The 137,710-nt window shown below is 55.2% G+C and overlaps 3 protein-coding genes and 1 long non-coding RNA gene across 13 annotated transcripts in view; 2 read left to right on the top strand and 2 right to left on the bottom strand.

The window, feature by feature from the left end:
- LOC113917950 (twinfilin-2) overlaps window positions 1–15,479 on the top strand; it is a 20,437-nt gene extending 4,958 nt beyond the window's left edge. Inside the window, exons 3-9 of one of the 5 annotated variants that reach the window (XM_027586055.2) lie at window positions 1,232–1,410; window positions 1,791–1,886; window positions 2,096–2,200; window positions 2,341–2,466; window positions 3,545–3,695; window positions 3,819–3,940; window positions 9,160–15,479. In XM_027586055.2, coding sequence (XP_027441856.1) covers window positions 1,232–1,410; window positions 1,791–1,886; window positions 2,096–2,200; window positions 2,341–2,466; window positions 3,545–3,695; window positions 3,819–3,940; window positions 9,160–12,255 — 3,875 coding nt within the window. In that variant the 3' untranslated portion in view covers window positions 12,256–15,479. Of the gene's footprint in view, window positions 1–1,231; window positions 1,411–1,790; window positions 1,887–2,095; window positions 2,201–2,340; window positions 2,467–3,544; window positions 3,696–3,818; window positions 3,941–4,337; window positions 8,233–9,159 lie in introns of those variants that run through there. The other 4 variants (XM_027586054.2, XR_003518395.2, XR_003518394.2 and 1 more) reach the window with 4 other exon arrangements.
- A 3,053-nt stretch (window positions 15,480–18,532) lies between these two features.
- Window positions 18,533–32,636, bottom strand: ALAS1 (5'-aminolevulinate synthase 1). 2 transcript variants are annotated; one of them, XM_027585379.1, is made up of 11 exons: window positions 32,481–32,636; window positions 31,297–31,516; window positions 28,319–28,546; window positions 27,191–27,340; window positions 26,551–26,773; window positions 25,122–25,306; window positions 24,176–24,355; window positions 23,673–23,837; window positions 21,577–21,845; window positions 20,744–20,906; window positions 18,533–18,831 (listed from the first exon to the last, which is right to left on the bottom strand). In XM_027585379.1, exons 2-11 carry the CDS (start codon window positions 31,493–31,495, stop codon window positions 18,671–18,673), a joined length of 1,923 nt encoding a protein of 640 aa, XP_027441180.1. In that variant the 5' UTR covers window positions 31,496–31,516; window positions 32,481–32,636; the 3' UTR covers window positions 18,533–18,670. The 2 variants fall into 2 exon arrangements, with proteins under 2 accessions (XP_027441180.1, XP_027441181.1); XM_027585380.2 differs by lacking the exon at window positions 31,297–31,516 and having other exon boundaries at window positions 18,542–18,831; window positions 32,481–32,606.
- Window positions 32,637–57,006: 24,370 nt separating this feature from the next.
- POC1A (POC1 centriolar protein A) lies at window positions 57,007–128,284 on the top strand. 5 transcript variants are annotated; one of them, XM_027585764.1, is made up of 12 exons: window positions 58,077–58,116; window positions 58,767–58,849; window positions 60,218–60,302; window positions 61,238–61,405; window positions 61,789–61,968; window positions 63,266–63,373; window positions 64,333–64,448; window positions 72,144–72,277; window positions 81,675–81,743; window positions 83,630–83,728; window positions 107,545–107,688; window positions 127,555–128,284. In XM_027585764.1, the coding sequence occupies exons 4-12, from the start codon at window positions 61,245–61,247 to the stop codon at window positions 127,651–127,653; spliced, it is 1,110 nt and encodes a 369-aa protein (XP_027441565.1). In that variant the 5' UTR covers window positions 58,077–58,116; window positions 58,767–58,849; window positions 60,218–60,302; window positions 61,238–61,244; the 3' UTR covers window positions 127,654–128,284. The 5 variants fall into 5 exon arrangements, with proteins under 5 accessions (XP_027441564.1, XP_027441562.1, XP_027441566.1 ...); XM_027585762.1 differs by having other exon boundaries at window positions 61,234–61,405; XM_027585763.1 differs by lacking the exons at window positions 58,077–58,116; window positions 58,767–58,849 and adding an exon at window positions 57,007–57,035 and having other exon boundaries at window positions 61,234–61,405.
- LOC113917772 lies at window positions 71,061–72,332 on the bottom strand. Its single transcript, XR_003518352.2, has 3 exons — window positions 72,194–72,332; window positions 71,719–71,815; window positions 71,061–71,158 (listed from the first exon to the last, which is right to left on the bottom strand). It is a non-coding gene; the product is annotated as an uncharacterized LOC113917772 (long non-coding RNA).
- Window positions 128,285–137,710: the final 9,426 nt, after the last annotated feature.

The raw sequence follows: 137,710 nt of genomic DNA, 5'->3' as shown, positions 1-137,710 counted from the left end.
CATTGGCCCTGGTCCTCAGCCTCCCTGTTGCCTCCCAGACAGGACATACGTGCAGGTATTTAGCAGGAGGGATCTCTGCGTGGGCTCTTAGCTCCGTTATGCATTGTGGTTGTTGGGGCACCTGGGAGTCCCCAGGAAGGTTTAGGCTCCCTGACAGACGGCCACTGCCCACCTCCTACCGAGTGCGGCTTGAGCACCTTCTAGAGAATCTGTCCATCCCACTTCTTATGTAAACTTCCCATTTTGAAAATGTTGGCAACAAATTAAACAGTGTTGGCAGTGCTGTTGGGCCGACTGTGCCTGCTGGTTTTCACCCTTGATCCCGCCTGAATTCTGAGAGGATCGGTGAGGAGGCCAAGACCTGCAAAGAAGCTTCTGGGCTGGTGGGCCTGACATGTTTGGGCTCCAGACAGCTGGGCCCCTTGCCCTCATGACGAGGGCCTGGTGGTCACGTACCCCCTGGCCAGGCGGTGATCACCCTATGCCTGTGCACACCTGGGCTGGTGTTTGGTGCCCCGCTAAGGCCCTGTGGGTGGATAGGTCAAATGTATGTCCAGCCTCAATGGGCCATTCGGCCAATGTGCACCAGCCAGGGAGGTGGCCGGCCTATTGGCCCCAGGCGCTAAGAAGTTTGTGACTTTTTGGGGAGGGGACTACAACTGGCTAGTGGCAGCAGGGTACAGGTTTGTACAGTGTCTGGGAGGAGCCCCTGTTCTCCCTCTTTGCTCCCGCAGCTCCCTGTGGCCTGAGGCTGGACCCCCCAGCTCCCTCAGCACAGTTGTTCTGAGAAGGGTGCGTTGGGGCTTCTGCTGGAGCCTCAGGCTAAGGGAGGAGGGGGGCAGGAGGTGGTACCGTGTGCCGAGGAGCTGTGCCCGCGGGATGGCTCTGAACGTGTGGGTGTTTGTGAGGGGACCACATTGTTGGTGGCCGTGGGCAACACAGCTGCGTGTCTCCTCGTGCTTGTCGGTGTTCGGTCATCTGCGGGCGCATTCTCGAGGCCGCTTCTGTGCGTGCATGTGTATGCATTCGTATAGCTGGTGGTGGTGTGCCCTCGTTCATTCATGTACTCACTCACGGATTCAGTCACATCGCCTCATCCTTCAGGGACTTGCGAGCTCCCGGGGAAGGTGGTGGAGTGGCCCGCAGATCTGAGCCCCCGCCGAGGAGGTCCGCAGTCCAAGGTGGGGACAGGAGATGGCTACTCCTCGGCTCACCCGGCCTCTGCCCCCAGAGCAGCTCGTGCTGGGCGCCTCGCGGGAGCTGCTGGGCTGCTGGGACCAGGACTACGACAGGGCCGTGCTGCCTCTGCTGGATGCCCAGGAGCCTTGCTATCTGCTCTACCGCCTGGACTCGCAGAACGCCCAGGGCTTTGAGTGGCTCTTCCTCGCCTGGTCACCCGACAATTCTCCCGTGAGTCCTGGGGACCCCTGCCCAGCCCCCCAGATCAGGGGAGAGGGGAAGCTGGGTCTGAGCAAGAGACCAAGGCCCTGCCTTGGGGATTCTGAGGGGAGAGACACCAGGTCCTGCCCCAGAGTCTGAGAGAGGGCAAGGCCCTGAGCTTGGAGCCTGGCTTCTCCCAGAGGCCTCCCAGCCACCTCAGCCTGGTTCTGGGAGGCCCAGAGGTCAGGGTGGAGAGGGTTCCACCCCATCGCATCCTGGCCCTGTGCTGCGCCCTCTGCTGGGTATATGGGCACAAAGCCACAGCCCGGTCCCCACCCGGAGCCTCCTGCCTGCTCCTGGAGAGACAGCCCTGCCTGGAGGGGTCTCACGGCTTAGCTCCTACCCTCCAGGTGCGGCTGAAGATGCTGTATGCGGCCACACGGGCCACAGTGAAGAAGGAGTTTGGGGGCGGCCACATCAAGGATGAGCTCTTTGGGACAGTGAAGGTAGGCCCCCTAGGCCAGACTCCACCAGGCCGGGATCACAGGCCCACAGAGGGTGGGATGTTATGCAGGGTCCCACAGGAAGTGGGTGCCAGGGGTGGGGAGGCGTGGGGAGGGCTGGGAGAGTCCAGGGGCTTCCAGCTGGGGTGCTCAGTGGGCTTCTGCCAGCTCACCCCACGGTGCCCATTTATGCTTCTGCATTCACCGGCCAGGACGACCTCTCCTTTGCTGGGTACCAGAAGCACCTGTCGTCCTGTGCGGCACCTGCCCCGCTGACCTCGGCCGAGAGAGAGCTTCAGCAGATCCGTATTAATGAGGTAGGTGCGCCAGACCGGGTGGGCGGGAGTCTTGCCCTGAGGCCCTCCGGGTCCCGTGAGGCCCAGCGGCCGGCCTGCCTGTGCTCCGAGGGCTCTGGTCAGGCAGGTCAGGGCCTCCCTCACTCTTTACCCGCACCCAGGTGAAGACGGAGATCAGTGTGGAGAGCAAGCACCAGACCCTGCAGGGCCTCACCTTCCCACTGCAGCCTGCAGCCCAGAGGGCGCTACAGCAGCTCAGACAGAAGACCATCAACTACATCCAGCTGGTGAGTGGCCGTGTCCCCCCCAACCCCCCAGCACACTGTGCCGCTGCCCTGCTCCCGCTCAAGCCCGGGGACGGGTGTGCGCCTGGCCCCCGGTCTGTGCACTTCAGCTCCCGCATGTACTCGTGGATCGGACTGGCCCCTGCCCCCTCCCCGTCCCTACCCGGTCCTGTTTGCCGCGTGCAGGGGACGCACAGGGTTCCCCTGTCTTGCCCAGTCCTTGCTCATGTGCAGGGACATCTGTGAGATCCACGCTGACCCTCAGACCTGAGGCCCTATCTGTCCGAGATGCCCTCTGCAGCCCCCTGGGCTGCCCCTTCTCCTCAGGCAGGGCCTCTTGGCCCGGTGGCCAGGCTTCCCCCTTTCTTTGGTTCTTTCTTTCTTTTTTTTTAAGATTTACTTGTTTATTAGAGAAAGAGCACGAGCTGGTGAGGAGGGGCAGAGGAAGAGGGAGAGAGAGAATCTCAAGCAGACTCCCCACTGAGTGTGGAGCCTGACCCGGGGCTCGATCCTACGACCCTGAGATCATGACCTGAGCCGAAATCAGAAGTTAGATGCTTAACACACCCCTGCCCTTTCTTCTGTTCTTCCTTTTTTTTTTTTTTTTTTTTAACTAAGCTCTACACCCAACGTGGGGCTTAAACTCAAGACCCTCAGATCAAGAGTCACATGCTCCACTGACTGAGCCAGCCGGGCGCCCCGTGCCTCCCCCTGCCAAGGAGAATGGCTCCTTCCTTCTGAGGCGGGTCCCCCCCCCAGAAGCCTCATCCTTGAGGACAGGCCAGCCTGACAGTGGGGCCTGCCTCAGGTCGAGGCTCTCCCCGCTGTCCTGTCCACTGCCCTTGGTGGGGCTTCCTCCTCTAGCGGAGCTTCAAAGGGGCAGAGGTCGGGGCCCACGTGTGACCTCTTCATAGGGACCCCTGTGGTGGATTGGCCACTGGGGTGGGGAGTCCTGAGAGAGGGAGACCACACACAGGCTCCACCCTGGCTCCTGCCTGTCCCCTCGGGGACTTCTTGTTTGCCAGGTGGGCCCAGGCCCTCCCCCCGCTCATGTTCTCGTGTCTCCCCTTGCCCTGGGCAGAAGCTGGACCTGGAGCGGGAGACGATCGAGCTGGTGCACACGGAGCCCACGGAGGTGGCCCAGTTGCCTTCAAGGGTTCCCCGAGATGCTGCCCGCTACCACTTCTTCCTCTACAAGCACACCCATGAGGGTGACCCCCTCGAGTCTGTGGGTGAGTGGCCATAGCAGGGCTCCCACGCCTGTGTCTGGACACAGGAGCTGGGTAGCCTTGCTACAGGGGGCGTGGGTCAGCAGGTCTCCCAGCCTCAGCTCACCGCCCCCCCCCCCCGACCAGTGTTCATCTACTCGATGCCGGGGTACAAGTGCAGCATCAAGGAGCGCATGCTCTATTCCAGCTGCAAGAGTCGCCTCCTAGACTCAGTGGAGCAGGACTTCCAGCTGGAGATCTCCAAGAAGGTGGGTGCCCATTCCCCAGAGCCTCACTGCCCAGGGGCCAGGACCACCCCCCCGCCCCAGCTGGGGCCCTGGAGTCCGAGGCAGGGGTGAGGCAGGGGTTATTGGTGCCGTGTCACATGGATGGGCATGGGGCCAGCTGACTGGTGGCGTGGACAAGCCCCAGCCTTGGCCACCCATGATCCTCCTCTCCCTGGCTCTGAAGGCAGGTAGGGGTCACCAAAGCGTGCAGGGCAGCAGACCCAACCCTGTGTTCCTGGGGGTGGCATTCCAGGTGGGGGTCTGGGAGAAGACCCCAGGGCTAGAGTATGAGAGGTCGAGGGGGTGCCCCGGGAGTGGGGGTGACCCGGGGTGGTTTGTGTCAGGGCCCCCCACCAGACCACTGCCTTGCCCCATGCAGATTGAGATTGGCGATGGGGCGGAGCTGACAGCCGAGTTCCTCTACGATGAGGTGCACCCCAAACAACATGCCTTCAAGCAGGCCTTCGCCAAGCCCAAGGGCCCAGGGGGCAAGCGGGGCCACAAGCGCCTCATCCGTGGCCCCGGCGAGAATGGGGATGACAGCTAGGTGGCCGGACCTGAGCCATGCCGGCACGTGGACCGTGGGGCTCTGCGCTCCACTGCTCCCAGCCACCTGCCTCCTTCCCAGCCTGGGCTCCAGGGGAGGGTTGCTTCCTGTGGGGCAGGAGGGCTGGTGATGGAACATTCTTGCAGCTTCCGAGGGCCACCGGGCTGGCGTTTTGTGACCTTCCCCCTGTTGCTGTCCCTGCCTCTCACCTATGTGCCCCAGGGGTCCGGGGATCCTGCCTGGCTGGCTCAAGGGGGCTGGGTAGGGAGCCTGGAAGAATGAGCTTGGCCTCCAGGGGAACTAGGGTCCTAGCACAGCCCCAAAGCCTTTGGCCACAGGGGTGGGTTCAGTCAGGGCTGGCATAGGGGGTCACTGAAGGATAAGATGGTTGAATGCTGTATTTTTTAAAGAATAAAATATTTTTAAATCAACACCTGAGTCTGGCCCTGAGGAATCACCTCTGGCACTGGGAATTGGGAAACTGTGTGTCTAACTGCCCTCCCTCAACTCGGAAGGGGCCTGTCAGCCTGCTAGGTGGGGCTGCAGCACCCCTGGCTACAGGTATATGGGAGAGAGAGAGAGAGAGAGAGAGAGAGAGAGAGAGAGAGAGAGAGAGAGAGAGAGAGAGAGAGAGAGAGAGAGAGAGAGAGAGAGAGAGTGTGTGTGTGTGTGTGTGGACACAAGCCTCACACTGGTTGCCTTGTTGATGGGAGCTCAGCCCGAGAGGCAGGCACACCTTCGCCATGATAGGGGGCATCTGGGCGTATTCATTTCCTATGGCCGCTGTAACAAAGTACCAAACATAGCGGCTTAAACCCACACAGATTTGCTGCCCTAGTAGTTCTTGTAAATCTAAGGCTGAAGTCTGACAGGGCTGACATCCAGCTGTTGGCAGGACTTGTTCCTTCTGGAGGCCTCCGGGGCGAGTCTGTGACCTTCTCCAGCTTGAAAGGCTGCCCACATTCCTTTGCTCATGGCCCCGACTCCCTCCTCAAAGCTGGAGAGGTAGCATCTTCTCTGTGATTCTGCTTCCTTCGGCTTCCCGGTCACATGGCCTCCCTCTGTAGTCAGATCCTCCTCTGCCTCTGTCTTCTAAGGATTATTTTCACTTCCCCACTTTCCAGATACTCTCCCCACCTCAGGATCCTTCACTTAATCCCACCTGCAAGGGCCCTTTTGTCCTGTATAGGAACGTATCCACATGTTTGGGGATTAGGCCACGGATCTCCTTGGGGCATTCTTCAGCCTGCCACACTGGGTCTGCTCTGCCTCCTGGACCCTTTGGGGCTGAGGTGTAGACCTTGGACCTCTAATCTGTGCGCATGTGTGCAGACCTGAGCTCTGTCAGTTTGTTGGTCCTCTCTGCTACTTTTGTTCCTGCCCCCGAGGGTCTGGCTCCCTGGTCCCTGGGACTCTGGGAGAGTCTCCTTTAGGCTCGGGGATTCAGCAGGAGCCAGAACTTCAGCCCATGCCTCTGAGAAGGGGGTGAGAGGCCCCTCCTATCCCAGGTGGGAGGTGTGCGGGGGTGGGGGCATGAGGGGTCATTGGCTAGGATTCAGCTGCTGAGTGGGCACCGTCTTTCTCTTGGGAGCATGTCTTGGGCTGGGGCTCCGGAGAGTGTCCCATCCCCAGGGCCTTTCGCAGCCCCTACTCAAGACCCTAGAATTATACAAAGGAGAGCTGGAACCCTAGCTAGGACCCAGAGAAGGAGGCCTACCCTTGCCCACCCCAAACACTGGCTCCCAGGTGGGCAGGAAGACAGTGGCATTGCCCCCCTCACCACTGCTGAAGCCCTGGGCCTAGGTACCAGCTGGATGCCCGGCAGCCGGGAGCCTGCCTGCCATGACAGCCACCCAGAAGTGGGCATGGAGAAGCAGGGGTGGGCAGGTGTCCAGCCCTGCGTCCTCCCAGCAGAAGCTCTATTTGTTCATTCATTAATTCATTCAGCCATCATTCAGAGACATTTTCTCTGCCCAGAGCTGAGTGCTGGAGACTCATGGACTCAGTAAATATTGAGCACCTATGATGTCCTGGGCACTGTGCTGGACCCTGCGTATACAGACAAAAAACTCTTGCCATTGAGAAGCAGAAATTCCAGGGCGCCTGGGTGGCCCAGTCGTTAAGCGTCTGCCTTCAGCTCAGGTCATGGGATCGAGCCCTGCATTGGGCTCCCTGCCCAGTGAGGAGTCTGCTTCTCCCTCTCCCTCTCCCTCTGCCCCTCTCCCTGCTTGTGCTCTCTCTTTCTCTCTGTCTCAAATGAAGAAATAAAAATCTTAAGAAAAGAAGCAGACATTCCAGTAGGAGAATAGGACAATATACAATAGACCATGGAAAATCAATGATATGTTAGCAGGTAAAAAGTTACGACAATGAAAAGCAGCAGGTAAAGGGGCTGAGTGGTATCAGATCTAGGGTGAGAGGTTTAAAAGGAGGTCAGGGAAGGCCTCCAGAGGGTCATGTGTGAGCCAAGATACAAAGGAGGCAATGGAGGGGGCCAAGTGAATAGGAAAAGAGTTTCCAGGCAGAGCAAACAGTAAGTCCAAAGGCCCTGGGGCAGGAGACTGCATGGAAGTATTCAAGCCCCAGCCAAGGAGGCCAGTGTGGCTGGAGATTGGTCAGGGGGGCCATGGGAGGGCAGATCTCATAGGACCTTGTTGGCCATGATGTGGACTGTGCCTTGGATTCCAGAAAGGGCCAGGAAGGAGTCTGAGCCGAGGAAGGGCCTAGTGTGATTTAGGGGCGGAATGTGAATAGGCTGTGGGGTGTGAGCACAGAAGCAGGGCAATCCGTGGGGCGGCAGTGACTGCACTGGTCTAGGCGAGAGATTGAGGATGGCTCAGGCTAGCCTGGTGAATGTGAAGGTGGTGGGCAACGGGCAGATTCTGAAGCTGGAGCCAACGGGACTTGCCGTGGGCCCAGGTCACCCTGAGGCTTTGGGCCTGAGTCATCTGTTAGGATCAGCTGGGTCAGAGGGAGCGTGGCAAGAGCCATCCCAGCTGGCCTGGCCATGGGGCAGGTGCTCTGACGGGGGGCCCCCTTGGCACACTGGGCACGCAGAAGAGGAAGCCCTGCCCCAGGAGGAAGTGGCAGGCTGCGGTGGAGGCAGGTGCAGCCAAGGTGAGGCCCATGCTGCTGCACCCCCGGGTGTGCCAGGCCCCCCCCCAGAGCTCTGGGGACAGGACCAAGGGGGCAGGAACGGGCAGGTGTGGGAGCCACTGGCCCAAGAGAGCTCCCTTTGGGGCAGGGGCCAAGGGGCTGAGGTGTGAGAGTGCCAGTCCTCTTGGGACAGGGAGCACCCTGGCAGGGGTGTCAGCATGCCTAGCCCACATCTGGTACTGCCCCCAATCCCAGTCTCTCACTGACCTGAAACTGGGCTCTGTGACTGTTTCTCCCCAGACTTTCCCTGATGACAGGTGTGAGGCCTCCAGGGCAGTGGTGGGGTGGGGGTGGTGGGGGAATGGAAAGAGGAAGGATTGAAGGGGCGGTCTGCAAACTGCCTATGCAAATGGCCTCTGACTCAGAGGCCTCTGTCCCGTGCACCCCCCCAACCCTCACTCCAGGCCTGGTGGGGGCGAGGGAGGGGGCTACCAGGTTTTTTCTTAATTCTCACTTCCTCTGTTCTCTGAGCCGATGCGGGAAGGGGCTGTGAGCCCTAAGCATCCTTTCCTGCAGCCGCTGCCCAGTCTGCCAGCCAGGCCCTCTGGAGAAGCCCCCGCTCCCTGTCATGGTAAGACAGCAGCCCTTATTAGCCCTCCAGGGAAGGGGGCAGCGGGAAGTGGTGGTGGTGGTGGGGGGGGTTTGGTGGCTGCAGACAATAGTGAAAGGGCTGTCCCTGACGTGGCCCTGAGGACACTCACTGAACCCCGAAGACATCAAAGCAGAAGACTTTCTCTGAGCAAAAAGACCAGAACCCATTGTGTGGCTGGGGATCCTGAGGCCTGGGGCTTTGCTCAGTGGTGGCGCTGGGGCAGCAAGCCAGGTGGACGCCCGGGACTAGACGCTGTCTGGCCCTGTGCTGCCCTCCCTATCTGATCTGTTCTGACCTGCAGTGGGTTGGGTGCTTGGTCTGGGAGAGGTGGGGGAGGGGGAAGAGCTGGGCAGTGCCCTCTCCCCCACCCCCCACCCCCCACCCCCGGCCCCAGCCGGGGCCCCGTGTGGTACTCAGCCCAGACCCTAGCAGAAGACTCTCGTGCCTGCCTGGGACTTCGCCAGAGGCAGAGGGAGGGGTTGGGGGAGGCCGGTGGAGGACATGGAGGGCTTTTCAGGGCAGCTGGGTGGAAGGGAGCCAGGGGTCCCCTGGCTCAGGAAGAAAGAGAAGTGGCCCCTGAGGAAGGAAAAGGGAAGGTGAGGGAGAACCCGGTGGGCCTGCTGACTGCCAGCCTGGCTCTCCTGTCTGGCTGGGGTTTGGTTTTGCGTGAAAGTTCTAGATCATGAGTCTGGATTCCAGGTCTCAGACGCAGCTCTGACTTGAAGGCTGGTTCTGAGACCCGAGTCTACGTTCTCCGTGAGCCTTAGACCGGGGTGGGTGCTGAGCAGAGGCAGGAGCCTCCCCGGGGAGGGCTTGGAGAGAGGGTTTTGGGAGCCCTGCTGGGAGCCCCCAGGAAGTGGGGGCAGGTGGAGGCGGGGCTGCAGCTGTACTCTCACAGGCCCGCAGGGCCCCTGCTGTGGCGCCCTGCACCCCCTGTCTCTCCTGGTGCAGGCTGCCGTGCTGGCCGTGGTTCTGGCCCCGGGCGCCCTGCCTCCCTTCCTGCCCTGTGAGCTCCAGCCCCACGGCCTGGTGGACTGCAACTGGCTGTTCCTCAAGTCTGTGCCCCGCTTCTCGGCGGCAGCGCCCCGCGGGAACATCACCAGCCTCTCCCTCTACTCCAACCGCATCCACCACCTCCACGACTCCGACTTTGTCCACCTGTCCAGCCTGCGGCGTCTCAACCTCAAGTGGAACTGCCCCCCCGCCGGCCTCAGCCCCATGCACTTCCCCTGCCACATGACCATCGAGCCCAACACCTTCCTGGCCGTGCCCACCCTGGAGGACCTGAACCTGAGCTACAACGGCATCACCACTGTGCCCGCCCTGCCCAGTTCCCTCGTGTCCCTGTCCCTGAGCCGCACCAACATCCTGGTGCTGGACCCTGCCCACCTTGCGGGCCTGCACGCCCTGCGCTTCCTCTTCCTGGATGGCAACTGTTACTACAAGAACCCCTGCCGACAGGCCCTGCACGTGGCCCCGGGCGCCCTCCTGGGCCTGGGCAACCTCACACACCTGTCGCTCAAGTACAACAACCTGACCGTGGTGCCCCGCCTTCTGCCCCCCAGCCTGGAGTACCTGCTCTTGTCCTACAACCACATCATCACCCTGGCCCCCGATGACCTGGCCAATCTGACGGCCCTGCGCGTGCTTGACGTGGGGGGGAACTGTCGCCGCTGTGACCACGCCCGCAACCCCTGCAGGGAGTGCCCCCACGGCTTCCCCAAGCTGCACCCTGACACCTTCAGCCACCTGAGCCGCCTTGAAGGCCTGGTGTTGAAGGACAGCTCTCTCCACAGCCTGAACCCCAGGTGGTTCCTCGGCCTGGGCAACCTCCTGGTGCTGGACCTGAGCGAGAACTTCCTGTACAGCTGCATCACCAAAACCAAAGCCTTCCATGGCCTGGCCCGGCTGCGCAGACTCAACCTGTCCTTCAATTACCACAAGAAGGTGTCCTTCGCCCACCTGCATCTGGCGCCCTCCTTCGGGAGCCTGCTGTCCCTGCAGGAGCTGGACATGCATGGCATCTTCTTCCGCTCGCTCAGCGAGACCACGCTCCGGCCGTTGGCCCACCTGCCCATGCTCCAGCGTCTGCATCTGCAGTTGAACTTCATCAACCAGGCCCAGCTTGGCATCTTCGGGGCCTTCCCGGGCCTGCGCTACGTGGACCTGTCAGACAACCGCATTAGCGGAGCTGCAGGGCGGGCGGCGGGGGCCACGGGGGAGGCGGGCGGGGTGGAGAAAGTCTGGTGGCTGTCCAGGGACCTGGCTGCGGGCCCACCGGGCACCCCGAGCTCTGAGGACTTCATGCCAAGCTGCAGGACCCTCAACTTCACCTTGGACCTGTCGCGGAACAACGTAGTGACGATCCAGCCGGAGATGTTTGTCCAGCTCTCGCACCTGCAGTGCCTGTGCCTGAGCCACAACAGCATCTCTCAGGCGGTCAACGGCTCACAGTTCGTGCCGCTGAGCAGCCTGCGGGTGCTGGACCTGTCCCACAACAAGCTGGACCTGTACCACGGGCGCTCCTTCACCGAGCTGCCGCGGCTGGAGGCCCTGGACCTCAGCTACAACAGCCAGCCCTTCGGCATGCGCGGCGTGGGCCACAACCTCAGCTTTGTGGCGCAGCTGCCGGCCCTGCGCTTCCTCAGCCTGGCGCACAACGCCATCCACAGCCGCGTGTCCCAGCAGCTCCGCAGCGCCTCGCTGTGGGCCCTGGACTTCAGTGGCAATGCCCTGAGCCAGATGTGGGCGGAGGGGGACCTCTACCTGCACTTCTTCCAAGGCCTGAGGAACCTGGTCCGGCTGGACCTGTCCCAGAATCGCCTGCACACCCTCCTGCCCCGCAACCTGGACAACCTCCCCAAGGGCCTGCGGCTGCTGCGTCTTCGTGACAACTACCTGGCTTTCTTCAACTGGAGCAGCCTGGCCCTCCTCCCCATGCTGGAGGCCCTGGACCTGGCGGGGAACCAGCTGAAGGCCCTGAGCAACGGCAGCTTGCCGAACGGCACCCGGCTCCAGAGGCTGGACCTCAGCAGCAACAGCATCGGCTTCGTGGTCCCCGGCTTTTTCGCCCTGGCCACGAGGCTGAGAGAGCTCAACCTCAGCGCCAATGCCCTCAAGACGGTGGAGCCCTCCTGGTTTGGCTCCGTGGCAGGCGCCCTGAAAGTCCTAGACGTGACCGCCAACCCATTGCACTGCGCCTGTGGGGCGGCCTTCGTGGACTTCTTGCTGGAGGTGCAGGCCGCAGTGCCCAGGCTGCCCAGCCACGTCCGGTGTGGCAGCCCCGGCCAGCTCCAGGGCCACAGCATCTTCGAGCAGGACCTGCGCCTCTGCCTGGACGAGGCCCTCTCCTGGGACTGCTTCGGCCTCTCGCTGCTGGCTGTGGCCCTGAGCCTGGCTGTGCCCATGCTGCACCACCTGTGTGGCTGGGACCTCTGGTACTGCTTCCACCTGTGCCTGGCCTGGCTGCCGTGGCGCGGGCGACAGCGGGGTGCTGCCGCCCTGCCCTACGATGCCTTCGTGGTCTTCGACAAGGAGCAGAGCTCGGTGGCCGACTGGGTGTACAACGAGCTGCGGGTCCAGCTGGAGGAGCGCCGCGGGCGCCGGGCGCTGCGCCTGTGCCTGGAGGAACGTGACTGGCTGCCCGGCAAAACGCTCTTCGAGAACCTGTGGGCCTCGGTCTACAGCAGCTGCAAGACGGTGTTCGTGCTGGCCCACACGGACCGCCTCAGCGGCCTCCTGCGTGCCAGCTTCCTGCTGGCCCAGCAGCGCCTGCTGGAGGACCGCAAGGACGTGGTGGTGCTGGTGATCCTGCGCCCCGATGCGCACCGCTCCCGCTACGTGCGCCTGCGTCAGCGCCTGTGCCGCCAGAGCGTCCTCCTGTGGCCCCGGCAGCCCAGCGGCCAGCGCGCCTTCTGGGCCCAGCTGGGCACCGCCCTGACCAGGGACAACCGCCACTTCTACAACCGGAACTTCTGCCGTGGCCCCACAACGGCCGAATAGCCCGGGGACGGCCCAGGCCACCCCGCCATGCCACTGCCCGGCCTCCCCTGCTCCCCACCGGGCATGTAGCAGGTGCTCAATAAGCAGACGCCCCTCGGAGGCCCAACGGCTAACCCTGAGCTCACTGGAGGCGTGAGCGGGAGGCCAGAAGGGGGACTGCGCCAGGCTTTCCTGCCTGCAGTGAGGAGGGACAAGAGGTGATTTGGGAGAAATTGCCAAGCAGGAGAAGCGGGGGCCCAGACACCGCAGGTCTGCAGGGCAGGGAAGCTGCTGAGGACAGTTGTGTTGACGAGCATCTTCTCAGGGGAGTCTGAGGAAGGTCCCTGAATGTGGTCTCGGTCCTTCGCAGAGAGCAGGCTGGGTCTCCTGTCCCATCCAGGCCCCTCCTCACACGCCCTCCCCTCCCCATCCCCCGCCGCTCCAGGCAGCCCAGGGCAGGCTGGGTCGTATACCCGCCTCAGGATCTGCCTCCCACACCCGCACGCCTGAAAATGCCTTGAGGGCAGAGAACTGGCAGGCCTGCTTCATTCCTGGCCCCCAGCAAAATCCTGAGGGGCAGCGGCCCTGGTGAGTGTTCATTCCGGCGGGGGAAAGCGTTGTGCGGAGTTCAGGGGGCCGTTTGCGCCATCTGGTGGTCATGCCTGTGCTGTGCCCAGGAGGCGGGCCCGGGGTTGGGGCGAAGCCTCTAAGTAGCTCCCGGCAGCAGGGAGCTGGGAGCCACAGAGATGCTAGAGTGGGCTCACAATCCGTCCCTTTCCGTTTTCACCTAGAATGGATACTGGGTCTCTCTGTACTGACATCAAAGGGACACCTGGGTGAGCCACCACCTGGCTACAAAGGTGGGGCCTGCCTTCCCGGCCCCTGCATTTCACCGCGGATTGCCCTTAGGTGGGAGAGAGCCTCATCTGATGAGGGTGGAGCACGCGTGTACATTTCTAGTTCTGATATCCAGCGTAGGGTTCCAGACACTGCTTGGAGCACCAATGACTGGTGTTTGGAGACAGCCGAGTGTGTGGGGAGTTGTGGGTCACGTCAGGCCCGGAGCCTTGGCGGTTGCTTTGTCCTGGACTACTGCCTCACTGTCCCCACAAGTGAACCTGCCCTCTGAGGAGCAGAGGAGACGTGTGCAGCCGGACAGCTGACGCTGGGGCCCGGGGTGGCCGGAGAGTGGAACCAGCTCGGCTGGCTCAGGACAGCTGGGGGCCGGCCCAGCCACTTCAGGTCTCTGAGGTGGAAGGTGGGTGCTGGCCGAAGACTTGGCTATAACCTTACACAGCCTGACTGTGGGCAGCCCTGGGGTTTGAGGGGGAGCATAGCTGGGAGAGAAATGTAGGCCAACTTCCTCTTTCTGACTTGGGCACAGGGAATCCTGTGCTAGGCTGGTGGCCCCTGTTATCTGCTTGCCTGACAGAAAGAGGGGCGCCTGGGTGGCTCAGTCGGTTAAGCGTCTGCCTTCAGCTCAGGTCATGATCCCAGGGTCCTGGGATCAAGTCCCGTGTCAGGGTCCTTGCTCAGCGGGGAGTCTGCTTCTCCCTCTGCTGCTCCCCCTGCTTGTACTCTCTCTGACAAATAAATAAATAGAATCTTTAAAAAAAAAAAAAAAAAGGAAGAAAGACAGGTCTGATCCACCAACTGGAAGTCCCACATGGGCTCTGTCCTGTCTTGAGAGGCCTGTTAGATTCTGGAGGAGAGGACCGAGGCTCGGCATGGCCCCGCATACTCCCTTGGCCTGTGCCTGGGGAGAAAAGAAAACAAGAACTGTCTTTCGGCCAGGCTGGAGTCTAGGGGAAGCCCCGGCCGCACGGCTCGTGGGCTGATCTGGCCGCGTCTAGGAGCAGGAAGCAGGGCCTTATCCAGGGCCCCACAGTTTGCATGTGGGGAGCACCATCGGCCTGTCTCTCAGGACAGCTGAGTCTGCCTTCAGGCAGTTCTCAGATAGAATCCTCGTGTACCCACCCACCCACTCATGCTCACACTCCTGGTTCTTTTGGGGCTTCGGATTCAGAAGAGCATTTTCCGAATGTTTGGATTGGAGCTCGGAGTTATGGTAGGACAGTTGGCTTGACCTAAGTGAGTCTGAGGGTCCATGGTCCTTGGTTCAACCTGCAGAAAAAAGATCTGCTGTCTACAGGATCAGAAGGGGCAGACCTCCATTATCCTGGGTGTTAGGCTCAGGTGGGGCTGGGGGAGAGGCGGCTGCCCCTGCACTGTGCTCAGGAAGGGCGCTTGTGGTTGACTCCAGGCCCTCTCCTCCGCGCTGCTGGACACCCTTGACCATGAGCGCTAGCTGCGACCTCGCCCCTCAAGGCTGGGGAAGAGTGGGACTCAGGTCAGGCTACCTGGGCTAACTATTGGCTCTGCCATTTGGATTATCTCGGGCAGGCGACCTCCTGTTTGGAGCCTCAGTTTGCTCATCTATAAATGGGGGTGGCCAGGGTTACTCTGCCGGCTATTAAGAAGGCTTGATGCTAATGCATGTGAAGGTCTGAGAAACTAGCAGCCCTCAGCCGTCATTATTAGGTAAGGGGCTTCTGCGGAGGACAGCTAGCTGATGCGGCTTCGGTATTTTATCTCTGTAACCCAGAGACTGATCCTCCACCCAGAGCACTGAATGGGGTTCAGAGGCAGATGTGGTTGAATTAGAGGCACGTGAAGCTGCAAGCGGGCCCCTGGGGTTGCCTCCTGTGCTTTTTGCTGTCATGGGGGCAGTGAGTACTAGACAGACGTCTGGGCACAAGACTTAGGAAAGCCTGATAGGAGGAAAACGTAAATGTAAGAAAATTCTCCCTGCTAAGATTAGAAACGACAACTCTCTCTTTTCCCTCAAGGATACTCTCATGCTCCGGGCATCTATACATTCTTGGAAAACTTCTATCACATCATACATTTCCATACTCAAGTCCTTATTATGATGAGGGAGCAGAAGGCTAGCTGAAGACAAAGCACAAGCTGATACCCTGCAACCTCCCTGCACCCCCACTCCTGGCAGGACAGGTGTGTGACACTCTTCCAGCAATCTCCCAACTATCTTAATGCCTTGCCAGAGGGAAAAACAACCTTAGCTTGACGATAGCCAGGCCTCTAGTATCCTAAGGGTCTTCTTTAACAGATGAAAATCCTTTTGAAACCTCCCTTTTCCGGGGCACCTGGGTGGCTCAGTCATTGGGCTTCTGCCTTTGGCTCAAGGGGTCCTGGGATCTGGGATCCAGCCCCGCAACTGGCACCCTGCTCTGCGGGAAGCCTGCTTCTCCCTCTCCCACTCCCCCTGCTTGTGTTCCCTCTCTCGCTGTGTCTCTCTCTGTCAAATAAGTAAATAAAATCTTAAAAAAAAAAAAAAGAAACCTCCCCTTTCCTTACTTCCCCCAACTGCTGAGTATATAATCAGCCAGTTCTCAAGATCCCTGGGGGAGCAGGTGTTTCCACCCACGGGTTCTGTCCCCGGGCTTCAATAAAACCACCTTTTTGCACCAAAGATGTATCAAGAATACTTTCTTGGTCGTTGGCTCTGGACTTTACCCCACCAAACCTCACCTATATTCTAAAACCAAATCAATTAGAAGCCCAGCGCCTTATTTTGAAGCAGTTCACAAATCCTGTCCACTTCCTGCAGACGGCTCCATCATCCTGTGTTCTCATAACCATGAGTAGCAGTGAGGAGCAAAGGGGCGTGACCAACCCCCTTGACCCAGCAAACTCTGGGTCTTTTGAGAAGGAAGTGGGGGGGTCTTGCTAAGTGTTCAGAGAGAAACAGGACTTGCACTAGAGGGAACAAGTCACCCTGGGAGGAAGGGGGCGGAGGGAGTTCCTGCCAGGTGTAGGAGTGTAGGGGACGATGGGAAAGCCCGGCCAGTGCCCTGGAGGGACCGGGGCTGGGAAAGCAAGTGAGGCGTGTTTCCCGAGCAGAAACGAACCGTGTGCTGGTTGCAAGGTGACGGGACTTGCATCAGGCCCAGGGGCCTGCCTAGATTGGTGGCTTTGATGGGACCAGGACTCGGCCGCTCTCTCCAGGCCCAGTCCAGAGAAGGGGGCGCCCCGGGAAGGCGTGCCAGGACAACTGTGTCCAGGGAGGAGAAAGCACAGCCACCTAGAGATAAGAGCAGGGGGGCAAGGCCAAGCGTTCTCTGTCCTCCAGCGGCTTGTGGTTTCCTCAGCTCACTTCTGCTTTCCGGTGACGTAGACTTGGATGTTTCCCCTGGTCCCTGTTATGGGCTCAATGCGTACGTCCCAAATTCACGTATTACAGTCCTAACCCCGACGTGGTGACCTTTGGAGGTGTGGCCCTTGTGATGGGATTACTGGCCTTAGGAGAAAGAAAAAAGCAGTGCTCTCTCTCCACCCCCGTTCTGAGGAAAGGTCATGTGAATTTATAGCGAGGAGAGACTGGTCTGCAAGCCAGGAAGAGAGCTCTCGCCCAGAAATGAATCTGCTAGCACCTTGGTGTTGACCTTCCCGGCCTCTGTAACTGTGAGAAATGGAGGTCTCCGGGTGTCTGGTGCCTGCAGTGGTTTGTTAGGGCGGCCAAGCAAAGAAAGCCCCCTCTCCTTCATTCAGCACGCATTTGCTCAGTGTGTGCTGCGTCAGGTGCTGTTGCTGGCCGATACAGAAAGGGGATACAGAAGGGGGAGGACAGGGCGGATGACCAACAGGGGCAAAGTCATTGCGGGTGGTGACCAGTGCTCTGAAGGGCAGCACAGGAGGAAGTCAAGTGACGGGAAGAACAGAGGGGCTGGGCTGCCTCATCCTGGGGGCTCAGGGAAGGTCTCCTCAGGACCCTTGCCCTGTGGAAAGATGGGCAGCTGCGCCAGGATCCAGAGTAGCGAACCCCAGGGAAGAAACAATGGCTAACACCAAGGCCTGGAAGCCGGGAAGCACCTGGGGGAGCTGAGGCCTGGGAGTGTGCGCCAACAGGGAGCAGATGGGAGGTGGGATGGGCTCCCCACCTCGGAGAATGCGGTCAGCCTGTGTGAGGAAGCTAGAACTTAACCTGAGTGCCACTGGAAGGCCCAGGAAAGTTTTCTGCAGGGGAGGAACACAATCCGCTTTAGAATTTTAAAAAGCTCTCTCAGGCTGCCACGTGGGGTCGAGGCTGGGGCAGATGCCAGGATGATGGCGGCACCCCCGGGATCACAGCAGCAGGGCTGACGAGAATTGGCCCGGCCTGAGATGGAGCTTACAGGTAGAACTTAAGAGGACTCAAGTGAGTCTCAAGTGAGGAAAGAGAGCAGACTTCTTCTCCGTGAGGAGCCAGCACAAGCTGGTAGAGGCCGGGGAGGCGGGCGGACCAGCTGCCCCGGGCCTGTGTGGCTCAAGAGGCCTGTCTGCCGGCCGTCAGCGGCCAACAGCTGGGAACGGGAACCCAGGCTGGGGAGGTCGCATGGCGTGAGGGGGAGCGCCGCGGGCAGTTACTGTGAAACTGGGGGGGCTCGGCCTTCAAAGGAGGACCAGCTCATGAAGCAGGAGGGCCGTGTTCAGGAAAGGTTAGTGACACAGAAGCTAGAGGAGGAACCTGTGAAGGCCAAGGACAGCCAGCCACCTCAAAGACCCCTGGGGGGGGGGGTCAGTGAGAGGAAACCAGAACCACTGGATTTGGCGAGGTAGAGGCAAGACATGGTAAGAAAAGAGCAGCCTCCACAGGGAACAGGATGAGGGAGCAAGTGGGGCAGCAAAGCAGAAAACAGGCAGAAGAGAGGGGTGTGGTAGCAGCCAGCAGGGGGTCTAGGCGGAGGGAGAGCCTGTTTATTTTTAAGGTGGACAACAAAGCCTGCTGCAGGCCGAGGGTGGCAAATCCATGACCGAGGGGCTTAGAGAGGGCTGTAGGAAGGCACTAGGAACCAGGGGACACAGAACACACGCGGAAGGAGTCAGAGAGGAGCGCGAACACCTGCACCGTCCCTGGAAGGAACACCATCACAGGTGGCAGGGGCAGATGGGCTGGAGGACTAGGTGGCGACAGACAAGCGTTCCCTCCTACTGTCCTACCTTCAGAGGGAAGCCTGAGGCCAAGGCGGTGGCGGGGGAGGGACAGCAGGGAGGGTGACAGAGATCAGAAGCCGAGTGATGGGGGGCGCCGCCAGGTGGCTGGCGTGGCGGGCAGCCGAGAGGTAGCTGCGTTCAAGCCGAGGAGGAAGCCCTGCCGCTCCAGCAGGGGCTGAGGCTGTTACCAGAGGGGCCAGTGTATGTTCCTCATCACTTCACAGAGTGCCACCACATAGACCGCATTGAAAGGGAGGAAAAAATGATTTCTTTGATTCAGTGGCCAATAACAGGAGGACCCATCACACAAGAATTTATTTCCAGGACTGTGCTTTTACTATAGATTAAAATTTAATATAATTTAATTCACATATAAAGACAGCTCTGGAGACTATCTGGATATGACATGGCCTGGGGTTAAGTAACTGAGGTCATGACACACTCAGGCCTGGGCAGATACCAACTTGCTCATGCCGGAGAAGTAGGATTTCTCTCTTTCACTCATCACTTCGAAATGCAGTGGCCTCCTGCAGAAGTTGCACTCGGCTGAAGAATGTGGCTTGAGTTCCAGCCCCACTCGCTTCCACGTGGCCAGCAGATTCTCTGTGAGGAGTTTTTAAAAATTGAAGGGAGTATGTATCCAAGAGAAGTGCAAACATAGGCCCACGCAAAAAGTCGAACACAAACATTGGCAGCACTGTTATCTTCCTAACAGTCAAAAAGCAGAAACAACCTAAATGTCCACGGACTGATGGACAAACACCATGTGGTATATCCACACCAAAGAAGATTAGTTGGTACTAGGAAGAAAGAGAGGATTCATGCTACAACGTGGATGGGCCCCGAAAACACTGTGCTGTCAAAGAAGCCAAGCACACAGGACCCATGCAGTGTTACATGGAAAGTAAAGCCTGGGCACCTCCACAGGGGCAGAAGGGGGGTCAGCAGCTGATAGGGGCTGGGGACGGGGAAATACGCAGTGGCTGCTTGTGGGTATGCGGTTTCTCTCTGGGCTGATGAAAATGTTCTGGAATCAGATAGTGGTGACGGTTGCCCAACATCACGACATACTTAGAACCCGTGGAACTGTGTACTTTGTGTATATATTTTTAAAGATTTTATTTATTAATTTGCACGCACACGTGAGAGAGAGCGTGCGCGAGAGCACAAGCAGGGGGAGTGGCAGGCAGAGGGAGAAGCAGGCTCCCTGCTGAGCAAGGAGCCCAATGCAGGATTCGATCCCAGGACTCTGGGATCATGACCTGAGCCCAAGGCAGCCGTTTAACCAACTGAGCCACCCAGGCGTCCTGGAACTGTATACTTTAAAAGGGTGAAATTAAGGGGGCACCTGGGTGGCTCAGTTGTTAAGCGTCTGCCTTCAGCTCAGGTCATGGCCCCAGGGTCCTGGGATCAAGACCCACATTGGGCTCCCTGCTCGGCGGAGAGTCAGCTTCTCCCTCTCCCACTCCCCCTGCTTGTGTTCTCTCTCTCGCTGTATCACTCTCTGTCAAATAAATAAAATCTTTAAGAAAAAAAAAAGGGTGAAATTAGGGGTGCCTGTGTGGCTCAGTCGGTTAAACAGCTGACTCCCTCTTGATTTTGGCTCAGTCATGATCTTAGAGTCAAGAGATCGAGCCCCATGTCATCAGGCTCTGTGCTCAGTGGGGAGTCTGCTTGGGATTCTCTTCCTTCTCTCTCCCTCTGCCCGTCCCCCTTCCCCTCTTCGCACTCACATACTCTCTCTTGCTCTCTAAATGACTCTTTAAAAAAACCAAAAGAGTGAAATCTGTGATATGTGAATTATCTCTCAATAAAGCTATTATAAAAATAAGCAAAAATCGAGAAACAAAACCCAAGTCTGGTTTTGTTTCACACAGCTTCAGGGAAGAAGTTGCTCCAACATCATTCCACTACATTGAAACTGAGCATTCCTGGCAGAATGGCCCCAAAGCCTGCAAGGCAGCAAGACCACCTTGGGGGCGCTCAGGAGGCAAAAGTGACCTGTGGCTGAAAGCAGCACCTCAATCTTTGCCTTTAGGTTGGACATAGAGGGTGCTGGGACGGTTGAACATAGCTGCAAGCCTTATAAAACATTGAGAATAATTACTCTTATGAGAAGAGGTTAGGTGGGGGGTTGCCTCAGGGACCATACACCAGAGAAATGGAGAGAAGCACAGAGCTGACCTCCAGAGGGCCAGGGCTGACTGAGGCCTTCAGAGGCCTCTCTCTCCTTCCCTGCACTAGCCATTCCTGTGCATCTTTGAGTCATCCCGACAAGGGGGCACTGGAAAGAGTGGATGGATGAGCAGGGATGAGCCCTCAGAGCTTCTAAGTCGTGTCTACACCCCCTCAAGCGAATCCAACAACTAAATGTCTTTTACAGTTTTATATCATCTGAGAGCATTCTTAATTTCTTGGAGAGAAGAAACGGATCTGAATGCCTTTGAAGGGCTCTAATCACACAGACTGCAAGGACAGCTTGGTGCAACTTTCTAGCGAGCTCTGTAGTACTCACCGAGGAAGTAGTTCATCATCTGTGGTGTGTGGTGAGGGGTGGGGGCGATCCGCAGGAGCTCCTCCCCGCGGGGCACCGTGGGGTAGTTGATGGCTTGGACGTAGATGTTATGCCTGCTCATTAGTTCATCACAGACTTCGGTGTTTTTAGCAGCATCTGCAACCTAAGTTTGTAACAGAAGGTAAGGTCACCGCAGGACGGACCACCCCTTAGCAGCGATTCTAATGAACACGGCACTCAGGAGGGAGGCTCAGGCTCGAGCAGCGATGCAAGCTGCCACTTAAAGGGCCCAGGAGTGCTTAGTACAGACCAGAGAACTGAAAGCACATTAGAAGGAGATCACACACTGATCTCCCTCCCAGGCTTCAACTCCAGGTGCCACCAGCTGATCCTCCTACCCAGGGATGTGTGTAACTGTGGGAATGAAGCAGCTTTGATTATACTAGCTACATTAATTCTACTAATTCAACTGTGACACCAACAGGGCTACCGTTTACAGTGGAAATGGCAAGACCTATTTTGAAATTAACTGAATAAAAAGCTAGACTTCAAAGCTAACCATGTGGAGGCTTCTGGAACTTTTTACACAGAAGCTCTTTTAAGGCTAGTGCTCTGGAGAAGGAACCTCTGCTCTAGCCTGCTGGGTTCAAGGGCTTCATTCTCACTGTGAAGTCAGCCCAAGGCAGGAACAGAGCAGAGGGCCACTGACTATAGCCCCCTGCCCCAGCAGTCACCCTGCGCCAGCCCAACTTCAGGAAGGCGTGAACCAGAACATCCCAGGTCACGTGCGGAGGCACGGCCCCCAGCAAGTCCAGTCCCAGATGGGTCATTACCCGGACAGGGATGATGTGACTGGGGCAGTGGACAACCGGGAGGCCTGCGTCCATGAGCATCTGCCTCATGAGCTTGACGTTGCGCTGGTGCTGGCGGCGAAGCGCCCGCCCCTCCGCACTCTTCAGAACCCGCACAGACTCCAGGGCTCCGGCCAGCAGCATGGGCGGCAGGGAGGTGGTGAAGATGAAGCCGGCCGCATAGGACCGCACAGTGTCGATCAGAGAACTCGTGCTGGCGATGTACCCTCCGACACAGCCAAAGGCTTTGCCTGTGAGGAGAAAGCTTCATTTATTCCGGCAATGGCCCCTATATGTGCCCAGCAGGGTGCTGCAGAGCCTCAGAGCCCTTTTGTCTTTATCCTCTCTGTGTGCCCTAAGACTCAAGTCAAGGGATGTCCACCCATTTCTGAAAGGGAGAAAGTGGAGGTTAGGGTCCTCCCCTAAATCACAGGACCAAGCTGGTGTCTGACGAGGACCAAAGAACAGGTCTCCACACCAGTCCTGACGCTGGGGGACCTGTCCCCGTGTGTCCCAACAGCGAGCGGCAGCCTCTCGTCCCCCCTGCCTTTCCCACCTAGACTCGCTGTTCCGCCAGCAGGTAAGGTGCCATGTCCCACGGCGGGCCTGGTGCATGTGTCCTCTCACCATGAGTATCACCCTGGGGCCAGAAGGTAACCCAGCTAAGACATGAGCTGTTCTGGTGTGACCAGTATTATTTCCTTCCAAAGTAAACACAAAACTCTGACAAGCAGCACTACCCGGAGAAACATGAAAACTCGGAACCTGTTAGGGCTGATTTAGGGCCAACCTCCTTTCTCAATTCTCCTTAAATCCCTCTGTATAATCTGTATCTCAAGTTCCAGGGTTAAGGACTGCAAAAGAACCCTTCTAGATGTCAACGCTGTGTTCTGTAAGGAACACCCCTGCTTGAACCCCATGCGGGGCTGGGCTGGCATAAGCTCTTACAGCGGCCAGTCTCTCTCTGCAGCCCGCCCCAGTGCACAGCGACTACACCTTCCCAAGGCCCACGTCACCAGAGCCTGCTGAAAGAAAAGCGTTGCTGGAAGTAAGACACGTGAACGAGTGCTTTCTTCCTGACAAGGCTCTGCCCTGCAACCCCTGGGCTTTCCTGGTCTCCCCAGGTTCTCAGCCCCGACAGTGCCGAAGGGCACTCTTTTTGGCCTGGCCTTCCTTCACCAAGTGCAGGCTGTGAACTGGCATTTTAGCTAAGTGCTACCTGGGTCTCCAACTCCAATTTTCACTTTTACGATGAAAGGTGAAAAGTGAAAATAGCCTTTGGTGTGTGGCAGCGAGCCATGAGAGAGGCAGTGTGCACCCCAAGCAGCGAGAGTGGCCCCACTGAGCCCCGGCTCCGGGAACCACTCGGCACCCCAGCAGCAGGCCACCACAGCTTTGACCTCGGTCTGTGAGCACCTGTGTCTCTGCTTTACGCCACTTTGGCTTACAAAAGGTTTCCAAGGAACACACTCCACTTTTGGGTCGTGGGGAAACCTATATCGGTGAGGACGCGGAGGGGCAGAGAGATGAACTACCAGCCCAAGGTCACAGAGGCGGGAGTTAGGCAGCCAGGATTCACAGCCAGCAGGCAGCACGGCAACAGCGCCCAGCTCCGTGACACAATGCTTCTCACCCAGGAGCAGCAAATACAAAGTAGAGCTCAGTGCTTCACGCCACCTGAACCTACAGGTCCTCACGAATGCTCTAGGAGAACAGCACTCCATCTTTTTTTTTTTTTTTTAATATAACGGAACAATCTGAAGTAGAGAGAGTAAAGGCTGTCGCCATGGCGTGTAGCTAGAACCACAAGTACATTTGCAATGAGCTCGAATGGCAACAGAGAGTATTTCTGTCAGGTGAGGCTGTGAGATTTCCTTTGGTTCTGGGAGCCATGCCTCTATGATTGAAGGGATTCTGCTAAGCTGTACCACCACTGAGCAGATACAAACTGATCCAGAAAGTGGCCCAGGCTTTGTAGGCCACCACCCTGTCTCCTCACCCGATCCTAGCTAGTCCTTGGTCTTGTTAGGAAAATAAAATTTTAATGCAGATTGCAGAATGTGCAGGAGTATACATACCAAGCGTTCCAGAAATGATGTCCATTTTAGGCATAACTCCATCCCGATCGCCAATCCCTCCACCTTGAGCCCCGTACAGTCCCACTGCGTGGACCTCATCCACGAAGGTGATTGCTCCAAACTCATGCGCCACATCACACAGCTCCTCTAGCGGGCACACTGCTCCTGAAGAAAGAGCACACACTCCTCTGAAGAGCTTGCTACTTCACAAATTTCTGTTTCGGTGAGAGTCAGAACAAAATAACTTCTGTTCTAAAGGTATTATTTTAATATTGGGAAAAATAATGAACTTCCCCCAGTTTCTAGGTCATCTTGGGGTCTCAGAGCCTAGTAAGAGCCAGAATAGAAAGTCTACATTCACCCAAACCTACACAGTGTCCACCAAATACAAAATCCTAGCAGAGTAAGAAGAAATTGCAAAAACAAAATAAGCATCACACTTTCAAAGAGTCCAGGCCTAGTTTCTCATCCAAGGTTTCAGACTGGCCTCTACTTAGACTTACCATCCATTGAGTGGACGGTTTCAAATGCGACAATCTTGGGGACGGCAGGGTCAGATCTTTGCAGCAGTTCTCTGAGGTGGCTGACGTCATTGTGGCGGAAGATGTACTTTGGCACCCGGCTGTTCCGAATCCCTTGGATCATGGAGGCATGGTTCCCAGAATCAGAGTAAATCTCACAGCCTAACGTGATAAAAACAAAAACAAAACACTACTTATTGCCATCTGCACCAAAGACAAATTATTTCCTAGATAGGGGCAACAGACTTTGCCCTGAAAGTGCTGCTTTGCCCAGTAGGAAAGACACTCCCGGCCAGTTTCTTCCTAGGAAAATCCTGAGTAGTGCTTCTCCTTTGAGAAGGCCCATAGGTGTAGAATAACCCAATGGCAGACAACCAATCTGCTTTCACATCCGGCCACCTCATTCCAAACTCCATCAAAAGATAACTACGAATGATTAAGAGAATTCTCCAAAGGATTTTCCTCGAATACAAAGCACATTTGAAGCAATTAGCTTAAGGACAAGCCCCTTATTATTATCTTTTTCTACTGCATCTTCTCATGTGCAATGAGCACTTCATGTCTCAATTCAAGAAAAAATGCTCCCAGGGGCACCTGCGTGGCTCAGTCGTTGAGCGTCTGCCTTCGGCTCAGGTCATGATCCCAGGGTCCTGGGATCGAGCCCCGCATCGGGCTCCCTGCTCAGTGGGAAGCCTGCTTCTCCCTCGCCCACTCCCCCTGCTTGTGTTCCCTCTCTCGCCGTGTCTCTGTCAAAAAATAAACTCTTTAAAAACAAAAAAACAAAAAGAAAGAAAGAAAAAGTGCTCCCAGACACTTTCATTGCTCTTAACTGTTTCTGGTAAGCCCTCTCTCTGTATTGTCACTGTCCCTGCTATTCCTGAGAAATCCAAAAACCTCTAAGGCACCAGGACAGGCCTCCTTAACCTACCCGGCATCATCCTAGCCAGAGTGAAGAGGGTTGAGTCGTTGGCCACAAAGCACGAGGAAAACAAGAGTGCTGCATCTTTCCCATGTAAATCAGCCAGCTCCTGCTCCAGGTCCACATGGAATTTACTAGTTCCAGAAATATTTCTGGTACCACCGGCTCCAGCACCATGCTGTTTCAAAGTGTCCCTTTTATTAAAAAAAAAAAAAAAAAGGCAGACAGAAAATAAATCTCATGGTTCCAAATACTCTGTGAATCATTCCTCTCCCCAGGAGCTGGGACACTGAATCTTATATTCATGTAGCAAGTCTCTCACGGTGAAACCAGGGGCCACAAGTTTCAACTGCCTTCATCTTTAGACTAGGTGGCAGGTGTCAACACTAGGGTGAGGATATCCTGAATACCTCTAGGGATCATCAAGAACAAGTGTTTATCACTAGGTACTTAGTATTAGTTGAGTTAATTTACTAAGGCGTCTTTTCTCTGACAAACATCCTTCTCTCCAAACACAACCTCAGTCTCTACCAGCCACATAATGTTAGGAGAGATCTATTATTACACCTCAGACTGGACTCTCTTTAGCAAGCCTCCTTATAGATTTTGGGAAGCAACTCTCTCAAGTGTCTCTAGCCATGGTGAACCTCCCAGAAGCACATGAATGAGGGGATCTACCATCCTTGTTAATGTCTTTCCTCCAGTGCTGCTACATTTGTATCTCTCCATCTGCCTGTGCAAAGTGGCCTACCACTGGAGGAGCAGTAGGAAGTGAATGGACACGAGTAGTCAATGAGCCCATACACTTGAACCCTCACACACAAAGGGGCTCCACCACCTACTTGTCAATTCCAGTCTAAAAGTCACCTGTCGGTATTTTCTTTTTAAGATTTTATTTACTGGGGCACCTGGGTGGCTCAGTCGTTAAGCGTCTGCCTTCGGCTCAGGTCATGATCCCGGGGTCCTGGGATCGAGCCCCGCATCGGGCTCCTTGCTCAGTGGGGAGCCTGCTTCTCCCGCTCCCACTCCCCCTGCTTGTGTTCCCTCTCTCGCGGTCTCTCTCTGTCAAATAAATAAATAAAATCTTAAAAAAAAAAAAAGATTTTATTTACTTACTTGACAGAGAGAGAGAGATAGCGAGAGAGGGAACACAAGCAGGGGGAGTGGGAGAGGGAGAAGCAGGCTTCCCATGGAGAAGGGAGCCCGATGCGGGGCTCGATCCCAGGACCCCGGGATCATGACCTGAGCTGAAGGCAGATGCTTAACGACTGAGCCACCCAGGCGCCCCATCTATAGATATTTTTGAAGGCTAAGATAGTATTTGTTATGGCACACTTTCAGCTGCTGAATATTGCCCCCATAAAAGATCCAATCCCTCTAAATCATCAATGTCTTGCCAAATAAAGTCAGTGGTATCTGAAAGCTGAGGGCTACTTACATGACTGCCCCACACACTCGTGGGTGGCGACTCATTCCTAGGTAGTCATTGCTACACCAGACTGACACCTGCTTTTTGGTGATCAAAGAGTCCGAATAGTCATCTGCCATGGGGAAGATGTGAGCCCTCCGGTTCACAGTTTTAAAAACTCGATAGGTATGGTCATTTTTTTTCTCATCAATTTTCTTCTCAAAGAAACGATCATACTGAAAAGTGGAAACAGCTAAAACCCAAAAAACAGGACAAACTGATGGTTAGGAAGGCACACCTGGGTTTTGGCAAGAGACCTGGGTTCCAACCCCAGCTTGGGCATCCAACAGCAGGGCAATTCTGGACAAATTAATGAAGTACTCACGTGAGCCAGTTATAGGACATCCTCATTTTGAGACCGTGAAGGTCTCAAATGAGACTGTGTATGTCAATTGTTTAGCACAGGGCCAGGGCATAAAAAGTAGGTATTAAGGGAGAAAAGGCAGGTTACCAACAGGGTTTGTATTTACTATGGCCGAGAACACCTTCCTGCATCAAGCAAGAGACATGGCTTTTAATCCTCAACTCACCATGCAATTTTGTGTTTAATCTAACATATGTTTAAGTTAAAAACCCTCTCATGCATCAGGCAAGTAACAATGAGACCTACATTTTGGCAAGTTATCTTGAAGAAGATGGGACACTCTTTCCGGTCTTTGCTTTCGCATGATATCCTGGAAGTTCTTCAGCAATCCACTTGTCTCCCCTTCGTCGGCCTTCACACTAATCACACTGGGGTTCACTGAGGTTTGGGCAACCTCTGTAGCAAAAGTAACAAGAAAAGAGGACAAACAATTCTATTCTGAGTTCATAATACTTTCCAGAAATATTGTCAGAAATGAATTACTGCCTAGTTCACCAAAAAAAGCTGATCATAACCAAAGTTAGTAGTAACTGAATGTATGAGGCTTTTCTTCTCCCCTTCTATTTTAATGGCCAATGCCTGGTGTTGTTTTGTTTTCAGAGCTACCAGACAGCTTTAATGAATATTAGAGTCCAAAGCTTTCTAGCTGGTTGGCAGGTCTTCCCCACCTTCCCGCTCCACCCAACCCTAATCTCAATTTTCTTCATGGAAGACAATTCCAGCCATACGCATCATTTCCGCTGGTGCGGTTTTCTGGGGACTTTTGGTGCTCTGTGGCTATAGCCGCAACTGGAATTAAAGTTGCCTCCTAATGACCATCAGTAAGACACACAGCTTGGGAGTCCGAAGACCATCTGTTACTGCAGGAACACTATTTTTTACCTTTTATCCCACCGATGGCAGGAAAGAAACAAAGGGCAGTTGGTTAACAGCTTATGCCAGCAGGGTATTTTCAGAAATGAAGCAATTACTACAAAAAGTGGTCACATCCTGGGTGCCTGGGTGGCTCATATGGTTAAGCGTCTGCCTTCAGCTCAGGTCATGATCCCAGAGTCCTGGGATCGAGTCCCACATCGGGCTCCCTGCTCCTTGGAGCCTGCTTCTCCCTCTGCCTCTCTCTCTCTGTCTCTGTCTCTCATGAATAAATAAAATCTTAAAAAAAAAAAGTGGTCACATCCTACCCACACACCCAAGAAAGTCCCACATTTTCTCAAGCAGTCCTTTGACTATCTTGATGACCTTCCTCCTTGGCCCTAAATGAGGACGTTTTTTATACAAATGCTACCCTAATAATAGCTCATACATAAATCTGAAGGATCAAAAGAACCAAAGGGACCTCTTGGTTCTTCCTAATGGTTCCAGTCATGTGTTTACCTTTCCTCACGGCATGCATTTCCTGCACATCCTCCTGAAGCTCGAGACTGGCTTTGCAGAAGACACTGCTGCCCTTCTGGCTCATCTGGGCTGCCAGGAAAGGGCATTTGCTTGCAGTGCCCTGGCTCGTGGCAAGGGAGGGATGTCCAGACGAAAGCTGCGTGCCATCTGGAGTCTGCTGGGATCCATCAGCAGCTTGCTCAACCTCAGCTTTGGCAGTTTTGTCCTCTGGGGGGTGAAATGGAAAAACCGATGCATCAGATCTAGTTGCACAATACACAAGAAAGCCCCTTGTTTCTCCTATTGCCTCAAAGACAAGCTTTATACTTACTCTACACCCACATTTCAGGCACAAGTTTATTTTTATTAGGTTCTGCTAATTGAACTGTTTTCTCATCTGCCTCAGTGGAAACAATGTTTCTGTGAGGAGTTAACTGGCACAATCCGGCTATCTCTTAAACCCATTATTTCTCCCTTATAAATCCACCAAAAAGTAGTATTTTCTAGTTTCAGATTGCCTAGAGTTCTTGAGTTGGAGGACTTCCAGTAAAACTACCCGAAGGACACATAGCGTATTTCATGAGAGGACACACTCTTGAAGATAAATAGAAGCGTTTATACAATTGTTTCCTCTGCTAATATTTTTGAAACAGATTCTTGACAAAGAAGCTTGCTGTTGCAGGCGCCTGGGTGGCTCAGTTGGTTAAGCGACTGCCTTCGGCTCAGGCCATGATCCTGGAGTCCCGGGATCCAGTCCCGCATCGGGCTCCCTGCTCAGCAGGGAGTCTGCTTCTCCCTCTGACCCTCTTCCCTCTCATGCTCTCTATCTCTCATTCTCTCTCTCTCAAATAAATAAAATCTTAAAAAAAAAAAAAGAAGAAGAATTTTGTTGCTTAACACATAAACTACTGATTTTCTTCCTAACAAAAGAAATTGGCGGGACGCCTGGGTGGCTCAGTCACTGAGCGTCTGCCTTCCGCTCAGGTCATGATCCCAGGGTCCTGGGATCGAGTCCCACATCGGGCTCCCTGCTTGGTGGGGAGCCTGCTTCTCCCTCTGTCCTGCTCCTCCCCCTGCTCGTGCTCCCTTGCTCTCTCTCAAATAAATAAAATCTTAAACAAAAAAAAAGAAAGAAATTGGGCTAAAATTGAGGTCTTTCGATTGTTGTCTAATAGAGTTCAAATTACTAGTACGCTGAGAAAAAAACCACAGAAAGATCACATTCACACACTTCATCTACTCGCTCATCTAAATGCATCAAAGTGCACTGACTTAACAAAGCTGGCTGGTAATTATGCTTTTAGTCACAATGACTTTCTTCTCCCCTGGAGCAAATTCATTCTCCTTTCTTCTCGTAAAGCCTTATTCTGCATCCTCCTGGAATACTGTGAGTCAGAGGCTAACCTTGCCTACAACTTGGGTAAGATGTCTCAATACAGTTTTTATTAAAACCTTCTACAAAGTAAAAAAAACTGCTTTGAAGTTCATTTCATTCGTTATAAAAGTAATATACATTCACTGTGGGAAACCTAGAATAATAGTGTTCTATCTCTCAAAAAAGAACCATTACAGGCATCTTGGTAGTTATCTTTTTTCCCTATGTACAAGTTTAAAAAAAGTTTTACTTATTCTGCATGTGCTTGCTTATTTTCCCCTTTCCATTATAAAGATCTAAGCTAGTAAATAGTTTGTGAATATCATTTGCAATGGTTTCCTGAGAGTCTACCAAGTGAACAAGTCATGTTCTACTCAAAATCCTCTATAGCTGGGACAGAATTGTAAAAGAGTATTTTGATTGTTCAGTAAAAAAAAAAATAACCCCTAAAAGAGGAAAAGAAATCCTACAAAGGATTAAATCCCTTCTGCTTACAGAACAAAACAAAATAAAACACTCCTTTCTTACAAGGAACACATCCAGAGAATACACCTAAAAGAGCCTGTAAGGTAAATTATTCTCTAGGATTAAGTGAAACCTGAAAAGCCTCATCCTTTCCTGGTAGAGCCAGACCAAAACAAAAGCCAACTCTGATCTCTTTGTTAAAAACAAAATTTAAAAATTCACATACAAAATAAAGATACATGTGTTAAAAAAAAAATCACTAACAAGTTCTGTATGATTCCATTTATTGAGGTTCCTACAGCAGTCAAATTCACAGAGACAGAAAGTAGAATGGTGTCTGCCAGGGGGTGGGGGAGGGGAAGTTAGAGTTGAAGGAGCAGAGTTTCAGTTTGGGATGTTGGAAGACTCTGGAAATTGGACGGTGGTGACAGTTGCACAATAATATGAATGTACTTAATACCACTGAACTGTACAATTGGTAAGAGGTGGTAAGTTTTATGTTAGGTGCATTTTACCACAATAAAAAAATATCTTAAAAAGAAAAAAGGAGAAAAAAGTCACCACTTTTTTTTAAGTCAAGAGCTTTAAAACCAAAAGCTTCCACTCACTTTTGCTGCAAACCTAAAACTGCTCCAGAAAGTAAAGTCTATTAGTAATAATAATAATAAAAAAAGCCAAAGGCCCAAATATTTAATGAAGAAAAGGTTGAAACAGAACGTTCCAACTTTTTTTTTTAGTGTGGAGCGGGCTTGAACTCATGACCCTGAGATCAAGACCTGAGCTGAAATCAAGAGTCGGATGCTTCACTGACTGAGCCACCCAGGCGCTTCAGAACATTCCAACTTTATATTTACACAAATGAGGTAGTGATGAACGCTAAAACTCCAAAAGACACCAACATGCAATCCAGAAACCTATACGGTACACACTGGCCACCGTCTCACTTTTAAAGATGGGAAAACTAAAAGTGCCTACTTGCAGGGTTAGGATGAGATACTCCATGCAAAGAACCAAGCCTGGCACAGAGTAACGCCCTCGGTTACTGTGCCCCTCGTCACCGCTGTGGACTAGAAATGCTTCTAGTCTAGTGATGAATGCAAACACTGCCACCTCCTACGTTATTGCCAATGACACTTACTCTCATTAGCCGGAGGGGTTTCTTTGACCTGCTGACAGTGTACTGTGGAAGTGGACAGGGCCCGAGGGGCTGGCTTGGCCCCAACTTCCATCATCTTAGGGCAGTTTTGGGCATAGAACAACAGAGATTTTCCTGCCTTCTGCAGAAAGGCCTGAGGCACTCGGGATAAGAATGGGCAGCGGCGAACAACAGTCTCCATGTCCGAGAGGGTACACTGATCCTATAGAAAGACAATGAGTGACATCAACACTTGTTAATAACCAGGCAAATACCACAGCAAGGTCACTGGGTTCAGGTGTCACCTGCAGTTTATAGCAAGGGTACCCTTATAACAAGTCTCACTCAAAAATGTCTAAGGACCGCACTCATGTGGGACTCAACTAAGGAGTGGTAACCATACTCTACCCAGGTCACCAACTTCTTCTTTCATTCCCCAGCTCTACACAAAAGCACCTGCAAAGCAACTTTACCAAGTGAAGTAAATGCCGATGATTAACAACCAAGGGGCTGGAACAACGAAGGACAGACAAGTCGGGAACAGGTTTGGGAGGACAGGGAGATGCATGGTGCAGATAAGACACCTTGGCATATACCCGAGTGAAGTGAGTCTAGGGAAGAAGCCACTGTCATCCATCCAGGCAGAGAGGACTCGCAGGGATCCTGAACTGCTCCTGGTCCTCACATCCCCAAACCTGAGGAAGGCACCCAGCTGGGCTCCCGGTCCCTGAGGCAAGGATTTCCCTGAGGTCATCCCCCACAGCCCCAACAGGACAAAACTCAGAGAGGAGGAGACATAAAGAAAGGCAGGGGTAGGAAGGGACGCGGCTGGGGCTAACTGCAGAGAGGCAGGAGCTATAAAGTCGAGGGCGTTAGGTCTGGAGTTAGGTGGTGGCCCTGGACAGGGGAAGGTCAGAGGTTATCCGGGGTCAAGGGCTCAAGAATAACGGGGAAAAAGTAATTCTAAAGAAGCAGCCGGTTAAAAGGGAATGTAAGAAGGGGGCCGAATGGGGGAAACTGAGGCAACCCAGTGGGCTCAGGGTCTGGAGAGGAACGCTGACCCCAAGGAGGCGAGTGACGGGAGCAGTGGGGGATGGGGTCCCGACGACCGGGCAAGCGGGGCGCGGGCTGGCAGGACACGCGGGGGCTTCCCTGGCCGGCGCCGCACCCAGAGCGCGGGCCCTCACCTGCGCGGAGGACTGCAGAGGAGGAGGAGGCGGCGGCGGCGGCGGCGGCGACGGCGGCGGCGGCAGGCACCCAAACGAACTCCAATCAAACCGGTGCCCTTGTCGGCGAAAAGCCTCAGGCCGCGAGCGCCGTCTTCCTAATATACAGCCGGAGGGAGCGCTGCGCATGCGCTGTGGGCGCGGACTTCCTTCACGCAGGCGCCCTGCGTCGCGCTCCCAGAGTAGAAAGGGCAGGGCAGGGCGGGGAGTGTGGGACCGGGTTTCCCCGAGCGCCTGCCCGGAGGAGTAGGGGCACGGCAGTTGATCAACGACTTTATCCTACCCACCCCGCCCTTCTCGTTTCCCTACTAACTGCCCTATACTTTAGAACCCTACGCCTCCGTGTAGGGCATAAAAGGGCAGGGTCAGAGGGGAAGTGCCAGTGGAGACAACTCGAGGGTCATGGGGCTGTAGAAACGGGTCCCTTGGATATAGAAGAAGAAGAGTAAAGAAGGGGGTTCCGGGCCATGGTCTAAAGCAGGATCTGCCCCGTCTGTGACTAAGGGCTTCCCGGAAGAGGTGGGTGTGTAGTTACCCAAGGCTGGAGTGGTTCTGGGAGTGATGGGGGGGGCAGCTGAAGGGGGAGTTCTTGGAGTGAGGAGGCGCGGAAGCAGAAGGAGACCCACCTGTGGCACTTTTAGTCTGAGATGAAGGGACGTAACCTGAGGCAGAGAAGGGGCAGGAGGGGCAGGGCTGGATGGAACCTGTGGACTACACAGCTCTGAGAACCTGAGGGTGGTCTGGAGGCACAGGGCCTGACACATGGTTAGGGTTTGACACATACTATTGAAGAGGGAGCAGAAGGTTAGCTGAAGACAAAGCATAAGCTGACACCCTGCAACCTCCCTCCACCCCCCACTCCTGGGTGGGACGAGTGTGACATTCTTCCGGGAATCTCCTAAGTATCTTAATGTTAACAACTTGCTAGAGGGGACAACAACCTTAACTCGAGGATGGCAAGGCCTCCTGTACCTTGTAGGTCGGTCCTCTTTAGCATATGAAAGTTCGTTTGAAACCTCCCTTTTCATTACTTCCCCCCAGCTCCTGAGTATATAATCACCACTCCACAAGACCCGGGTGCAGCAGCTCTTTCTGCCCACAGGTCCTGATAAAACCACCATTTTGCACCAAAGACATCTGAAGAATTCTTTCTTGGTTGTCGGCTCTGGACTCCACCCCACTGAACCTCACCTATATTCCAAAACCACACCGCTATTATTTTTATTTTCCATTGCTGGCTGTCCAAGGTCCCTTGCTGGCCACCCTGGGCACCAACTGGGTGGCTCAGGACTCCAACCCAAAGTTCAGAGTTGGGCCATGCCTCCTTTGGGTCTCCCCCAGTCCACACCTGCAGGGTAGGGTTAGGCAAACCCCTCTCAGGAATGCCTGTCTGGCCTCCTTGCTCCAACACCCTTCCCAGCTTAACTTGAGCTGGGTTGGCCTGGGCCTGTGCCAGGCTCAGAGCTACCCTCCTCCACTCTTTTTTTTTTTTTTTAAAGATTTTATTTATTTATTTGACAGAGAGAGAGAGAGAACAAGTAGGCAGAGAGGCAGGCAGAGGGAGAGGGAGAAGCAGGCTCCCTGCTGAGCAGGGAGCCCGATGCGGGACTTGATCCCAGGACCCTGGGATCATGACCTGAGCCGAAGGCAGCCGCTTAACTGGCTGAGCGACCCAGGCGCCCACCCTCCTCCACTCTTGAAGAAGGGGCCATCCAGGTTGCTCCTTCCCCAGCTGGGCATTAATAAAAGGGACAGTTACTTCTCAATTCCCTTTCGAGTCTCCAGCCAGCTGAGAGGGAAGTTAAGGTGAGTCTCCACATGCTGAGGAGGCAGCTGGGTCCAGATTGGCACTGGGACCAGTCCAGGGCCGGGAAGAGGGCTCTGGCCTGGGAGTCTGGGGCCCAGCTCTGCTCCATCCTGCTGAGGGGCCCTGGGAAGTGCCCATTAGCCCAAGAGGAGGCATGAGGAAAGGTCAGCAGTTGGACTCATACCCAAGTGCAGCTAGAAGTGAAAACATAGTAAAGATGGTGTTGGGTGCTTTGTCCATCTCGAGCTTCAGTTTCCTTATCTGGGCAATGGGATCATAATCTCTGTTCTACCTGCCTCACAGATCTGTTTGAGTGTTCAGAGACAAAACAGAAGCAGAAAGAACTGGATGTTGGAACTAACTATGGGTTCCAACCCTGGCTCTGAATCTTACTTGGCTTTGGGCAGGTCTCAATCTCTCTGAGGCTCGTTGTCCTCATTGTAAAGCTCTGTCAGCCCTGCCACTTGTGGCTGGCAGGAGCGTTAGGTGAAGTCATGGATTTCAGAGGCTTATTGTTTAAACCAGCACGTCTCCAGCTCTCTGGGAGTTTCCTCTTTAGTAGAGGGAAAGGTTAAGAAACAAAGAAACTCTCATGGAAAGTGAAATAGAAATGTTGTAAACAATTCCAGATGGAGCAGGCTATTACTCCGCAGACGCTGAAGGAGGGGGGATCCCAGCCACCAGGAAGGCTTCCGGAAAAGAGGTGCCAGCCGGAAGGGTGGGTCTACATGGGACCGGGAGACTGGTAACTGAAGTCTTGAGTGGGAAGGTCCCAGGCCTGTCCTGGGGTGGGTAGTATGAGTCAGCCCGGATAGCTGGGCTTCAGGGATGCAGCCAGAATGTGAGGTCAGGAGGTCAGACAGAGGCCATAGAAGCGCCACAGAGATTCTGGTGTCAGGGCTCAAGAACCTCCACCCAGGGCACTGGTCAAGTACATGTTCCCAGACAATGCCCCTTTGATCCTGACCCAGGAATCTACATTTTCACCAGGGCTCTCTCTTGGTAATGTGGGGGTGGCATATCTTAGGGCCACATTTTGGGAAATGCTTGCCAAGCGGTTTCCAGTTTGAGACTTTGAAGGCCAAGTGCTAAAGCCACGGGTTCTAATCCTGGCTCTGCCTTGCAACATCAGTTTTTGCATCTGGGAAGTGAAAGTAGCCCATCTGCCTCGCTGAGGAGTCTGGGTGGGCCCCATTCTGGCGGAGTTGTGACCCCTCTCCTGGGTTCAGCCTTCTTCCGCTCCTCTCCCTCCCCCCTTCTTTTTCCTTTCTTCCCTCCGCTCCTCCCTCCCTTTTCTCCCTCACTGCTGGCTTGCCTCCCTCAGAGCTGCAGTACAAATTCATCTCATCACCCTGCTTCTGGGCAGTGGAGCCCAGGCTGCTGGAGTTCAGGCAAGGTCAGACCCCATGCTGGGGCCTGGCCTCCCCCATTTCTTCCCTCCACCCCAGTGTGCGTCATCATCATTGTCGTCACGGTCACCGTCAGGGGCTGCTACACACAGCACTCATCCAGCAGTCAAGGCAGAAAGAAAATGTCAACCCCAGCCCCAGAACTCAGCCTTTTCCACTCTGGGCCCCAGAAGCTACTTGTAGTAGTGCCCCTCTGTGAAGGTCAAGGAGCCGACAAGGGACCTTAGACAAGCTTACTGCTTTCCTCTGGGCCTCAGTTTCAACCTCTATCTGTCAGGCAAAAAAATCCCCCCAGCCCCCCACCTCAAGGAGATCCACATGGACATGGGACAGTTTTTTTTTTTTTTAATTTTTAAAATATTTTTTAAAGATTTTATTTATCCATTTGAGAGAGAGAAAAGCATGCACCAGCGCGTGGGGCAGGGAGGGGGGTGGCGCAGAGGCAGAGGGAGAAGCAGACTCCCCGCTGAGCAGGGAGCCTGTCCCGCTGGGCGCTGGGGGGGGCTGGATCCCAGGACCCTGAGATCATGAGATTATGACCCGAGCAGAGCCCAGGGCATACGCTTAACTGCTTAACTGACTGAGCCACCCAGGCTTCCCTGGACAGTTTTGAAGATGGGCAAAACCTCCAGCCTGGTGCTGCTTCACTCCGTGTAGCCCTGGCTGTGAGTCAGCTGTTCTCCTTGGGGTGGCTGGCAATGAGCGGGAGACCAGCCTTGCAAAATGGCTAGAGATTCTGGAAACAGCTCAGTTCTGCCCTGGAGGGTTGGAAATGTGAGCTCCAGGATTTACAGTAATAGGGTCCAAGAATTACCATAGGAAATGGAATTTAAGGGTTGGGCAGGGTAGGAGGGTCCTGAAGTCCCCAACACCTGCCTTGTGCTGGCCCTTCCTTAGGCCCCCACCAGGGACAGGCCTGGGCCTGGGTTTGGTAAAGCCAGCTTTGGAGCAAGGGGTGGGCTCTGACCAGCTTAGGGGAGAGAGGGGCTGGGTTGGGGCAAAGCCATCAAATGCTCCAGGTGTGTGTGTCAGGGGTGGGCGGATTGTACACAGGAAATAACATCACCCCGCAAAGAGCAAACACTATTCTCCCAGAAAGCCCCAGAGGACCCCTGAACCTAGTCCTCCAGGACAGAACCCACAGACTGTGGTCCAGACATGTTCTCTTTGACCCACACATGGCTTTTTAAAAATGTGAATTAGTTGTCAACATTCAACAGTCAGGAGATTGTTAAATTCAAAGATTTCCAACTTCTCTTGAGGGATCAGCAGGCCTGGAGCCCCTGAGCCAGCCCAGGCAGGATGTGTTCTCTCCAGTTCTCTACCAGCCCTCCCGTCAGTGGGTCCCAACCCTAGGACATGTGATGTCTAGGCAATGACATACGTTTGCTCTCTAGGCACCCAAGTGTGTGTCTGCAGCCCTAACCCATTTTAGAGCTAGGGTGACTAAGACCCGGAGAGGGGGGAGGACTCAAGATCACGTAGCAAGTGAGGTTTGGGCTGTGAGGGGACACGGGTGTCCTGCTTTCTAGGCCACACGCTAGGCTCTTCTGCCCTCACAGCCTCTAGGGGACGGTCTGAGGCAGGGGCTTAGAGGAAAGATCAGGCTGGCTGTGAGGGACTTTCTGGAAGGGACTGACCAAGAGGTGGGTTCCCTGGTGCTGTCCTCCTTCATGCCCCACCCTCAGCTGCTGCATGTGGATCAGGCCAGGGCAAGCCCCGTAAGGTGATGGGCTGGTGTTGAATAGGGCAGGCTGAGCCCCTGCCCCTCTGGCCCATGTCGGATGCACAGCATGGAGGAGCCTCCTTCCCTGCCCTCCTGGGCTGCTGTACAGACAGATGCTAGGAAAGTAGCTATTTTCAAGGCTACGACCAGTGTGAGCAAGGGTGCTGGGACAGAGAATGGCAGGGAGGGAGACCCACCTCAAAACTGGAGCCTGGTATCAAAGAGATGCCTCCTCGGACAGGCAGCTAGGCTGAGGGGTGCCCAGTGAAGGCTCGAGGAGGCTGGTATGGAGGAGGGACACTGGGGGCCAGGGAGGCCGGGGCTCAGCAGGAGAAAGAGAAGGTGTGTGGTGGAGGCTGGGGGGAGAATGGAGTCCCAACCAACTGCTACCAGGATCTCCCCGTTATCAACAATGTGATGATCAACCAAGGCAGGGCCCTTAGTTTCTCGCTGGCCCCGGAGGCATTTAAAGGCCTGCCCCACACCCCTTCTGTCCAGATGCTGAGGAGCTGGAACAAAGGAGGAGTGGGAAAGAGTGAGTGAGGCTCAGCGAAGTGGTACTGGGTGGGCAGGGGTAACCAGGAGAAGGCCAGGGAAGATAACAATACGGTGAACAAATATGGCAGCAAGGACAGCTCTATTCAACGTTTTGGCCTGGTGCCGTGATGATATGCACAACCTCAGGTCCCCTTGGAGCAACCCCATAGGTCAGTGGAATGATGAGCCCCATACACGGGGCAGAAGCCTAGAGTGGTTAAGCAGCCTGCCCAAGTTCACACAGCCAGCAAGTGGAGAGCATGGCTCACCTGTTGGCCTTGTGCTTTCCGGTCTAGTGCTCCACCCCGAGGAGGATGAGGAGGCTGGGTGGAGACTGGGGCTGCATCAAGGGTCAAGGTCTGAGTGGAAGCTCTTCTCTACTTCCAGGACATAGGTCTAGTTTGGGTAGGCATTGGGAGTGCCCAGCCAAGGAGCCAGCCAGCCTGACTCTTAGTGGGAGTCACCTATTTTCAGGGACCTCTGGGCAGCCAGCCATGGCCTCAGGGCCCTTCCAGAACCCACACCCTGGTGGACACTGCGTTCCCTCTCTATCCCCTATACCTGGGTGAATGGCTCTGCACCCAGAGCATTGCACCAGGGCTCACAGCCTGGCAGAGGCCTCCTACTGCCCTCCTCTCTCCCTGGGGCCCTTGGAAGGAGGAAAGGGGGCCCTGCCTACAGGTTTTCTGTCCCATACTCTAGAACTCACCTCCTTTCTGCCTCCTCTCCCAGACCCCCTTCAGCCCCTCCAACCTTCGTCAGTGCTAACAGCAACCCCTAAGAACAGCTCCTGCCTTGTTGAGTTCTGCCTCTCTGCCTGGCCCCTGTGCGTGTCTTGGCATCTAATTCCCACACGTGCCCTCAAAGTGGCAATGAGCAGCCCCATTCTTAGGGAGTGGAGGCAGGCTCCTGCTGGTGTTCGGCTCCCAGCTCCGTTCTCTATGTTCTCCCCGGCCCTCAGAGATGGCACAGCCTCTCTGAGCTTCTGTTCCCTCATGCACAAAAAGGGAGTGGTCCTTTCTGGGATGGTTGAATATTATGTGTCCCCTTGACCAGGCCGTGATAATGTAGGTAGGCCTCATAGAATCAGCTGAAGGCCTTAAAGAATAACAACCGAGGTTTTCTGGAGAAGGGCTTTTGCTGTGGGCTGTGACATAGGAAGCCTTACCTGAGTTTCTGGCTTGCCGGCCTGCCCTGCATATTTCAGATTTGCAAGCCTCCACCGTCATGTGAGCCAATTCCTTAAAATGAAATAAATTTCCCTCTTCATGTATCTATATCTGTCTACTGCCTCTGTCTCTCTGGAGAAGCCTGACTGATACAGCTCCTGCATGCAAGGTTGACACAGGGGTTCACTGGGACACAGCCTCCGTGGTGGGGGGCGGGGATCAGCCCCTGCAACAGCACGCAGTTCGTCGTAACTGCTGGCTACAGATGAGGGAACTGAGGCTTGGGAAAGTGACTTGTCCCAAGTGTCAGAGCTGGAGTCAGTATTCGAGCCAGTCCTGCCTTCCTACCTCTCTCATTGTGTCTTTGCCCTGTCACCCTCCTCCTTGCCAAAAACCTTGGGGAGGGTGCCCAAGGGGCCACTTGTGGCTCCCTCTCTCTCCAGGGTTTCCCTTGGGGTTGAGCGAAAGCCCTCAGGCCCTGGTGGGGGAGGTAAGACCAGAGGCACTGTTGGGGCCTGGCTGGGACTGAGTTAACAGGTTCTTGTGCAAGACTAGCAAGCTTGTGACAGGGCGATATTCACCAGCCCCCCAACTGCTATGGCCCTGCAGTGGCCTTTGGAGTGTTGGAATGAGATCAGCACAGGAGTGATGGGCAAATAACCACCGCTTCGCTTTGGGGAAGTCTTCTTAGCCTGGCTTCCACCCTGCAGACCTAGCAAGCTAGTTCCTTTGCGTATGCACCTGGGGTTTGCAGCACCGGGGCCCACGGGGGCCAGCTGGGGGAGGGCAGTGGGCACCCTGGGCCCTCCTACATCTCAGCCTTGCTCACTGTCAATCCCCAGGAACACAGCCTAGTGTGGCCAGGCCTTCTTCCCCTTTCTCAAGAAAAACCTCACATCCAGATTTTTATGTGAGCACTTGGAATTCTTATGTATTTTTTTATTATTATGTTATGTTAATCACCATACATTACATCATTAGTTTTTGATGCAGTGTTCCATGATTCATTGTTTGCGCATAACACCCAGTGCTCCATGCAGAACGTGCCCTCTTTAATACCCATCACCAGGCTAGCCCATCCCCCCAACCCCCTCCCCTCTAGAACCCTCAGTTTGTTTCTCAAGAGTCCATAGTCTCTCATGGTTCCTCTCCCCCTCCGATTTCCCCCCTTCACTCTTCCCCTCCTGCTATCTTCTTCTTCTTCTTCTTCTTTTTTAACATGTAATGTATTATTTGTTTCGGAGGTACAGGTCTATGATTCAACAGTCTTACACAATTCACAGCGCTCACCCTTATTCAGGTAGATAATATTTGCATATGGCTAAAATGCAAATAGTATGACATGGTAAACAAAGAAATTTCCCTCATCCAGGTCTGTCCCCAGACACAGCTACTGTTCCCAAGTTCTCATGGGTCCTTCCAGAAAGAGCCTGCTCATTCATTCAACATTTATCAGTTGATTGCCTATTATAAATGAGCTCTGTATGTAAAACATATTCCTCTTTGTTCCATGCTTTTTGTTTTTAACACTATGGCTTGGAGAGGGCCCCACTGTGAGCAGGGAGCCTTTTGATGGCTACATAGTACTCCACTGCCCTGAAGTTCCTAGTTCACTGGCCTAGCTCCTCACCAGTCCTTTGGTGGTTTCTAGTAGGTTTCCCCTACAAATTCTTGAACATGCTTCCTTGTGGGGATGTGGGATATTTAGAAAGGAAATCACATGCTTCCTTCCACTGGGGTGTGGGATATTTAGAAAGGAAATCACTAGGTCACAGGTCAAAATCTTTGATTCCAACATTGTTTTTTCCTCTCATATTGAATTGTATGTGTTCTTGTAATAAGCAGCCTCAGACCGTTGATGAAGTGAGGTAGCTTTCACGAAATGGATAAATAGGCTTATTTATTCAGCAAATATTTACTGTGTACCCACTATGTTTTAAGAGAGAACAAGGCAGATGTAGTCCTATTCTCATGGGATGGATGGTCTAGTGGGGTAGACTGTGTGTGTGTGTGTGTGTGTGTGTGTGTGTGTGTGTGTGTGTGTGTGTTTATATATTAAATACGAGCCCATGCAAACGTGATCACAGAGTGAGTGTTCACATGGGTGGTCTGAGTGACAAGGACAGAGACTGCATTATTTGGGGGCTTGAAGAGGCCTCTCTGAGAAGGGGATGTTCAAGGTGAGTCCTGATGGATGGGAAGGAGCCAACCTGGTGATGACTAGGGGTGGAGCAGGCCAGGCCGGGGAATCCATGCTCTTGGCACCTCCAGCTCTGGCCAGTGCGCTTTATAACATGGGAAGTTGGGAACACCAGCCATCAGGCCCTGGACCAAGGAGGTGTGGGTATATTTCATTATATTACTATTATTATGTCAAAGATGTGAGCAAGGAGGCCTGGGCGAGAAGTCTGGGGGAGGTGGGTAGCACTTAGATGGGCTCTCTAGACCTTTGAGGACCCTGAGGAGGGAGAGTAGGGAGAAGCTGGGAGGACTCCAGGTCCTCTGAACCCTCCGTGAAGGCGCGGAGGCTGGTGCAGCTGGTAGGAAGGGGCGTGAAGGGCAGCCAAGGCCGCCTGGGCCCAACGGAGGGGTCCTGAGAGCCAGCCTGGAGATGAACCTTGTGTGGGGTTTGAGATTGAGGGACGGCTCTGAAGCCTTGGGGCTCAACCTCAGCTGAGACAGACCCTGGGCTTCAGGTAAAGTGGCAGGACCCAGCTAGGGGGGCCTGGCATGGGAGGATGCCACCCCATGACATTTACCCAACCTCCAGAGCCCATCCGGCTTGATGCGGCCACTGGGTTGTGACACCGACTCAGTGCTTCCCTCCAGCTAACGGCCATGGTGTCTAGCCCTGAGGTTCCTCTTTTCTGAGCTACTCACATCGAGGTTCGTTGGGATTTTGCCTTCATTGCTCTGACTTGGGGGGGGTGGCTTCAGGGGGTGGCTCACAAGAGCTCCTCAATGAACATTTGTTGAATGGATGGATGGATGGACGAACAAATGCATGCATGAATGAATAAATCGAATGGGTAAATAAACGAGGATTCCCTGTGGACTGTGTGTGAATGCATGTGTGTGGGTGGGTTCTCAGGACCCAGAGATGGGGCAGTTTGCAGGCAGGTTGTGTCAGCAAAGAGGCAAGTGTGGAAAGCAAGAAGCAGATGGCTGGTCGGGAGATAGCCCAGAGATGGGCAGGGGAAATCGCAAGGTCATTGACCAGGCACCTGCTTGCTTGGGCATTCGCAGGAGCCTGCCCTGGGGAGACCTGTGAGCGCCTCCGTCCTGAGCATCCTGCCACCACACCTCCTCTCATCCAGATACAAGCACACATGGGCCCTCACGGGTGTCCCTGCAGTCCTCCTCCATGCCTGCGCTCGTCCTGGGTCAGGCCATCTCTGATCCTGGGCCCGGTCTGTGGACTGTGTGTGTGGCCAGGAGCCCCCTGAGCCCCATGGGGCAGAGCTGGGGTGGGGATTGCAGGACAAACCACGGGGCAGGTGGCCGGTCTTCCCCATCCCAGGCCTTCACCCCTTCTCTTGGGCTTTCTCCTGCTGCCTTCTGTGGCCAGCACGTCAGAGGGTCAGAGGATGGCCGTGGCGGATGGCCGTGGCCGTGCCGCAGGAAGGCTCTCCCTTTACCCCCGGGGAGCTACATTTACAAAATAGGCTTTCCACAGTCGGCCCATTGTCTTTGCGGATAGCTCTGAAGTGACAAATCAGGTTTGTGAGTTCTTAGGGCCAAGTTCCTGCCGGAGCAACCCGCCAGTCACATTCAGAGGTGCACACGCTGGATATCTCTCCAGCGGTCCCAGGCCCATGGGCACCAGAGTCACCCACACCCCTGTGCCTGGCCACAGGCCCGGCCACTCTGATCAGAGGGATGGCAGACCCGTGCTCACAGCCATCCGCACGAAGTCACACTGTTACAGGCAAACACCCAGGCAGCAGCAATACACCACTGCTGTGACATTGTCATACATGGTGTCGCACAGGGTCACGGGGTGGTCCACACTGCTTCACCCCTTCCTCCTGCCGCTATCCAACCCCCCCCCCCAAGTGCTTACTAGTTCCCTGGGATGGGGCATCACCATCGCTTTCCCCACCCGCATCCCTGATGAGGTCAAAGCTATCATGAGCCCTGACTGTCCCTCCCTCAGCCTGCCTTTTTGGTGGCCCTCCTACTCATGGATGCCCAGATGGCCCTGCACAACTCTGAGAAGTCCCCAACTAACCTGTGTGGCCTCAGGGAGCTCCCTGGGGCATCACAGTCAAGTTGGGTGACAATAACAGTTTCTTCTTTTGGGGCCTCAATTTCTTCACCTGTTTAACAGGGGCATGGACCTGGTGGCTCCAAGTCTTTTCTGGCACTCGTGATAGGGACAGCTATGATCCTATGGCCCCTCTGGCATTTCCTGGGCCGTGCGCTCCTTGGAACCATCTGGCTCCCGAGTCTCTACTCAAACTTTAAGGCAGATGCCTCTCACTAATGAATGGGCCCCTAGTGAAGTTTCCTTGGAAACAAAGGAGAGGCCGGCTATGCTTGAGGCCTCAAAGGGGCCCCTCACGCAGGCCTGACACCTGGCTGTCTGCCAGAGCCTGGGGAGGAGGCACCCGGCTTGGAGCTAGGGGGCCGTCAAGACTGACCTGTGGGGACTCACGCAAGCCTTCTACGAGCAACACGTTGGCAAAAAGAACCTTCTAGAAAAGCTGCCGTGTAACTCAGCCACGAGCTCAGGCAGGGTGTCTCAGCACCAGAGACGGGTCATTGTTCTGGAAGGGCCAAGTGGCAGCCCCTCCCTCTTCCCCTTCTTGTTCCTGATCTTCTCAGATCCCCGGGATTCCAGGGCAACACAGAAGTCAGTACGTCTCCCTGGAGCTCGGGAAAGGTCAGTGGGTTTGTAAATCACCCAAGTCTAGTCAGGGTCACCATGGAGAGATTTGTGTACTTTCCAAAGGGCAGTTGTTGAGTGGGTGCAGGAACCCAGAGAAAATAAACCAAAGTGCGCCCGGAGTAGCATTTGTGCAGGACATTTAACAGTGTTCTCTGGGGGGGGGGGGGGAAATGCTGTGGTCACATAAGTTAGGAAAGCCTATTATATAATTCAGCTGGGCTGAACGAAGGCAAACCGGTTTCGTGCTTGTGGGTTTTAGCAGAGCCTCTCTCAGGCTGTGTGCCGCAACAGGGTTTTCAGGGAGTGGGTGGGGAGATGGCGTGGGTCTCCTTTCCCACCCTGCGCTCTTCTCCAAGCCTCTGGTGGGGTGGGAGACCTTGAGCAATGCTGCTTGAGGGACACAGGGATTCCAGATTCAGCAGCGTGCCAGGGAATCTGCATTTCTGCAAGTTCTGCCAGGACATCACTGGGAAAACCACTGATCTTCTCTCAGAGCAGCCAGAGGGATCTTTTTAAAGCAAAACCCCAGAGGGCCTCCTCTGCTCAAAGCTCTCCTGTGGCTCCCTCTCGCTCAGGAGAAGCCAAGTCCTCATGGAGTCTATAAGGCCCACCCACCTCACTGACACCGTCCCTGTACTTGTTTCTCTGTCCCTTAACCCTACCCAGCAAGTCTCCACGTGGGGCCTTTGCTGTGGTTGTTCCTTTTGCCCTGTGATGCTCCTTCCCCAGATCTTGCTGGGGGCAACCCTCCCCCCACCCCTTCATTCTCACCCCGCAACCCAGCCTTGTACCGCTGGCCTTCCAAGAGGCCCCCTGGGGACCACGGCAGTTTCCACAGCCCTGCGTGTTGGCTCCATGAAGCCAGGCCGTGCTGTCTCATGACCGTTCCCAGCACCAAGCACAGTGCTCAGCAAAGGTTGGGGGCGGGAGGCGCGGGGGAGGGGGAGGACTGTTAAGTGAATGGAGCCAGAGCAGCCCAGAGCCCCAGCAGGACTAAAGCTTGGGCCTCCCAGGCCGGGCAGGCCTGAGCAGCTGGGAACTCTCTCACAGGTGGACTTTGCATGGGGCTCTCTGGTCCGAGGTCAGGTCTGGTGCCCTGGGAGGGGCTGGGGAGGAGGACAGAGGTGTCCAGGCTGAGGTGGTGGGGAGTGGCCCTGTGGCAGCCAGGCTCTGTCACTGGCTCAATGAGCCTTATCAATGCCTATCCTTGGAGTACTCGGTGTTCGTGGTGCTTCTCCCCAGAGGTCATGGCAGTGCTGATGAACTCCGCTGCCCGCAGTGATCCTGATGAGCTCAGAGGGTGTCCTGGGGCAGAGACCAGAAGGTTCTGAGGAACTGGGGCCAGGTGTTCTCCCCACTGCACCGTCCACTGGCTCTGGCGACCCCAGCTGGGGGTTAGCCAGGTCTGTCTGACAGGTGCAGAGGAGTTGTGGGGAGGGCGTGGGGGAGTGGCGGACTCTCCTCTCACCTCCTCTTGGATGGGGGTGTAGGGTGTAGGGTGGGGGGTGGCTGCCCAGCATTTTCGCTGGGGTCCCTGGGGCCGGTCTGATTCTGTGTCTCGCCTTGCCCACAAAAGGCTTTGCAGGCAGTACCCCTGTGGCCCCCTCTGTCATGCCAAGGCTGTGTTTGGGTAGCCTTGAGTAGCCCCCCACAGGGACAGGGTGAACTTGCACATGATGTCAGTGGTGGCCTTGTTCAGGATTCCCAAGGAATTTTCTGACAAACAAGGCTTTGGCTTTGGGCCTCCTGCCCAGTGAGCTGACAGTAGGCCCTGAGCCTTGCCCTGAATGGCTCTGCCTGGTGGGTAGACTGAGGGCTGAGGTCCCTGGGCCACCTGTCCTGGCCTTCCTGGCTGGGTGTCACTCCCTGAGCAGTGGTTTGCTTCCTGTGCACTCGTATCTGCCCAGGCACACACAAGTGTTCATGTGTGAGTACGTGGGTACCCGCAGGGGAAGTCTGCCAGTCTGAGCTCCCATAATCGTCCTGCCCCACCCTGCTTTTTTAAACCACCATTTATTGAGAACCTACTGTGTGCCAGGCCTATAGTTAACCCTTACGGCAACCCTATGCCCTAGGGTTGTGTTCCCCAAAGGGATAGGTTGAAGTCCTAACCACCCCCTCCCCCCTGTACCTGTGAATGTGACTTTATTTGGAAATAGGGTCTTTGCAAATATAATCACGTTGAAATGAGATCATACCGGATGAGGACGGGCCCTAATCCCATGACTGGTGTCCTTACAAAGAGAGGGAAATTTGGACACATAGAGAAGACAGCCACTTGAAGAAGGAAGCAGAGAGTGGAGTCATGTGGCCCTACGCTGAGGAACTCAGGGGCTACCAGAAGCTAGAAGGGGCCAGAGAATGTCTTCTGCTAAAGTCTTCAGAAGGAGAATGACGATGTCAATGCCTCAGCTTCTGACTTCAGGCCTCCTGAACTATGACACAATCAATTTTTGTTGTTTTAAGCCACCCAATTTGTACTACTTTGTTATGGCAGCCCTAGGAACCTGGTTCACCTAGTTTCTGTTATGGTCTCCACGGGATCTCCCTTACATGAGGAAACAAGGCTCAGAGAGGTTAAGCTCTTACTCACAGTTACACAGCAAGTCAGTGTTGTACCTGGGATTAGAACACAGATCTGCACAGCTCCAGGCTTTCCCTTATGGACCCCAGAACTGTCACCGCCTTCCTTGCCCCCATCCCCTGACCCACTAAAGCACACCACCCCCCAGCCCCCGGGGAGATCCCATGCCCTCCCTGCTGGTGGCCTCCCATCTTCTTTGCTAGCTCCCAGACTGTTCCAGTGTCCTGGCTTCCCCAAGCTCCAGCCCTACCTCTCTCCTTCTCTTCCCCAGCAGGCCTCAGGGACACGCCTCCCTATCCCCCGGGCCCCACAATGGCCCCAGCCCATGTGGGAATTCTGGTTGCCCCACAGCCCAGCACCCCACCGCTCTTCCTGCTGCATCCCTGTGCTGTCCCCATCTCCCTGCAGCTGGACCCCTTATTCCTGCTGCTCCCTAGATCTGAATGACCCAGGTCTCTCTGTTCCCAGACCTCTCTCCCTTTTGTGAAGGGGCTTCTTCAGGGCTGTTCCTGTTGGGACCTCCACGCTCTCTCTTCGCCAAGGACAATTCCCCTGGGTCACTCAGACTCCTGTCTTACCCCACGGGTCCTCACCAATGGCCATCAGACCAAGCCAATGAGACCAGGTAGTTCCCCTTTCCCCATTCCCACGGTCCCCTAACCCCAGCTCTGTCCTGCAGCTCCTGAATTCCTAAACTTTGCTGAGACAGTAACTGCCTTTGCTGAAACAGTAACTGGATACCAGCCCTCCCCAAAGAGAAGCAGCTTGCTGGCCAGTATCACCCCATCCACATTCCCTTGAGCCCTGGCCCAGTCACCTGTCACACCTGGGACTTTGTCCAATCTGCCCAGTTAAGCACCTCCTCTGAGTGCTCAGGCTTCCAGGCTCACAGAGTGATCCTCCTAAAGGGGAACACCGACTGTATCCCTTGCTGGCACACCAAGGCTCTAGTACTCCCCACTGCCTATAGGATGGAGGCCAAGTTCCCCTGTGTGGCCTTCATGGCCTTTCCCGCTACTGTCCAGGGTCCCGTGGGCAGCAACTTCCCTTCCCTACCCTGGCCCAAGGGTAGAAATTGCCACTGCCCAAACCAAGTGCGCATCTGTTTGGCCACGTTTGGCACAGGCCTGGCATGATTTGGCAAATTCTGAGCCAATCGGTTGGGAGAGGGAAGGAGGGCAAGGCCAATTGTTGCCCGATGTGCTGACCTCTCCTGAACCCGCAGAAGTTTGCACAGAGAGGTGATTGGAGTCCCTGTGTCTATGTGGCATAACAGGGCACCAGCACAAACATGGTGTAACAGTTTGTGTGGGCGCTCTCCCTGGTCCCCCCCCCCCCCGCCACTGACCCCTGTCACGCACACAAGACTGACTTCCTTGCTCGCACCCAAGACCCCGTGCTGAGGGCTTTCTTCCCCCAGAAGGCCCTAGGCCTGGCCTAGGAGAGCCTGGAAATGCCAGGCCTCCACCATGGCTGTCAGAAACGTGTGGATAAACCCCGTCTCCCCAATCCTCAAGAGGGATGGCCCCGAGGCCTGTTCTGTGTTGTGTCCCCAAGTGCTCCAGTGTGACTGGGCCCCAGTCACCCACAGTGGTCACGTGCTTCATAACACACCCTTCACTGGCCGCCCTCCCTTCTCTGTCTCTCTTTCCTTCTCCCTACGGCTGTTTTCCAGAATCACCTCCCAAATAAATGAGTTATCCCTGAATCTGTTCTCAGGGTCAGTTTCTGGAAGAACCTGCACTGAGATATGCAGGCACACACGCAAGCAACAGACACCTGCCACCATACTCTGTCAGGCCCGGTGACACAGCCAGGCACACACGGTCAGCCACACGCAGACATGCACACGGATGCACCCCCACACACAGACACACGCATGCACCCTCAATCACAATGCAGACATGTGCACACACAGCTCTGCACACACCTGTACCCAGGTGTGCTAGAGAGGGGGCCAGAATCCACTGACAAGACCTTCCTTCCAGGAGCCATAAAAGTGGAGGGTCTGGCCTGAGGGAGTCTGAGCAGCCTGAGCCCTGTGGGGGCCTGAGGAGAGGCCGCCGTTCGTTCTGTTCATGGAGGATGGGGGCATTTGAACCAAGGGTAGAGGATAGGATTTCCCTGAGGGGCTGAACATAGGGGCCTCCCAGGCAGAGGGAACAGTGTAGACCAGGAGCAAGGGTGGGAAGGTCTGGCCTATGGGGTGGGGTGGGGTGTGAGGAAAGCCTGGAGCAGGGGAGGGCAGAGGGGCTATGGGGAACCTGGCCTTCTTCTGAGAGTGGGGAACCATGGAAGTGTTTTAAGAGAGGGACCACAGGGAAAGCCCCAGGGAATACTGACTGACAAGTGCAATGGTCCCACATCTACGCCAAACCCCTTCTCCCCCGCCACCAGGAACAGAAGACAAGCCCCGTCCTCTCTGGAACTCAGTGTCTCCCCTGCACAGGGTGGCTGTTCTGGCCCTGAGCATCTGAGTAATCTGGGGGGGGGTGGTGAACCTACCTGGGGTCCAAGGATGACTCACCACAGGAGGCCTTTGTCACCTGGATGAACCTCTTGGCTCCTGGCAGCTGGGATGGGAGCTCCTCAAGGAGCACGGGAGCAGTCGGGTGGTCAGTTAGGCGGTGGAGGTGAGTCCACACCACGCAGGCCTGTCACTGCCCACCTTAGCCTGGACGGGCTGTGTGTTTCTTCCAACCCATACCGTCCCCTTCTGGGGCCTAGGATGCCATTTCTCTGTGGAAGACCTGCTTGTTCTTCAAGGCCCCTTCCCCACTTACCTCCTCCTGGAAGCCCCCCCATCTTGTCAACAGAGGGACACCCCAGTGTTGAGCTGGAACCCCTAGGAGGACACTCATGGAGCTCCTCCTCCCCGGAGGAGCCGGGCACGAGGGCAGCTATACATCTGACTCTCCATAAGGCGGTGGTGCCAGAATAGGGCTGGGCACATAGCAGGCACTGCACCGATGCTTGTAGAATTGAATTGCTTGCTTCCCAACCTGATAGAAAGGCCCTCCCTGAGTCCGAGCATCACTGGGGCCCTTGAAGGGAATTCCTGGTGTTCCTCAGATCCTGTGACTCCCGGGACTGAACTGTCAAAGTCTGGGTGACCTTTCCCTGTGTCAGGCCAGGGATGAGTGCCCAGCACCCCCAATGTGACCAGCAGGGTGGGGGGGGGGCGGTTTCCTGCTCTCCTGGAGCTCATAGTCCAGGGAAGGTGCATGAGAAAGCAATGGCATATAACCATGAGGAGGGTGGAGGCAGGCGAGAGCCAGTAGAGGTGTCTCTGAGGAGTTAATGTTCAGGCTGAGGCCTGAAGGTCCAGGCCTGAGGCAAGCCATGATCTCAGGGAAGGGCAGGTCAGGCAGAGGAAACAGCCAGTGCAAAGGCCCAGGAGGGCCTGAGCTTGGAGTGTGGGAGGCCAGAGTGGCACAATGAGGAAGAGGAAACAAAGGAGGCCTCACTAGGTGTGCCTCTAGCCCCTTGCCTCAGGAAGTCTGCCCAACCACATATACCCATTGAGACCAAAAGGGCTTTTGAGGTCCCCTATGGATGTCCTTATTGGACAATGGGGAAACTGAGGCCTGAGATGGGATCACAGAGCAAGTTAGGGTCAGAGTTGAGACTTGTCTAGTCTTGGGTCCCAGAGGATCAGAGATGGGTGAGAGCTCCCCCTGAGGGCAGGGCAGGGCTGTCCAGGCCCCCACTGTGCCTGGGGCTTCTTGGCGAGGTACGAGGACCATCACATAAGAGTCACCCAGACCCATGGAGTCAGGCTCTATAGCTGACCTAGGAATAGGTATTTAAACCAGCTGCACCCTGGATTCTGGAAGCCCTGAGCTCTAGGCCCTAGGAACAGGCTCACCTCATTGGACGACCAGCTGAGAGACTCTTCTACAGCCTGCTTCTCACACTGATGGCTGGTAGAGGGGGGACATGAAACCGCAGGGCACACTCCTGAGTATCAGCATGACTTGGAGTTAACTGGTCCATCATCAAAACATTAATTTTATATTAAAAAGTTATTAAAAGAGAAGTAGATGCTAAACTTACTTGCCTATTTAAGATGAACTATAAGACAACAGGGGACCTTCTAATGTGGGGGTTGGCCACTTTGGGATACTCTGGGTCCCATCTCCACTGCTGGTAGTGAAAGTCTTTTTTTTTTTTTGCCCCAGAGGGGGAGTGAGGGAAGGGCAGAGGGAGATGGAGAGACTCTCAAGCCGACTCATGCCCAGCAGGGAGCCTGACGCGGGGTCCTGAGATCCTGAGCTGAGCCGAAATCAAGTCAGACACATCCAATTGAGCCACCCAGGTGCCCTGGGGGTGAAAGTCTTGAGGCCCTTTTTAGTTCTACTGGGGCCTGAACTATTTAAGAGTTCTTAGTTCTTGGGTTCTAATCCTGGCTCCCCGCTTATTAACTCTGTGCCTCAGTTTTTCCATCAATAAAATGGGCAAAATGCTGCATCACTCCTGGGTTCAGGGCTGAGATTTCATGTGACATTTGGTGTAGAGTGACTCTGTGGTAAATCAAAGTTGTCAGTTACTTTATTGCTGACCCCCTTCTAGGCCGGTTCACTGCACCACAATTCAGGATTCCCTGGAGGAGGGAAATCCAATTATCCTCTGATTCTCAGGCCCCTGGCCCCGTCTTCTCACTCCAAATGCTCTGGGGCCAGCCAGCGAAGTCCTGCTATGGGGCCCGAGGGGCTATGGCCTGCATCCTACGGTCTTGCTCCTTGTCCCTGGGGTTGGACTGGTATCTCCACCCACCCTGCCGGCTTCTCCCCCTTCTCCCCTGCAGCCGGGCAATGGGGCATAGGGACAAAGAGTTACCTTGGCTACTGTGGACTGGGCCTATATTTCTCACGGCCTCACCAGAAGACTAAAGTCCAAGAGTCCCAGTGACTTGCCTAAGACCACAGAGCCAATTCATAGTCTAGGGCTGTGCTGTTCAATACGATGACCAGTAGGCACATACAGCTTTTACGTTTAAATTAATGAAAATTAAATGCAACTTAAAATTCAGTTCTTTAGGCACAGTAGCCACGTTTCAAGTGTTTGATAGTCACATGTAACCAAGGGTTACTGTATTAGACAGTGTAGATACAGAACATTCTCATCATCATAGAAAGTTCTCTTGGTCCCCCTGGTTTAGAGCAGCCTTGGCCCAATGGACTCACTTGGGGAACTCTTAAGCCGCTGGTGCTGGTTCCACCTGCAGAGGTTCTAAACAGCAGCTGGGGCTGAATACTGCTGCTCTGAAGCCCTGTCTGCATTATCTACCAGGAAGCTTCTCAGGTTTGAGTTCAGACCTTTTATGGCATTTGCACCCCACCCCAGCCCTCCTGTATAGAGCCAAGGTCAGGGGGCCTCAGCTTTGTGGGATTTGTTCTATCCCACTGGGCTTTTCTGGCCTCTTCTGTTTTTCCTGGACAATGTGAAACGGAGGCCCAGCATCTCCCAAGGGGTTGCTTGGGGTTATGGGAGGGAGGGCACTGGTCATGGGATGTGGGTAGAAGGACTCAGCATACAGAGGCTTCCCCATCTGACTTGAGTGGATGGTGTGGTGTGGCTACCAACAAGCTCTGTTTCTTCACGCCTCCTGAAAACTGGTCCCAGGTTCATTGACGTCACTGCCCCGGGAGCTGCTGTAGCAGCTCTAACCACGCCATTCACTGTTTGCAATATGGAAGGACAGACCCAAGGCGGACGCTCACCCAGAGGGATTCCCTAGTGTTCCCACCAGTGTGGGCTTCTTAGCAGAGTGGCCAATGCTGTCAGATGGAGGAGCAGGTATGAGCAAGGATGAAGCCTTGAGGCCCCTTAGACTCCTCCCTGCTTGGGGTATGGCCTGTCTTCAGAGAAGTTTGACCTGCAGGGGCATACCGTTTCTACAGTGGGTATGACTGAGGCCCAGAATCGCAATGGGACTTCCCTCCTGCAGGCACCACTCCCACCACAGGCAGTCCTGATATCATAGCCACCTCTGTGAGCGGGTATCTTTTGGCTCCCCTCAGCCCTGGGAGGGGACATGAGGCTGGCCCCCTGACCCATTGAGCCCGATCCCCACGATTCTTGTCAATGTTTGTGACCCTATAGTCTAGCCTTACTTCTGAGCCCACCTGCTTTATCCCTGCTCTCCAGATATTCCACATTCAATCCTGCCACCAGACCCTTGCCTAGTCTGCTCCCTGCCCTGGAATTGTCCTCTGCGTCCGTCCCCTGCCCCCCTAAGCCCCATTTGTGCTCTAAAGCTCAGGTTTCCCTGCCCCCACAGAGAAGCTTTTCCTGATTACCCTAATCCCTTCCCCTTCTCTCCCACTGAGAACAAGTCCTGCCCTTCACAGGCTCTGTAACCATCTCTGAGCAATCTTGTCACGATTCATCTATTTCATTGGCAAATATTTACTGTGGGCCCACTCTGTCTGGGCCTTGTGCAGGGTGCAGGAATACAGTCACAGCCTTTCCCTGGAGCTGATGTTCTAAGAGGGGAGAAGATAACAACCCAGGAAGTCCCGTGTGTCAGATGGCAAAGTCACTGGGGAAACATAAAGCCGGGAGAGGGAAGGCGGGTTGGCATTTTAACTGGGGTGGCCAGGGAAAGCCACACTGAGAAGGTGACATATGAACAAAGTCCTGATGGGAGTGATAGGTTGAGCCAAATGCACACAGGGACAACAGCCAGTGCAAAAGCCCTGAGATAGGAGGGTGCCCGGCACATTCTTATTCAAGGAATGGCAAGAAGGCCAACGTGGCTGGAGCCAAGGCAGCCCAGGAGAGAGAGGAGGGAGCAGAAGCAGAGAGGTGGCAGCTAGATGGTTGGAGCAGAGGAGGTATATGATGTGACTGAGGTCATAGTAAAATGTCAAATGTGTTAAGTGGCAGCTCAATATCAAGCTCTCACATTAATTAATGGCTCATGGAATCCCTCCTCCCCCATTGCGGCAGATATGTTATGATTATTTTACAATCAAGGACATGGAGGCTCAGAGATATGGCGTGACTCCTGCCAGATCACCCAGCTTAGAGGTGGCAGGGCCTGGGCTCATCCCAAGATGTGTCTGACCCTGGGACAAGCCCTGAGCTGCCATGCTCAGAGTTTCAAGCCCAGGCCACAGTGCAGGGCTGAGTGATAGAACTAATGGGGCTTTCCAGGTGCAGGATGGATTGGGCTATGTGGGTGGGTGTGACCCCTGCCTTTCCTCCTTCTTTCTCTGCCTCACCCTGAGGTGGCATTGGCTCTTGGGCAGGGGGTCCGGGAGTGATGACAGGAGGAGAGTCTCTGTCAGGGGTTTTATGGGCTTTATACCAGGATAGAGTTTCTAACATTCCTGCCACAAGGGGGCTTGAAAAAGGAGCTCTCTTCTAGCCCCCTCAACATGGAGGTCCCCTCAACATGGAGGCCAACAGTGTTGGCTCCTCCAACATTGAGCATACTCATCCCCACTTTGAGGGACTTAGATAGAAATGGAGTCCAATCTGATGGAGGTGGCACAGGGTAGGGGTTGCTCAGTCAGAAGGCAGAGGCACCAATCTTTGTTTATACAGGTTGTGTCGGTGGTGGATCATGGCTTGTCTTTGTGGTGTTGGCAGAATGTGGTGTTGCAATTTTTGGAGAATAAATGAGCAAGAGTGGGCTGGGCATCCCCAGCTCCTCCTCCAGTGGGTAAGGATAGAAGATAGTCGGATCTGGAAAGACTAGGGAGAATGAGTAAAATCTTCTAGGGCCTGTTACTTTGAGCAAGCTTGACATTTGAAAATCATTTTACAGAAGGCTTTCTCTAAATTCAGTTTTGTAGATTATGAGCTCCAATAGACCAGGGATGTTCCGTAGGTAAAATTACACAAACAAAACAAAACAACAAAACGAGACCAAAAACACTACCAATAACAGCAATAAAAGAACTCTAAATTTGGGGCGCCTGGGTGGCTCAGTCGGTTAAGCGACTGCCTTCGGCTCAGGTCATGATCCCGGGGTCCTGGGATCGAGCCCCGCGTCGGGCTCCCTGCTCAACGGAGAGCCTGCTTCTCCCTCTCCCTCTGCCTGCCGCTCTGCCTACTCGTGCTCTCTCTCTGTGTGTCAAATAAACAAATAAAATCTTTAAAAGAACAAACAAACTCTAAATTTAATGGATAGATATTTCTGTATTTAATTTTTTTTTCTTCCTTAACTTTTTCACTTTAAGTGTTTGGACAGCCGACAAGAGAATCGCTGGAGGAGTTGTGAATTCATCCTGTGAACAATGTTGAACAATTTTGAGGTGTGTCAATGTTACAATGCTTGTTGTTTTAAGGAGAATTTCAGTGTCTGAGTTAAATGAGTCTGAACGTTTGTAATGTAAAGAAACCAATTCTGTGCCAAATCACAGCGAAGGTGTCTCTGTTTCTTCTGTCTGGCCCCAGACTTCCCAGGTCGGCCCCAGGAGCTGCCGTAGCAGCTCTAGCCACGCCATCCACTGTCCTCTACATGCCAGCTGCCCACCTGTGCCAGGTTCTGACTCTGCTCTGGTTTGGAGGTCCGTGGAGAAACCATCTTTGGTCTCAGGATGTAATAATGAGAAACCTCCGGGCCTGGCCAAATCCTAATCAGTGTTGGAGTCTGGCCAAACTGGCCTGTTCAGGGAGGTGACAGAAGTTTCCTGAATGTTGCATAATATCCGGTCCAGGTCAGTTCCAGGTTGGGAAGATGCCCAGAAACACGGTAAAAGTTCTGGACAAGGACAGCCTGGACGTTCTGACAGCATAAAGTGAGCAGGGATGGCTCCTGGTGGCCAGGCCCTTAGAATGTCTCCTCTTTTATTAATTTTCTTTTATTTTTTACTTTAATTCCAGTATAGTTAACATACAGTGTTACATTAGTTTCAGGTTTATGATACCGTGATTCAATAATTCTATACATTATGCAGTGCTCATCATGGTAATTGTATTCTTTTTTTTTAAGATTTTATTTATTTATTTGAGAGAGAGAGAGAATGAGAGATAGAAAGCATGAGAGGGAAGAGGGTCAGAGGGAGAAGCAGACTCCCTGCTGAGCAGGAAGCCCAATGTGGGACTCGATCCCGGGACTCCAGGATCATGACCCGAGCTGAAGGCAGTCGCTTAACCAACCGAGCCACCCAGGCGCCCACGGTAATTGTATTCTTAATCCCCTTTACCTATTTCACCCATCTCCCCACCCACCTCCTCTCAGATAACCATCAGTTTGTTCTCTATAGTTAAGAATCTGTTTTTTGGTTTGTCTCTTTTTTCTTTGTTCATTTGTTTTGTTTCTTAAATTCCACATGTAAGTGAAATCATATGGTATTTGCCTTTGATTTATTTCACTTAACATTATACTCTCTAGATCCATCCATATTGTTGGAAATGGCAAGATTTCATCATTATTATTATTTTTTAAAGATTTTATTCATTCATTTGAGACACAGAGATACAGAGAGAGAGCATGAGCAGGGGGAGAGGCAGAGGGAGAGGGAGAAGGAGGCTTCCCGCTGAGCAGGGAGCCCATGTAGGGCTCGATCCCAGGATCCTGGGATCATGACCCGAGCCGAAGGCAGCTGCTTAACCAACTGAGCCACCCAGGCACCCCAAGATTTCATTATTTTTTATGGCCAAGTAATATTTCATTGTATGTGTACATATACGTATGTGTATATATATGTATTTGTGTGTGTGTGTGTATACATATATATACACACACACCACATCTTCTTTAACCATTCATCTACTGATGGATACTTGGATTGTTTCCACAATTCAGCTTTTGTAAATAATGCTGCAATAAATATAGGGGGTCATATATCTTTTTGAATTAGGGTTTTCCTATTCTTTGGGTAAATACCCGGTAGTGGAATTACTGGAGCATATGGTAGTTTTATTTTTAAGTTTTTAAGGAAACTTCATACTGTTTTCCACAGTGGCTGCACCAGTGGAAAAGTTTGCCTTCCCACCAACAGTGCACGGGGGTTCCTTTTTCTCTGCATCCTTGCCAATCCTTGTTTCTTGTGTTTCTGATTTTAGCCTTTCTGACAGCTCTGAGGCAATATCTCATTGGGGCTTTAATTTGTATTTCCCTGATGATGAGTGATGTTGAGCATCTTTTCATGTGTCTATTGGCCATCTGGATGTCTTCTACGGAGAAATGTCCATGTCTTTTTTTTTTTGTCAGAGAGAGAGAGAGAACACGTGCACAAGCAGGGGGAGCGGCAGGCAGAGGGAGAAGCAGGCTCCCTGCTGACCAAGGAGCCCAACGACGCGGGACTCAATCCCAGGACCCCGACCGGAGTGGAAGGCAGATGCCTGACCAGCTGAGCCACCCAGGCATCCCAGAAATGTCCCTGTCTTCTGCCCATTTTTAATTGGATTATTTGAATGTTTGGTGTTGAGTTGTGTAAGTTCCTTATATATTTTGGATACTAACCTTTTATCAGATATGTCATTTGCAAATATCTTCTCCCATTCAGTAGGTTGTATTCTGGCTTTGTTAATTATTTTCTTTGCTGTGTAGAAGCTTTTTAACTTGATGCAGTCCCAATAGTTTAATTTTGCTTTTGTCTCCCTTGCTTCAGAAGACATATCTAGAAATGTCTCCTTCTCTTTTAAATATGTAATTTACAACCGCTTCTCAGGGCTGAGGGGTCTGGAGAGGGCCAGGCTGCATCACACTCCCTCATATTACAAATGGGTAAACTGAGGCCCGGGCAGAGGTCCTTTTTTTCTCCAAGGTCACAGGTCACACAAGGAAGCGGGACGACAACAGAATAGAACCTAGGTTTCTCCACCCATAGAGGATCCCATGGATGTGATTCCAAGTGACTGGTGTTCTTTTAAATGACTTGTTTTAAGTTCGGAGGCGTGACCCATTTAAAGAATCTCTGAGGGGCGACTAATTGGCCCTTAAGGTATTGAGCGAACACCCGGTTTCAAGGGCCCTTTAAGAGGACACAAATACAACGACCCACGTGTCCTCCACTTCCGGGATCTTTGAAGCCTTTCCTACGGGTGGTTAATCACGGCCCGCCCTCAAAGTATCTCGGGAAAAGTAGTTCCACTTTTCTGCAGACCCAAGGTGCCGGCCGTCTTGAAACTGCATTTCCCAGAAGGCTGTGCTCGTCGTGGGGTAAACCCAGCTACGGGGCCGATGTAGTGAACCCCTCATTCTGGGTTTTGTAATTTCTTAGGGGATTAGTGACAGTGGACGGAGAACTTTGGCGGCGGCACCCGTGGGCTGCTGGTCTGGCGGAGCTGCGCGCGGAGGCCGTAGAACCGGCCACACAGCTCTGCTTCCGGCCGGGGGACAAAAAGAGGAGGCGCTGCGTCTCCTTTAATCGTCGTGGGCGGGGCGTGGCGACGCGACCCGCGTTGCTATTGGCGGCGGTTGGGGGCGCGGAAACTGAACGGGCCGCAACTGCCGACGCTGCCTTCTCCGGCGCCTTGGGCGCCCCGGACCCGCCATGGCGGCACCTTGGCCAGTAAGTTCTTGCCGGCGGTGGTTGCCCGGCCTTAGTCTCCCCGCTGGGACTGTGGGTGCCTAGCCGAGGCGATGGCTGCTAGGGGGCGAGTGGGATGCCGGGTCCCGAGCCAGTCTTCTCCAGCCTGTTTACCGTCTGTGCAGGGGGCGCTGGGTCGGGACACGTAGTAAGCACCTCCTGAGTGCCAGACCCTTTGCGGACTACCGTGGCGGACCAATGAGTCCCCGCTCCCTGGATTTGCATCCTAGTGGAGGAGACACTAGTACTAGTACGTTTCGACAGGAGGTCGGGCAGGAGGCCAGCTCCGGGCCTCAGTCTCACCATCCTGAGCAGTGGGTGGCTGGGTAGGGGCTTGTGGAGCGAACACCGTGCTCGGACGGGACAGCCCAGGTCTGCAGTGTGATCTGGGCCGGGCGCCCTGAGTCCCAGTTTCCTCCAGAGGGAAGCACTCCAAAACCCCTCTTTTTGAGAGATTGTTTAAACATGTCTGGCCTTTGGGCTGGGTTGAGAGTCAGGAAGGCCGGGTGGTGCCTGTTGGCATGTGGGGACTTGAGCAGAGGGCCCAGACTTAGGATCCAGGCTTTTTGACCCCTAATCTAGCCCTTCCCATAAGTCCGTCCCCACTTCCTTCCATATATAAACCACCTTAGGGTGCAGCCACTGAGGAACCACGGTTTCGGGGTCCCCTGGTCAGAGCTGGAACTGAACTTACCTCTGCCCGTTGAGCCTAGAGGTGGGCATTATCTTGTTCTCCCAAGAGGTTCAGGTGAAGCAGTTGCTGCTCTGTTGCCCTACCCCACTCCCAGCTGCCACTCTCTTTCTTCTTGAAAGGGGGACTCAGGCAGGTGTGTTGGGGGTGGAGCTGGGCACAGGGCCCTGGGGGCCTTTGTTCTGGTTACAACTCTGTGGGGTGGCAATGGTCTTACTCTGCCCCAAGGACATTTTTTTTTTTCCCAAGAGGAGGTTTTGCTGGGCTCCCCGGTGTGCCCAAAATCCTTCTTTGTGGTTTCTGATATTTGGGGCAGGGGGAGATGTTTGCATGGCAGGGCTATAACTCTTCAAGTGCTAAGACAGCTGCTGTTGTGTGGAAAGAGTCTGGAATATTTTCTCCATGTCTTCCTAGCAGTGTCCTGAACTACTGCTTCCTTGATGATGTTGGGCGCAGTAGAGATGGTGGCACTGCCCCTTGGGGCTGTCCAGGCTGACCTTTGGGTTCATTGGCCAGCCTACAGTGAGATTGAGGGTTCAGAATCTGATTCCCGAAATGGGGGTTGCCGAAAGGCCCGCATTTTCTCTCCTTGATTCTTTTTTTTAAAGATTTTATTTATTTATTTGACAGAGAGAGACACAGCGAGAGCAGGAACACAAGCAGGGGGAGTGGGAGAGGGAGAAGCAGGCTTCCTGCGGAGCAAGGAGCCCGATGTGGGGCTCGATCCCAGGACCCTGGGATCATGACCTGAGCCGAAGGCAGATGCTTAACCATCTGAGCCACACAGGCACCCCCAAAAGATTTTATTTTTAAGTAACCTCTACACCCAATGTGAGGCTCAAACTCACAAGCCGGAGACCAAGAGTTGCACGCTCTACTGACTGAGCCAGCCAGGCGCCCCTCTTGTTGAATTACTTCTAAGTATTTATTCTTTTTCATGTGTCATAAATGGAATTGTTATCATTCTTCAGATTGTGCATTACTGGTATGCAGAAATACAATAGATTTTTAAAAAATTTTTTAAGATTTTATTTATTCACTTGAGAGGGGAAGAGGCAAGGAGAGGGAGAAGCAGACTCCCAGCTGAGCAGGGAGTCCAACATGGGCCTTGATCCCAGGACCTGGAGATCATGACCTGAACTGAAGGTAGATGCTCAGCCATCTGAGCCACCCGGGCGTCTTACAAGAGATTTTTATATATTGATCTTGCAAGCTTGCTTAACTGGTTTATTAGCTCTAATAGCTTTTTAGCGAATTCCTTAGGATTTTCTATATACAAGGTCCTGCCTTGAGCATTTTTAAACCCTCCTGGCTGTTTTAGGAAGAGTCTTGGCCCTCGGAAAGCCCCTTCTTCATTCAAATTTCACACATTTGACCCTGGCTCTCCTGCAGGAGGACCCCTCACTGGAGAGGCATTTTAAGGGCCACCGAGATGCAGTTACCTGTGTGGACTTCAGTCTCAACACAAAGCAGCTGGGTAAGAAAAGGCATCTTTTCCTCGGCACTAGGTTATGAGCTGAGAAGGCGGAGTCTCTAGCTGGCAGGTGTGGTGTGGGGGGAGTAGGGCACTGTGAGGACCCAGGTGCTTTGTCTAGCCCTGCATCTTGCTTCAGCTGGCCAGCTGTCTGTGTGCTGGGTTTTGTGAACTGCATTCTACATGCAGAGTGTGAGACTCAGAGAGTTTGGGGGCCTTGCCAAGGGCACGGAGCCTTGGAGGGTGGGCCCCGGGTCTGGGCTTTTCACTGCATGTACCCCAGCCATCTCTTGGGTCTGGCTGGTAGAATGGCCCTAAACAATGGCTCCTTTTCCTTGGGTCCTTGATTCTGTTGTCCACAGCAGTACGGGAGCATCCAGTGAGAAGGGCAAAGAGCAAAGCTGAGTACCCCTGCTCCTTGGTCGCTTGGGGGTTCCTACACAGCTGTCATGACTGCCGCTTTCTTGTTTCTAGGGACAAGGCTCTCCCTTCATCCCATAGTCAAGGTCCCCTGCCAGAGACTACTGGTCACTGTAGATAAAGAGCAAACTGAAGTCATTTGATCTGTCTTGGGGATCTCTAGGTTTCTGATTGACTTGGTCCCTCTCAGTGGTAAAAGGCCCATTGGGTTGGGCTGGGAGTAGAGCTAGTTGCTCTCTAGTGCCCTTAGGGTGTGACTGTGGGGAACCCCATGGGGGATGAGTTTTCTCAGAGGCCCACTGGGTTGCAGCCCAGGCCTGGCATGTGAAGGGCATCTCTTGGTCTGGCTCCCTTGTGGGCCTCCTGCTTGGAGAGCTGACAGCCCGTCGATGCTCCAAACCCCAGCTCAGCAGTTGCTGGAAATGTGGTCTTTCTCCTGTCCCCTTACCCCATCGTCCTGCTGGAGGCTCAAGGCCCACTAGAGTTGAGGGTCACAGCATCCCTACTTTCTCAGCCAGTGGCTCCATGGACTCATGCCTCATGGTCTGGCACATGAAGCCCCAGTCACGCGCCTACCGCTTTGCGGGCCACAAGGACGCTGTCACCTGTGTGAACTTCTCCCCTTCGGGACACCTGCTGGCCTCAGGCTCCCGAGACAAGACTGTCCGGATCTGGATACCCAATGTGTGAGTTACAGACTTGGAAGGGCTGAGCCTGGGGTCCTGGTGCCAGAGCTGTCCCCGCTCCAGTCCCCATTCTGGCTCTGGACTTGTCATGGTGGGGCATCTGCCCTACTTCTGAAGAGATGCTGTCAGAAGCTGAGCCCTCCCCTTAGGGTTGGGAGAGGGATTCTGGGCTTACTGCAGCCATCCTGGAAGGGCTCCCATCTGATGCTGCTCACACATGGGCAGGGGGGGTGGTGGTTCTGGTCTTCCTTGTGGGGGGCTGGGGTGGCAGGCCTGCACTGACATCAGGAGGGGCCTCTGAGGGGTCGGGAGAGCGTTGATGTGCTCATGGGCCCTCCTGTCACCGTTATGGGTCTCCTGAATCGGAATACCCATCCTTGCAGCAAAGGCGAGTCTACCGTGTTTCGTGCACACACGGCCACAGTGAGGAGTGTCCACTTCTGCAGTGACGGCCAGTCTTTTGTGACGGCCTCCGACGACAAAACAGTTAAGGTGTGGTCAACTCATCGCCAGAAATTCCTGTTCTCCCTGAGCCAGCACATCAACTGGGTCCGCTGCGCCAGGTGAGCATCAGCATCGTCCTGCCCCTGGACCCTTGGAGGGACCTGGGGCTTGAGGGGCACCGAGGCGCTGCCAGGCGCCAGTAGCGTGACCTTGGGCGAACTAGCTACTCTTTCATATTACTGAGCCTCAGCTTCCTTATCGGTGAAATGGGAGCAAAGAAGTTGTCACTTTGTAAATTGCTGAGGAGCTTCTAGCTCACACATGACAAGTAAGTGAGTTCATTGCCAGCCATGATTGAGCCCCTGACATCCGGTAATGCGGCCGGAAGCAAGTCAGCGGGGGCTGTTTTAGGAGCAATAGTGACAAGATGATGTCACTAGTAGCACTCTACAATTTCTTTTCACGGCAGGCCTGCAGGCTAGGCGGTGTCATTCCCATTTTACAGATGAGGACACCGAGGCTCAGAACAGCGCAGTATCTTGCCCCTGGGCGCTTGCTGGGTTTTGAAGCTGAGTCTGCCTCTCAGAAGTTGGTTTTGCTTGAGCTGCTGGGTGGATGTTGAAGCTTCTGAGGAGGCTGGTCTGGAGGCTGGCTCTCCCTTTGCTGTGGGGTGGGGGGGCAGTGCTGTGGGGATAGGCGCCAGGTGACCCACAGGACCTTTCAGGGTCCAAGGATTGCGGACACAAATGTGCCTACTTTCAGCTATTCTGATCCTTTTGACAGAGATCTCCGGGCTCCAGAGGAAGAGGTTGGGAGGTCTGGGGATGCTGGGAAACCATGGGAGTCAGAAGTTGGGGACTATTATGGTGTTCTTCTGGGGACCCCATGCAAGTTACTTGTTCTCCAGGGCACCTGTGTCCTGGGAGGTCCCTGATTGCTCAGAGAGGCCTCACCGTCGGGCTCCTGAGAATAGGAGGGGCCAGGCCAGCAAACCAGTGTGAAGCCTACACCCCCCTTTGCTGGTGGGTCCCCAGGACCTCCACACATTTTTGTCGGTAGGTGGTTCTCAGAGTCAAGTGTGGACTTGGGGGCCTGGGAACAGGATCACGATGCCGATGGTGGCTTCGGGCCGCCTTCATGCTGATAGCATCAGCAGTCAGCACGCACTTTGCCCCATGCCGTGTGCAGCGCTGGGGGCCTTGTGCGTACGGCGCTGCTCCCTGCTCAGCATGAGTGTAGGTACCATTCTTCCCCATCTCACAGAGGGAAAGCTGCTTGCCCAGGATCACTCAGGGTCAGAGCAGCGTTCACGCTTTGGCTGGTTCTGGGGCCTGGTGGTGGGCAGTGCAGGGAGGTGGCTGTGGAGGACACTGTGCAGTGCCCATGGTGGTGTGACTTGTGCCCTGCCTGGTTCAGGTTCTCCCCTGATGGGCGGCTCATCGTGTCTGCCAGCGATGACAAGACTGTCAAGCTATGGGACAAGACGAGCCGGGAGTGTGTCCACTCTTACTGTGAGCATGGCGGGTAAGTCACCGGACCCTGTCCTCCTGCAGGTGCTCAAGAAAAGCATGGACCTAGGCATGAAGGGGCCCCAGTGGCCTTATGTGGGGCCACGTCTCTGCTTCTCTCTGTCTCTGAATTTTTTCCTATGTGAGTGGGAGGTTCATCTCATCCCCATCCCCACAAATAACGGGTGCTTAACTTTAAGGCATGTGATTCTTGGGGCCTCTCTTTTCCTTTCACTTCCCAGTTCTCAGAATTGTGACTTGTCTCTCTGAAAGAAGGTGACCCTGGACCTCCCAAAATCATGTTAGTATGTTGCCTATGGTGATGGGTTTATAAATGAAAGGCTTGGCAGGTTCTTGTAAGTTCTTGGTGGCGGTTCACGTTGTGCCACATCATCAGGAGAGGGAGGAGCCTGCATTGGAGTAGGGCCTCACCTGTTCTGGCCTTCTTGTTGAACCCCAGCTTCTGCCCTCCACAGGTAGGCTGGAGCCCCAGGGAAAGGCTCCTCCGGAGAGCCAGCCGTGATGCCAGCCTGGATGTCACGTGTGGGGATATTGGGGGCCCTTGGCCTGTCTCCTGGAGATAGTCAACCAGTGGCCTTGGGGCCCTGCTGGCCCTTTGGGGCTGGGCCTCATCGGGCAGGGGGCTTTGATGAGGGCCCTGGCTCTGACTCTAAACACCCTGAGCTGTCGGCTGACCTCTGGGCTGAAGGCCACTTTCTCTACTTGTATGTAGAAGTGGCTGCTGGGATTCGCTCCCTGGTGAGTCCACGTCTGGTCACTGCTAGCCACTGTTCGCACCCTTTCCTTGCTATGCCTTGGCCACCTGGTAAAGAAGCGGGGCAGGAGGGAGGTCTTCTGGGTTTGGGGAACAGCCTGAGCAGACATGCAGGGATGTTGGAAAAGGTTGGATGTTTGGGGGTCTGTTCTGAGCCAGGACGGTCCTCCTATAGCATGTGGTGGCTCCTGTCTTTCCAGCTTTGTCACCTTCGTGGACTTCCACCCCAGCGGCACGTGCATCGCAGCCGCCGGCATGGACAACACGGTGAAGGTGTGGGACGTGCGGACGCACCGGCTCTTGCAGCACTATCAGCGTGAGTGTCCGAGAGCGGCCGCGGTAGAGCAGGTGGCCGGCTCGTTGCCGTGGTGCTGAAGCGGGCCTGAGGACGGCCCCGGTCAGTGGGGAGAAGTCCCGGGCCTGTTGGGATCTTCAGCGGCCAGCAGTCTGTGTTGTGGCCGTGCTGGGTCGGAACACTGGCCTGAAGGTGGATCCTGGCACTACCTGGTACCCACCAAGCCCTGTGGTGCCTGCTCCTGAGCCGGCAGAGTCTCATGCACACTGCAGGGCGAGACAAGGAGCTCGCAGTGGATCTCTGGCCAGGGCTCTGCTCAAGGGCCGCTTCTCAGGGGCTGCCCGTGCTACTTGCCTCTAGAGCTAAGGCGAAGGGGGCAGGTCTGTCAAAAGAAGTCAGTGTTCGTGGCACCTTGGCCACCTCTGGCCTCATGGTGTCCTCCATGGATATGGAGCCAAGAACCATACGGAGGGTCAACTTAGGCTAGAGACCAGGCTCAGGAGGCAGCCCTGGGGCTGTGTCCCCTGATCTAATGGTAGCCCTCGGAAGGCAGAGCGGCAGGCAGTCAGCACGGGCTGTGTCAGGTTCCAGCTGGGAGGTAGGGTAGGGACGGACTTGCGTGTGATTAGGATGAGCTTGCGGAGGGGACTAGAGTATGGAACTGTCTTGAGAGCAGGTGTGACTGGGCAGGGCCATGAGCCACCTAGAGATGGTGGGGATGGGGCCAGGGAAGGAAGCTGGCGAGGGGCCACGGGAGGAACTAGGAGTTGTGCAGGGGGCAAAATGGTGGGCGGGCCTGTGGGCCTGGGGCTGAGACCGGAGAGGGGTAGAGCTGGAGTTGTTTGAGGAGCTGTGGTCGTTGACTTGGGACTAAGTTTAAAGTCCATGGGCTCCGTTCCAGAATTCGCACCTGAAAATGGGAAGATGGGAAGGATGTGTCTGGACAAAGGTGTAGGACTTGGGTTCAGAGCTCTCCTTTCCACCCCCTGTGAGCCCTTCTTAGCTGATCTCCCAAGAAGAGGGAGAGGCTCCTGGTCTTAAAAAGCACACGGTGGAGGGTGGGCTCCGCAGCCAGCCTCAGCATTCCTAGTTGTGTGATGTTGGGCAGGTCACTTGACTCCTCTGCGCCCCCTGGGACAATGATAGCACTTCCCTCACAGATGGTGTTGGGAGGGTAACGAATTGGTCTGTGTCAAGAGCTTAGGGAGTGCAGGAACCAGGTACTGTGTTCATGATGCCCCTGTTGCCAAGTCTGGGTCCTGGAGATCCTGGAGTAGGGAGTCTGGCCTGCATTGCCCTATACGACCACCAGGTGGCAGGGGCTAGCCGCATAACTGGTACTTTCCTTAACAGAGAGCCCTGGGGTTTGTCACAGCCGCTGTTTCAGACAGAGCTTCTAGAACAGAGCAGCTATGGGGTCTACCCTCTACTTGGAGACCACACCCCTCCTTCCCCTCCTTCAGGCTTTAGAGGCCTCTCTTCTGCTCTGGGCCAGGCCTGGGTTGGAGATCGGGCACATCTGCACGATGGACTGGGGGAAGGTTGGCAGGTGTGGAGGAGTGCTGGGCGGGAAGGCGCCGCTGAGTGTGGGGTCAGGAGAGATGGGAAGGGAAGGTGACGAGGCAGTGCAGCTTAGGAGCATAGGCTGCTTCCCATCTGTAAAGGGGGTGTGGGAAGAGTACCTTATGGGGTTTGGGAAGATCTGTTGGGGGAGTTCAAGTGAGTACTGGCAATGTGGTTTGTACCACGTAAGTTTTTAAATTTTTTATTATTATTTCTTTTTGCCACATAAGATTTGACACTGAGGGGAGAGGATCTCTAGGTGATCTTGGGAGGGTCCAGCCTCACTTCTGATGGATCAGGAGCATGGGTCTGGTGTTCGTAGGGTGCACCAGCAGGTACCCATTGGGGAGGACCTTGAATGCCATACTCTGGCCCATGGTCCCAAAGTTGCAGCCTGGGACTGGTCCCATTCCTCGAGGAGCGAAGGTCTGTCTGAGAGGACAGCAGTGCTGAGAGCCTACGTGGGTGGGAAGCTGGTGTGTCTGGGTGACTGTTGGGTGGGCTGCTTGCACCCGGTGTCTGAGTGAGGGCTGGGCATCCGAGTGGGGCAGGGATCGGGCCCAGGGAGATAGGCTTTGGAGATTGAATAGAGTTAGGAGGTGATGCTGTGGGTTGAGTGGCCACCTGGGCCCAGGAATTGGGAGCTTGAGAAAGGCTGGGGCCATATCCTGGGTCCCTGTGATTAAGGGGTCATAGAGGGAAAAGTTCACAAAGCAGCCAGAATGAGGGGTGGGAGCCCATGGGAGGGCTGATGGGGCAGAGCCAGGGGCATGAAGGAATGCAATGTCCCCTGAAGAGGTGGTCAGGAGGGGGAGTGATGTAGGGCAGTCGAGGAGGGTGGCGGGTGCTGGAGAGAGGTCCCTGGAGTTCTTGAGGGGGCAGACTTTGTGGTGGGTGGGCATGGGATGTCAGTGACTGGCAGGGCCGGGGAGGTGGTGGGAGGGCTCAGGTGGCATCAGGAGCCAAGTCCTGGGGGGACCCGGGTGCATGAGGCTGACAGCTTCTGCAGAGAGATTTCAGTGTGTTTTTGCTTGTCCTTTGCTCCTATGACAGAGCCACCCAGTGTCTTATTCCTAAGCCACCCCAATATAGATCAGACGCCTTGGGTGGCTTGGAGTACCTCGTAAATAATCGGGTTTCCTCAGCTCCCTGCTCAATGCATGGTGCACGGGGCAGCAGACTCATCCCACTGCCCCTAAGCTTACCCTCTGGGGCTCGAGAGCCCGGTAGATCTGAGCACATTGGCTGGGGGACGTACCCCTCACCCTTTATGCTGCTTGAGGGACCTGGCCAGGTCTGCTCAGGTCTAGCGGCTTCCCCAAAGAGCTCCATGGCCAAACCTTCTACCCAAGAGGCTCCCCCTACCCCCTTAGTAGCAGCTGCTCCCTCATCCTCAGAGGTGCCGGGGCATCTGTTTGGAGGTTGATTCCCCGAGAATGACTCCTGGCACTCTGGTAGCAGATGCCTGAGCTGTTTTCGGTCCCTGGCCCCTGGGAAACCCAGAGGAAACTTTTTAAGAATACTATGACATCTAGTGTCTCCCTTGGTGACTCTGAATGAGTACCAGGCTCTCCTGGGTGGGCTTGAGGCACATGAGTTTGTTGGGCTTTTCTGAGACCCTTTGACTCCTGATACTGTGTGGTCAGCAACCCCAGCCTGCCTGTGTCCGGCTGCCCTGTGGTTGCGCGTCACAGAGGACACTTCCTGTTCCATGCTGGGTTGTTGGGAGTTAAGCTGGCATCATCTGTCTTGGGCAAGGAGTTTCTCGGCTCTGACCTGTCCGTGTGGGGAGCAGTTCTGGTTTCCCAATTCAGCCAGGAGACGGTGGGGCTGCCGGATCCCTGGGAGTGCCGGGCCCCACGGAGGTGGGTTAGGCTCCATATGCTCCGAGCCCACATGAAGGCTGTTCAGACATCTGAGCAGCAACCCCCATCCGGAACCCATAGTGCGGTTTGCGGCTCCCAGGCACGTGCAGGTCCACTCTCCAGTGACAGGCCCCGGGGGTGCTGGCAGGACAGGGCTACCCCCCATTTCACAGATGGGCAGTTTGAGGCTTGTCCATGGTCCCACAGCTGGGAAGCTGAGTCTCCGATGGAAGGCCTCTGAGTGTGGCGTTCTGTCCGCCACTCCACGCTGGCTTCCTTACACCATGTTGATTCTAGTCATTCGCTTCCTGAGGGCCCTGGGAGGGTTTGGTTCGGCCCTCTCCAGAAATTCTAGTTAGAGCTCAGAGTCCCAGGTTCTCTGTCCCCTGGTTTTTAACACACCCCTCCGCCATATCGCAGATCTGGTCACAGAGGATTTTCAGGCAGCCGTGCAGTCCGTTGGTGGGGCAGGCCTGTATCCTTTGTTTCATGTTTTGAGAACAAAAGGGTTGGTCAGGAGGGCAGTGCGCTGTCCCACGTGATCTAGCCAGCTCACTGGCCCCTTCCCACCATCCCTAAGTGGGCCTTGGTGTGACATTCACACAGAGCAGGGTTTTGAGCATCCTTCCCTGCTGGTATCAGAGCACCATCATTGTACGAATCCATAGTCCCTTGTGAACCCGAAGTTACTGGGGAGGCCAGTTGCATGTTACGAGAAGCCCCCCCGCCCCGCCCAGGTGAAGTGCGCTGAGCCCTTTGTGATGGTGGTGGGCTGGGGCTGGGGCTTGGCCTCGTGTGGCCTGCCTTAGAAAGCTGCCTCCGACTTGGGTACCTGGGACTTCTCTGGGCCCCTTGGTCAGTTTGGAGCCCACTGGGCAGTGGGCCAGGCTTGCTGAGGGCTTGTACGTGCAGCGCTGTGTGGGCAGAGTGGATTGTGGGTACCTAGGCCTCTCCTTAGGCCCCATGCTACCCACAAGCTATGGCCAGTGCCCAGGGCTTAGGGGCAGGTCTGCAGTGGCCTCAGTCCCACCTTCTCTGGGCTCCTGGTGACCTGTAGGATCTTTTAAATTTTTTTTAAGATTTTATTTATTTACTTGAGAGAGAGAATGAGATAGAGAGAGAGAGCATGAGATGGGGGGAGGGTCCGAGGGAGAAGCAGACTCCCTGCTGAGCAGGGAGTCCGATGCGGGACTCGATCCCGGGACTCCAGGATCATGACCTGAGCCGAAGGCAGTCGCTTAACCAACTGAGCCACCCAGGTGCCCTGACCTGTAGGATCTTGATGTTGGTATATCTCTGACCATGAGTTGGAATGTCTTCTCTGGGGCGCTGTGCCATCAGTTGTCACCCATCACTGCCATGGAAGCAAGAAGAGGGCCTAGCAGGTTTTGGGCTTGATGAAAAGTGGATTGTTCCTGGACAGTCACTGCTCAGGACTTTATGGTGGGAGCCTCCCTGGGGGACTGGCGTGCAGGGGTGATTCTTAGAATGAGGCCTCCCTAGAATATGTCTCCCATGTTTATAGAGCCAGAGAGGCTGCCCCAGGCTGGTGGGGCTTGTGGGTGAGGCAGGAGAATGAGGAGGGAAATTCGGCAGTGGGTCCTGGTGTCTAATACATCCTGGTCCCCCAAGCTGAGCCCACTTCTGGAGTAAATGGTTCCAGATGTTTCCACCCCAGCGAGGAGGCCTTTGATATTCCTGCCATTTAGAGCAGAGCAGGGCTTTTGGTTGCCCTTCCTCCGGGGGAGATTCCCTCCCTGGGGTAGACTTGCCCAGCTGGGAGGCCCTGGCGTGCCATCCACATCCTGCGCCCGCTGCCCTGGTGGTACTGGGAAGCCCCGGACCCTCCTGGTCTGGCTGCACCTCTGCCAGCTTTGTCTCAGGTGGGGCGGGGCAGCGTTCATTCCAGGCCAGGCTGCCAAGGGCTGCAAAAATGAGAATAGCGTGCCCTTCTCCAGGCTCAGGGAGGTCGACGCGCCGGGGGCAGCATTTGAAGAGGCCCAAAGGGAGATGGGGCCTGGGGAGATAGATGCAGGGCAGGCCGCCTCTCAGAGCTGTCCTGCTGTGGGGTTGAGGGTGGCAGGGCTCCCCTCCTCCCACCCCACTTCACTGCCAGTGTGAACCAGCAATCTGGCGAGCATCGTGGGCCCCTCGGGAGTGCAGGGCACTAGCTCTTCGCCTGTAGACTCACGACCTGAAGGGCCGGCGGGAGGATGCCGAGCCAGACTGGGCTCCCGCCTCCCTGGACACCACTCACTCTTTTGTGAATCCACCCACCAGGGGAGGATTCACTTTTTATCATTCACCCAGTTGTGTAATCACAGTGGCTGTATTTTGATGGTTAAAAAAAAATCTGGAAGTATGCAGAGTAAAAATGAGAAGTCCCGTATTCCTGTCCTCCCCAGGGGCCTCTGTGGAAGGTCTGTCTGGAGCTTCTTCTGTCCACTTCCCTTTGCATGTGTGTGTCCCTTCCACCTGTGGGTAGTGGCAGTCACACTCTGCGTTACGAACGTTCTTTCTGCCACTGCTGTGGCTGGCTCCTTGCCTGTTCAGTTCCTGTTGGGTCAGCCGTGGCCGTATTCTTTGGCTCTCCATGCCCCAAGTCTTGGTAAACACTGAGGATGCTGACCTCCCCCACCCCCCATGGCCTCGAGTGCGGGGAGTGCAACGGGCTGAGGGAGCTGTGTTCTGCCTCTCTGGAGACCCCATCAGCCCCCCTGCAGTCTGGTTCCTGGAGCTGTGGTGCTTAGAGAATGCTCAGACATAAATACCGTGTTATGTAAAGCCCTGGCTGTCTCCCCTAAGTGTGCTTGGGGACATGTACCCACACTCCCCAGGCGTATCAGCCCATCAGCCGGGCTGGTTTCTGAGGGGCTCCCTGTACCGCTGTGGGCTCTGTGGAAGGCCAACCTGTGGTGGATGTATTTCTGGCCTCGCACTGGTTCTTGCAGACCCACAGGGCCAGGGTGAGGGGTTGGTTTTAGAATTTGTCTTTCTGTTTGTAGCAGTTCTGATTCAGCGGGCCCCGGTTATGTGACCCCCACTGGTGTCCCCCACCTGGCCTGTGGTGGTGGGGATGAAGGCACCGAAGTCTTCTTCAGTAGCTGCTTTCAGAAGCTGTGATGGAGCTGGTCCTCACGTTGTTGTCCGCATGTGGCCTGCCTGGGTCCAACTCACCTACTCACCAGCCACCTTCTGAGTCCTGCTCCGTGTCAGGCACTGAGCCGGGAGGCAAGGACCCGACACAGCCCCTGCCTGACGGAGCACACAGTCTCTTGGGGGACCCGGCCATGAGTCAGAGAGCTACACCGAAATGTAAAACACTGCAGTGAAGAGTGCGTCCACCAGAGACTTATGGTGCTTTAGGGGGACAATTCAAGGGGGTGGCCCCAATGAGGTCGGGAGGCTTCCCTGAGGGGGTGACTGAGCAGTGAGCTTCAAGGTCAGGGGTAGAGGTGGGCAAGAGTCTCCCAGGTCCGTGTGGAGCAGCTGGGAAGCTGACAGGGCTGGGGTGGTCGGATCTTGCAGAGTGAGGGTCACCAGGATGGACGGGCTCAGGCCAGGCCACTGGGGAACAGGAAGTCACAGATGAGGTTGAGCTGTTGTGCGGGTAAAGCGGCAGGACCTGGAAGCTGCGTGTGACACCCGGGGCAGCAGAGAGGCCCATCGGAGGGCTCCCTCTGTACAGAGGCCTCACAGGCAGGCTCCCCCCCCTGCCCCACACCCCAACACGTGGGTGCCATGATACAGCAGGAGAAACGGGTGTGCGTGTCAGGGTGCTTACTCAGGGTCCTAAGGTGAGGAACAGTGGGGAGGCTGGGATTGGAACCCAGGCCCGACTGGCTCCTGAGCGTGTGTCTTACCTCTGCCCGGCTGCCCCACATGCCTGCTCTCGTTGGGCAGGGGCATCGTACTGGCACTCAGGAATTGTCTTTTCTGTTCGGTTTCCCCTAAGTAGCGCTATGAGAGACAGATTGGGTGTTATGTTTGAGCACTCCGTTCTGCTCCAGCTCCACTGCTCCGTGTGGTGGGAGGGCAAGAGGAATCGCCCCATCCCTCGGGCCTTGTCACATGGGCTCCCGCCTGCCCTGTGTCTCCTGCTGCCCGTCCTCAGCTCTGGACGAGTCCGCTTCTGTTCTTTGGTTGTGGGGCTCCCCACGTCATTGGAGCTGTGGCCACCCTGGTCTAGCCCTGTGCCGAGCCACGGTTGGCCCCGATTGCCCATCTTCAGGCCCCAGCTGCATCCCTGGGCCTCCCAGCCAGTGCCTGACTGATGTCCCTCCCCCAGTGCACAGCGCAGCGGTGAATGCCCTGTCCTTTCACCCGTCCGGAAACTACCTGCTCACGGCCTCCAGCGACTCGACCTTGAAGATTCTGGACCTCATGGAGGGCCGGCTGCTCTACACGCTCCACGGGCATCAGGTGAGGGCATCAGCCTGGCGCTGTGGTGTGGAGGGAGGCGGAGATGCCGTCTCGAGGCCCATGCGGGGCTGAGGTTCACCGGAGGTGGCTCTTCCCTTGGAGCCTGCTGGGGATGGTTTCTGTGGTCCCCGCACAGCCTGGGCAGTGGGGTGAGATGCAGAAACAGGTTCACCCCTCACAGGACCTGTGACCTCTGGCAGAAGTGCTGGGCCTGGTGCTGCAGCTGAGCAGGGAGTGCAGGGGTTAACTTGGGTGGGGGTGGGAGGGGAGGCATCTGGACATGGTCGGCACACTTCGCACAGGGGGCTGCATGGAATCTGTCCCACAGTGACCTCAGGTGTCCCTCGGTCCAACAGTTGAGTAGAGCCCTGGAACCCCTGCCCAGAATCGGGGTCTCTTGGGGGTTCTGCAGACATCGGTGCCTTTGGAGACAGAAACCACAGGTGTCTCTCAGAGGCAGGTGCTAAGGGGGACATCTTCCTGTTTGTGTGTGTTTGCGAATTCCTGGAATTGAAGCAAGGGAGCAGAGCCCTTCTCTCTGAGTGATTTGTGCCAGTGCGGCCGGTGGCCGGGACTCCCTGGGCGGGCAGCGACCAGCACCAGCCCCCGTGGGCTGGCCGGGGGGAGGTGGGTTGCTTGTAGCCCTCCCTAGCCGCTGGCCTGGGTGCCGGCCTCTCGCACCGCCCCATCAGGAAATGTGGCTGAGCAGAACGGTCATTGGAGTTTCTCCTGTCGGGACATAACTGCCATACCCAAGTGGGGCCAGGGGTGCCGAGAGTTCATCCCCTTCTCCACCTGTGAGCAGGAGGCAGGCAGAGAGGCGAGTGGGGATGAACTCTCGAGGGCTGAGGGAGGCCCCGCTGTGCTCACGTACCTTGGGCTGGCAGCTCTGGATTCCGCTGCCATCTGAGTCGGGCACGTGGGGGCCATTGGCCATGGCTTGGGGTGGGAGCCTGCGCCTTTCCTTGTGCTCTCTGGGGACTTGGGAGGCTGCCTGCTCCCCTCAGCCCATGGTGACCGCTTGTCCTCCCTGTCACACATTTGGAGTGCAGGACCAGCGGTCCCATCCCCCTAGTGGCTGGCCCATCTAGGTGTAATATCTGGCCTCTGGGCTGGGTGATTGCTGCTCTTGTTGCAAGCTTGTTGGGGAGCCACCTTGTTAGCCCTTTGGCAAGTCAATCATTCAGTCACGCGTAACCAGTTTGGGATCTTATAACCAGGAGGACATTTGAAAACCACATGAATGATGCTATGTCCCCCTACTCCCTACAGAAAGAAAAGGCAATATCCAGAAACATCGTGCAAACAGATGCATGCCGAGTGATCACCCAGGGCTTTGGGGATGTGTGTGTGTGTGTGTGTGTGTGTGTGTGCGCGCGCGCGTGTGCGTGCGTGCGTGCACGAGTGTGTGTGGGGGGGTGGGTATGGGGGGGTTCTTTAAACTGCTGACTCGCCTCTCAGCCTGATAACCCTAAAATGTGGTGTCTAACGCCAGTCCCATGTTTGGGCACAGCATCAAGCACAGAAAGGAAGCCTGGAGAAGTGACACAGAGACCTGGTGAAACTGCAGTTGCTTGTCTGCTGTGGAAGCTGGGAATGCGGGAACTAAGCTGAGGGGCAGCTAGCAGTTGGCACAGCCCCGTGCGGGTGTGCCGTCCTCTTGGGCTCCCGGCCTGTGAAGTCCATTCCCTGGCCCTTCTTTCCAGGAAGCTGCGCACCTGGGCTCTTTGGGGACTGGAGCATTCACATTCTGTTTCAGGAGGTGGCTAAGGGCCCCATCAGGCCCAGGTGCCACCAGCCACTTCCCACAACATGGGACTGAGCAGCCCCAGTGCTCCTGAGTGGATCCTCGGTGCCCAGGGATTCTGTCCCACGGGTGAAGATGGCCGATTTGAAAGTGCTTTGGATCCCGGGGGGGTGGGCGGCCGAGGCCCAGGGAGAGGTTTGAAATTGTAGGGTTCCCATGCAGCTTAGGGTGGCAGAGCTGGGACTGGTATTCAGGTCTCTGCGGTTCCCACCCTACTTGTCTCACACTTCCGACTTTTAGCTGTTGAGTTGTGATTTCACTCTTGTTTTGAGATCACTGGTCTGTGTAGGAGGCCAGCAGGCTTTGTGGCTGCTTGTGGCCCAGCCTTGCTGCTACGTGACCTCATTCTGGTCCAGCAGGAGGGAACCCCGTGAAACTTTGGTTTGGACTTGGAGGCCCTCCTTGGGACAGTCCCCACACATGGGAGGGAAGAGCTGTGGGAGTGAAGGCTATTGAGTTGTTTTGCCAAGTGGAACACATCCCCTCATGCTTCTAGTTCCACACCTTCAAGAAGGGACAGCACAGGCTGAGGGTCAGGCCCACCGAGAGGAGCCAGCCACGGGGAGCTGATGCCGGCAGGAGGCAGTCCTTGGCCAGGCGGGGGCTGTGGGTGTATGCCAGGGAAGTGTGTCTCTGTCCCGTGTGAGGGCAGGGCCTGAGTCAGCCCCTCTGGGGGAACAGTGAGGGCGGGTCGGTGGACAAGAAGGCTCAGGGGCGGCAGTGCTGTTGGGCTGACACTCTGATCTGGGTTGAGGCTAGAAGTCTGATAGGCCATTTAGTGGACTCGTAAAGGCACAGGGGCGCCAGGTTGGAGGTACTTGCCAAGTACAAGCTAAGGTCAGGATCACCCAATGTAGCCCGGGTCTCTTGTGCTGTGTTGAGGGCAGCTCACCAGCTCAGGAGTCTGGCCATGGCAGCAGTTTGGCGGTTGTCTAGCACGCAACCGGCCATACCTCCCATCGGCCCTTGTGAAGCTGGCCCCCTTTGTGGGGCTAGGGGTGGACATCAATTATAAGTTTACTGTGGGCCTGAAGGATTCTGGTGTTTCTCTCCTGCAGTCCCAGCTTTGGGACTCTGAGCTATGAAGGGTCATTCAGGGGATGTAGCTAGGGGCTGAGAAAGGCTTCTGCCCCACGGGGGCTCGATGCCATCTAGGCTGTATACCAGGAATCGTTCCTTGGCTGTAGCTGGGGCCCTTGTGGCTCTTCAGAAGCTTCTACCATGTGAGCGTCTTCAACTGATTGACCACCGGGTGCCAGGCTGAGAGCCGGGCAGGCCCTTTGCTCTCTGCAGCCCGGGGGCCCCAGCCCCTCAAACAGCTCTGCTGCTCAAGTTGTGAGGGCCTTCAGCAGTGGGGAGGCAGCGGGTGGTGCAGGTTTCCACACACAACCCGAGCAGACACTGACACTTTGCCAAAGCAGGGGGCGGTGGGACAGGCTCAGGAGCCTGTTGGGGCTGAGAGATAGGGTGGCCCTCTACCTCCAGCTGATCTGCCCACCCCAGGTGGAGGGTGGACAGAGTAGGGAGGGCACTGCCAGCTCGGATGTGGCGCATTGCCCTCTTTCCTCTGCCTTTGCCCCTGAGAACACCAGAGTAATTTCTCTCTCCGTGGATTGAGCTGGTAAAGAGCCTGCACCGGTCACCTTTGTGAGCTTCTTTGACTGAGCCGAGTGCTGGGATGCATTCAGTGGGGGAGGGTTCACACAGCCTTGTCTGGCAGGGGACGGTGCCTAGCTTTTTTAAGGAAACACCCCAATATTTCCAGGAACAAACAGCTTGTTCCCACCTGGTTTCTGGTTTTGAGAAGCCATGGGTACCCTCCCACCTAGTTCAGGTGAAAAGTCTGAGCTCAGGAGGCTGCAGATGGGAAGAATGGTGTCAAGGTCAGACCATTCCAGCTTTGCCTCTTACCCTGGGACATTGGGCAGGACCTGAAGCTTTTCCTTATTTGTAAGAACTGCTGCGTCTGCCTCACAACAGGAGAGCATGTGTCTACATTCCCCAGCACCAGGCACGGTAGATCTTCACAGATACTGGTCCTTTTCCACTTCAGCTTTTAGAAAAGATCCTGGGTTGCTCTAGGTGAGAGCTCTTTACGAGGTCATTGAAGGTTTCTGTTATGGGCATGGTCCTGGCACCCTGGGTGGGCAGTCAGTCTTTGGTAGGAAAAGGAGTCCATGGTAGGGGTCTCTGATGGCTCCGCCCCCTCTGATGGGCACGGGCCATATAGTCCTCAGCCCTTCCCCCTCTGGGCTGGGGAGTGCCGGTTTCCTTCCTTCCATCACCCACGGAGTCTTTTAAGGGTTTATCTAGCTCTTTGTTTTATTTAGGCTTGTCCTCATCTCCCCCAGAACATCCTCTTGCTTTGGCTTCTCTTTGGCCGCACAGTTCCTGAAATCTGTCCCTGCAGTGACTCTCTGCCTAAATGCACTTGTCCTGACCAGTTGCTCTGAGTAGGTATGGCCTGCTGGTGCCTTGGTCCACAGGTCTGTTGGCAGTGCCCTTTATTAGTCCCGCCCATCGGGTCATCTTTTCTAGGGCCTGACTCCTAGAGGACAGGCCAGGTATCTTGGCATTGGGCTGGCAGGGGTGCCATTACACTCTCTGAGGCTCTGGAAGGTCTTGCTCTGGGGATCAGCCACAGTGGTGACAGTTAAGCGGGAGGAAGAGGGGTCCCTGCTTCTTGCCGGATCCAGTAGAGACTTAGGGGTGTCAGCATACAGGGGCCTCCCCCTCCCCCATCCCTCACCTTGCAGCAGGGAAGAGCAAGAGAAGGAAGAGCTTTCCCACCAAGTACGGCTGTTGTGCGAAGCCCTGTGCCCTGAGCGAGGCCCCCATAGCTCTGTGTGGCAAGTGTGGGGGCAGTGTGCTAGAAATACAGATTGATTTTTCTGTATTTTCTGAAACATAATCTTGAGCCATGCTCATTTGGTTTAAGTCCCCAGAGCTATTTGGGAGAGGATGGTGGGCGGGACGTGGGAGGGAGTTAAATCTGGTGTTTCTGGCTAGGCAGTTGGCGTCCGTGTTGCTGCGGAGTGACTGAGCTGCACGAGGACCACTGGGCATGGCTCGAGGGCCTAGAACCCCAAACCAGGGCTGCTGTCTGCACCTGGGGCTGTGCTCTGAGGCTTGGTTGTTGTGAAATCACAGCCTCAGGCTATAGGATCCACCAGGGTTACTGGGAGCTCGCCCCACGCCAGGGTCAAGGCTGGGGCTGGGGAAGTGTCATGAAGGGGCACAGGGTCGAGGAGGAGAGATGGCAGTGTGGTAGAGTGGCCTGGAGCACGAGTGCCACCCCTCAGGTGGCTCCAGGTGGAAGGAAGCTCCCCGAACGTTGCTCCCCCCTCCCCCGTTTCTTCCAGGGCTCTGCGGCCCCTGTGTAGTCATTTCATTTTGGAGAATTACGTTTATGCCTGGGAGTCTCAGACCCGGCTTGGATGGTTGGGTACCTCCTGGGAGAGGTGAGAGGACATCAAGAGGGAGAACAGCTCATTTGTTCCAACCTGAGTAAACCAAGAGGTCAGCCTGGCTTTCTGTTCCCTGCCAGCAGCCCAGGATTGAGGATTGGGAGGGAGCAGGTATCCTTGGCCAAGGTCAGGAGAGAGCCTCAGCATTCCTGGACCCCAGCTCCTCCCGGAGGCCACTCCTTGTCCACGGGGTCACTACTCAGACATAAGAATCAGCCCACGGCAGGTGCTGACGAGCGAGTGCGGGAGCCTCCCTGGTGTGGGGGTTTGTGGAAGGAGCAGCCTGGACACCTCAGAGACCAGAGCTCCCAAGCCAGGGGCTTCTCAGGCCTCCTTGGTCTCCGTATCTTTGTTGGATGATCACTCTTTTACCTCTGACTCAAGGCATGTGGTGTGACATTCCTATTTGTTTGCTGGCAGCCAGTGAAAAACATTTCAAAAGCCTTGTGAGGTGCTGGTGGATGGGGTACCTGGCTGGGTCTTTGCCGGCATAGCTGTTGTAGGCACAGCGGTCAAAGTTTCAGGTGCAGAGGGGCCTCAGGGAGTCAGGTGGAAGGGGGTGAGGAGAGCGGAGGGGTCTGGACAAGTGGCAGGGGCTGTGGAGGGAGAGTCACCAGGAGCTATGGGATCTAAACACCATGGGTTTCTTTGTTTTGCTTTTTTTTTTTTTTTTAAACTTTCTTGATTGATGCTTGATGTTTTCCGTGCGAGAGTGAAGAAAGCAGACTCTGTGGGTCCCTTGGGTCTGGGGGTTGTCAAAGCAGAGACAGTATGTGATGAAGTGACTGGGTGTGCGTCCAGCCAAGCCGGAGGGCCATGTGTGGCTGGGTCCGGAGGGAGAGTAGGTTGGGGTGGAAGGCCAGGCTGCGTCCTGCGCTTGTGACGACCAGGCAGAATCATCTCACCAAAGACCGACGGGCCAGATCTGGAGGTGGAGGGAAGGATCTGGTTGAGCCTGTGAGGGCCCCTGCCAGCAGGTGGCCTGCCGGCAGTTGGGGACCAGCATGTCAGGCCGGTGGGCACCTCTGGCAGTCAGACCACACTGCTGAAATCTCAGCCAAGAGCTCAGAGTCATGCTCAGAAGTCATTGCAGAGGCCCCTGGGTCTTGCCTGGGTGAAGAAACAACTTGGTGACATCCCTGCCGTGAGCCGGTGAATTGTGCATTGAGAGTGACTAATTAACTGAAAAGAGTAAGCCACCTTGAAGGCAGAACGATCTCAAAGAAGGTGGATCCCATCTGATAGTTGTCAGTGATGAAAGGGACCCTCCGAAGCCCCGGTGGTTTGGCAGCTGGACTGCACTCCTAGATAACTGCTGGGCTAGAGAGAATCACAGTGGAAACTAAACGTCTGGAGGTGACTGCTGGTGAGGATATTGCATGTTGCAAACTTTGGGGATGTATCTAAAGCAGTAAATCAGAGCCAAATGTGTAGCCTTAAATGAGTTTATTTAAAACTGAGAAAGATTGGAAATAATTGAATTAAGAGCTGAATGCTGAAAGTGGCCGAAAGATCCTGAAGGCAAGATGAGACCCTCTGGAGCTTGTGGTGAGGAGCAGTGAGCAGGCCGGTGGAGCTGGAGCACCAGTGAGGGCAGGAAGCAGGGAGTCTGGTGAAGTCAGTGGGGGCCGGGGTTGTCTGGGCCCCGGAAGGGGTGGGATGATGGTTGTCAGTGGTGGAGAAGCCTGGTCTGCATTCCGGTCCCTGCTGGCTCTGGCCCACGGCGGAGCTGCTTTCGTGGGCCACAGACACACAGGCAAGAGCTTCTGTGGAAGGGTGCCCTCTCCGGGAACACCAGGTACCTGGTGCAGGAGCCGAGCCATCCTCTAGGTAAACAGCCACTGCTGGGGCGGACTGTGGGCCCTGCCCCCTTACTGCTTGCCTGCTGCTGGTGCCATCCCCAGAGTGTCTGGGCTTTTGGACTCCGGGGAAAGCTCTAGCACCTGCCCTTTGGTCCCAGTCCCCCACCAAGCCATGGGCTGCCGGCTGCCTTCTTCAGGGCCCCTGCCACAGCTTGGCCTCCGGCATCTCGTCCCCAGCTTGGCATCTGGTGGTTGAGTGACAGCAGGAAAGGAGACTGATGAGTATTTGTTTGGTTCCTTGGTTGCTGTGACTTCTTGGAAACTGGCTGTTCCTCCATGAGCTCTGGGCAGGCAAAGAGCCCGGCTCTTTTGATGCTCCATGTCCTGGTTTCCTTCTCTTTTCCCTCTTCCTTCTTTGTTTTTTCTCAAAATGAAAATAGTTTTGTTGTTTTGTTTTTGTATTAACATAGCAACGCCATATACTCATTGTTTAAGGACTCAAAGTTTGGGAAATTTCAGGATTTCCAAGAATCAAGTAAAAGTCATCTGAAATTTCCTCGCCCCACCACCCCATAAAGTCCTGTTCATCTTGTTCACCCTTGGGGGTTGTCCACCTGGAAGAAGTACCTGAGGGATGCTCGGCCTGCCCCCTCCCCCACCCCCTCCTGCACTCAGCCCTGCACTGGCCGCCCGTGATGCCTTGCACCTGGCATTTTGCACTCACTGATGTCATTGACGTTGTTCCCAGTCAGACAGATGGATCTCCTTTGTCCTATTGGATGGCCACATAGGACTCCTGGCTGCCCTGATCCCCGGGCCCTTGGAGCCCCGCCTGTGAGAGAAGGCAGGGGGAGGCACAGGGGGGAGGCTTTGTCTCTGACCTTTCAGGCCTTGGTCTCCCCTCTGGGACATGTCACCCGTAGAAGGGGTCAGCATGCAAACCATCCTCCGAAGATTAAGTGGGTTAGTGCAGGTCAGTGTTAACTGGCCTTGTACTTAACTTTCTTTCTCACCACCCTCATTATGAGCATCTAGGAGAGGAGGAGCCATGGGTAGATTCTGGAAGTGGAAGAATGTTCTGTCCTGTCCAGGCCGCTTAGGCCCAGGGGGCAGCTTTCCGCCTGCCTGTCCCTTATGGGCAGGCCGAAGCTCTTCTTGTTCCATGACCACAGATCCCTTTTCTAGCCCATAACTTGTCGGGTCTTTTCTGGCATCGAGTGGAAGGTGCGCCCCAGTGTTCCTCTTGTCCGTGTGTCTATTGCTTCTACCAGCCCATGGCCGGAAGGCACCTCATTTGGGCAACTGGGGCTCTTGCTGCCCCCTGCTCTGGTCTGGAGGAACGGAGGTGTTCTTTGTGACAGTGGCCGTGCTGTCATCAGTTAGGAGAGAAGCTCTTTTTTCTGGTTTTGCTTGAGGAATGCCAGGTACTGGCAGACTGACAGCTTGGCTAGGAGGAGTTGGTGGTCTACCATGTTGTGTGAACAGACTCTTGCTCCATGCATCTTTCTGCGGTGGATGTCACGCATGTGGGAAGGAGCCTTCCACCTTTCCCGGGAGATCACACCCGGCTCTTCGAAGTCTGGATGTGCTCACGGGCCCTCCAAGTGTTGCCTGCCCTGGTCTGGCATCATCACCCTTCCCGTAGTCACGCAGACCTTCTGCCCTGGGAAAGCCAGAGCAGGCACTTCTCCCGCCAGGGTCCTAACATAAGGCACGTGACATGCACACTGGGGCGATGCGTCTTGTTGCTCCTCTGCTCAGGGACCTTTGATAATCCCCTCCCCAGCCTCCTTCCTGCCCTGCTTCGGGCCTCTTGTGTCCCCTGGACTTCCTGACAGCACCCTGCTTCTGCTCATTGGCTCCTCCTTGGGGCCGCATGCTTCTCTGGTCAGCTACAGGGTGGTGTGGGGGAGGAGCACAGCCTGGGCCAGGGGGACCAAGTTCTGGAGCCCATGCTTGGCCTGGGATGAGTCAGTGCACCTCTCTGACCTCCAAGCTCGTCCTTGGGAAGCGGGAACGGTGATGTCAACCCAGCAGGGCCACCAGCGTGCACTGTCCTGCTAATTCCTCTCTGCCCATCCACCGCCCTGTGGCCTGGCCTTTGTGCTGTCAGCCGTGCTCGGGCACAGAGGCCTCAGCAGTGACACCCGTGGCTGAGCTCCTACAGGTGCCTCTGCCAAAGCTTGGGGAGGACTAGGGGCTCAATGAAGCCCTCAGACCCTTGTCCTGCTGTGGCTCTCGTTCTTGAGCTGGTTTTCTTCCTGTGCGTTTGGAAGCTAGCGTGACCTTTGGTGTTTGTTCTTTTTTGTTTGTTCTGATAGGGTCCGGCCACCACTGTTGCCTTTTCAAGAACGGGGGAGTATTTTGCTTCTGGAGGTTCTGATGAACAAGTAAGTAAAGAACAGTGTGAGGAATGTTGGCTGATACTTATCAGAAGAGAACAGGAGGCCAAGGCGCCTTGAGGATGGGCCAGGTTTCACCAGCTTCCTCGGGGACTTTCAGTGACCTTGAAGGCTAAAACATGGGGTGAGGTGCACAGACCCAGGGTGCTCCGCTTGTGGGCTATTTGAGGGGCACCGTTTTCAAGCTGCTTGGCTGCGGGGAGAAGATGTGTGTGAGGAGGTCCTGTCCCATTTCGTCACCTTTTGTGCCGAGGCTTTCTGCCTGTCAGCCCTGGTGCCTCCTGCCCAGAATGTTCATTCTCTTGGTGCGGGGCGTCACAGCTCTGACTGCTCAGCCCAGTCCCACCGGCCCCCCAGCGAACCCCAGCCCCGGCCCCGGGTGGACCGACTCGGGTGGAGTTTCTGCCAGGAAAGCAGAAGGTGATTGGAGGCTTTTTCGGCACGGCCTGGATCAGAGACCGTGGGCGTCTTCCCACCCAGCACTGGTTCCTGCGCTAACCAAACAAGGAAGGAGGAAGGCCCGGGGGACCCCTGAGCTGTCCCCGAGTGTGGAGGCCTAGCTCATTGCTTAAACAAGGGAAAATAGTACAGTAAAGTCACACTATAAATAGTCCTGGTAAAAGAAAGTCACATGGTACAAGAGGCAGCCTGGTAGAAAGTAGGGCTTCCGCCCACTCTGGCCCCTCCTCAGCTCCCTGGCTGCCTTCTTAAAGTTGGCTCTGAGAGCCGTTTTGGAGAGACATGTGAGTCTCTTCCCCTCCCAGGAATGTTTTCAGCAGTTGGACTAGTGCAGTTACACAGGGCCCTACAAACAAGGGGGTGGGGGACGTGCTAATTCTGTTTGTAAACAGGAGGAATGAAGGCCTTAAGTGCCCGTCAGCCGGGGGGCAGTAAACAGTGGGCTGCTCTGGGAGTGGCAAGCAGCCTCCCAAAAAACCAGGCTCGTGGCTGCGTCGCAAGCAGGAAAGCATCCCAGGCATGTGGCGCTTTCACCTTAACATGGATTTGGGGCTCCTTCTGTGGCCTCCGTTGAGCACCAGCCACACGCCACAGCTCCTGCCACCCTGTAAGTGACCCTGGCAGAGGGCAGCCGCCTGGGGGTGACACCTTCTAGCAGGAGCATTGTTGCTCCCCTGCTCCCCAGGGCCGTTTGCCAACCTTTTGCTGGGGGAGCCCCAAGACGTAAAGATCCTTCAAGTGGACCGGGGAATAATGGGTGTGTTACCCATGGCTCCCTGGGTACGAGAGTCTGTGCCAAGCTGTCTCCTGTGAGGTTGGAAGTAGGATCATCCCCTCTTCACAGATGAGGAACCTGAGGCACAGAGAGGTTGAGTCCCTTGCCTGGAGCCACACAGTAAAGGGTGGACCCAGGAATTTAACCGTAGCGGTCTGGTGTAACTTAAAGCCAGGCCACTACCCTTGGGAGCTTCTGTTTTAGTGGGGAGACAGGTGATAAATGAGGAAGAGAGAAAGGGACATTAAATAACTGTTGACTCTGATGCAATGAAAGAAATCAATAGACGGCTATGATAAAAATTAGCAGGAGACTGGGGAAGGTCTCTTGGAGAAGATGCTGCTGAAGCAGACGCTTTAGCTTGAGGAGCCAGCTCCGCTTATGCTGGGACCCTCCAGGGAGGGACCAGCAAGTGCAAAGTCCTGGGGACAGCATGCAGTGAGTCCATCCTGATGGCACAACCAGGTCTTCTCGAGGCCTGTCTAAAAAGCTGGGGAGGTGGGACAGGTCCCAGAGTTGAGCTGGGGTGTCAGGTGGGGACTGTCTTGCAACTGGCCCAGAACTTTGGGAGTCACCCCTGGCTCCTTTCTTCCATGAAGTAGGGCTGGTGTGATGTCATTGTGCTTGTTGCTCTTGGCAGGTAATGGTTTGGAAGAGTAACTTTGATGTTGTGGATTATGGAGAAGTCCTGAAAGTGCACAGGCCCCCAGCCCTGCCTGCCATGTCCTCCGGGAATCTGGTAAGTGGCTCAGTAGGCGTGTCCTGAGCCCTGAAACTCCAGTGGGTCATGGTGAACAGCAAATAATCTTTTGGCACTTGTGGTACTTTGTTTCAAATCTGGAATGTACAAACAAGACATGAAGACTGCAGGGTGTGAGGCCCTGTGTTTGCGGGGGGGTGGTGTTTCCATGGCACAGGCTACTGTTGGTTGAGGAAGGGAAGGACCTGTCCCACGCCGAGCCTTGGGCCACACGACCCCAGTGGAGAGTTCCTAGAGGGCGTGGGGCCTGAGCCACAGCTGGGACGGATGGGAAAGGCTCAGCCCTGTTGCTCTCACTTCCCTTTTCTTTTTTTTTTTTTACACCATGGAAAGGAAGTTCCTCAGCCACAAACCATTTTTAGTACCTTTTTAGGTAAAAGGGCATTTAGTGTTCCTGAATTCAAATAGTTAACGATATTTTTTGACAAATAGTTTTGGGGAAAAATTTGATAACTGATATGATCTCATTGAATAAAGTTGTATTCCACTTTGGCTGAAATAAGCTTTCAAGCCAAGGATGTGGAGCCCTGAGGGTTTTAAGCCCCAGTGGCTGCTGGCTGTTTAAATCTCTCCCTCCTGGACCCTGGAGGCAGTGTAGCCTCTCCCACCTACGGAAACTGGCCTGAACAACAGGAAACGGTTTGCCCAAGGCCCCCAGCAAGTCAAGGCTGGCCCAGAATAGAACCAGGAAGCCTCTGAGTCCATCCTGGCCTTTCTTTGGCTCCAGCAGAGGGATCCCCCACCCCAGCCTGAGACACACACACACACAGACACGCACACACAGCCGCATTCTGTGTGTTGGGGCTACTTCTAGGAATAGGCCAGGTTGAGATTTAAAGCTTTTCTTCCTAGGGTTGATCTGGGCCGGGAGGTTTTGTTCTCTCTCCACATTTGCTAATGAGTAGCCGATTCTCAGCTTTTGGGTCTGGTGGGGATGACTGGGTTGCATGGCGGTCTCCTTGCTGCTCTTTGGTCTTCTGCCTAGAAAGGCATTTTTCAAAAACTGCAGGACTGGATCCTGTGCGGTGAGTGCCACCTCCTTTCCAGCTCCCCATGTGCTGGGCATTTACGGTGAGCCAAGCCCAGGCTGGGCAGGTAAAGGTACTACTCTCATTCTCAGCTGAGACGCCTGGAGCTTAGTCACCCGCCTGGATGCCTGGACCTGGAGGCTCACCACACTGGCCCCTCTGAGCAAGGCTGACTCAAACGAGTAACTGTAGGCATTAGAGGGCTGCCTGGCAGCTCTCCCCCTGTCCCAGGAGAGGGCACTGCCACCTGCCTCTTGGGGAATGGTTAGTAATCACCAGCAAAGGGAGAATCCCATATTCCTTTTCTTGTGGTTATTAGGCAGGAGGCTTGGACAAGCTGCTTCTTGTCCCTTCAGTCCTGCTCAGATAAGGGGTATGGAGCACCCCTGTGTCCCAGAGCTGTGGGGCCTGATAATCTAGCACGAAGGCCTTCAGGGTGGGGGAAGCCAGCAGGACAGGGCAGCGTTTGGCATGGATGGGCGAATAGCTCACTGGTGCTCAGGAAAACCGTGTATTCCCATACTACCTCCTGGCCCACGACAGATACAGCCACAGTTCCACTGGGCATCGCCACGTGGTGCTCACACAGGGGAAAGGATATGGGCTCTGGGCTCAGAGAACTGGATCTGAGTCCTGGCTGTGTGGTCCCAGACAAAGCACCCATTCTTCCCATGCCTCTGTTTCTACAGTGGGACCTGAGTACTTTCCTAGGCAGGCTCTGAGGAGCCCATGTGGGACGTAGGTGAACTCTGCTAACCTGCACAGTGACTTGACTTATGAGTCCTAAAATTGTTGTTTATGGCTTTTCCCTTATTTGTCACAAGCCACTTTGGGATGCTGAGGAGGTTTATGGCCCCTCATGCAGACACATACCCATGCCAAAGCGTACATCCACACTGTTGTCCAACCATCACCACTGTCGTCCATGGAGTTCTTTCAGCCCCGCATGCCCAGGGAAGCCAGTTGGTCCGGCCCTGCCCAGCGGTTAGGTTTGCCCCTGTGGTGGGAAGGGAAGCTGACGAGTATAGTCTCACCTTTCCTGCCCTGGGGCTTCCCTGGCACTGAGTTGGTGACCAATTCCATGGCTGGCCAGAGTGTCTCAGCTGCCCCGGGAGCCTAGGTGCCCTGTAGCCATGTGCCAGGAACGGGTGCATCCGACGAGTTCCCGCCGCTCCAGCGGACCCAGCCTTGGCTGCTGCGGGGGCTGTTCTGGGCCTTGCGGGTTGTTTAACAGCATCCCTGGCCTCTCCCCACTAGCTGCCGGTAGCACTCCCTGCCCCCCCTTCATTGTGACAACCCAAAATGTCTTCAGGCGTTGCCAGATCTCTTCCGGTGGGGCAGAATGGCCCCCAGTGGAGAACCACTACACTAACTCCTGCCTCGGGAGTGAGCCCAGAAAGGAAGTGAATGCAGCGGCAGGAGGAGTGTAGGAATGTGGGCGGGGGGGGGGGGGGGGTGGTCAGGGCTGTCTCTGTGGCAGGCGGAGCGCGGCCCCGAGTGTGATGACTCGAGCTCCTGCCCCTGCTCAGTTGGGCCAGATTTGGGCTCCCCTGGCAGCTGGGGCTCAGGTCTCTAGACTGTTTCTAATAGAAGTCTATTGTATAGAAATGTTTTGGCCTGTCAAACTGGAATCTTCCAGAGGTGACGGTAAACAACAAAAAAAGACCTTTAGCAACTTGGTTTCCTTTACTTACCATTGGATGTATTCTTGCCCTCTCTGCCTGCTGCCTTCCCTGGCTCTGAGATAGTAACTGGTGAGTGGTTTGGTGGCTGGCCAGGGTGGCTTGGCTCAGCTATGACCCTCTCCCCCGCTAGCTCTGTTTATCCCCTGGGCCTGAGGCCCTAAAGCTGCCCGAGACACACTTGGGCATTTGAGGATCTTATGGAGCCACCAACTCAGGTACTGTGTGTCTCATAGAGTATGGCATTCTAAAGCTGGAGGGCACGCCTCCACCAGTGGAGCATGGCAAGGGCAGCCCTGTGAGCGAGTGACGGCCCCTCTGCCCTGGAAAGCCCCCTGCCCAGGACCCTTGCTCGGACTGCAGCATTCCATTCTCACTCTTGGAATGAAGGCCATCCTTGAGCTCACTCTGAACAGAGCTCTGTTCACTGCCAGAGCTATTTTCAACCTCTGGTTGAAATTCACAGCTTATTTTTAGGCACATTTCATGTTGAAAAGCACAAGCCATTTCCCAGCCCTTCAGAATGAGAATAATGGGTTCCATTTTCCCTCTATTCCTGGCTGAGTTGTGGAGGAGAGAGTTTAGGGCTGTGGCTGGGGAGCTTTTTCTGCTTGGAAGGCTGCAGAGGAAGGACTCCAGCCTAATAGCTGGGCTGAGGGTGGCCAGGGAGCTCCACGTTCTGCCCTGTGACATGCTGCAAGGCTGGAGGAAGGTCGGGAGGGCTGCTTATGGGCAGATGAGTGCCTCCCAGAGGGGCATGTGTGGGGGCAGGGGGTGGGCCCTGCAAGTGGTCTGCAGCAGGTGCCCGTGCTGCTGTCTTCAAGGGTCTGGTGCTCACCTCCGCCCTGTGTAGCAGTACAGGCCTCCCTTCATCCTCTCTGCACTCAGCCACTCAGGTTCTAGCTCCCTCCTGCCATTAGTGCTTTGGGGCCAGCCCGTGACGCATCAGGGTCACCGTGTCTTGGCTGACCTTGGATTTGGTCCCAGCTCCCCAAGCCCAGCTGCCGTAGGACTGATTTCTGCCTCAACCACAGAAGCATTTTTAAAACCACTTTTAATAACAAAGATGCATTTGTTCCGATTTACTCTTCTTCTTGCCTTTCCTCCAAGCACCTGAGAGCCCATTATGCAATTGTGAAGGAAGGTTGTGCTGGGCGGGGTGGGAGGGGAAGAATGCAGAATTCCAGGTAATTCAGGAAAACTGAAAACTGCTTCCTGAGTTCTCAGGGCTGGCTGCCCTCCAGTTCAGACAGTAACCTTGAATTCTGGGGCCCTTCAACTTCAGGTGGGGAGACGCCCGGCCCTCCTTCATGAGATTTCACGAGGTGGTACATGCCAAGCAGGCACTTGGAACCGTGCCTGGCACATGGCAAGTGCTCACCAAGCTTTAGCTATTTTTAAAATGTTCCTCTTCCTTCCTCTGTCAGACTGAGAGCAGGATGAGCCCCCTGCCTGGTTGGGGTGATTGTGTGTTCCCAACTTGCTGAGGTGGGGGACAACATGCAGTAGAGGGGGCGATTCTGACTGAGATAATTTTCAATGTTGACTCCTCTCTGCAGGTCGTCTTTGTGAGGTCCAGTGAGGGTTTTAGACCCTTGCAGGAATTGGTTCTGCTTTTTTTTTTTTTTTAAGATTTTATTTATTTGTTTGAGAGAGAGAGAATGAGAGATAGAGAGCACGAGAGGGAAGAGGGTCAGAGGGAGAAGCAGACTCCCTGCCAAGCAGGGAGCCCGATGTGGGACTCGATCCCGGGACTCCAGGATCATGACCTGAGCCGAAGGTAGTCGCTTAACCAACTGAGCCACCCAGGCGCCCTGGTTCTGCTTCTTGATGAGAGACCCAAGTCCTCTGTGCTCCCAGATGCAAAGGCAAATCCATGAGGTGAATGGAAACAGGCTTCTCTTCCTCTGCCACCCCCATGACTCCTCAGAGCAAACTGGCTGGGACCCCCAGACCCTCAGTGCTAGAACTGTCCCCAGGAGGAGGAGACGAGGTTAGCCAAGAATACCTGACCTGAAGGCTCCGCCTTCCCTGTTTCTTCTTCCTAGTTCCTCTGCTTCCAAGAGTGAAGCCCCAGCCACCTCCTGCACCCATGCTTCCACTCCTGCTTTCTGTTTTGGGGTGCGACCCAGGTGTGGGCTTGACATAAGGGTTCTTGGGCTCCGATTCCAGTCTTGGCACTGAATCTTCCTCCATGCTGAGGATCTGAGGCTCCTGGGTTCTCACCCCAGGCATGTAGTCTGAGGGGTCAGAGTTGAGGCAGGGGATGGGGTCCATTTCCACCTGCCTTGTGGATTTCCCTCTGTTTGGGAGCATGGAGGACTGGGGTCTCTTGCTGAGAACACAGATTTCTGGCTGGCATTTGCTTTCAGTAGTGGGGAGAGGTATGGATTCAAGGGGATGCTTGGCAGACAGGGCATTGTGGGTGTTTACAGCAAGAGTGAACCCCAGATTTATGTGTCTTAGAAGGGAGCCTCTCCTTTCTTCCAACTGACCCTGATTCTGGCTCTGAATTTCCCAGGACTAGTAAAAGGGGCTCTTGTCAGCAGGTGAGTCGGGATAGGCTCAGGCACTTAGGCATCTTGGAAGAGGGCTGGTTTCATGGGGTCCAGACTCCTGACAGCCTGTAACCACTTGGTTGGCAGTGTAAGAGCTGTACCGCGCCTGTTTGCTGATCCATGATGAAGCTGGAGCCTGGCCTGACGTGGCAAGTCTCGCCTGTAACCTCAGGCAGTTTGTCTTGCTTCTCTGTACTCAGGTTTCTTCCCACCAGCCTACGGTACATCCTTTGGGCGTTTTCCATTTTCCCGGCTCACCATGTAAAAGATCATCCTGCAGGCGCAGGGGTAGGCTGGTCACAGTGGCCTTTGCTGACTGGGTGGCAGCGGCCCCCAGACAAGATGCCTCACTTCACACTCAGGTTGCATTTTCCTCACCTTTACCGGAGTGGAAGTCATGGAAAGTGCTCTGGATTTCTTAGTTTCAGTGGGAAGACAGAGGAGAATAGAAACAAAGAAGATTCAGTATTTGTTACCAAGCTACAATTTTTAGAGAAAGTTCCCGGTGGAGTCAGAGCATCCTTGGACAGTGGCCGGGGGGGTGGGGGTAACATGGCTGTGCCAAGTCTAGGAGCACCAAAGATTCTGATGCTCCCTGCAGAGGGGCTCCCTGGGCCTGGGGATCAGCATGCTGGGCTGGGCCCATCCCTCAGGCTCTGACCTGTTGCATCCACTCTTGGGAAGCAGGCCAGATCCCCTCTCCTTTTCCTTCCAGAGGCCACAACTGAGTTTACTGGGAGGTGGGTCAGGGCTGCTACCAGGAGCATGTTAAATAATGACTGTGCTTACCGGAAGGGGGAAGTTGCCTTTGGCAGTGCAGCGAGGAGACAAGCCTTTGACCGTTTCACGTGGATTGCAATAAGCCTCTCGCCGTGGCTTTCAAACCTCAGCGTACTTCCGAATCACCCTGAGGGCTTGTTAAACACAGCTTGCGCCATCCCCAGAGTGTCTGACTTGGTAGGAATTTGCAATTTCTAGGTCGTGTCGATGGTCCAGGGACTCACTCTGAGAGTCACTGGCCTACTGGAAAACAGTCTAGCCAGTTGTGACCATGGCTTCCTGGGTGGGGACATAGGGGGAAGAAGAGAGTCTCTGACCATCTTGGGAAGTTTCCATGGCTCGTGGGGATTACAGTTTGGGAGAAGCACTTGGAGAATCGGGGTCCCTTTCAGCCCATTTTGGAGAATTGTAGTCTGCCTCTTTCCAAAAGAGGAAAAGTACTATGGCTTTGGTTCTAATCTCAGTCTAGTGGTAAAAGAAATGGCAGATGGATGGTTTTATTACCAGCCAGGATGCACTGGGGGGAGGGTGGTACCCAGTGCAGCCCTCCGTGGGCCTCTGCTGCCAGTCTTCCTGTCTCGGCTCCTGTTCCGTCCATTAGTGCTGCTGCACCAGTCCAGTGACCTGCTCTTGAACCACCTGCCTATTGTCCTCAGTGCCCCTGCCGCCTGCCCTGCATAAGTGGGTGCCTCCATCAGCCCCCATCCTCCAGAGACTGCGGGGCCTCTAGGGAAGCTGGTCTTTGGCCCCTGAGCTTGAGATGACCTGGGTGCTAGTGGCTCAACATCTAAGGCCTCAGGTGAAGGTCTGCTTTTTGGAGCCTTTTGGAGAAGTGCCTCCAGGTAGCAAGAACAGGACCAAGTCCCAAAACAGCGGTAACAGCAGTGGCGGTGAGAGGATGGGGCTATAGGAGGGGACAGAGGCTATACACCCTTCTCGGAGTGGCCCCTTGGAGTGGGAGTTTCCTGCCACTGGAAAATTCTCATCCATTCCTCCTATCCAGAGGAGAGTGACACGATGCTTAGGAAGGAGAGCCTATTTCATGACTTAAACCAACAGGAGGCATGGTCTCGGAAACCCCAGGCAAGGCATGGTAAGGCATTCACAGTGTCAGGAAGATCAAAGAACCTGACTCTGGAATCCACACAGGACCCACAGGGCCCTTGCTTCTAGCTCTGCGTGCTTGGGGACACATCCGGAGCATAAACCTGGGCACGCACACACAGCTTTCAGAGCTCTATTATCTCTTCCAAGGGTCTCATAACTCTTTGAGGTTTTCCTTTCCCACTGGCACCCAAAGCTCAGGTTCAAGGTCAGTGGAGATTCCACACTGCCCATGGGGAAATGAGCAAGACAGTGGGCAGTGGTGGGGTCCTCATGTCATGATGTATCGTGATGCTTTACTACAAGGCACACATGACCCAGGACCACGCTGTGACACTGCCGTTTTGCTGACAGTGGTGACAAGCATCTACAGCCCTGTCAGGCCATGCTAATGGGTCTTCTTCGCAGGAGAGCCAACAGGGACCACGTGTGGTTGCAAGTCAGAGGGGGTGGCAACCCACTGAGGCTGTTGGGGTCTGAGGGTCTTCTTTAGTTCCGTGCTGTCTTTTCAAACCCAGAAACCTGAAAATGGAAGAAATGAGCCACGAGTGGAAAAGAGACCCCGTTGCTTAAGTCTGACTATGATTCTTTGGGCTGCCCCCTGTTCCCCAGCAGAACTCTACTCAGCCGTTTTACTTCTTCCCAGATGACCTCTCCTCCGTGCAGCCTTCCTTCACTGGGAGGCCCCACAGCTTGTGAATTCTTCCTGCCCCACCTGCCGGAGCGCTCTCTGCTCGCTGGAGCAGCTCCTCTTTCCTGTAGTCAGTTATTCGCTGGCCTGTCGTCTTCCTGGAGGGCTGGGGCCTTGGTCTCTTTGTGGTGCCCAGCCTGTCACCGGAACACAGAATGTTCTGGAGATCTGAGCTCAGTGGACACATGCCTGCAGTCTGTGGGCAGCATGGGTTGAGCCCATGAGGCAAGAGGCAGGCTCTGGCTCTTTCTTTTGGTATTTTTGATGGTCCCAGGTTAAATGAAGGAAACCACTTTCTGGCCTGGTTTGTCAGTTTGGGGGCAGGTGCATGGGGTGGTATGGGCAGTGACTGGGCAATGGACGTGGTAGAATCTGCATGTCTGGACTAGAAGTTTCAGTACTTCTCATTTTCAGTGGAAAAAAGCCCTTTGCAGCTTGAATTCTCCAGATTGGATGGCAGCATTGGCCCATGTGGTGTAAGGGTGTTAGATAGTGCTTGTGTTTGTGTTCTCATCGGTTACCATGGAAAAAATCAGAATAGATGGTTTCCATGGAGATTATCTTAAAATTAGTTTCTTTGACGGTCTGGACATTGCTGCAGGGTTCACAGAATGCTTGTGGTGCCATTGGGGGATTTCTCTGTGGCAGTGCCAAAGACCAGCCTGAACATTGATGGATTCAGACAAATCTGCCTTCTGTGCTTGCAAATGCTAGGGCACCAGGCTGGGGACGCGTCCTCAGCTTCTTCCCGGGGTCTCACTCACCTGGCCTCAGCTCCACAGCTCATTCCAGTCACCTGGGAGCTTTTTCTTTTTTACTAAATAAAACAAAACAAAAACCTTTATATTGTAGAAAATTTCAAGCTAGCACAAAAAGTAGAATAGTGTAACAGACCTCCATGTATCTTTCATCTAGCTTCAGCATTTTGCCAATCTATTTTGTTCATCTCCCTCCCCCCATTTTTTTTAGGAGAGTTGGAGTATTTTTGTTTAATCCCAGATAAATTATTTTACCCTAAATAAAGACTTTTCTTGGTTATATAACTGCAGTGCTCTTGTCACATCCAACAAAATTAATAATCCCTTACTATCAAATGCCTAGTCCATACTCACATTTTTCCACATTGTGTCAAGAATATGGCTCTGTGCTTTTTGTTCGAATAAGGATGTGGGAGGCTTTGAGAAAACCCACGTCTCCCTTCCCCACCATGGTTCTGGTGCCTGGAGAGATCAAGCAGTCTTGACTAGAGGCACAGTTGGGCTGGGGGCAGGAGGAGCTCCAGGGTGCCACTCTCCCACTGTCCTCCGGGACATTTGTATCCTGCGAGCTCCAGGACACCTTGTTCCAGCCTGGAGATGTGTCAGCTGGTGCCGGCTGTCCTGGAGCAGGCATCCGCTGGAGGGCGCTGTCCCTCTTTGGAGCCTGCAGGGGGAGGCAGGGAGAGAGGTGATGTAACCTTGGTTCACAACAGCTGTGTGCAAGTTACTTTTCCAGGAAGGGGAGGCTGAGAGACCCTGTGGGATGCAGCCTCCCTCGACTCTTCCCTGGGGGTGAGGGCTTTGGCCCATTAGAGGCCCACTGCCTCCGTAGGGCAGGCAGAGCCGGTGGTGGTTATCTGTCTTGGCAGGCTGCACTCGTGTCCTGAGATGCTACACAAATTCTGAATTGCCAAGCTTGGGAGTGATGCCCGGGTGTGGTCGGTGCCTCTGACACTCTCCATTGAACTAAGTGCAAGGAGAGTTTAAAATAGCCAGCCTTTGTTCCCGAGGTTTTAAAAATTCAACCCCAGTAGTTACAATGAGCTGTCTTCAAGTGGATCTATAAATAAACTGCTACTGTTCCTCTTTGTCACCGAGAGCTTCGGCGTCTTCTAGAGACGTCGGCTCTGCTGCTCATCTTCATTAGCTGCCTCTCATCTGTGGGGCAGCTGCAGCCATCAGCAGGCTGGGCTGACGGCACGGAGTTTGTAATGACAACAACACGTTCCCTTTTAAAAAGCCACATTTTAAAAAAGCCAAGATGAACTACACAGGGAAAGATGTATTTTCGCATTGGAGAAGCCTGGCAGAGAGGTCATCACCATCGGTCAAGGTCAACGCCACTGGTAATATGTCCTGCCCACACGAATTCTGCGATGTCAGGCGGTTCGCTTTTGTGGTGTTCTCGTCAAAAAATGGATAACCTCTTCCCGATCATGAGAAAACATCGGGACAGACCACATCAAGGGACATTTGACAGCAGAACGGATCAGTACTCTTCAAAAGTGTCAAGGTCATGAAAGACAAGGGAAAACTGAGGAGCTGACCCAGATTGCAGGAGACCAAGGAGAAATAATGCAGCGTGAGGTCCTGGTTGGGATTCTGGCACAGCAGGGTCCAAGGACATTAGTAGAAAAACTGGTGAAGCTCACCTGGGGCCCTTAGTTTGGTTAATGGTATTGTCCCAGGGTTAATTTCCTGCTCTGATCATTGTCCTAATGGTTATGTAAGATGTTAGCGCTGGGGAAGCCTGGGGGAGGGATATATGGAAATTCTCTGTACTATTTTTTGCAACTTTTCTCTAAGTCTAAAATTAGTTCAAAGCAGTCTAATTCTTTTAAAAGAAAATCTCCAGTCAGTCCTTGGGCTTCATCTCCCTCCCCGGGTGCCGTGGTTCAGGTGTTTGCAGTGGGAGGGTGGGTGTTTCTGTCTCGGAGGGGACAGGTGACCCTAAGGCGCTCAGCACCTGGCCTGGAGTGGGCCCATGGTCACATCTGTGGGACGGAACTGAGCAAGAGCTGGCCCTGGAAGAAGCAGGTCGTGTTCGGAGGGAATGGTCTTACACCGCCATGGAGGCTGCGGGACAGCTTCTCTGCTTGTCAATAGCATCGTTTGCGCAAGTGCTCCAGAGGCCACGTCTGCTCCACGAGCTCCGGGGCAGACTCAGCAGGTGTTCTCTGGCCCGAGCACAGGCCCGTGACGGGCCTGCCTTCTCCTGAGGCCTCCCGGGCCGTGTGGATGACTCCACCCCACCCCTGCCCTCTTCCTTCTTCTGGTCCCTGTCACTGGCCCCTGGCTCTGCCTTGTAGCCCACCTGTGTGTGTTTCTGGCTATACCAGGTGTGAGGGCCTGGAGGGCATCAGCCTCTAAAGGCCTGGGGCGTTTTCCTGCTCCCTCAGCACCCCTCCAGGGAGGAGGGCCAGGGGCCCCCTCTGTGCCAAGGAAAGTTCTCGCTGCATGATGGCCCGCTTGCTCTCTCATGGCCTCCACCCGTTTGCAGTCGCCAGGTCTTCCCCCGCTCATCCTTGCTCCTTTCTCCCGCCAGAGCTCCCGTCACCTGGGTATGCCACTGCGGTGAGACAGACCTTCCCAGCTCCACTGTTGTCTCTGGGGGGCATGTTTGGATGTTGGAATGACTTTCCAGTTCCTGCTTATCAGGGCAATCCTTTCACTCCTTTGAAAACTTTGGCTTTGTACATCAGCCCTCTTGTATGGGGGGAGATACTTGGAAACTCTCAGAGAGTGTGGCTTGGGGGGCAGCTGGAGGTCGCGAGGGTTGGAGCCCAGGAGTGGCTGTTCGAGCCTGGGTATAGAGGCCTCAGTCTTGCTTTGAGCCTGGGTGAGGAGATGGGGTTCCTTGGTTTGTGCATTTAGCATCTCCCAATGTGCCAGGCAGGTCTGTGAGTGACCCCGGTATGATAGGATGCCACTCGCCTCAAAGGGACCACTCTCTGAGAAGAGGACTGTGGGGTGAGAGTGGGCCGAGCTACCTGGAGCCCCAGAGTGGGTCAAGCATGTGGATCCCTCATCCATTTTAGACCCATCCTTTGACCCCTTCACAATTCTTAGTTCGGAGGACACCCTGTCCCCTTCTGGTCAGTGGGGGCCTGGGTTCAAGGGATGGCTCTTAGACCCAAATGTGAGCCATTGTCATAGAGTGTTTAATTCAGTTCAGAGGCTGCCCTGCTGGTCCCAGGCCCTGTGTCCCTGAGCCTCTTGGCTCCCTCTGTGCGCACAGATGACCCAGCCACCCTGCCCTCCTTGGGAGCCTGCTGTGGGGAACACACGAAAGTACCCTTGCACATTCATACTCTAGATAAAAGCCAACACGGTAACCAAATCCCATACTCATACTTAGGCTGGCTTGGAAGAACATTGGCAAGATTGTCGAGCAATTAGATGATTTTAAGACACCAGAATTCCTCTTGGGTTCAGGGCTATGTTTAGAACCAGAAGCTTTCTCTCTTGTTGGACTCCAGGCCGGAACTCTAAATTATAGGGCAAACAAGGCTGTTGTATATCTAGTCCACAAATATGTGTGGTGGATACAGTACCAGGTTTCTTTAGAGCTCCGATTCAAGAAAACGGCCGTGCCTTTTTTCCACTTGAAGAGCTGGAGAGAAGTGTGAGCTCAAGTGAGCTCTGTCCTCTTTTCTGCTCTCCTGGCCAGGATCAGGTTTAGCAAACAGAGGCAGGCAGACATAGACACCCATTAACTTTTCATGAGGGCAAATTGTCAGAGCCAAAGGCCCAAGGCAAAGACGGTAAGAAATGTGTCCACAAATCTCTGCACCCTCACTTAGCAGACTATGTGATGAGCAGTTGAATGAAAGATTAAGTTGAAAAGTTTTAATCATGGTGTGTGTGTCTGTCCATTTCTTCCAGTTTTGTGCTCAGTCCTGCTTTGGAAACACAGTGACACGCTTTGGCATTTTAAGTGGGCCATGGCCAGGCCAGACTGCCGCCTGGTTCTTTACAAGTTGGGTACCAGTGAAAGAGCCCAGATCTTGGGCCCAAGTCACCTTCCTCTCTCTCCCCTTTCTGGCCCAGAGTCAAGCCGTAGACCAGTTCCTGGGTGCTTTTGTCTGTGACAGAGTTTGTTTCCAGAACAGGCCGAGCAGGCGGCAAGGTCCAGCGTTAGAGATTAAAAGAAAAGGAGAAATTTCCACCTTGAGCAGGTGTTAATAATTGACCACCCCACTCACCAGAGCGGGGTGTCGGGTCACATCAGCTCACAGCATCTTTATGGTAAATCTCCGACCACTGCTGGCTGCTGGCCAGGTGTGTGCAGACCTTGCTTGCTCCTGACTCTCAAGCTGCATAGGGACCCCTGAGCGGCTGGGGCCTGACATTCCACAGATGGGGTGGCCGCTGCCTGGGGACCTCCACTGATGACCAGGGAGACTGAGGCTTTGGGAATTGAACTGCACTGAAATGTGAGCTGGTTTTCTGCGTCTGGGAACTATAATCCCCAGGCCAGTGGTGGGCCTCATGGGCCTCACCTGGTGTCTTTAGCCTGGGGGTTTGCCCATTGGTGATGTCCAATGGAGAGCTAGCGATCTTCACCTTGAGTACGGAGTGGCTGTGATGGGTAGTGTCAAATGCAGTGTCATGTGATGGGCAGGTTGGGTTTCTAGGGGTATTTCAGTTGTAACTGCATCTTTTTTTTTTTTTTTTTGAGTCAGGCTTATTAGCATACAAATCGTAGCATTCACCATTTTATTTTATTTATTCGTTCTTTTTTTTTAAGTAAGCTTTACGTCCAACATGGGGCTTGAACCCACCACCCTGAGATCAGTCGTTGCATGCTCTCCTGACTGAGCCAGCCATGTGCCTCAGCATTCACCATTTTAAAAAAATGAACTGCTGGGGTGCCTGGGTGGCTCAGCCGGTTAAACATCTGACTCTTGGTTTCAACTCAGGTCATGATCTCAGGGTCGTGAGATTGAGCCCCACATACATCAGGCTCTGTGCTCAGCGCAGAGTCTGCTTGGGATTCCTTCCCCCTCCCTCTCCTTCCCCCTCTGCTCCTCCCCTCACTTGCATGCCCTCTCTCTCTCTCTCTAATATAAATAAAATCTTTAAAAAGTGAATTGCTCTATGAGTTTGGACAGACATGTACAGTTAATCACCACCATGATCAAAGTACAGAATATTCCCATCATACCAAAAATTCTTTTTTGCCTCTTTATATCAATCTTTTCCTTCCCCCTCCAGCCATAGGCAACCACTAATCTGCTTTCTGTCACTACAGATCAGTGTGTGTTTTTCAGAATTTGATATAAATGGAATCATGTAGTCATGTATTCTTTTTGGTCTGTTTTTTTTTTTTTTCACTTAGCCTAATTATTTTGAGATTCACTCATGTTACATGTATCAATAGTTCATTTCTTTTTATTGCTGAGTAGTACTCCATCGAATGGGTATACCACAATTTGTTTATCTGCCTGTTATTTTCAATTTTCGGCTATTACAAATAAAGCTGCTGTTAACTTTTATGTACTTAACCTTTATATGGACATTTATTTCCCTTTCTCTTGGGTACATACCTAGCTGTGGAATGGCTGGGACATAACAAGTGTATGTTTAGCCTTTCAAGTAACTGTCAGACTCTTCTCTGAAGTGGTTGTACCATCTTACATTCTCCCCAGCAGTGTCTTGAGTTTGGATTTCTCTACCTCCTCGCCAACAGTTGGTATTTTTGGCTTTTTAACTTTAGACCATTCTACTAGGTGTATACTGGTATCTTACTGTGATTTTTTTTTTTTTCTAAAGATTTTATTTATTTGAGAGAGAGAGAGCAGGGGGAGTGGCAGAGGGAGAGGGAGAGGCAGGCTCCCCCCTGAGCAGGGAGCCCGACATGGGGCTTGATCCGAGGACCCTAGGATCATGACCTGAGCTAGAGGCAGATGTCCAACCGACTGAGCCACCCAGGCGTCTCTCTTACTGTGATTTTTACCTTGCATTTTCCTACAGCTGATGATGTGTAGAGCATCTTTTATGTGTTTGTTTGCCATCTTTATATGTTCTTTGGTGAAGTGTCTGTTCAAGTCTTTGTGGTTTTTTTTCTTTTAATTAGGTTGTCTTCTCATTGAGTTTTGAAAGTTCTTATATATTCTGAATACAAGTCCTTACCAGACATGTGACTTGCAAATATTTACTCCGAGTCTGTAGTTTGTGTTGTCATTTTTTTTTTAAAGATTTTATTTATTTATTCGGCAGAGAGATAGAGAGAGAGAACAAGTAGGCAGAGAGGCAGGCAGAGGGAGAGGGAGAAGCAGGCTCCTCGCCAGGCAGGGAGCCCGATGTGGGGCTCGATCCCAGGACCCTGGGATCATGACCTGAGCCGAAGGCAGCCGCCTAACCAACTGAGCCACCCAGGTGCCCCTGTGTAGTCATTTTCTTTGTTTTTTTTTTTAAATTTTTTTTAAGATTTTATTTATTAATTTTACAGAGAGAGAGAGAGTACAAGTAGGCAGAGAGGCAGGCGGAGGGAGAGGGAGAAGCAGGCTCTCCGCTGAGCAGGGAGCCCGACGCAGGGCTCGATCCCAGGACCCTGGGGTCATGACCTGAGCTGAAGGCAGCCGCCTAACCGACTGAGCCACCCAGGCGCCCCTGTGTTGTCATTTTCTTAACAGTGTCTTTCAAAGAGCAGTTTTTAGTTTTGATGAAGTCATTTTACCAGCGGTTTCTTTTATGGGTCATGCTTCTGGTATCATACCTAAGAAATCTTTGCCTAATCCAAGGTCACAAGGATTTTCACCTATGTTTTACAAGAAAAGCTTATACAAATATTATAGTTTTAGGTTTTACATTTAGGTCTGTGATCCATTTTGAGTTAGTTTTTTTTTTTTTTTTTTTTAAGATTTTATTTATTTACCTGACAGAGAGAGAGCACAAGCAGGGGGAGCAGCAGAGGGAGAAGCAGACCCCTCGCTGAGCAAGGAGCTCGATGCGGGGCTCAATCCCAGGACCCCGGGATTGTGACCTGAGCCGAAGGCAGATGCTTAACGACTGAGCCACCCAGGCGCCGCGAGTTAGTTACTTTTTATATGTGGTACGAAGTATGTACCAAAGTTCATTCTTTTACATATGGATATCCAGTTGTTCCAGCAACTGTCTTTACTAAGTTTGTATACCTTTGTTAAAAATTAATTGACCAGATATCTGTGGGTATATTTCTGGACTGCATTTGTTCCACTGATCTATGTGTCTCTCTTTTTACCAGTACCACACTGTCTCGATTGCTGTAGCTTTAAACTAAGTCTTAAAATCAGGTAATGTGATTTTTCTAATTTTCTTCTTTTCTTCAAAGTTGTTGTGACTTCTCTAGTTGCTTTGCCTTTTCATATAAATTTTAGAATCGGCTTCTTGTTTCCTATAGCTGATTTCAGAGAGAACTGACATCTCAGCAAAATTGGGCCTTCAGTATGCAAACATGGTATATCTCCTCATCGATATTGGTCTTTGATTCTACTCATCAGTGTACTATAGTTTTCAGCATACAGATTTTGCATATATGTTGTCAGATTTATGTCTAAGCATTTTGTTGTGGGTTGAATGGTGGCCTCCTCAAAAATATGTCTGTCCTGATCCCCAGAACCTGCGAATGTGATCTTATTTGGAAAGAGGGTCTTTGCCAATGAAGTTAAGATAAATCTCGAGATGAGATTATCCTGGATTATTGGGTTGGCCTTAAATCCAATGACAAGTGTCCTTACAAGAGATACACAGAGAGAAGAAAAGGCCATGTGAAGATGGAGGTAGAGACTAGAGTTTTGCAGTCATAAACCAGGGAATCCTGGAGCCACCAGAAGCTGGAAGAGGCAAGAAAGGATTCTCTCTTAGTGCTTCCACTAAGCACTAAGGGGGCCCTGTTGATACCTTAATTTTGGATTTCTAGCCTCCAGAACATGGAGAGAATATATTTCTGTTGTTTTAAGTCACCAAGTGTGACAATTTGTTAGAACAACTGTAGGAAAGTAATAACACATTTCATGATTTTTGGTGCTATTGAAAAGATAATGGCCAAAGATTTTTGAAAAGTAATGAAAGGCATCAAACCGCAGATCTAAAAAGCTCAGAAAAAGGAAAAAAGACTGAATAAAAAACAAAAACAAACCCTGCACAAATTACATTCAAGCTTCTGAAAACCAAAGGTTGAGAGAAAATCTTGAAGGTAGACAGAAAAGTGACATTGTATACAGAGGATCAAAGGTAAGAACCACAGAAGAATTCTCATATGAAACTATACAATCCAGAAGTCATTGGAGTAATAACATTTTTAAATTATTGAAAGAAAAAGACTGTCAACCCAGAATTCTGTACTTAGCAAAAATACCTCTTAAAAATGAAAGAGAAATAAAGACTTTTTTTCAGACAAAAGCTGAGAAAATTTGCTACCACCAAACTTGCTCTATAAGAAATGTCTCTTTTCTCTCTCTTTTCCTTCTGGGATTCCAGTCACACATGTTAGACAATTTGATATTGTCTCACAGTTTACGGATGCTCTGTTCTGGGTTTTTTCCCCCCGCTATTGTGTCAGTTTGAGGAATTGATCAATGTTGAAGGACATTGATTCATTTTCCTCAGCTGGGCTGAGCCTACCAATTAGCCTGTCAAAGCCATTCTTCCTCTCTGTTACTGGGTTTCCGATTTCTAGCATTTTCATGGACTCTTTCTTATAATTTCTACCTCCCTGGTGGAATTCCCCATCTGTCCATGTGTGTTGTCCACACTTTCCAATACAACCTTTAACATACTAGTCATAGTCATTTTAAATTTTATGTCTGATAGTGCCAACGTCAAAGTCATCTGATTCTTCTGAATGCTTTTTTTTTTTTTTTTAAGATTTTATTTATTTGACAGAGAGATAGAGCAGGAACACAAGCAGCGGGAGTGGGAGAGGGAGAAGCAGGCTTCCCGCCGAGCAGGGAGCCGCACGTGGGGCTCGATCCCAGAACCCTGGGATCACGACCTGAGCCGAAGGCAGACACTTAATGACTGAGACACCCAGGCACCCCCCCTTTGTTTTTTAAGATTTTATGTATTTGAGAGAGAGAGAGAGAGTGTGTGAGCATGCGTGCATGAGTGGAGAGGGGCAGAGGGAGAAGCAGGCTCCCTGCTGAGTGCAGAGCCCAATGTGGGGCTCAATCCCAGGTCTCCAAGATCATGACCTGAGCCGAAGGCAGACGCTTAACCGACTGAGCCACCCAGGCGCCCCTGCTGATTGCTTTCTGTCTTAACAGTGGGGTTTTTTTCTTTGCCTTTTTGTATGTCTCATAATTTTTGATTAAATGCATACATCATGGTTAGGATAGTAGAGACAGAAGTGAATAGTCTTATCAGGGGTTGAGCTGAGTTTAGTGTTACTGTGTACTTAGGGTGAGGCCTGAGTATAGGAGGATTTTTCTCAGTGTTCCTGCTCCACCCCCAGCTGTCAACCTTCCTCTGGGGCCTGTGCCACAGAGGGCATCTAGTTCCATGCTCTTACCCCTACCCCAGCAATAGGCTGCTGGTCCTTGGTTCCTGGTGCTGGCTGGCTTTGTTGCAGGTCTCCTCTGTTGTGCTGGCCCCAGCTTCAGTCTTAGGCAGGCCTTACGTCCCTGGGTCTCAGTAGTAGGGCGTTCTTAGTAGTCCATCCCCTCCCTCAGCCATAGGAGGCCCGAGTGATCTTGGCTCGGGGTGGTTTCTTGCCTCTCCCCACAAGGGCAGAGGACTTTTATCTTTCTTTGCTCTCCTCCCAGTAGCTTACAGGTTTTGTTTTGTAGGGAGAAAGGTTTCGTGCCCGCTCCCTTCCTCCAGGTCTGCACGCTCAAAGATGGTTTTCTCCCATCTCCTGCCCTGCCCCCAGTCTTTTTCATGAACGCCCAGTGGAAGTCTATGAGAAATCTGTGGGTGGGCACAAATTCCCTCTTGTGTCCGTGGCTCCCAGGGGTTCTTCACTCTCACCCTCTCTACACTCAGCCTCTAGCAATGTGTTGGCTTAACTCCGTTCTTCTCACCCACTTGTGTAGCACTCAGTGTCCCTTCCTCCCATGCTTTGCCAGAGGTGAGCTGATGCTCTCACTTTGGTTTCCTTAGAAGAGTCTGTCTTTCCTTAGATTTCAGGTTAGTTGTTGGCTTTGTGACTTCAGTTCTCCGATTTAAGAAAGTTACGATTCTTTAGGACTGTCGGTCTTTTTCTTGTTAGGTTGGGCTTAATGTTTTCCCCAACTTTCTACGTCCTAGGCAGGGGTTCCTTATCCATATCTACATCTTGATGATGAACCAGTGAGACCATAGTCCAGATGGGTTGATTTCTTGTCGCAAGGAAGACCTACGAGCTGTTTTGTTTTTTAATAAATGTATGGGTTGGTGACCCATGTGTTCGAGTGCCTGAGATCAACGAGATATTTCTGCAGTTTCTACTGTGTGCAAAGTGCTGAGCCCCTGGTGGCCTGGGACAGGCCGGTGGCAACAGAAACTGAGGCGAGCAGAAGATGAACCTGCTATGAGAGCCTAGGATCCCATACTGGGGCGGGGTGAGAGGGGGCACCTGCGGACCCCAAGTGAGATTTCCACGAAGTGAAAGAGATTTGGCTCTTCTGAGTCTTCGTCTTTTTTCCTGTTGACGTTAAGAGGTTTGTATTTGGCAAAAATGAAAGCTGTCAGCTTGGTGCTGCTGTGTAGGTACAGAGTGTGTGCCGATGTCAGTGTCCCTGAGAACTGCCGGGCCGGGCCCCTGGGACCCTTTGATGTTGAACAGGCAAAGCACTGATAGCATTTCCCCCTCACGTGCTGCCCTGGGTGTTCCGTCACTGTCATTGCTCACAGCCCGGTACGTGCGTCCCTTCCCACTCCCGTTCCTCATCTCCTTATCTCTGCTTATCGCTTGTTTGCCCAGCCCTGGGAAGCACGCATCTCTAGGGTGCTGTGGGGTAGGGCCGTAGGCCCTTTGCCTTGGCAAGGTTTCATTACCCAGGAATGTCACCGTGGTGGCCTGGGCTCTCGGAGGCGGCCACTGTGTGTGTGGAGGGCCTGCTCTGTGTTCATCTGTGTTCAGCTCTGTGCCAGGCAGGCGGCTGGGGCGGGGGGTTGATGCAGGACGTATGTGGAAGGCACGTGGGGGCAAAACTGCAGGCCGTGTCACCTGTCAGATGCTGCCTGATGTCAGGAAACTGCCTCTGCCGGGGGGTTCTGATCCCAGCTCTGTCATTTCCTGGGTGACTTTGAGCAAGACCTCTAACCTCCCCGAGCCTGCTTCCCCATCTGAAAAGTAAGCTTAATAACGCCTGCTGTGAAGGGCCGCGGTAAGGACTAAATGAAGTGACATGTATAAGCACTGGCACGTGGTAGGTCACAGGTGGACAACAGCCATTGCTGTCTTCATGCGCTGGCCTGGTGGCGCGTGCAGTGCTGTCCTGTCCGCCGGTGAGAGAGCGGACAGCAAGCAGAAAGGGCCGTGTCCTGGGGAAGGTAAGGCGAGGACCAGACGGCGCGGCCAGAGGGATAGCCTGGGGCAGGCGGGACCCTGGGCTTGTGAGGGAGGCTTGAGGCCGGGGCCCTTCCGACGGTCCTTTGCTCTCAGAGCTTCCATCTCCCTTGTCGTAACCTGGCCGCAGCCTGTGAGAGCTTGGAGTTGGCAGGGGAACATGGCAGTTCCTGCGGCCCTGTCCTCCAAAGGCTGCCTCCCTGCCTCGGCACGCCGTTGCTGTCCTCAGTACACCTTTGGAGCTGGCTCCGTTTGGGCTCAGAAGGGTTCCTGTTGCGAGTCAGCGGTGCTCCCCCTGCTCCCCCCAACTCCCCATCATCACTGTGCTTCCAGAGACTCGGCTCAGCGCTGTCAGTTTCTGGGCCGTTTTTCAGAAACACTCAGAATTTCCATTCTGTCCTTCCCAGGCAGCCGGCAGCACCCGTCTGGCCACTCCTTGAGGATGCTGGCTGTCGGGACAGAGGGCTGCCTGGCTCCCGCCCTCCCTCTCGTGGCCTTTCCTGAGGGAGCCCTGGGGACCCACTGTCCAAAGGAAGAGTATGCATGTCTGGAAGTGGGGGGGAGGGTCCTTTGGAAGCAGTGGGCACAGGGATGGAGCCGCTTCTCAAGAAAGGCCTGCTGCTGATTTCAGAGAAGTTACTTTCACAGCCCAGCCCTTTGGGTGGGGGCAGGCCCAATCATCACCCCCATCTTGCATATGAGAAAGTAGAGGCCCGGGGAGGTTAAGCCTCTTGCCCAGGGCCACCTCGCCAATCAGTCCTGGAGCTCAGATGTCAGCCAAGGCCTGTCTGAATCCCTGTTCTTCCCCACTGCACTCTGCTGTATCTTGACATTGCTGCCTAGGTCTGGGGGCTGCTGCGGGGGGGTGGGGGTGAGGGCTGGTTGAGGCTTCTGGAACATTTCCTTTTGGGATGGACTCCTGCATAGGCATTGGGATCTGAAACTGTGTGCCACTGCCCGTCAATAACCAATGTTGTGGTTGAAACTGGCCCTCGTAGTTCTTATTATAATTACAAGGCACCCTTCAGCAGTAACCATCAGGAACCTTTGAAAAAATGAAGGTTTATTACTTACAAGACCTAGAAATAACACACGTGAGGCCACACAGCAAGGGTGAGGGTAGAGGGTAGAAAGAGCGAGCGCCTGGGGTTCCACTTTTATTGGGATTGAGGGTAGAGGCCTAGGGATTTTCAGGGCTCACTCTTTATTGGTGAGTTTTAAACATAAGAGTGGGAATTTAAAAAAAAAACAAAACAAGGGGCGCCTGGGTGGCTCAGTCGTTAAGCGTCTGCCTTCGGTTCGGGTCATGATCCCAGAGTCCTGGGATCGAGCCCCGCATCGGGCTCCCTGCTCCGCAGGCAAGCCTGCTTCTCCCTCTGCTTGTGTTCCCTCTCTCGCTGTGTCTCTCTCTGTCAAATAAATAAATAAAATCTTTTAAAAAAATTAAAAAGATAAAATAAAAAAAAAAAACACATGGCCATATGGTCAGTTATCAAAATCTACCAAGATTTCAGAAACAAAGGAGCCTCCGTGGTGGGGGGTGGCCCAGCTCTTTACCTGGTCATGGGCGGCAGCAGCGTGTTTATTCAAGATAGCCCTCTTCGAGTGGATGCCTCTTTGAAGTGGATGCCTGGGCAGTCAAGAAGTCAAGCGCTTGCATTACAAAACAGAAGGAAAACCCCCACACCTGTCAGGGCCGCACTAGCCAAGCGCATGGACTTCTGGAGGACTGGGGGGGTGGGGCGGGCCGGCCCTGGTGGGCGAAGGGCTTACAGAGCGGCTGCCGCACACAGCTGACACGCCCACAGTGGGCTTGCACGCAGGGCGCTGCTCCTGTTTTCGAGAACACCCCTCGAGCTCTGTGTCTCATCTTCAGATTCTCTTTCACCTCCAGAGCCTGTGTTTTTCCGGGTTCAAAAGGACATGCGCTGGAGAGTTTGCTATCTGTGAGACTAGAACACTTTCCAAATAAAGGAAAATAAGCGGTAGGGTCCATGTGCCAAACTGCCCTCCTTGGCTACTTGGGAACCCTGTCCTGGGCTGATTCGCTTCAGGGACTCTGATGCCCGCCCAGGTGAGCACGTCCAGAGCAGAGCATCTTCCTAGGGCTGGGCCACTGTGGGTTCACCCAGGAGATGGGCAGACTCAGAGATGCACGCCGATTGCTGGTGACACGTGCGCAGGCAGCCTAGGTGAGCCCCAGTCATAGCCGGTATACTTTGCCAGCTGGGTGGAGTTGCCGGGGCTCTGTGGCACATGGGTAGCTGGCAAGCTGCGAGCCCAGTGATGTCCTCGATTCAGAAGGGACGGGGTGATGGGCATAGGCAGGAGACAGGGAGAGGGACATGGACCCATGGACGGGCCGTGGGCCCTGTGGGCAGGCCGACATTGGTCCGTCCCACTTGTGCGTCCTGGCCCTAGAGGTGGAGTGGCTGGAGGAACAGGGCAGGGGTGGGGCAGGCACCGGCGTGTGGGAGGCACAGAGGCGCTGCCGATCAGGCGTTCAGGGTTGCAAAGTGAGTGGAGGCCAGGATGCTGGGGGCAGGGGAAAGGAAGGGTGGATGAGGGCCTTCCAGTAGGAGGGACCTTGGGAACTGGGCAGGAGGGGAGCTGTGGAAGGAGGTAGGCTAGAGTAGGGTGCCTTGTCAAGGGGCTCGAATTTTCTCCCAAAGGCAGTGGAAAGCCCTGGAGGACTGGTAAAGCCAGGGAGTGACGTGGTAACATTTGGAAGTTTGTGAGGTCGTGGTTTAAAACCCTGAGCCCCAGGTGTGGCTGCCTTTAATGGGTTACTGGGGCTTTGGGACCGGCCGAGAGTGAGAGTCTCACCAAGCACGTCATTCCTTCAGGGAGCAAGTCCACAGAGGAAGGTTCCAAGACCAAAACTGGGGCATCTGCTGACTATGTGCCTCCGGGAATCCCACCCTGCTGAACACATGCACAGTGCTTCCTGGGCTAGGAGAAGCGTTCATCTGTATATAGAGTGGTGCCTGAATTTGGGGGGACCCATATGTCGGACTGGGATGAGTCCCCTTAGGAAATCACCTGTGCTCGGTGACTGTGGGCGTGTATTTGGGAGTGGTGGTGGCAGAGGTTAGGTTGGCTTCTGCATTTGGGAGCTGAAGCCTCTCAGGCAAGAACACTGATCCCTCACATCCCTGGAATGCGATCTACAACAGCCCAGGGTGCCCGTCCCACCAGGCACAGGACTCCCACCAGCCATCTGGATGTTCACATAAAATGCCTGTTTTCCCAGGGGTTCTGCACTTGGGCGGGGTTGGAACATCCCCCCCAGCTCTAGGCCATGTCCATGCTGGGGGAGGGGAATGGGCCTTGAGCTTGCCGGGAAGAGAGGTGACTTCAGGGCCAGCCTGGGCTTCAGGGTCTCCAGACTCTGAGGGGCGTACTGGGGGGGTGTGGGTGGCATGAGGAGGCAGCGGAGGGCACTGCCCCTCCCTCCCAGGCTCCTCCAGCCCTCACTGCCATGTGCTTGGATGGCACTCCTCATTCATGGCCTCTGTTCAGAAAGGAAGCCCTGGAAGGGGGCGCGTGGCCCGGATGTGGGAGTACCACCACACTACATTTCTCACCAGTGTTTGGAACTCATGTTTTCGTTTGTGGGTGTTTTTCCACTTCATCCTTTGGAGGGGCTATTCCTCTTTCTGTGTTTCTTTAAGCCCTGAATAGAGGACTGAAGGACTCCCTTTCTTTTCATTGTCTTTAGCCAGATGTGGATTTCCCCATCCCTCCCGGCAGAGGGAGGAGTCAGGAGTCGGTGCAGAGCCAGCCCCAGGAGCCCATCAGCGTGCCCCAGACGCTGACCAGCACGCTGGAGCACATCGTGGGCCAGCTGGACGTCCTCACCCAGGTAGGCTGTGACGTGCACTCACCCCACTTGGCCTGGTATTTGGACTATTTGAAGTTGGGCAGCAGGTGCTGTATTTTTAAAAAACATCATCATAATGGACCTACTTTCCAGCCCAAATTAATGAAGTTGCAGTGCCTGCCCTGAGGTCCTGGCTCTCAGAGCCATCTGAGCTCTGGCCAAGCCACTGGACCCCAAAATCACCAGTGCTAGATCCTGCCAGGGTGTGCCCTCCCAGGGCTGGCCTGGGCCACAGCAGAGCTTTGAAGGAAACACTGCCCATTCATTCCGCTCATCGCGGGGTGGGCACAGTCCAGGGGCGTGCCAGGGAACTGTGAGCCCTGAGTCAAGGCATCTGGGAGCCCAGGCTCTGGCTTTGAGCTGGCATTGCTCTTACCCTCCAAGCAACCTTGGCGAAATCCCTTCGGTTCTCCAAGCCCTGGTGCACTCCTCTGTGATATGCGGTGGTCATGGACTCTGTTCGTGGTCAGGATTAAAGGAGATGAATCTGTGGGAAGTGTTTGGCTTATGCCTGGCTCTAGGGAGCTGCTCAGCAAATGTAGCGGTGGTGCTGACCAGTGTCATCAGCAAGGCAGACGTGGGCCCCGGCCTCTGGAGCGTAGGTACACCTGGCAGTTGCTAATACAGGATTGGAGTACCAACAGTTTCCCTAAGAGCAGAATGCCCTGGCAAGAGGTGGCAGCCAGCCCCGTGGGCATGAGAGTGGCCCTGGCAGGGGGAGCAGCCTGCCTGCGGGACTGGAGGGGGCCACGGGCACATCCAAGCAACGAGCAAAGCCCAGCGTGGCTGGCGTGGGGCATGGAGGTGGTGGTGGTGGGGGCAGGCAAGGCAGGATTTAAAGGTCGTCAGGCCCCTTGCCCACCTCAGCTGTGGGTGCAGACCGCCTTCTCCTGTGCCAGCTCGTGAGTAGACCAAGGGGGTGGGAGGAAGGCAAAGGACCCCTGAGTCCCTGACAGAAATGGAACTACAGTGGTGTGCCATCCTTTCCCTCCCTCTGGATCTGGGGCCAAGTGAGAAAAGCTGTCCATCATGTCCTGTGGTCCACGGCGGGTCGTGGCATCCCGGCTGGCACTGCACATCTTGGGCCTAGGGAAGGAAGGACCTTTGAAGGGAAAGGTCAGGCATCAGTGACTGGGGTTGGTGGGGACGAAAGGGACATCAGACAGACATTTCTGGAAGCCTGTTAACCCTTGAGAAGAAGGCCTGTGCTAAGAGAGGTATGAGCAACGTGCACATCCCCCACCTCAAACGTGTCAGAAACTGCCGAGCCTGCCTCATGTTCTTCACAGCCTTGCCAAGTGAGAGATCAGGGGAGGTGGAATCAATTAGAACTTTATAGGATAAAATTGGAAATTAAGTCTGAGAAGATGGTTAAAAATAGCTTCATTGGATCACTTCATTGGAGTATAGCACTAGAAGCATTTCCCGTCACTGTGTTTCAGGGTTTTGTTATGTGTTAGCAGTTCAGAGGGTGATAGTAATTTTGTAAGAAACTGGCATCGCCGAGAATAATGAACGCGCTCTTGTGGCCTGGGCCTCCGGCCCTGGGTCTGGATGGCTGCGTGGCACCCTTGTCCTACCTCACACCGTCCAGCCCCTTTGCAGATCCAAACAGCGCTCCACCCCCGACCAGATGCCAGGCCCGTCAGCCAGTCACCTGCTCTGCCAAACAGTGTGCATTCCTCAGTGTTCCCGACGGACTTGACACATCCTGAGGAGGAATCTTGGTTTCCACAGATGAAGCCCCCACTCAAGGCCTCAGCCTAGTTTCAAAGTGGTAGGAGGTGCATTTGTGCTAACTGGCATGCTGTCCTTGAGCTTGGTTGCTGGTTGTTTTCCAGACGTACCTCCTCTCTTGGATTTGGGGCTCTCGCTGAGGTGTCCGAGCGACAGCCACAGCTGTCTCCTATGGGATTGGGCATTCCTTTCTCTTGGGACCAGCTTCCCATCTCTAGAGGCTCCCCTGAGGCCTAGAACCAGGTGACCCTGCTGTGCATAGCTCCCCATGTGGGTCGCAGCTGGGCGCTGAGCCTCCTTGGTCTGTGGGTATTGGCCTCCCATGCTACCCCCTCAGCGAGCACTCCTCACCGTCTTGGTGTAGCTCTGTGCTCTGGAGGGGCGGGGCTGTCTCAGCTACCCCAACATGGACTCCTACTTCAGAGTTGTCTGAATCACGTTGTTCTCTGTCTCACCCCCCTCACTGCCCCTTCCCTCCCCCGCAAGGAAGTCTACTTCAAAGAGGCTTCTGAGAGGGAAGTTGCCTTCCGGGTCCTTCGCTCCTCCATCCCGCAGAACATCCTCCAAAGAGGAGCTATGGGGGCTGCAGTGGCTGGGGATGTTTACTGAGTGAGTCACAGAGCCTTCAGCCCCTGGGTGCCATGAGCAGGACACCCCGCTGTGGAAGCTCACAGCCCTCGGAGCCTGCCTTCCCGCTCAGCAGGCTGCTGTGGCCCAGTGACCCTGTCCTCCTCTCTGGATGTTCATGGCCCGTTTGCGCCAGTCTGAAGGCCCGGGACCAGTCTCCGTCCTCTTCAGTGGCCCAGAGGTCAGGCGGCTGAGCGTGCCCATGGGGGGTGGTGACTCAGCTTGCTTGGGTGTACATCCCAGTGACCTCGGGCAAGGTGCCTGACCTCTGTGCCTCAGTTTCCAAATGTGGAACACAGAGCTGATAAGAATAGCCACTTCACAGGCCTGCTGTGAGGATTGGATGTGTCAGCTCCTGTGAGGCTCTCTGAGCAGCGCTCAGCAGCACCATGTGCTGCCCTTGTCATTAGTCAGGGCCTGGCAGGGGTGGCGGGGGGGTCATAGCAGCACCCCCTCCCCCGGTCCCCACTATCTCCTTGCCCAGAAGAGCCGTGCCTCAGCCCTCGCAGCGGAGGTGGCAGGTTCCCTTCCTTGCCTGAGCCCTCTCCGCGTCTGGGGCCAGCGAGCGGGCAAAAGGCTCGTCGTTGTCCCCCCGGGAAGTAAACTCTCCTCGGGCCATGTGCAGCTTCCGAAATCCAGCCCTTTGACTCCCCAGTTGGGGTTGTACCGTTTTGTTTTTTTAGGAATGCCTTTTCCATAAAATGCATACATTGTTCTTCAAAAGTGTACCCGTTTGGGGCGATAACTTTGGAATGCGTTGCAAGGTCCATAGGCCTTTGTCCATCTCCCAAGTGGGTGTGTTCTTTGGCCCGGCCCGGCCCGGCAGGCCTCCCTACAGTGTTGTTTTAGATGGGAAGTCCGCAGAGGGCGGGCGTCGCGTTCTCCTCGTCGTCTTCCTCCTGCCTCTGTTTATCTGAGCCCTGCAACTTTCCAGGGGCTCTCCTTCATGGCCCTCATGTCATTTTCCCACCTAGTGCCCAGCAGCTAGCATCATGCCAGGCTTGGATAGGGTGTGAGTAACGGGCCCCAGGGGCCACTCAGCCTGGGACTTCGCCAGGATGCCGGGTGATCCTGAGCTCAGCCCACACTAGGCCAGGGCTCCCCAGCTTCCCCTGCTAGAGAGTTTTGGGGTAGTCGGGGATGGCTTCATCGAGGAGTCCATCTGCAAGCCAAACTTGATCTTCCTGAGAGTTAAGGCCAGACGTTCTTGCTCTGTGATCACAGAGCCTGGTGGCCTTGAGGTCCCGGGCCAGAGAGTACACCCCCTTGCCCTGGCCCTTTTTTGTGTAGGAGAACCCCTCCTTACCCCTGTGAGGGTGCTGTCTGGGGCTTCACTGAAACCTCCACTGTGCTCCTTGGACCCCAATGCCAGCTGGATGCCATGTTCCAGACAGCTGGGGTCTGTCTGGCCTTACACAGCCCTGCCAACTGTGGGGAGCAGAGTGAGCCACCTGCCCATCAGCTTGGACACACCTGCCCTCCTGGATTTGAGGACCGACCCCATCATTCATCCCCTGGGAGACTTTGGGCAGGTGACATTGTTCCCCAGAGCCTTATAGAGTGGGGACCGCCAAGCCAGCTCATGTCTCTGAGCACTGTTGGGAAGCCCTTGGTTAACTGGATATGTTAGACCGGCACCAGCTGTTCCATGGAGCACAGCACGACGTCTGTGTGCTCCCAGGAAAGTGTGCGAAAGTACCAGGCTGGCCAGGTAACACAGGAGTGTTGGGAGTGGACGTTCCACAGGCCTCTGCAGCTGCTGGACTTGAGTCCTAGGAATGCCCTTGAGCTGCCAATGAGACTCTAGTGGTCTGACTAGAGGGAGAGAAAGAAGAGATCTTTCCTCAGGTCCAGGGAGGGGAGCCCTGGGGGACTGGGGTACACGGGGGCTGTTGAAAATCAGGGATGGGTCATGGGGCCCGTTAGGTGGGAGCCTTGAACCTGGACCCAGGCATTGGGCCAAGATTGAAGGTCTTTGGGCGCCTGGGTGGCTCAGATAGTTAAGCATCTGCCTTCGGCTCAGGTCATGGTCCCAGGGTCCTGGGATCGAGTCCCACATTGGGCTCCCTGCGGGGAGCCTGCTTCTCCCTCTGCTTCTCTCTCTCTGTCTCTCATGAATAAATAAATAAAATCTTTAAAAAAAAAAAAGATTGAAGGTCTTCAAAGACGTATACTTATTGTGATAGCTGTTTTTTGAATCCAGTCATCCTAATGGTTGTTGGGGAAAATGTATTTCCTAACAGTGGAGTTTAGGTTTTTCTTTTCTTTTCTTTTTTTTCTTTCTCTCTCTCTCTCTCTTTCTTTCTTTTTCTTTTTTTTTAAAGATTTTGTTTATTTGAGAGAGAAAGTGAGAGAACACAAGCGGGGAGCGGGAGAGGGAGAAGCAGGTTCCCCCATGAGCAAGCAGCCCAATGCGGGGCTCGATCCCAGGACCCTGAGATCATGATCTGAGCCAAAGGCAGATGTTTAAATGACTGAGCCACCCAGGCGCCCCGGGTTTAGGTTTTTCTTTGGAAACTTTCTGCTCCTCAAAACCCGACATGGGAATTCTCAGGAACTGCTAGGGCTGAGTGGGTACCCCCTCTTCCTCTCATGACCCTGTCCACACACACACACACACACACACACACACACACACACACACACACACACCCCTAGAGAGAGAACACACACACACACACACACACACACACACACACACACCCCTAGAGAGAACATGGGAATTCTCAGGAACTGCTAGGGCTGAGTGGGTACCCCCTCTTCCTCTCATGACCCTGTCCACACACACACACACACACACACACACACACACACACACACACACACCCCTAGAGAGAACATGGGAATTCTCAGGAACTGCTAGGGCTGAGTGGGTACCCCCTCTTCCTCTCATGACCCTGTCCACACACACACACACACACACACACACACACACACACACACACACACACACACACACACACACACACACACCCCTAGAGAGAACATGGGAATTCTCAGGAACTGCTAGGGCTGAGTGGGTACCCCCTCTTCCTCTCATGACCCTGTCCACACACACACACACACACACACACACACACACACACACACACACACACACACACACACACACACACACACACACCCCTAGAGAGAACATGGGAATTCTCAGGAACTGCTAGGGCTGAGTGGGTACCCCCTCTTCCTCTCATGACCCTGTCCACACACACACACACACACACACACACACACACACACACACACACACACACACACACACCCCTAGAGAGAACATGGGAATTCTCAGGAACTGCTAGGGCTGAGTGGGTACCCCCTCTTCCTCTCATGACCCTGTCCACACACACACACACACACACACACACACACACACACACACACACACACACACACACACACACACACACACACCCCTAGAGAGAACATGGGAATTCTCAGGAACTGCTAGGGCTGAGTGGGTACCCCCTCTTCCTCTCATGACCCTGTCCACACACACACACACACACACACACACACACACACACACACACACCCCTAGAGAGAACACACCTGTCATATGGCTACCATGGGTCACTGACCTGCTCTTCTCTTCCACACACACACACACACACACCCCTAGAGAGAACACACACCTGTCATATGGCTACCATGGGTCACTGACCTGCTCTTCTCTTCCTGAGAAAGTTGGCTCAACCTTAGAGGACTGTGAGGTCCAGAAAAAAAGCCCCAGCTGCTCTGGCCCAGCTTTGTCTCCTTCTGTCTGTGTAGATCTGAGTAGGCCTTGGGTTCCTCCTCTGTAGAGGGGAGCCTTTAGGCACTGCCCATCCGCCTATCCCATGGGGTAGGCAGCAGAGGTTGGCACCTCACGTGGGGCCGGGACTTCCCTTAGGGCCTTCTTTCCATGAGTTGCCTTCCTATCTCCCCTCCCTTTGAGGAAGGACTCCAGGGTGGGCCCTGTGGCTGCCAGGCCTGCCTGCTTGGGGATGGGCATTCAATGTGTATCCAGACAGAGGCTCGGACCTTTCCTCTCACGTTCTTGTGGGGGTGTGTCAGGTGATCTGGGCGACCCTTTCACAGATGCTAGAAAACTCACCAGTGAGGAGGGAGAGGCTGCTTTCCATAACTAGCCTTGCTGCACAAGCTCACCTCCTGCGTTGGCCCCCTTTGCTTCCTTTGCGACTCCTGACTGAGAGGTTTGGGTGGTGTCTGGGAGTTGCAGAGTCCCTGGATCTTCCTCAAGGGCAAGGGGTGGGGCGCTGAGGCGTGGACAGTACCCAGGAGCTGAGGGGGCTACGGCGAGGGGCCTGGGCCCAACAAATGGCTTGGCGGTTTTGCCTCAGAAGCCCACAGCAGAGTTATTTTCGACTCTAGTTTCACATCTTGCTGCTTTTTAAAAATACCAAACCATGAAATTCCTGCTCCAACTATGTTTTTTTATGGCACCCGTGCTTCAGGCTGGCCACAGCAATGCTGTGATGTCACGTTCAGGTTCCTGTGACTCACCAGGGGCCGCTGGGCTCCAGGACTAGAACATGCGTGCAGTGGGAAGCAGTCGGGGGCCGGCCCACCCAGCCCCGCTGGTTTGGGCCTCTGACATTTGAGTTTGTGAAATATCCAGGTTGTAACTCTGCTGATCTAACTCAACAAGGCTAAGGATTTTTGTCTGTGTGCTTTGAGGGGTTAGATAGAATGGCCTCTTTGTTTTGAGACATCCCGACCCTCCCCACCATGGTCCTGGCAGTTCCCTATTTGATGGGCTGCTTGGGTGAGGCACCTAGTTCCATGCTGGTAGGGAAGGTGGGAACGCAGGGCCTGCCTGACCACTCTCTGGGGCTCTCAGGATACCTCTTTCCTGGGCAGATGAACTGTTGTTTGTACAAACAGACTCTCGATTTTTAAGCAGTTGTGCCATTTTAGCTGGGGGCCAGCCCTCCCAGGTGCGCCGGGACCAAACTCGTCGGGAAGGTGTAGAGTGAAAGTCTCCTGCCCAGCCACCCCCACCCCCTGCCAGGACCCCTGTTTCTAGAGGGCACGCAGCCCTCAGAGACGGGCAGTGACCTGGGGTGGTGATTGCCGGTTGCCACCAACATGGGCCCTCTCTCCACATCAGCACCTCTGGCCACCTGGCCTACCTAGACCAGAGGGGATCTAGCTGTCGTCCTCTGTACAGACATTCAAGAGCTGCCCTTGGGCAAAGTCAAGTTCAGGACAGCCTGCGCTCCCGCCACTTGGGGTTTGGAGACAAGAGATTTGTTTTTCCTCTGTCAAGAGGCTGCTTCCTGGGGACCGGACACTCTGTGGTCTGTGTTAGAGGTGTACTTGGGGTCTGACTCTAGCCGGTTGCAGAGGGGCTGGGCCCTGGCCCTTCCCCAGCCCTGTTGCTCTTTTTGGCAGTGTATCCACAGGCTCCTCTGGCCTTGCAAAAAGCAAAAGCTGGTGCTGCTAGCGGCACTCAAAGGCAGGACAGGCTCGTGTTCATGAGTGCGTGGGGGGCTGCACAGCAGCTCCCTCTTCTCTGCTGTCTGCCGTCGTGGCCAAAGTACCCCTCCCCTCTCCAAAGAAGCTGCAGACTGAAAGCCCCCGCCCACCAGATGGGCTTGGGATGGCTGCAGTTACCTCGGGGGGGCCCCAGAATGTTCACGGTCCTAGGAGAGTTCTCCTGTGAGGCCCTGAGCCAGCTCGGCAGGGGGAGGGGGAGCGGGGGCTGGAGTGGGAAAATAGGGCCCATGCAGGGGCATCTCGTTCAGACTGACTCTGGGATTACTCTAGAGGAGGGAAGAAGGGGACTGTGGGTGGTTTGCTCGCGCTCTGCTGGGGACCCAGGGGCCCTCCAGGGAAGGGTGCTAATAAGCACTGGCCACATGAAGGGGCCTATGAGTGTTCCGGTTGTGACAGGGAGTCCCAAATTGGCCTACATGGCTCTGTGATGAACCAAGTCACAGCTGACCCTCTGTCCATTTGGCACTCTCCCAAATGAAGTGCCACTAGAACGGGCAGGGAGAGCTACAGTTGGACTGGCCACTCCCGTCCTCCTGCCCCGTGGAGGGCCCTCTCCGGGCCTGGACTGCCGGTACAGACCCTCTCGCTTGGCAGACGAAAAAAGGCAGAAAGATGCTTTCAACTCAGAGAGGCATGGCTTCTCGGGGAGCAGGTCCATGCCCCCCCCCCTTTCTGATTTGGGCCCAGCTGGTGGCTCCAGAAAACCATCCAAGATGAGAGGGTAGGTTTCCTACCACGGGCCAGTGGGTCCTTGGCAGGGCAGGGGAATCCTGTGAGCCCTTCTTCCCTGAGCTGGGCCTGTTGGGCTAGGGCTACCTCCTGCTTGCCAGGCGGTCCTGAGTCCTCCAACAAGCTACCTGACAGTCTGTCTGACTTGGGATGATGGTGTTTTATCAGGTTGTGGTAAATTAACTACCATATTGGATTACGGATTGTTGGAAAAGTCAACTTCCGAAGAAATGGAATGCAGAAGGTGGTCCGAGCCAAGGTTCACGCCCCATGCTTAGCCCTGTTTGGACTCACCCTGGAGTCAGAGTACAGCAGAGCCTGTCGCCGAGCAGTGATTGGCATCCTGCACCTTAGGCCCTGTCCCGGTTAGAACCTTGCCTCCCTGGTGGCCTGCCCAGGGCTGACAAAGGGATGAGCTTGAACTCAAGCCAGTGTGGGTGGGATATGCAGCTCAGATCTTCTGTCCTGGTGTGGGTAGCACCCCATGGATCCCAGGAGCATTCGGTTTTATGGATGGTGATGAGTGGACCCACTTTATACCTTTTCTTGTGGGGGTAAGTAGTAAGATGGAAAAGCCTGTGTTCATTTAAAAGGAGCTGCTTTTAAGCCGCAAGGAAGGTAAATTAGCCAAGATTCCTTAATCCCATGGCTAATCCACCAATAGAAAATAGTGTTTCATGTGCTTCCCGAAGAGAGCTAATCCTCAGTAGAGGTGGGGGCTGGGGGGCTGCAGAAACGTCAGAGAAATCCTATATCCCTGAGATAATGTGAAACAGAAACATGGACCTGTGGGCTCGAGGGACAAAGGCTCATTTTGTATTGTTAGCAGCAAACTGGGGGGTGAAAGGGGTTGGTTAAAAAGACAGTTGCTGAGCCCAGAGAGATTGAGAGGAATTTCTTCAGAAACACATTTTGTTGTGCATCAGCTGTGTGTGATCCTGGGCAAGTTAGTCTGTAAGACGTCAGCGTGAGAGGGAATTGCCCATTTCTTCCCCTCTGAAGTTCGGAGCTCAAAGCTGTTAGCCTTCATCAAATGAGGCCTGAGGTGGGAGGGGGAGGAAGTGGGTTGCTTCCTGGACTCCCACCCCACTCTGTGCACCCCCACATCCTGCTGAGGCCAGGGCCAGCTGACAGGGGCCCCTCTGGCCTACCTACCCTCCAATCCCTCCCCCACTGTCCCCTCGAGCCTGCCGGGTCCAAGGCCCAAGCTGTGGGAGGAGGGGTCCTCACTAGCCAGGCGGGCTCCAGGGGACCTGGGCTGGCTGGTGGAGGACCTGAATTCTCTGCATCTTGGTGGCACTCAGGGCCTGCATTTGTCCATCCCGAGCCCAGGGTGGCACCTACTATGTGCCAGGAGCTGTGCCTAGAAACAGGAAGACAGCGGTGAGCAAGAATAGACAAAACCCCCTGTCTTCGTGAAGCTGGCCTTCAGAGCGATGGAGGTCAACGGCTGTTGAGGGCCGGCATTTGCACCTTTGACTCCAAGACCACAGACCACGGGGCACTGGACAGAGGCTGGGGCAGAGAGGCAGAGTCTTGGCTGGCGGGGAGGGCAGGGCTCAGACCAGCAGCCACATTCCCAGGAAGCCATGCTGGCCCTTTCGGCCCCCGTTCACCCCTGACATATGGCAACTGGCTGGCCAGGGCACCATCCGCAAGACGGCCCTGCCTGTGCACACACGCACGTGCACACACACACACACACACACACAGACGTACGCCAGCAGACAAAGCTGGGGCTGGCAGGAGATGAGGTAGAGCTGTGCGGGCGCTGAGCCTGGCAGCCCCGCTTTGTTTTGATAACTCACAAGACCCCACAGCAAAGAGATTCCCCTTTTCTTGCATCTGTTTTAGATCTTTAAAATCTGAGTGAAGTCAAAACCATGCTACAGGGGAGATTAATTCCACATTTTTCCATCTTTGCTATGAAACCAAAGGAAAGTTAGACATTCTGTGCGGCACAGTCGAGACAGGGGCGTTGAGCCAATGGCCAACGCCAGGACGTTTCCCGCAGCCTGGCACCAACCAGGGTCCCCAGTGGTGTGGTTGGGCAGCTGTGCCCTCTCCCTAAGCCCCAGGACGCCTGGGACACTACCACCGGGAATCTGGCTTCTGGGTTGGGGGGAGGGGGTTGGGATGCCCCAGCCTCTGTGGGAGACCTCCTGGAGGAGCCCAAAGCAACCACAAGCCTGGAAGTGATTAAAAGGAACTTTCCGTCACAAGAGAACTTTAAGGAGCAGCCAGACCCCCACGTGCCCTGATGGCTCAGTCCCTACCAGGCCTGACCACAGGCTGCCTTCTTCTGGGCCCCATCAAGCCCCATCTGTGCCCGAGGCTCCCTGCAGCCCAGAGCTCAGCCGTGGCCCCTGTCAGGTGGGGAGCCATGTTGCCCACAGGATACCCCCACGTCCAGAGCGGGGGCCACATAAACATTAGCTGTTAATATGGTATGACAGTGGAGCCTGGAGAGATGCGTTGTACAGACGGGGAATCTGAAGCCTTGAGTCAGGTAACTTGCCCAGGGCAACTCAGCAAGTTAGTAGTCAAATTCGGATTTGAACCCAGGAAGGACAGCTCTGGAGCCTGTGCCCTTACCACACAGGACAAAGGTGGGGACTGGGGGTTACCGTGACAGCATTTTCTAAGGGCCCGCCCCAGTGCTATGGCCAGGACATCCTGGGAGGGGGGGAGCACAGGCACCAAGTGTGGGGCTGGGACCAGGAGGACTTCAGGGGGAAGAGGGTTGGAGTGGGGCTTTAGGTAGGTGGCCTTGGTCAGAGAGAGTGGTAGTAACAGGCAATGTGAGCCTTGAGTCCGACCTTTATCCCTGAGCTCCTGCACAGGAAAGGGACATGGCAGAAGCAGTGTGGAGGTGAAGGACCCAGGAGTCCCGGGAAGCTGAGGTGGAAGGTGGGGCCTAGGGTACCCGCCACTCGTTGAGGGCCCTGGGGCAGGGGTAGCCTGCCTGGATCCCGTGAGGACACTCCTCGAGCAGAGCCCTGACGTGAGGGCATTGCCCTGCCTGACTCAGCAGCCAGAAGGGTCGTGGACAGCATGATCCAGTCACGGGATTGGTTTCTTGCGCCCCGTCAGCCCTTCCTGCGGCCCCCACCCGCCCTAGCACCCTCCTGTGCTCACCACTCCCACTGCCCTCTCCCGGCCTTTGCCCCGTGCTGCCTCTGCCCTGCATACTTCCCTTCCCTCCCTCTGACCGTCTCCCCACTCCGCGGCCCTGGCACACGCCTCGTGTGGCACCCCCCACCCCAACCGCGTCACCCTCTTGCCTCACTGCCCGTCTTGCCCCCTTCAGACACCGATGGCTCGGTCTCCTGGCTTCCTGCTACACTGCCGTCCCAGGGCTGCTTTAGTTCCCCTCACCACCGTGCCCCGAGCCCAGCAGAGTGCTTGAGGGGGGCGTGTGGCCGGAGGTGAGCTCTCCCGCCCATGCCCCCTGTCCACCTCCGGGCCACCTGTCTTCCATGTTCCGGGGAGGCCCGGGAGGGGATGGTGACCATAAAAACCACCTAAGTGGGGCTCCATGCTCCACCCAGGGCACTACTGAGAGCACGAGGTGGACGTGGAGAAGTGCCCTGGCTGGGGAGGGGGCTGCAGGAGAGAAGGCTGGGACGGGGGAGTGCTGTGGGGAAGCCTAGAGCGCGGCCTCCGCGTGCGGGAGCCTTCTGTAGGGAACTGGCCGAATATCCGAGAGAGGCACATAGAATGGCTGGCTGGTCTCCCTCCGTCTTTCTCCCTTCTTCCAACATGTTACTCGCTGTTAGTCGTGGCCGAGCAGCTTCGCCGGAAGCCAGCCCAGACAGGACCGGTGCTAAGGCCACGCCAGTGCCTAGAAGCCCCCATGAGCCAGAGCCTCTTGTTGACGGCATGTGGCGGACCTGACACCCTGTACCCTGGTGGAGGAGCCGCTGCTGGAAGGGCCCTGGCTCAGGGGGTCTGCCCTGGGTCTGTGTTCTGAAGTGCCAGGTCACTCCCTTCCATTTCACGTCCAGCTGAGGCACCACTTGACCACGGTCAGTTCCCGACCCGAGCCTCTTCCCCAAGACTCACTCTGGAACCTGCTCTGAAAACCGGCCACTGAAACTTGCTCAGACCTGTGAGTGTGATAAGGCAGTGCCAGGGAATGGAGGCCTCCCTGTTCCTGTCCCTTTTTGGCTGAGGGCCCTGGGGCCCCTCCTCCACCTTCCTCGTGGCCACCACACTCTCTTCCCTGTTCAGTCACTCCAGACCAACCACACTGACCTCCTTGATAGTTCCAAGTGTGCCATAGTCTTCTGTGCCTCAGGGCCTTTGTACCTGCTGTAGCTGGTGTTTGAAACGTATTTCCGTCAGCCTGTCTTGTGTTGTCTCCTCACAGAGGCCTCCCGAGTCCTGGTCAGAGTTGGAGCTCTCCTTCCCAGGTCTGTCAGCCCCAGAGTAGGCAAGCCTTGTCAGGGGCCTGGACTTCACTTGGAGCTCACTCTCTGTGAACACATCCTGCTCCTTTTCTTGTCTTCTCCCCAAACACAAGTGTAAAGGGGATGAAAAAAGAGACCTGAAAAGGAGGTAGAAACGAGGACTAGGGGAAAGAGCTGAGGAAGAAAATGCAGGACGAGCCCGCCTCAAAAGGAAACCAGTCTGGGGAGAAACAAGAGGCCAGCAGGGCTGAAAGAAGGGGGAGGTCATGCCGTGAGGAAGTGGGAGGCCGGGAAGTAGGCAGAAGGGACAGAGGAGAAGCCCTGCGAGCCCAGGGAAAGCGCGATGGCGGAACTGGCAGGGAGAGTGGTCCCGAGAGGACTGCGCACTGCTCCGTGAGGCGAGCGGCACCTCCGAGGCTGGGGGATTCCTTCCCTCAGGGAGCACTGGACTTGGCCTCCTCCTCACGACGCCCGTGCAGAGCCCGCGGGAGCATCCTGGCTCCCCAGGCCTGGCTCCCAGCCCTCTCCAGCAGAGCGCGGTCAGGCAGAGGCCCTGCAAACGCACTTTGGCCTCTGGCAGTGCTACCGATGCCCGAGTCCCTGTCACACACCAGGAGTGGAGGCTGTCGCCTTGGCCACCTCAGAAGTCGGTGGAGATACACACCCCAAGCTCTGCCCCACGCAGGGCACCCAGACTGGCCCATCTGAGCCCTTGCTGGGCGTGGGGACAGGGTGGGAGCTGGCCTCTACTGTTCCAGCTGCCAGGCCCCGCAGCCTCGGGCAGCCATCAGAGACCTTGATGCCGGTCGGGAAAAGGCGTCTAAGGCAGTGAGGTATGGAGCCACGGTGTGTATGGAAATGTCCTTCGTGTTGTGTTGTCTCCCACTTGGAGCTGGGGGCCCTGGGTGCCAGACATGTGGCTGAGGACTGGCATTTTGGTGCCACTTCTTTGAGCATCACTCAAGTTGTTAGGGGACTAAAAATACAAGCCTGTCACTTTAAAATCGGTTATTTTTATACCCCACTCAGAAGGCCCTTCAGGGTGTTACATGAACCGTCTTACACATCTTGAACTGTGAGTGAGAGAAGCCGCTCGCCTGTTAATGTTGACTTGACAGGGGACAGATCAGTGTCTGCTGTCCCCTAGCAGTGAAATGAGGATTCGAATGAGATGCCCTTGTTCAGCCTCTCCCGGGAGGATTTTCCTCTGGAGATGCTTCCCCGCCCCCAGCCGGAGCTGGCCTCCCTCATGCTCTTGGCTTTGGTCCCCAACGCCTCCAGCACCCTCCTCCCTGCTGGGCCCCCTGCATTGGGCTGTCCCTTCCTTGTCACCCACTGAGGGGCCAGGCTGCTTTCCAGGGGGCTTCAGCAGTGTCCCTGGCATCATCGTGCCCCGGATTCTGTCTGGGGCCCAGGGGCTTGTGGGTCCACTGCTCTCCCCGCTCGTGTCCCCCACTCTACCCCCAGCAGTAAAGGTGATGTCAGCAATGCAAAATAGCCCTGCTGCTGGTTCGGGCCCCCTGCCGGCCCTCAGATGGGCCTCACACTTAACCTGTCCTGTCTGGAGCCCATTCTCCACCTTTCTTGCGGGCCGTCCTGTCCTGTGATAGGTCCTGTGTTCAGGGCCTCAGGGAATGTCCCTTCTCCCATCGGCCATCTGACTTACCACCAGGTGGTGGCAGTTCATACCTCGTGGGTATGTCTGGTTAGGCCGAACCACACTCATGCAGGCCCTCCCCAGAGCATCCCTGTGTGGCAGCCAGAGGGGTCTGCTCCCCACTCGGCCAAGGACTCCCAACACCATCCTGTGCTCTGAGGCTGAAGGCAAGGCCGCCTGGCATGGCTGCCCAGGCCCTGGCCCCATCTCCTGCTTCTGTGAGGCCCTTCCTCATTCCTGCACACGGACCTCCTTTGCTCCATCCCTACTGTTTGTTTCTTTCCCTGCCACCTCCGGGCTCCGTGCTCACTGATCCTTTGGCCCCAGCGCCCTTCTTGCTCACTTGCCTGGTGAACTCCTCCTTAGCCTTTGCTCACCCCTCCCTTCCTAGGGCCACTTTCCCAGCCCAGACCCCTCGGTTCTTCCCAGCATGCCCTGCTGCTCTGTCCTGCTGCTTAGTACTTGCCTCTGTACCGCGGTGTGCACCCTGCGGGCCCAGCCGAGGCTGTGTGTATCCTTGTCACCCTTGGTGACACAGGCCAGCCCAGGGGCTGCGCTCTGAGGAGTGCGTGAAGAGAGTCTGGGGCAAGGGTTTGCAAACTTCCGAAACAGTAAATATCAGGCTTTGTGGGCCAGAGGGTCTCTGTCACAACTCTGCAACCTGCTGGCCTCGTCAGAAAGCAGCCGTAGACGGTGCGCGAGCAGATGAGCATGACAGTGAAACCTTATTTACAAAAATGGGCGCCGAGCCGAGTGTGCCAGGCCTCAGTCTCGAGAAACAACAGAATATGTTCAACAGCAAGCAGGAATGTTTCTGAGGGCACTATTTCCCGTGACCAGGGCTGTGGCTTCCTGGAAATTGCCGGTGACAGCAGCAGAAGGTGGTTCAGAAACAAGCCCCCAGGTGAGTCTCTGACAGGTGTGACTTTGAGGATGAAACTTCTGGGTCTCTGTGACCTTGCCCCGTGAGGCTCCCCTGTGGCTGGCAGGTGAAGGCTGTGACCTTGGAAGTGGGTGGTGTTGGACAGGGGTGATGGTGTCCAGGCATGGGGTCTGAATTCTGCTTCCTGTCACTGTGGTTCAGGGGCAGAGTAGTCGAGCCCCGTGTTGTGAGGGGTGGGGCACCAGCAGGGAATTGGGTGAGTTCCATAGTGTGTTGGGGAACTGATCACTTGTGCTGAGTGACATGGCACCCTGGTGAAAGAAAGCATCTAAAATTCAAGTGTTCGGGTACTTTCTCATCACGTATCTACTAAAAGGTTCTTGTTGGTATGTCCCTTTTATCCATAGAACATTGCCTTTTTGTAGCCAAAATTGTGACTTTCGTGATAATTCAGTCAGGTGAGAGACTGCTGTATGGGGTTTGGGGGCATCTGAGGCCTGGGAACCACCTCTGAGGGTGGCCCAATGGTGTGAGGGGGCTGCTGGGTGACCCTGGGGGGTGGTCCCTTCCCACTGCTTCTGCTCATTTAATCTGGAGCCACCTGGCCAGGTGACCTGGACAGGACAGAAGGTGGCTGCTGGTGGGTAAGAATAGAGATCCACAGGTTCCTCCTCAGGCTACCTGAGTTTGGGCATTGGGTGGGGGACACAGGCCTCCTGGGGTTACATGGCGAGTAGCCCTCGGGCATGGCTGGAGCAGGTGGGGAGGAATAAGTGCATGATGGGGACAGAGCCAAGGTGCAGCTCCCAGTGCCTTAGTGCAAACTCTGAAGCCGGGCCACCGCAGTTCACGGCCCTGGCCAGTCATTTATAAGCTATGGGACTTTAGGCAAGTTGCTTAATAGCACTGTGGCTTGGTTTCCTCATGTGAAAAATGGGGATGACGAGGGCTCCCGCCCTGAAGGATTGTTGAAGAGCGCTTGGCGTATCATGAGCACTCCGTGAACGTCAGCTGCCAGGAACAGCCCCTGGAGCAGAGTGTGTCAAAAATCATCAGGATGACCGCCCCCTCCCCCCTCCCTAGAGCCGGTCCTGGCTCTGCCCACCAGTCTCCCTTTGAGTCTGAGCTCCACACCCCAATTACAGAGGGGACTCTAGAGTAAGCTGCCCGGATGGCACAAGGCCCAGGGAGAGGGAATGAGTTGCCTGGTTTCTCCAAGGTCCACAGACAGAAGGGACCTTTCTGGAGGAGTTTGGACCCCAGCATGCAGGAGGCCTAGGAGATGGGTCACCTTGCCCAGACAGGTCTGCCCAGCAGCCAGAACCCTGGCCTTCTCAGCCCTTTCTCCACTCTTCCTTTGCCCTGCTGGAAAGGCAGAGGCCACAGGCACCCAGGTCAGGCAGGGCTGCTTCCCTCATTGGCATCTGCCACCAGACCCAGCCTGCACCTCCTTGGGGACTTAGAAGCTGTGGGACTTATGAGGGGGAGAGGCTGGGACCAGACCTCTGGCCCACCGTTCCTCTGCACAGAGAAAGGTAAGGGGCCATGTGGGCCCAGGGCTGCTTGCAGGGCCAGCTCTCATTTGCCCCGAGCGAAAGGAGGGTGAGAAGGTGGCGGGGGGTGGGGGCTCGGTGTCTGGAAGACGAGCTGTTTGCTTCAGTAGTGCTCCTCCCCACCCTCTTGTCTCTGGGCCCCCTGTGGCAGGACCCGGAGCACAAGGCAGGGTGAGCAGCCTGCTCGGCGTGGCCCTGGGCAGCCGGAGGAACGGACTACCGCCTCTGCCTTCTGGACGCTGAGGCAGCACGTATTTACTGAGGCTTGCTTGTGTGCCTGACACTTGGTGCGGGGATGTTGCTCTGAACCAGCAGGTGAAGGTCACACTGTGAACAGGGTCACGCAGTACGGCTCGGAATCAGTCCTTGCTGGGGATGCCCTCGCCTGCCTGTGTGCTATCCCAGGTGCTTTCCCCTTCCCCCTGTAGGCCCCAGCAGCCAGGAGGCAGGGTGGCACCATGGTGGCCTGGGCTGAGTCCCTGCAGATGGCCCGCCTGCCCTCTTACTGTCTGTACCGCCAGCCCTGAGTGTGTTGGACCTCTGCTCCTCAAGTGCCCCAAAGGCAGCCATTCCGTCGCAGGGGAGACCTTTTCCCTGGTGTAGGGAAGGCACATCAGTAAAATTAGGCATTGGGATTTCTAGGTTTCACTTTACCTTGAGAGACACCATTTTCCACAAAAACGACGCCCCATGCTTTTATTAGAGTAGGACTATTAAGGAAAACTTGTGGAGCAGAGAACGCCGGACAACGTTCTAATGTACAGATACCCAAAACTTGTCCCCCTCTTCCCGGCCCATCCGTCCGGCTCAGACGGGGGTCGGGCGGGATCAAATATGAGCACGAAGAGCCTGGTGGACCTCATCCCTGGATGGTGGCTGCCACTCAGCATCTTGGCAGAGTGTGCTGGGGGTGTGGGGGAGAGGGGAAGTAGAGACCAAACAAGAGATGATGACTCTTCCAGAGCGTTTCGCAGCTGGAAAAGGGGAGAAGCCGGAGAACAGCAGGGAGAAGGAGGAGCTGCAGATTTGAGGAGCAGTGGACTTTAAGCTTTTTTGTCTATAACATGCCATGAAGCACCCCCTCAAAGCTCCCAAAGGAAGGGCCCACAACCGGGCTGGCACCCTCCTTCTGGGGGGGCTGCATATGAAACAGGTGTGTGCATTTATGCTTAAAGAAATGTAATATGGACAAATGGCCATATTTCTACCAAGCTGAAGCATAGGACCCCTGTGGAACTAAGTGGAGGCCTCGTGAAATGTGTGGCAGCCCTGGTATTGACACTGGCCCAGGACCCACTGCCTCCACATTTCAGACTTTGGTCCCTGTGAAAAGTTAAAAGGGGCGGGGCGGGGGTGGGCAAAGAGGAAAAGCCGGCCGGCTCCCCCACTGTGGCCTGGAGTCCGGGGCCCTCGGAAAAAGTCTGGATGAGGAATGATGTTGGAGTTTGGCTCAGCGCGCGTTTCACAGCCGCCAGTGGAAACTTCCAGGAATGCTGCTCTGGGCCAGCCAGGGGCTGTTTCCGCCGCCACTTTTACGAGGTACAGACCATCCCCCCCCCCCCCCAACGCGGCTCCTGGCCAGCACAGGGGGAGTGTGACTATCTCCTTCAGCCCAGCCCTGCCTCTCAGGGTGCAGTACACCTTTTCAGGCTCAGGCCTGTACCCCAGGGTTCAGAGCCCCTGCAGCCCAGGCCGGCTCACTTCGAAAGGGCCAGCCGCCAGGAGGAGTAGCCGACATCCGTGCGGGATGCTGTGAGAATTTACAGCAGCCTGAGAGGGGAAACTCCCTCCCAGAATGTTTCAGTGTTTTATTAAATGTATGAAAGGAAAGTTTCCTTTTCACTGGACGAAGGCCCAGAGCCTCCTTGGAGCCTCAGGGAAGGTGGCAAAACCTCTTGGGAAAGCCTACAGACAAATGGGTAAAATTAATAGAAAGTATTGTTTCTTAATCTGACCCCTTCCTGCTGGCTGTAGGCTGCACCACACAGGGACCAAGCCTGCCTCATTCGTGGTGGACTTACCCCGTGCCTGGTGCGGGCCTGGCACGCACAGGCTCTCACCCAGCCCTCGAGGAGGAGGTGAAGCAGAGCTCAGCCGTCATGGCCAGCATGGGGCAGGCTGGGCGAGGGCTGGGGTTGGCCGTGGGACTGGTGGGCAGGCCCTGGGCGGGGAGTCCTTGAGGGCAGTGGGCCAGCTGCTCTGTGGGGAGCACACGGGCTCCCAGACAGCACCACCCCTCTGCCAGCACTCTGTCCAAAGCCAGAGAAGGTGGGCGGGTTTTTTGCAGCCTTGCCCAGCAGCCATGTCTGCGAGACTGGCCCTGGCCCATGAGGCACATGCAGCCCCGGCAGCTGGGGGCATTTGGCAAGCCAGACGGCTAGGTCCCCAGGTCAGCCATGCTGGGTATGCGGGAGAGGCCAGGGAGCCCAAGGGCTCAGCCTCTGGAAGCCAACATGATGACAAGCGTTGCCAGCATGGGTCAAGCTAAGAAGTGCTGGCCACCATCCTGAGTCACCTCCTAGTCTCCAGGACTCCCGTGAGCTTGGCCTTGTCCTTCCATGACAGGCAAGAAGGGGCTCAGAGACGGAGTTAGGGCCTAACTCCCAGAGGGCATATTCCTGCAGTGGTCCTCACTGGACAGGCAGAGGCCCTCCTAGGCTCAGGGGCGCTCACTCATCTCCCAGCTGAGGGGAGCCCCAGGGCAGCCCTGTAGCCCCTCCATCCTCTGAAGCCTGACCACCATTTATTTTGCAGACGGTCTCCATCCTGGAGCAGCGGCTGACGCTGACGGAAGACAAGCTGAAGCAGTGTCTGGAGAACCAGCAGCTAATCATGCAGAGAACGACATCGTGATCAGGGGAGCAAGAATCAAGAGCTCGCTCGATTTTGGGTGGTGGCAGGCCGGGGATTTGTACTATGGGACTTGGGTCAATAAATGAAGGGGATTCAGCCCTGTGGGACTCACATCCGTCCCCGAGCCCCCGAGGTTATGCCCTTCTGTCCCCACCTGCTCTCTGCCCCCGGAGGCTCGCCACCTGCCAGTGGAAGGCCCCCGTGGGCGGGGCCCGCATACGCAGAGTGGACTACGTTTGGTTTAACCTGAAGGAGTCACTTGAAAATGTTTGCTACCTCGGAGTCCTGATGGGCCCGAAGATCGCAGCTCCCCCTGGGAGAGGTAGCCCCAGGCTGCCTCAACGGGGGTTTGACCCCCTCTCTGCCCCATGCCTGGCTCTTCCCGCCCACGGCAGCTTAGCAGTGGGCTGCCCATCGGATGGGTGCGCCAGGAGTTTTCTCTAAATCTGACAAAAGGCCCAATGTGGGCGCATCCGAGTCAGGTTTGTCCAGGAGCAAGCACTCGAGGGTTGGGGGGTGGTTCTGCAGTGTGGCCTTGATTCCTGCTCCACCTGTGTTCACTGGGGCCCTGTGCCTTCCACCTCTGTATGCATGAGGGTGAAGGAATCTGAAATTAAAATGGCCTTTATTGAGCTTGTCATAAAAGTGGGTTGTTGAGTGAGACCTCATCAGTCGTCCCCCCAACCCCCGGGCCCGTAACGGGAGAATGAAAGGAGTGGCTTTGGGGGGCCCTGCCAGGTCACCCTGGGCATTCTGGACACTCTCACTGCATCTGGGAACTGGGGGGGGCCAGGACAGCCAGCGCCCCTGCACAGCACCCCCCTCCCCCCCGGCTGGCCCCAGCTGGCGTCGTCGACTGGGTCCTGGAGGACTCAGGCACCTGCATTTCCACTTAACTCCTGAGGGTCCCCCACGGGCTCCTCCGCATGCACCCGTGCAGGGAGAGCCAGCCCAGTGTTCTCCACGTGTCTGGGTGCTGTCCGTGCCTTCAGCATTTGGCTTCTTCGGGCCCAGCCAGCCAGGGAGGTATTTATCCTTCAGCAGACCTGCCCAGCCCTGGGGGGCCAGGGGCACCGTGTTAGATGTTCTCGGGAGCTTGTCAGTACCATGCAGCCGATGAGCTTCCCAGCCTCTGCGGCTTCCAGGTGGGAGCAGAGCCTGAAGGCCTAGGAGCTGGGGCCGACACGGAGGCAGCCTCTGGGGAGCCCTGATGAATGGCGGGAATGGGGAAGCGGTCTCCTCCAGCTGGTGGGGGAAAAGCTGCGCACAGTCCAGGGTCAGGCTTCAGACTCTGCCTTTGGCCAGGTGTGTCGCCTCGGCTTGGTGACATAACCTCTCTGAGCCTCAGGTTCTTGTTTTAGGCGGAGCTGGTAGGCATCTCTCCAGGTGGTTAGGAAGTAGGCACACGCCCCGTGAGCTGAGTGGGGAAGAGGCTGCTGGCTCAGGCTCTTCCGGGGGTTTCCCCCGGGGACCTGCCGAGGCCTCCCACGTGGCCCCGCGTGTGCAGAAGAGCTGGGCAGGCCTGCGGGTCTGAATTGGCAGGTAAGGCGGTCAGATGCCTCGGGAGGTCAGGGGCTCCCCCTCTGTAAAGGCTTTTAGGGAGTCTGGGCAACGCTAAGTGAGCCTGCTCGGGATGCAGCCTGTGGGGCCGACTTCGTCATCCCCTCCCGTGCTGGCTGACCTGAGGTAGCTTCCAGACCTGAAGCTGGAGGGCCCCGTGTTGGGGCTCTGGTGGTCACCTGCAGAGACACAGATGGTGCCCCTAATGGGACGGCGGGACAGGAACCATGTCTCCAGGCATCGTATGGCAACTTGCTCTCGGGCCAGACCAGGGTTACCATCTCCCCGCCTTCAGTGGACACGAGGATTGAGTTGTGAACTTCTCTGTGAAGAAAATGTGGGTTGAGAGCCTGCTAGGGATTCAGGAAATGGCCTGGGGTGTAGTCTCTGTCCCTGGAAGCCCACCCTGGTTAGGCAGCCCCCCCACCACACACGGATCTGCGTGCTCTGAGACAGCCCACCCTGGGCTCTCCCACGTGGAGGCAGCCACGGGCCCTCTGAGAAGCAAGGCCCTCCTGAGGGGTTTCCTGCACACTCAAGCACCTGCCTTGATGGAGCCGCCAGCCAGACCCGGATTTGGGGGGAAGATGGTTCTTGGAGAGCTGTGCTTGTCTTTGAAACACCATGGAAACCCACCCCCTCTAAGCCTGAGGGTCAGTGTGTGACACCCAGAAGGCAGAGCTATGAAGGGGCCAGGTTCTTCCCCAAAGAGTTCCTTTTCTTGCTCATGTGGGGCCTGACTTGGGACCTTACTGCACTGAGTGAGGATCTAGGGGCCCAGATTGTTCCTGAGAGAAAGGGGACCTTAGGGGACCCTAAGGTGCTCTGACCCCCCACCACCCACCCTGTGAAGGTGCTACAGGACCCCGCCCTGGGCAACACCGGGCTGGTCGGCTATGGGGGCCCTCACAAGCGAGAGAGGAGTATAGGGCCTGGGTGGGCTTGAGGTGGCGTGGCAAGGTTGGGGGCCACGTGACAGGGCCTCTCTGGTGGTGTCTCCCTTTCAGCCCTTGCCGGCAGCTCCCCTGTAGTAGGGGCTCTTACCAGTCCTCCTGCTGGTGCTGCCAAGCTCAAAAGCAGCCTTCTGGAAATGCAAATGCCTCTGCTCAGCCACCGTCTTTCCTGATTGTGGATTTTGATAACTGAGCTCCGAAAAAAGCCCAGTTGCAAGCATCTCTCTCTTTCTCTCTCTCTCTCTCTCTTTTTTTTTTTTTTTTGCTAGGAAGGTGAGGTGAGGTTAGGGGATTTTGTTAGGAGGTATATTTCAGTGGCAATTCCCACCGCCCCCTCCTCTTGTGGCCCAGTTTTCCTAACGTGAACTTAAAGAACAGGTGTCAGTGATTGGTGATTTTTTTTTTTAAGACTTTATTTATTTTGAGAGAGAGAGAGCGAGAGCATGATTTGGGGGAGAGGCAGACTTCCTGCTGAGCAGGGAGCCCGATGAGGGACTCGATCCCAGCACCCTGGGATCATGACCTGAGCCGGAGGCAGACCCTTAACTGACTGAGCCACCCAGGCGCCCCTGATTGGTGATTTAAATTGCGACCCCCCCACCTACCTTTCCCAGATTCTTGGGGTTCCAGGATGAACCTGTACTTCTGCCAGAGACACTGAGGGAGGCCCCTCAGGCCAGCTGGATGACTGAACCAGCAAGTGGCACCTGAGTCCCGTTGCCACCTGTGGCAAGCCCACTCCCCTGTCATTCCTGAGTCTCCGCTCCCCACGAGCTCCTGACAGACCAGCCAGCCTGACAGGCCACCAAGAGGGCGGAGCAGTGGAGTCAGGGGTTCGCTCTGGGAGTCGGGGGCCCCTGACCCGCTGCCCGAGTCCAAATGCTGGCTCTGCCACCTGCTGGCTCTGTGATCTCAGACGAGTTCCCGAAGCCTGGGGAGCGTCCATCTGTAAGATGGTGTCGGTCTAAGCGGGCGCATGAAGCGCTCAGAGCAGTGACGGGCACAGAGCGCGAGCGTGGTCCTTGTGTGACCCGCCCCCCACAGCCTGGGGTGCTGTCACTTCCGGCAGGTCAGGCCCCTTCCCCGGAAGTTGGTCCATGCGTCCATGTGCTGATGGTCCCAGGGTCCCGCTGGTTCTGGAACTCTAGGTGGCTGGAGTTAGGATCTCTTGATGCTGTGGGCCCTGCCCTGAGCATCCCCAGGGGTGCAGAGGGATTTGGGCTGGCCGGCGGGGGTGGAGGGGCTCAGGGCAGCCCCTCCCCACCCGAGAGGCAGGCACTCTAAGGCCACCTATTCTGCTGTCACCAAGGCCGCCACCAGGGCCGGCACGGGCTAGAGGGTGGGTGTTTGTGATTACCCGGAATCCCGGAAACCCAGCCCACTGAGCAAGCGAGAGCATGGTGAGTCACACTGGCCCTGTTGTCCTGGCTCCCTGTCATTAACCTCATTTTCCTAAATGATTTGCTCAAGATGGGCCCCTGATGGCTCCCGCCTTAATTGGTGTGTGGCCATTTAGGGGGGCCAGAAATCCCCCCGGGACTTCTCACTGAGCACCCCCTGCTCCACGCCACCCACCCCGGGCTGCTGACGAGGAACCCCCTTGCCAGGGCAGCAGTGGCAGGCTGGTGGTGGCCCGGTGGCCCAGGACACCAGGCCCTGGCGCTAGCCCACCCCAGCCAGGAGGCCGTGGTGGCCTAGGCTCACTGGCTTGGCCACTCTGGGGAAGTCTTTTAGAGGCTTTGCCCCTGACTCCCTACTGAGGAGGGCCCAGCCTGTGCTCAAGATAGGACTGGAGCCAAGCCAGGGAGACTGGGGCGAAGCCATTAGGAAGTTCATGCCAACCCCTCTTGGGGCTGGGAGCTGCCGTGTGCACTCTCCCAAGAACCTATTTATAGAGCAAGGCCAAGGAGTGCTTTCACTTTAGGTGAGGCCACCTTGAGCCCCATCTGCCTGGGAGTGCTTTCTGGCTGCAGGAATGCCGCCCCCCCCCCCCCCCGACCTCCATTCTCTTACCACCTATGAGAGATCTGAGCGCCGGGCATAGGGAACCTGGGCGGGAGAGGAAGTCATGTTCTACAGTAGCTTCCCTTCCTCGGCCCTAAGCTTCTCCGTCAGGCACAGTGTGTGGGACCTGGGTACCCGGTAGGTAGGGGGCTGGCCTGCAGGAGCCAGGGCCCACACTCTGCATCCCGACGTCAGCCCTGGTCCATCTCCATTCTCCTCCCACCGGGTGCTTGGACTCAGCTTTGGAATCAGGACTGCCTTTGGAGCCAGGGATGTCCCTCAGTGCTGAGCGCTGAGGGCCCATGTTTATCCAGTCCATGTCACTCTCCTGGTCTCAGGCCTGGCCCAGGGCACATGCGCCCCACTGATGCTCTGCTCAACTGGCCTCTTGCAGACCTTTTCCCCGGGCAGGTCTCTCTAGAACCACCTAGTTCTAGAAGAACCGTGATGCCCCACCCCACCTCTGCACTGGGCCCCTTAAACCCTGACCGCACCCAAAGACATGTCCTCCTGCCCGTTGTGCCCCCCACTCCCAGCTCACCTCCCAGAATCTTCCTCCTGTGACAACTGCTCCTGGATTGGCTCCTCAGAAGCCTCGAAAACTGGGAGCCAGAGAAGCGGTGTAATTAGTCCTCCCAGACCCTCCAGGCAGCCTCTCACATGTGCCTGCTAACGGGAAACAGAAGGTGCTTTCTGTCGCAGAGGCCTGGGCCAGCCCATGTCTGGGCGGCTGCCATGGACTTCTTAGCTCAAACTGTGAAGCTGACCTTTGATCCTGGGTTGCCCTGGTCCTGGGGTTGGGTCTAGCACCCCTGGTAGTTAGGGTGTGTTTGAGAGCCATTTGTGAGACCCCACAAGGATGCCCATGCCTTTTGAGAGGTATGCTAAAGTTTCCCATTGGGGGATAAATGCCTCTGGTTTGGGGTAGCCTCAGCTGTATAGGCCCCTCCGGTGAGGGATGGGAGCCTCAGGCTTATGCAAGTCAGGTGAGGGTCCTCTCAACCTCCCCCAGAAGCTTGGGCCTGCCTACCGTCCCAGAGCTCGCCCCCCAGGGAGTCAGAACCTGCCGAGATGCCTGATCGGTGTCTGTCTGGTCCCCCACTTCTGCTCTCATCCTACCGCATCTGTTCTCATCAGAGTGGCCAGGGGCTGCTAAGCTATCGGGGTAAAAAGTAATAAACAATAAAGAGAGAAATGGTAAGATAGCTCATGCCATCCCTGCTCAACCGCTGCCAGCGGTTCCCCAGCCTCTTCAACAGCAATGGAGGCCTCAGTGCGTACCATGGCCGTGAGGCCCTACTCAATCCTGCCTGGCCCCCACCCCGTCTCTTGCCACGCTCCACCCTCCGCTCCTGCCCCTCCAGCCACAGCAGCCTCCTCACTGTTCCTTGGCCACACCAGGCACATTCCAGCCCCAGGGCCTTTGCACCCACTGTTCCTGCTGCCAGGAATGCTCCGACTTCACCTCTCTGTGCCTCAGCCGCCTCATCCATAACATGGGATGGGGGCAGGAGTGGCCTCATAGGGCTGCTGGGAAGATTCACTGAGACAATTCATGCAAAGCTCTAAGAGCAGGCCTTGTCCTTGCTGGGCTCCAGTCCATAGCCTGGGGAAGGGGCTGGAGGTGGAGGCTGAAGGGCTCGGCTCCTGGCATCGGAGTCCTGCAGGTGGGCCAGCTGGAAACCTGGGGCTCAAAAACCAGTGCTTCCAGGGGAGGAGGTAATCCATTGTACCCTGCAAGGCCCCAAGACTCTGCTCCCTAACCACCATGGATGGGCCTCTCACTGGACACCCCCCCGACACACACGTCAAAATGGCCTCCTACACAGCCTTTTCCTAACGAGGAAAGGCCAATCCAGGTGCCCAGGCACGGCCCCTACCTGACTGGGAGGGGAGGTGGGGCAGCCAACCTACATGCCAGGCCTCCCTGCCCACCCACTAGCCAAGAGGGGCAAAGGTGGGGGTCAGGGCAGAAAGGTCAGTGGCCTTGCTCACCCCAGGGCTCTCTGGTGGCATGGGGGAAGCTCCTTACACCAGCTCCACGAGGGGCTGGATCCGAGCGAGCGTGTCGCTCCTGGCCGGCCGTCTAGCTGTGAAGGGGCTTCCTTATGCCCCCGGGGCTCCGCCCACCCAGCTGGGTCTGTCTTGCCCCTAATGGCTCAGAACCCCAAGCCAAGCAGGGCTAGGAGGCTGGGGCTTTTTCCACCTGAAAGAGAGGAGCAGGCCCTCTGAGGGTCTCTCCCACCAAGGCCCCAGTGGACTGGTGGCCTGGGGGCCCCCTAGAGGGGCCTGGGAGCCTGGCAGCCCACCTCTTGGGTGGGGGGTGGGCACCAGGACTTCGGGGGATAAAGTCTCCTCCTCTTGCTGCTCTCACCCTCCCCCCCTCCTCCTCCTCCACACATGTTTCCAATCCTCTCCCAGGTCCCCCTCCCCCGGCCCAGCCCCTTCCCGTTTCCTCTCCAAGGCATCTACTCGCATGTGGAACTCATTAGGAGACCCTCAGGGCTCGTAACCCAACTCTGGCCTGGGCTTGGAGAGGGGGCCCTACCCGTGGCTCCCATGCTGAGACACGGAAGCCTCCGCATCCACCCTGCCCTGCCCTGTGCAGCTTCGAGCTAGAGGCCACCAGAGCTGGTTAGGGCCGAGGGCTGGCGGCTGCTGGCTGGGGGAAGCACGGCTGTGCGTATGGCTTACCTCCACCCTCTCCAGGCTGCCCCCCACCCCCTGTGCCCATGTGTCGTCCTCACCTCCCCCCCAGGCTAGCTTCTGATCCCATGGGGATGGCTGGACCTGCGGTGGAAAATAGACCGCAGGGTCCTCCAGCAGGCCGGAAAAGTGTGGGGTTCTGAGTGATCACCTTGATGAGCCTCAGCTTCCCATCTGAAGATGGAAGGACAGTCCAGGGAAGAGAATGTGGTGTGAAAAGCCACTGGGCAACGTACGGCCACTTTCTCCCTTGAAGGACACACTGAAGGCATCGTCCCATGAGCTGATAGTGGAGGTTATGCCAGAAACTGAGGCTGTGGTCTCCAGCGCTTTTGGTGGTTTTTTTAAAAGATTTTTATTTATTTATTTATTTATCTATCTATCTATCTATCTATTTATTTATTTATTTGAGAGGGGGTGGGGAGACCAGAGGGAGAGGGACAAGCAGACACCGCACTAAGTGTGGAGCCCAACAGGGGCTTGTTCCCACAACCCTGAGATCATGACTCAAGCTGAAATCAAGAGTTGGACACCTAACGGACTGAGCCACCCAGGTGCCCCTGTGGTCTCCAGAGTTTGGGAAATGCCAGATGAACAAAATAAACCCAGCTAGATCCTGGCAGGATTTGTCAGAGCCTTTAACACACTTCTATGCTATGCAGTTTGGGCCACAGAGCTCATAGTGTTTTCCAGACATTTGACCACACAACTTTTTTTTTTTCTTAAGATTTATTTATTTGACACACAGAGAGAGAGAGAGAGCACAAGCAGGGGGAGTAGCAGGCAGAGGGAGAAGCAGGCTCCCCACTGAACAAGGAATCCGATGTGGGACTTGATCCCAGGACCCTGAGATCATGACCTGAGACGAAGGCAGCCGCTTAACTGACTGAGCCACCCAGGTGCCCCACATAACCTTTTTTATGGAGGTGTACTGGGCAGGCCCAGTGTTCCATGGATCCCACTTTGGACAATGCTACAGGAAAAGCCCTGAGGAGGCGGGAGGTCTGGGTCAAAGCCCCCGGATGGGAAAGGCTCTCTGAGTTCAGAGCAGGGGCTGTTGTCTGCTAAGTCTGAGCAAAAGGTGGGAACTGAATGAGGGTGACAGCTAAGGAAGGGTGAACAGAAGACAGCAGGGGGCTGGTGTGGCCAAGGCTTGGAGGGAGGACCGTGTTTGAGCCATGTGGGGGTCCTGATGACGCTGATTCCCTCCCCACCCGTCATCATGGGGGGGCCCGGCAGGTGGGTGGGCAGGCGTGGCTGCAGAGTCAAAGGCATGAGGCTGGTGGGCAGGGCCTTGCCCCGCGGGATGGGACCTGCACGGGCAGGCCCCAGGTGTGGGAGTGTCCAGGCCACCGCCCCCACCACATCAGCCTCAGGACAGGGCAGCCACCAGCGCCAGGTCCAGCAGAGGTGCTCCGTCTCCTCGGTCTCTGTTTCACCTCCCTATTGGGGTCAGCCTCTCTGCCCGGAGCCCATTCTGCTCATAGTCCCTGGCACAGCTGCCGCAGGCCCCCTTCTCATCCCTCTGCTCCAGGAAGCCTTCCCTTGGGGGTCCTCGCCTGCCCCCAGGGCCCTCACCCCACTGTCCGGGCACAAGAGGGTTGAGCCAGGGGATATGTGCTCAGCCCTGGGCTGGGCCCCTCAGTGGTGGGCTCCCTCCTGCCTCATAGTGGTTGGCATGGTCTAGTGCATGCCCGCTTTATAAAGGAGGACACTGAGGCCCTGAGAGGGGAGGCTGGTGGTGGAATCAGGATTGGAACCAGGTCTCTGGGTCAGGCCCCCCAGTCTCCACCCACCACCCCTCCTCTCACTCCTGCCCTGTCCCAACACACATGGCTCACTCACGCCTTGGGTCCTGCTTGGAGCCCTAGGAGTCAGAGTCCATTAGATTCCTCTCTCCCCGAGACCCTAGTCTTTGCAGGGATGGATTCTGCCAGGTCTTGGGGCATGTGCCCCTGTGGCAGGAGACGGGAGGTGTAGGGCCAGGCTGGGAAGGGGAGTCCTCTAGACCGTGTCCTGGTGCTGCCACGGGGCGCCACTCTACCTGGGAGCACGGCACGTCTAGCCCAGGCAGCCGGACGACTGAGCCCCCGTGGGGTGGCGCTGGGCGCTGAGGCCTCAACCCCGCAACCTCGCGCCTGGCCCAGGCCAGCTGGCTCCCAGGCCATTTCCCCCGGCCTCATCATGCTCATGGGGTCACCGTCTCTGTCACCACCAATGCCTCGTACGAGGGATTCCTGAAAAACAGGGCTGTGTGGGCCGGTAGGGAGGGAAGCCGACAGGCCCAGGCGGCAGGCAGATACTAATGAGGCAATTAGGCCTGGCAGCTACAGAGAGACCTAGCAGTCTCCACCCCTCGGCCCACCCGAAGCAGACCCAGCCCAGGCCCCTGGCCCTTCCGCCCCGCCAGGTACCCTGGGAATTCCCAGCCTCCCCCACCCTCTCAGCCTCAGAGGTTGGGCCGGCTTTACTGTCAGGGGCCCGCCGCTGCGGGCTCTCCCGATCGAAAAACCATAGGCTGGATCAGCAAAGCAGAACGAGGACACACGCACCCACTCCTGACTCCATCACTACTTCCTGCCTGGGCTCTGGCCGGGAATGCCTGCCTAAGACACCTTCCTGCCTCCCACCCCTGCTCAAACCCTGGGGGCTCCAGGCCCTTGCTGGCAGAGGTGGCCTCAGAAGGATCAGAAGCCTGGAGCAGGAGGCCAAGGGCAACATGGTGGCCAGATGGGCAGGTAGCTAAGGAGCCCTACTCCCCCTAAGCCCTGGCTTCCATCCCTCAGAGCCTGGGTTTGCTCGTGAGGTGCTGCCCATAAGTCCCAAGTGTCATA

This window comes from Zalophus californianus, chromosome 1 (genome assembly GCF_009762305.2).
Source record: "Zalophus californianus isolate mZalCal1 chromosome 1, mZalCal1.pri.v2, whole genome shotgun sequence".
Lineage (NCBI taxonomy): Eukaryota > Metazoa > Chordata > Mammalia > Carnivora > Otariidae > Zalophus > Zalophus californianus.
Note: the sequence above shows the minus strand (reverse complement) of the source record. Positions and strands in the feature narration are given on the sequence as shown.

Bases quoted from the DNA above. Each gene is read 5' to 3' on its own strand.
- ALAS1 (XM_027585379.1), bottom strand. From the start codon at position 31,495: ATGGAGACTGTTGTTCGCCGCTGCCCATTCTTATCCCGAGTGCCTCAG. The intron at 26,774-27,190 runs GTAGGTCTCATT...TTTGGGTTTTAG, and splicing joins TCAAGATAACTTGCCAAAAT to CTGTTTCCACTTTTCAGTAT. The intron at 23,838-24,175 runs GTAAGTCTAAGT...CTCTTTCTTCAG, and splicing joins AACCGTCCACTCAATGGATG to GAGCAGTGTGCCCGCTAGAG.
- POC1A (XM_027585761.2), top strand. The intron at 61,406-61,788 runs GTGAGTTACAGA...CCATCCTTGCAG, and splicing joins CGGATCTGGATACCCAATGT to CAAAGGCGAGTCTACCGTGT. The intron at 63,374-64,332 runs GTAAGTCACCGG...CTGTCTTTCCAG, and splicing joins TCTTACTGTGAGCATGGCGG to CTTTGTCACCTTCGTGGACT.